Source organism: Molothrus aeneus, chromosome 9, assembly GCF_037042795.1.
Source record: "Molothrus aeneus isolate 106 chromosome 9, BPBGC_Maene_1.0, whole genome shotgun sequence".
In the NCBI taxonomy this organism is placed as follows: Eukaryota; Metazoa; Chordata; class Aves; order Passeriformes; family Icteridae; genus Molothrus; species Molothrus aeneus.
Genome location: NC_089654.1, coordinates 20,417,594 through 20,561,772, shown reverse-complemented (window position 1 = coordinate 20,561,772; position 144,179 = coordinate 20,417,594). Strand labels below are relative to the sequence as shown.

Here is a 144,179-nt window from a genome sequence, read left to right as displayed (position 1 = left end):
TCAAGTTGTAATAAAAATTTCATGTTCTTTCTTTCTGTTTTGATGGAAATCACTGAACTGGAGCAGAAGGCTGGGAGCCTCATAGACTAGGACATTGGATCTAGGACTGCACTAACTGAAAACTAAATTAACATTATAGAAAATAAAGCCCAGCCTTCTATTTGAGGTTGTTCTGTGAATATTTTTTTTAGGTTTTTTTTTTTTTTTTTGTGAAGAATTTGTGAAACAGGGGCATAATATGAACAGTGGAAGTGATGGGAAATTTTCAAACTTTCAGTTTCCTAAAATAAAAACAATTTAAGTATACAGTACACTAAGAAGTATCCTAATACCAATGACTACTGCTTTCCATCAGGACTAACAAGTTTTGATTACCAATTTCATCATGATGAGAGTGGGATTGCGTGTCATTGCACCTGCCAGTCTCACTTGCTTCAATGTAGCAGTTGCAATATAAATAAATTAAAATATGACTAAATATTAGAATGGGAAAATTCCATCTGTTTCTACCAACAGCTGTTCAAAACCATATAATATATGTTGAGATATGAAGCAGAGATGCCTTAGTAGCACACTTAAGGAATGCAGGGCTTGTATCTTCATGTATGACTCCTTTATCTACTTATTACTGGTAACTTCCAGGCTTTGATTTGGGAGGATGTGGTACCTTGCTGCCTCTGAGACAGGCCAGCTGCTAGTGGAGTGAATTAGATCTTGTATCTGCTGCTGTGTTCTGGTCTGATGGGGAAAATCTTTCTTGTGGCACTCCCATACTTTGGATTGTTCTGAGCTGAACACAGTGCTATGTATTACTGCTTTTACCTGAGTGTCATGATTATTTTTAAATTCAGGAGCCAAGCTAACAAAGCACAGTTTTTTCCTGAAGAATTGCCTCTAGTGCAAATGGACAATGTAAATACTTTTCCACCTCTCTGATTTTGAATCCTCTTTGTGTGGCGGGGAGGAGGGTGGGGGGAAGAGAGAAATATCATCATGGTTTAACTGAACAATGTGATTCTCATGTTGGTATTAGGCTGAGTACAAGGAGGAGCTCCTAATGCCCTTCACTTCCATCATAAGCATTTTGGAAAAGTTGGCTTTTCCGCTAATGAAGCTGGCTATGTTAATTGTGACATATTTGAAGACTTTATGTTTTGGTTATCCTTAGTTCTGTGAAAGCTGGCTTCCAAATATTTTTGGAAATGGATTTTTGAGGAGAATTTGTCCAAATCTGACAGAAGTTGCAATTCTAACACTTACCATGTGAATTCAATGTGATGTCTTTCCCCTAGGCAAAATAACAAATTCTGAGCAAATTTATCCCAGTGAGAATTTAATACTATTTCCACGAATAAATGTCCCTCTTTTTAGTGTGAATCATACCTGGATTATTAACACGTGAAATAACAGTTTCAAACTTCACAAATAATTTACATTTGTAAGCACACTAGTAAAAATTCAGTGTAAAAAGTTTTGGTTTTCTATGGAAGTTTCTGATTTTTATGAAGGAATGTGATTTCTCTTTTGTTTTTCCCTTTCCACTCCTTAGCTCTGATTTACTGATGATGTTGTTTCCTTGTGCCTTTTCTCTCTTTTTTTTTTTTCCAAGTTAAGTTAATCCTAAATGCTGAGACAAGAGATTTTAGTAGGAAGCTCATCCTATCAGCTGTTGATAGGGCTCGCACTGTTAGTGCAAGTCCCAGGCCAGGGCATATGCCTAGATCTGTGCTGCTAGCAGTGTAGGCTGGAGTAAACAGACTTGGCTAACTTTTACTCACCAGGGATTTGGCCCAAATATTTTGGTTACGATAAGGAAAACTAATGTTGGTTCTTAATTAGCCAAACGTGAGATATTTTGCATTTATCTTTGTGTTATTTTACAGTTCAGTATATTTTATAGCAAGCTTAAAAGTAATAAATTTCTTTTAATCCTATTACCCTGCAGTAATATAGTGGAATGTTTACTAATTGCTGAGAAGCATTTTATTTAAAGATAAATAGCCTTTGTACTGGAAATGAAATTTCAAGTTGTTTAATTTTATGCTGATATGCTAAAAGCAGTTCTGTACACAGATATCTTTATCATCAGTTTTACTAGGGGGCCTATAGCACATATATTTATAATATATTAGCAGGGAATTTTAATATACCCTGTGAGTAATATAAACTAGCAAAATAAGATGGGGCATCCTGACAAAATAAAATGTATTTAGTAATTAATTTCATTTGGGAGTGATGTGTACCTGTCATTTCCATCCATGCAATAAGAAGTCTCAAAGGCTCTCATGTGCTCCATATTTTTTCCTAGCTCCTGTACATGATTCCCAGTATTTTTAGCTCTTTTTTTCATCTTGAAAGTTTTCTCATCTCTTCTAGTACATTTGCCTCCTAGATCTTCCCTGCAAGGTGTTAATCTTCCCCAGTGCTTTTATTTTACATAAGGCATTTACGTGCTAATTTTAATTTTCCTTGATTTCTTAAAATGCTTTTTAAAAAATCCATATCTTTACGTAGAAATGACATTCTGAAACTGTCAATACATTTTTTGGTAAAATGCCTTGTAGGAAGCAAAGAAAGCAATAAAAGTCTTGAAGTGGTCTTGGTTATGGAAATAATGTGAACCACTCTTCTGCACTGTGCCTGAATGTACAAGAGCAACTGCTGAAGATTTCTTGGTACATAGAATGGCCAAATCCTCACCCTTCAACAAACAATATATTAATTCTTGTAAGAAACATTTTATTGAATTTAAAGTAGTACAGAAAAAAATGACTTGTAGGGAGTATGTGGAGGAAGAGTCTTCCATATCAATCTACTTGGTTTCTACTAGACTGATTCTTGCTGCATTGTGAATTCAGGGTGATGTCTTTGAGATCAATACCTGTAATCTGGAGGTTTGGTTGATTTTTTTATTTTTTTATTCTGGTGTACTTCATCTGGACCCAAACAATAGTTAACAATGTTTGCAGACTACAAAAACAACCCCTATGTCCACTGAGTGCAGTGGGACCCATGTCAGATTTCCATCCAATGCAGTTACAGTTCTTGTGACTGATTTTTGGATACAAGGTGTTGGTTCACTGTTCTTGTGAGCAGCTGGAATAGCTGGAGATCAGGGGGATGCCAGAGATAAGGAGTGAGGAAAAGACTGAGGAGTGGGGATGAGGAACTGAGCCTGTTATTCTAAATCATCAATGTGGCTGCTCCCAAGCTGCTCTGCCATGGACCACTGTGGATCTTCCATATCCTTGTGGTTGTGCACTTTCAAATCTCATTTCTTAGCATAAACTCTCATCTGTTAACATGTTCTTTGTTTTGCATTCTGTGCTGTGCTTTTAAGAACCAGGGCTGTGGTGCTGTGTGGTGTGGGTTTGTGCTGTACCAAACCTCTGTAGCACAGTGTGCCTTCGCCCTTCAGGCTGAGGAGGGAAGAGCTGTGCTCTGAGGTGAGGGCTCTCCTGTGTTTAAAGACAAGTTTATACAAGATGACAGTGTGACACTTGAGTTACCTCGAGTTTTGGTACCACTTGTGCTCAGCCTGCAAGAGGCAGCCATGGCCAATGCCTGTGGGGCCTGGGGCAGCCCTGGCTGCTGCCCTGCCCTGGCGTTGGGCATCCTGTGGCACCCAGCAGAGGCCACGGAGAATTATTATATTTTCTCCTCTGTTTAACTCTCACAGTGGCCTTGTGAGGCTGATGAATTATGTATTACAGGTTTCTCTCACAAGCTTTTCTGCATTAGCTGAGGTGGTTCTGGAGGAACCAGTGGCTCCTTGGCAGCCATGCCCACGGGAGCTGGTGGAGCTGATCCTGCCCTGCTGTGGGCTGCAGGCTCTGGCCTGGCCTCCATGGCTCCCAGAGCCTGGGCTCCTGAAGGACAGGGCTGCTGTGCTGATGGCAAGGTGGTCATCCTTCCTCTCAGGTATGTTTAATATCCACAGCTCCCAGAGCCTGGGCTCCTGAAGGACAGGGCTGCTGTGCTGATGGAAAAGTGGTCATCCTTCCTCTCTTAATATCCACAGCTCCCAGAGCCTGGGCTCCTGAAGGACAGGGCTGCTGTGCTGATGGAAAGGTGGCCACCCTTCCTCTCAGGTGTGTTTAAGCTCCAGTTGTACATCCTCTGTTTTGTACCTGGCTGTGCCTGTGTTTCTCTACAGTCAGTTGCCTGTTTAGAAAATGTAAATATTGTAGCTATAAGGCTTTAGAACTATTCATGTTGTTGCTCACCAAAAAGTACACACTGTATTTTTTCAACACTTCTGCTAAATGCGTATCTAACTTTTATTTTTCTATGAAATGCAATATTTTCCCTAAGGAGTTAACTAATATCTCTGAAGCCTTCTAAGGTTAAGATTTGAAAAGCCTTCAATATATGTCCCTGATTTTCTGATTCCGTTGCTTATTTATTTAGGCTGATGGGAATAGGCTTTGTCTATTGTGCTTGAAGAAGAAAAGAAGATTTTTGTGCTCCCAGGAGGAAAAGGCAGTTTTCATTGGCATTTTAGTGAAATATTAAAGGCAAAGCAGGTTTGGAGGGACACACTGCAGAGGCTGTCACAGTGATCAGAGAGGCACTGGAGTGAGGAAAGGGACAGCTAAATGTGTAGGTGGGGAGTCAGTCCATTTGTGTAAAGGTATGAGTAACTGAAGTTATGAATTGGTTGCAGATGGGAGATGGCAAGCAAGAAAAGTGGAACAAAATTATATTGACATCCCTGTGTTGTCTAAAGACCACTACAAGACCATTAGTATTGCTGCGTAGCCAGCAGGGAGGCCCTGTCAGGGTGAGATTTTACTTAGGCAACTGGTATTGATTTCTGGTCTGCTGCCAGGATGGAGGAAGGAAAAGATTTTTGCTTTTTTTTTTTCATTTTTTTTATTTTTTCGCATGTGTCCATATTCATGGATGCAAAGCAGTGTGTCTGGACCTGGGATGTGTGCTGTCATGACTGACTTTACTGGGGGTAAAATCTTTTGAATTGACCTTCAGACTTCTGGCCTTGACTTTGCTCATCTTTCCCTCTTGTGTCTCCTGTAAAGCCATGTTAAAAGGCAAAATTAAGAATTGAACACATGGTTGTGGCAAAGTTTTTAACTTTTGGGGTTTTTTTGCCATCTCTGAATGAATTTTGAGTGAGTTTTTGGTATTTCTGGTTGCTCAAATGGAGAGCCCTGTGTTTGCTCCCTGGGCAGCAGCAGCCAGGGCTGTGAGGGCTCAGCTCTCCCCTGGGGGTGCTCAGAGTGCTGGGGGCTCCTGCAAAGAGCCAGGGGCAAATATCCAATATCACAGCAGTGCAGGAAGAAACTCTAAGGAGTCAAGCTGCCTTTAATTTCTGGCCAAAGTCTGATCCAGATACTGCCAAATACAGCTGTTATTAGTGTATCTGTGTTATCTGTTCTGGTAAAAATAGAGTGAGGGCTAAAAATGGGCCATGAAGCAGCTATCAGGCCAAGGTAGCAGCTCTAGTTCTTGGGTCTCACTTGAAGTGGCAACCTGGAAGAGGAACAGCTTAGTGCTTAGTGATGCTTCTCCTCTTTTTCCTCCTGCAATGGAAGGGTGCCAGTTTCTATTCTGTATTTATGAGTGCCCAGTTAAACATGTGTGCAGTGAGTTTATTTCCCTATTTCCTAAGAGAAAGGTTGGTAAACAGAAGTTTCTGGCAAGAGAAGAACTTGTGTGAAAAATAGTGAGCTGCAGTCTGCTTGTAATAGATGGACAGAGACTGACCTGGTTTAACTCACATCAGATCCTTCCTCATGACTTACATCAGATTAGATCCTAATATATTGTTATTAATACACTTCTTTAGTAAAGAAGATTAATGTCAGAGAAAAATGTTTTTCGTCATTCTATTTCATGTATGATAGACACTTAGCTAAAGATGTTTTTTTCTTTAAAATTTATATACCTGCACACTGAAAATGGAGGCTGCAGAATTGTTAGAGAAACAAAGCACTAAAACAGAATGGTGCTGTTCAAGTGTAATAGATGATTAAATCTCCCATGCTATTTCATCCCTGTTTATCTATGTCAATACTTTTCTCTCATGTTGTGAAGCCTACTTAAATTCATTCTATTACATGTTTGACAGATTATTCCTATGGAGGGCTGGTCTGAACACTGCTTATTTCCAAGGAGATAGAATGAAAATATTCTTTTGGGAATTTGGTCCTTTAATTATGGGTAATTTTTAAGCCAATTAGTTGTGATTATTGAAACACCAGATTAAATCTCAGCATTGATTGAGGTCAGTTCTGTTAAGTCTTCAATTTTTGTGTTGTCTTGTGGAACAGACAGCTGTTTGTCCTGAAATTTTGTTTGCTGCTGCTTTATTTTTCACTCTCTCCTACCTCAGTTCTGACCACATATCTGATTGGGAAACAATTATAATCAAGAATACAGAACCCCAATCCAGGATACTATAACATCTAAAATTGTAAATGTTTTTAATTTTGCCTTATTCATAGTGATTAATTGGAACTTTTTTCAGATTCTCCATCTATTTCTGTGTGATAGTGATTGAAGAGTAAAAAAGCTATTCATTTTCAAATTCTGTCAAAAGTACTAAAGCATGTCTGTTCTGAAGCACAGCAGAAGTCAAATCCTTAAGCTTATTCTTTTTCCTTAGCTCTCCCTACAGGACCTACTCAGATTGTCTTTGGCTTGACTTTAACCCTGAGATGGAAAATTATCTGATTTTGGGTTGAATCACCCAGAATTGTCCCTGTTTGTTTGTGGAGTGTGTTAGCTCCTTATAGAAGAACAACATGCGCAATTCCAAATTGCTTATTTGCAAATCTTATTTGATTAGGTCTGTCAAGATCCAGAGTATATAGTAGTGTATTTAATTTTACTGTTCAATGCTTTAATTCCTTCCCCACACCATGATAACTGAATCTTTATCTGAATTCAGCCCAGTTAAGCTATAGAGTAATCAGAAAAGGGCTTCTGGGTTTTAGTTGCTGCAGAAAAGCTGATGCAATATGAATAATGGTTTGCAACACTGTGTGCAACAATGGTTTTCTAAGATGTAAGCATAAGATCCATTTCCTTAAGAAATCAAGGTGTTTTATGAAGTGTAATAGGCAATATTTTCATCTGTGCATTTTGCTAGAAAATGCTAGTGGAGGTTTGGATGTCACTTAGATGTGTGTTATTTGTGAGCATGGCTGCCTTTTTCATCGTGCTTTTGCAAAACATCAAATACATTGGCACCATTCATTCTAGTAACGTTTTCAAGTACAACACCACCCTTTATTCCAGTAATGTTTTTATACAAATAAATAAGTTGCAAGTGACCATTTTAAGTGTAGAATTAATTTTTAAGTTTGCTGGAATACTCTGCACACCAAAGATCTTTCATTTCGGTCCTTAACACACATGCATACAGTCTAGCTGCCCTTCTAAAACCTTGAACTTGAATTTCAGTCTGAAAACCATAAATTCCTTAAGCTGAGCACAGACTCTTGTCTTTATGCAGAAACAGTTGCTAAAATTAGAAATATAGACAGCAGTTCCAGGAAATGCTACCTAGAATCTTTACTTTACATCATTAGCTGACAAGTAAGAACCCACTTGCAAGCCAGTAAGATGGGGTTGTTTTCCTCACTGCTGTTTGATAGCAAATGATTACAGATAAGCTGTAGGGATATCCATTTATTCACAAGGACTTTGTCTTGCAGATGAAAAAAAAAACATTACCAATTCAGAAAGCTCTCTATGTATGGCAATCAATTTTAACTCTGCCTTTCTGCTGATAATGGAAGCTTCTGTCTCACCCCCTGTCTGGCTCACGCGAACTCCTCTTCAACACGTTCTGAGCTTGACAAAGTTGTATAAATCATTTTATGGTAACAGAAGATACTGTTAGGCTGGTAAACAGAAAGGAATAAATACGCAAGTGTCAAGCTGCCTTCAGTTATATCTATTTATTACCCCACATGAATGCATACGGTGCTTCATAAAACTCCATCGGTATTGTAATCAAGTTACGTCTTTTGGGAGAGGGAGAAGCTGTCGTAGGGACCATGTTAAACCTTCATGCTCAATAGAGTGCAGAACACCAATTAAGGAGACTTTTGCTCTAAAACTGCCCTAATTTGCCACGTGAGCCAGGGGAATCTTTTATAAGACAGCATATGGGACTCTCTGGGACTTGGTATGCTAGCTAGAGAAAGGTGGCATAAACACAAGCAAGTGTATCCACTAGAGGGTATTGGCACACTATATATGGTGGTGCATTATAGATAATATCTAACAGGTCTCATTTATTATGCCTTTAAAGGAGACCTTTAAAAGTCCTTTCTCTTGTAAAGTCCATATTCCCCAGGACCTTTTCCATTTCCTGGTAGCAAATGCACTCCTAATATGAGCTCAATTGCCATTAGGAGAACAGGGGGGTGGGAAGCTGCTCACCACCAAATTATCAAATGGCTCGTGCCCAGGTGCTGAATTGAAATATTGATGCAGTCAGAAGACTTCTAGAGAGTTGGAATGTCGGTGGAGCAACATGAAGATTTGCCCCTGCCTTGCACAACAGCTTTCAGGAGAGGGATAAGTGGGTTCAAATTCTGCAATCCAAGCATTTCCAAAAAGCATCTGTCCTGGAGTGGAAAAAGCACAGGAAAGGAGCTCCTATTTTTAATAGCATCCACGAATCCCACTGCTATCAAGACTTTATAACAAATCTAGGATGGGGCCTTTAAGTTGATAGTACAAGGCTGGTTTTCTTCAGAGAAGAATTTATATTTGTTGTTCAGATAAATGGCCTATCACATTATAATCCTAGTAGTATTACTTTTCAATTTAAAATGTTTACTTGGTTAGGATTGCTATAGGAATTGTTTGTTTTTGCTCATAAATGACTATTAAAAGGAAGAGATATAGGAATTGTGCAGTGTGTGTGAAAATATCAAGTGTCTCACATGGGCATTGGAGTCACTGGGAGCCTCTGGGTGGCTTTTATTAATATTTTTTTTAAAAATCTCTTTTGTAGAAAAACTGTATGAAAAATGAAGTTATTTGCATTTAAAAACACAGTTTAGTGGTGGACCTGGTAGTGTTAGGTTGGTGGCTGGACTTGATCTCAAGAGGTCTTTTCAAACCTGATGGATCCTATGATTTTATGGGATTATATTTTGCTTGCACTATTCAGAGGCTGTTCTTTTGAAAATTTTAAGATCTTGGGGAAAACATAATGATAAGTGCTTATTCAGCTATGGACATTTTACACTAAGATGTGTATCTGCATAAATACCTGCAAATTCCTTGTCCTTTGAGAGCCTGAGCCATATAAGTCACAAAGGGAATTGAAAAAGTCTAGCCTGAAGAAGTGCCTGCCCTATCATAACAAACCTAATTGTGGATGTGAACAAGGCTCACCAAAATACACTGATCCCAAAATGACAAAAATGAGTCAAATGAAACCAACAACAAATATTGCCTTGTTTATATTACAAAAGCCATTGACTTTCTTTCCCATGATAACACACTGGCTCAGGGAGTTGATGATAATGCATATGAGCATGTCAGAAAAGCATTTTAATGAGAAAGCCCTTTATGTAATATCTATTTTTATTCAAATTGGAGATTGAAGGATCAAGTAACAGGATGAGATGTTGAAGGATTGGTCTGAAAGAAATTGTTTCATTGTTGTAGTCATTAATGAAAGTGTTCTCCTTAAATATTCAAACATCCACAGCAGTATTAAAAATTAATCTATATACCATGTACTAATGCTTACTAATTTTTTTGCAGAAGGTAAATTTAAAAGAACTGATTGTGTGAAGGGAAGTACTTGTTTAGGTAGATTTTTTTCTTTTTTTTTTTGTAGCATTGATAGTATGGTTTGAATAATTTATTCAAAATTTAGTTAGGGATAAAGACAGCTTAGATTTTCTGATTCTCCTTCCAAAATGGGGTTTTACAATAATGTGCAGATTTTAGTGCTCTGCCTAAACTAATTTTAATTTACCAAGTTACCAGTGCAATAATATAAATATTTCTTGGCTTTTTGGAATTGTTTTCAGATATGTAGACTTTAACAGTCTATTTTCAGATTATGCATAATACTGTGATGTTAAAAAAAAAATTCAACACAATTTTATGTAGGTCTTTGTTAGTGTCTTGGTTTATTCGGAACATGTCTGTTTTCTATTCGTGTTTTCTTCTTAATATCTCCCAGTAAAAGCACCTAAATATTTTTTCATGTAATGTGACTGGTTTTCCATTAAAAGTTCTACCTCTTGTTTTTCCTCATTGAATACCACTTGTAATTTTCTATCCACATCTCAAATTTCTGAATTTGTGTTTTACCCCTTATTTCAGTCATTATGGACAAAAGTCAGTTATCACTACACATCACAATTTCTGTAATCACTTTTTAATAGAAAATCATTTTCAAATTTCCAATGTGTTTGTTTCAGTTGCTCCAAAAGAATTAAGAATATTGAACAAGACCAGTAGCTTTAATGTTCATTAAATAAATTATGTAATCTCTATTTCATGTAATTCTGAGTTGCATCTAGGCTAGACTAAATGGAGTGTTGATATCTCCTAGTATTTGAATGTTGATATCTCCTAGTATTTGAAGCAAAGTGTTTGAAGTCTGGATATCTTTCCTAATTCTCAGGTTGAATTTTGGTGTTGCACTCTGAGAAAAGTCTTAACTTTTGCTGCTAAAATGTAGCAAATTTATGGATATATTAACCCTCATTTTCCACTGTAAAGTAAGATGAATAATCAAATACTACAAACAAAGCTGTATCTTCTAGCAAGCATCCTGTGAGTCCAGGCTCCTTGCATTTCCATTTCCTTATCCAATGGTAGGTAGCATCAGCAGTTTAGCTTTTCCATTCTGCATTGCAACATCCTATCACTAAAAACTTCCTGAACATCACTTTAATGGATTGAGGACAACTATTATGGCTGATTAATTTTTTTCAACTTAAATTAAGTATTAGCAATTTGGCATGACTTTAATTCTTTTTCTGCTTTATGATGCTCCTTCCATTGTGTTTGTGGTATGATGATGATGCATTTTTGCAGAACTTTAAGTAAATTGTGGGACTAATTGTATTTCCACTGGGAATTTCATGGCAAAATGCCTTTTTTGTTTTAACAGTTTAATGAAGAGTTGCCTCACACTGACACTCAGATACAATACGTCTCTCTCATTCAATATTGAGGTTTAAAAATAAATGGCAATATAAAAATTAATTCTGTGTTAGAAAAGAATGGCTCTGCAGTACTATTTTCCTGTGCTTGCCTTAATAAAACAACTGAAAAAAACTCCAAAGAAACCATGGATTTTGAGAAATACTCTTTAGTTGCTGTTGGCATAGAGAGATTAGTTTACTCTGGAGAAAAAAATGCTTGTGAATTGGGATTCTAGATTTTTGGTTATTGACTTGGCACTTCCAGTCGCATGAAGGTGTTGCAATGCCATCAACTGCTTTGTTGCTGCCAGGCTGAAGATACAAAACAGGGCTGGCCTGTGCTTTCCTCAGTAAGCCTGTGTGTCTGTGGGTCTGTCACACTGAGGGATACACAGGTAAAGTCTTCCAGGAGCATACACAGGAGAATGTATAAATGCATACTCTACGTAAGATTCCTTGCAGTAGTGTAATGTATTTTCTAAGGTGTAAAGCCAACCCAAGTTTTATAATCCCAAGTTTCCAATTACAGAAACAGTGTGTAGTTTTAGTATACAGACTATGGTAGTATAATATCTATGGTAATAACATCCTCTTCAGTTTCAAAGAGCCTTTCCTCATTTTTCTTCCATGTTTGAGTGTAGTTTTGTGTTTCCCCATGCAGTTCTTTTTTCTTCATCTTACTGGTGATGGAATATTTATGTGTGTTATTTGTAAACCATTTTGGGTTGGATATTGTTACACATGACAGAAAAATTTGACAGATAAGTAGCAGGTTACTACTATACCAATAATACCTTTTTATGGCTAATGTGAAACACTGCTAAACAGGTTAAGCTGTAGATAGATAGATGGGAAAGAAAAACAAACATAAAAATGTCCATAATCCAAATTCAAATTAATTTTCTCAAATGAAGCAATTGACATTTCTATCATAAACTAGAAATAGAATACTATCTTTATGTCTCTATATCTGTAATTGAAAAATTATATATTCAGCATATTGGTTATACCTCCTTTTTAGAAAGCTTGCAAAAATGTGTCAGCTGAAAAATATATTACTTTAAGCTCTATATTTTTAGAGGTGATTGAGAGGTTTCTTTTTTTTGTGAGTTTTGTTTTTTTCCATGTCCCCACTCTCACCCAAGTGCCAATGCCCACATTGTGGGTAGTGAAGGTTACTTTTGTATAAAAGTTGGTTTTGGCATATAACCTCATGAAGCTTCTTTAGAAGGTCAAAGTGAATGGAAAACTTTTTGCTCAGACTTAAATGCATACTTGAGTAGGTTCTTTAAGTCAAAGCAAGACAGATGTTGGTGAATACATATTTTAGATGTTCTTTTTTTGGATATTCTGCTGCAAGAGCACCTGTCCAGCCAAATGAAAACATCACATAAGAATGAAGTGGCACTTGTGCTGGTTCAAGCATTTTAAAGCAGACATACTCAACTATCACTTAACAAAGCAACATCTGTGGCACAGGGGAAGTTTGAATAATGCTGCTTTTTGGGTTTGCTTAAACACGTTTGTGTCTGCTATTCCAATTTGTCTGCCTGGTGCTACAAAAAGATGTTTCAGTGACTTTGGGAAATGAGGTATAAACAACAGTTTTGCTTCTTCAGCTGACACACCTAACAGAACACAGAGCTCCTTCTTAGGACAAAGAATAGAGGGATCACAGTGGCAAAGCCTTTTCTGTGTGTTTTATCTACAGAGGTGATGATGTGTTTGCATTCCTATCTCTGTATGCTTGACTTGGCATTCATAGAAAGTACTTCAGTAGCTCTGTCATATTGCATTTGCTGATCTGTAGGATTGGAAGATGAGCATTTCCAGGTTAAGGAATTATATTTTATTAATAAGAAGGTTCACTTATCAAAGGCACAGGATTCTTCCCGTTGTTGTGCATTGTTGCAGGCAAGCTAAAACTTTTTTATCAACAGTCAGAAGTGCAATTAGTACTTTTGACCTTCTGTGAATATCTTTGATAGTAGGTAAAAGAAATGTGCTCCTGGAGTCTTAAATGCTAACCTCTTATTTTACCTGAAGAGCATGAGCAAAAGTACATGTCCTATAGCATTTTTTACCTTTCATCTAGAAATTTTTTTGTATATGTGATATGTTTCTATAGAGGATATCAATTCCTCTGAAATCAGCCTTTTTAATTTAGCTGCATACAGTGTAATTCACATCTTTAATTTAAAATCAATTCACAGTTGTACTTTTGTGAGCTGTAGGTTATTTCTTCTTCTCTATGAAATTACTCACATTATGCGTACTTTGTATAAATTATCTTAACTTGGGTTTGGGTTAGTTTAATTATGGTTGTCTCCAAAATGATTGTGGCATGCTTATGTTTATCAGAGGAATAGTTATCTAACTGACCTGTGGATTATCTAGGCTGTTGAGTTATTGTCAGTAAACAGCTGAAGGTGTAAATGGTATCCTCAAATGTGGAAGTTCAAGACTCTGAAGTAGTAGTCAGGACCAGAAGTGTTGTGAGATGTACTTTGTTGTCAGCTTAGGAGAAACCTAAAGTTAATTTCTCCACCAGAAGCACAGGGTGGGATTTGCTTCATATCAGTGCTGTAAAATATGAATGAGTTTTAAAAGTATCCCTAATGGTCCAAGCTTTGCAGTATACAAATACCAGTAGGATTGTTGATGGGCACTCCTAAGGTGCCAGTCTTCTAATTCTGTTATGCCCTGAGAGTCAGCAGCCTTGAACTGTATGAAGTTAGAAATACTCAGTATGTAAAGGGATGTCAAAACCCTCATTTTGCCCCACCCTTTGCTGGTCAGCTGCTCAGCTCAGAAACAACCATGTGCAAAAGTGTGTGCAACAGAAAAAGCCAAAAATCTCATCTGTGACCCCTTAGTAGGAATAGGTATTTGAGTGAGAGAAGGGACCTGATCTTGTGTTGCTGTTTGAAATACTCAAGTATTAGAAATGGAGCAAAACCTGTCCTATTCTTGGTTACCTCTGTGATGACATGAACACCTTGGTAGTCAGGGTGCCATAGTGATATTTAGTAGTCTAGAGGCTATTTTTTCCTTGTTTTCTGGAAAAGGTGTAGTTAAAAAAGATTGTTTAAAATATGGTCCTTTAATACTGACAGACATTGTTGAAATCAACAAGGCAAGCAACAGTGCTCCACACTGTAATTTTATTTTTTGCCTCAGACTCTTTTTAACTACATACTTAACTTTTACAATTGATAAACTGAACACTGAATATAAACAGTGGAATTAATTTTATTAATTTTCATTGTCTACCTTAAGAAATAGGAAGAAATGAAAGATCATAAATAGAAGAAGTTTGTTTTCTTTCATTTTGATTTATTGGAAGAAAACTTAGACCAACTAATATGTTACAAGAGGAGTTTGGTATAATAAATAATAAGATTACAATTCTGGAACAGCAATTTCCTTATTTAATGCTGTTAATGGGAAAAGTTTGAGATATTAATTTGTCAATTACATTTGAAATGCATTAACTAGACACAAATAGCTCAGTCAGAATAGACACTGGATAGCTCATTACCCTTTCATACCACTACAGCCCTAACTAGAAAGCACATGTTAGTAAAAAAATAACAAGCAGTTTAAAATTCACACACAAAACTCTCAAGCCACCTTAGATTAGTTACAGATACATTCCTTTATTTTTGCTCTGTTCTTTTTCTCTGATGAAGCAGATCAAATGAATGAATGCATCTGAAACTGGATGAAGTGTATCTAGCTGCACCATATGTATTTATACATTTAATTGTAATTGTTTTTTAGAAATACTGCTATCAAGACAAAAATTCTGAAATCTCAAATAATCATTTCAGGACAATAATATATTAAAAGTTATTATTTTCAGTTTAGGTTTTTCCCTTACACACTATGATTTACAGTTCTTATTGCACAAGAGGTCTTTTACAAGGGAACCCGCATTTCCTGCTTTTTTCCCATATAATATAGATTATATTCTAAAACCTTCAGTAGTAAGTATTACTACTTAATTATTAATTATATGTACTAAGTAATTTATTATTTGGGATGATGGTGTTTTTTTGGAGAGGGGCTTTGTTGGGGTTTTTTTAAATTTTGGAAATGACAAACTAAGAGTCTCTGAAGGGGTTCATAGAAGTACCTTATTGTCTTTGAACAATGCTTTGAATCAGCTTGTTGTGACAATGTCTTGAGCCTTTTTTATGCTTGGTTTTGCTGTAAGAGCAAGGCATGGGATGATGAGAGGCGGCACACAAGTGGGCACCAGAGACCTCCCAGTTTTAAATGACTCACCAATGGTCAGTTAGAGACTTAGGAGTTAGCTAAAAATTATGTTGGGATAGGAAAGAGTAAAGAACAAGTAGCTTGTGTACAAAATCTACTATATACAGTAAATTTGAATCCCTAAAGGAAGAGCAAAGTTAAGAGTATTGGAAGGCACATAAAAATGGCCTTAAAGACATCCTGTAGAAATCACTGTCAATATCATGCTGCTTGCAGTGAAGGAATTGCTGTATGGGTGGCATTGACTCGTTTCCCCCTGCCAGGTGGGAGCTGTTGGTCTTGGGAGCCCAAGCAGCAGTCCACTCCTTTCTCTGTCAGAGAAAGGAATCTACACTAGGAAGTGTGCCTATATTTACCAGCTTTAACTGTAATATACTGTACTATTTAATGATAGATTATTTTATTATTGCAAGTTCCTTTTCTGTAACTGCTAAACTGGACTGAACCCTTTGACTGTGCCCTGAAGATTCCAACTCTTGTAATCAAAGTTTCTTGGCCTTACATCCAGTGTGTGCTTTCCTCCTTATGTGTAACAAGGCAGGCTGGGTTCATGGAAGGGAAACTGCTGGGGTCTGCAGGCAGACACTGGCCTGATGTGGCAGTGGGGCTGCGTTCAGGGCAAAGGCCATTATCTCTATGGCTCAGTAGCAGGACAAATGCTCCTGGTCACTCTTTCCAGGACTGTGAACTAGTTCTCTGTTGGTACTAGGAGTGTTGGTGAGAGGCAGGTGAGAAGTGGTGTCATGACCTTTTCCCCATCAAAACAAGTTTGATTTAAAACCTCACGGCAACTTAGTGTGAACCCTTGCAACTCTTCATCACATTTTCATTATGCAGTCTCCCTCCTGGCTGGCCCCATGTCGGGGCTCTGGGGAGCCTCAGTTATGTTGGTGTTCAGCCTGGAAAAAGCAACTCTTTGTTGTAGGTCCTATTATTCCAAATAAAAGTCTCTGATGCTGAATATGTTCTTGAAAAGAGACTTAAAATTCACAGCTCCTTTTGTCCAGTTTATGTTGTATTTCACTGTGTGAATGATCATTGGAACTAAACTGTATCCATCAAGTGGAAATAGTTTATATTAATCCTGTAGCAGTGACATAAACCTTCCTTTCCCACAGGATTCAGGCACCTGCCAGGCACTTTAAGCTTAGCCTTTTGCCTCAGCTTGGCTTATACCCAGACTAGGATATTTCTCACTTTTCAAAATGAACGTTCATTTGAAGTTTGAGTTTGTGCTTTCCTAAGCTCTGAGTGGTTTCTGTGATGGCAAAATCAGGGCACTGGAGAGCTGACTGACTAAGAGTGATCCTTCTCCTGCTGCTTGCCATGGGACTGGTTCCTGCATAAGCACAGAAAGACTAAGTGAGGCTTGTCCGAGGGCCCCTTCCTATAAATGTGTGAGTGATTGCGGCAGTCACCCGTGCCTTACACCCCATCACTCAGCTTCCCACAAACACCTTTGCTCAGTGATTATTTGAGCTATCAGACAAACAAGGCAGTATAATGGTTAGAAATGAAAGTGCCAACTGAGAGAAGTGAGACATAGAGAGGCATTGGTAAGGTCTCTCTCAATGCTCGTATTGAACTGGTGGATTGGGGCACAAACTACTTAATCTTTGAGGTATCTCTAGGAATCAAAGCCACCAAAAACAAGTCCCAGAGAAGATTAGAATTGGAAATCCATTTGTTTTCATGGTATTACTAAGGGTTTTTTCCCTTTGATTTTGAATGAAAATTATAATGACTTCATAGAGACAGTAAGTTATACTAATTTGGATGTGTTATTTATTTCAAGCATGACTCTTCTTGCTGGTGAGAAAAATAAGACTCCTGTGAACTTTTTTGTGATTATATATGGCAGACAGGTTGGTAATTTTAATTGGTGTATATATAGTCACTAAATTGAGGTTTGTGTGAAAGATAATGTAAATAATCAAATTAACAGGAAATCACAAGAGCTCTGAAAGGGATTTTGAGCCAAAAATCCAATCTATTTTCAATTGGAGCCTTGTAAAATCTGTAATCTCCATCTTTTTTTAAAAGCATTGTTCTGTGAGGGGGAAGGCAGAAAGAGAAGAATAGACCTGGGTAAAAAAAGTGTAAACCTACAGTTTAAGCCCCAAGTTACACATTGCTCCTTGCTAAGATTTCATTTCTCTGGTATTCTGTTTTGATCAATTAGAAAAAATTGTGGATTTTATCTAAGCGGCAGAAAGAAATATATTAAAAGAAAATCTTTAGTGGTGATTTTGTGGTCTTCAGTTAATTACAGCAAATGTTTACTCATGCATATTTCTGTTTGGAGTACGTACATTTAAATTTCAGCCAGAAATTCTCTCCATCAAGAAAGTGATGTTGTTTAATTATTAAGATAGCGTGCAATGTGACCTGTTTAATAATATAATATAGGCTCCTTTAGTGTTTATCTACCAGTATTCATGTGAAAAGTTAAAGTTTGATCCATATAAAAATTTTGCTTCAAAAGCAGTAAGCAGCTATAATTCTGTAAGTGCACAGCATTGCCATGATCTTGACTCTTTCTGAGAAACAGGAGCTCATGCAAGAAGTCACATATCATCTGGGGAAAGCAAGACAAGCTTTCTTTCACCATTCATTGTGTCATCTGATTTCACAAGAGAGAAGAAACTTAAGCTATTCTGCTTTGAAAGCTTATTTCATTTTAACCCTGAGCTCAAAAAGAAATCTGATATAAAAGCTTGTAGCTGCATGTTCCAAGAGATTGTCTCAATAATTTCCAAGTTAAAACCTTTAATCCATTGTAGGATATGGACATCCTCATAAAGAAACATATTTTGGGGTTTTTTTCAAGCAGTCATGAAATAATACCTTCCTTGTACTGCTGTGATTCAGTGCAGGGATGCATTTTGCTTCAGTCTGTGTCATTGTAGCCTTGTTACCATGTCATGGAAAAGATTTAGGCATGGCATGAACTCTTTCATTGTTGTACTTAGCATTTCCTTGTGCACTGCTTCTAGGGATTGGCATCAAAGAGCAATATGAGTACACGGATTTAAACACAACTTTAAAGAAGTCAAGCTATTTTTGGTTGTCTTCTGAAATGATGATACCTCTCAAAACCAATCCCAAGTAGCCTCATGTTCTGTGTGTGCATGTGTCTGTTTTCCACAGTAAATGACATTCAAAATAGCATCTCTGGAAGGAGACAAGTGCTGGCATTAATGCTGATCAGGAATAGTAAGTAATTTGCTAGAAACAGACAGAAATGCAAGTGGTGTTAATAGAGGGAAACCCTTCAGAGAAAGCAGGCGTTTTACATTCTTGCTTTCTCCAGAGTCTTCCGGAAGTCCTTCTGCATCAGTGATTTCTGATCATGGCCTGCAGGGAAACACCTTTCTTGCAATTTGTGCAGTAATACTGTGAAGTGATGCTGTTAGAGGGAGACAGTTTCATCCCACAGCAAAATGAGACATTTGAGACAATATCCAATTTGTTCCCAGGGCATTTTTGGGACAATCTGACAAACTCTCAGATATCAGCAGTGTCTGAGCTGCAGCTAATGGACCTTGCACCTGGAAAAGCAACATTGTCCCCTGAGCTTTTCACATTATGTCTGTCCTAAGTCCAGAATTTTCTTATTGCACAATTTTTTATTGAGTAGAAACATAATTTTTGCTTTTCTTGTCTTGCAATGGGAGTTTTTGTTTTCATTTATTTATTGATACTTTGACATTACGTGGCATAGAAAAAGCCTTTTGGAATTTGGGACATGTTGTGTTTATGCACTGATAGCCCTTTGGAGTTGTAGTCTGACAAGTGTGTGTCCTGAAGCGAGTTTTTTGCTCTGAAAGGTTGGAACGTGCTGCCAGTCCTTAATTGCCTGTCTGCAGGGTGTCCCTGCTCTGTCCCCACGCCCCTGCCCACAGAGCTCAGCTGCCACCAGCCCACAGAGGGAGCTTGGGCTCCTCCCCTCACTGCAGGGGAAATCTAGCTGAGGTATTTAAACCTGTGGCTTTAAGTTGTTACCACATTCTGAATTAGTTGATAAAAGGCTTCCAGAAGCGCTGTGCATTGGAAGGAAACTGCAGTTCTGCAGCAGAAGTAACACATACCGGCCATGGATGCTTTCTGTTAGGCACACTCTGATCTGCAGAAATAGGTTTTATGATAAAGAGTGTCTAGTTACAGAGTAATACAGAATGGTAGTGCTTGTGAAATGTCTGTTCTGGCACTTCTGGAAATAAATGCTTAAATTAATGATGACTTGGAGAAATCACACAAATGTAAAATACTGTATTTACTGTGGCTTTATGCAGTACTTCAGTATTAATTGCTTGGAAAAAAATCCTTTGAAAGGTAAATGTATTTTTGGGTTAACCTTTCTTCAAATCTTCGTATTTCATGGAGTAATTTTCACAAGTGAATAAAAAGATGCATAAAACCAGAAACTTGTGATTAATAAAATGGACTCTGGTGTATCATGAGAAGGACACGAATTAGGCAGTTTTACAGGTTCAATACTTGCCCCCTCCTTTTTGTATCTTAGGACTGCAGAGTGGAAGGAATTATAACTTTCACTAGAGTGTTCAAATTTCATAAACCAAACTTTTAAATAACAGCTCTCTGTGCTCAAAATATGGAATGCAATATTATTAGACTAATTCTTGATATTCAGAAAAAAATATCAAATGATAATCACACAGTTAACTATAGGACTACTGCAGCTTTATCCTGGATCAAGGTTGTCACATGAACTGTTTGTTTGGTAGCACTGATCATTGTAGTCCTTGAGCACTGTTATCATCTCCAGGTTATTTTTCTTTTCTCTAGATAGAAAGCTCATGTTGTAAAAAAAGGTATCAGCATGTATTATCATTGATAAAAGAAGATTGTCTCTTAAGTGAAGTCTTAACATTTGAAATCCCAGAATTGTAGGATATCTGGAGTGGAAGGAATCCACAAGGACCATCAAAGTCCAGCTATGGGCCCTAAGAATCACACCATATGCAAGCAATGCCATTACAGTTGAACTTGATCTATTTTGTTAGAGTGAATGAAATATGGAGACATTGATTGCAAGTCCAACTCTGTGGTCTCTTCTTTTCACTCTAATTTCACCAGTCTTCGTCCTGTTCGAACAACAAGATGGGCTGTTGACTGGGAGTATGGGAGTGGCTGCATGTTTTAAATATCTTTCTCATGGATGTAAAGCTGGGGGAAATGAAGAAGCTTCATGTTCAGGTAGTGTGCTCCAGTACTGTGAGCATCAGACATCTTGGACAGGCTTAGGGCAGCACAGAGAAGGGGGCAGAGAACTCTGCTGCTGCAGCTCACTCTGCTCTGTCCATGGAACTGCTTGGAAATATTGAAGCCTTTGCAGTCTAATGCTGTGTTAATGAACAAGACTGGCTTACTGCTGTTATGTTGCAGTTTGGTCCTCAAAGTCAATGCTAGAAAAAGAGCTACAGATTTTCTGTTAAAGTAATGATATTTTATAAATTGATTATTGATTTAGTTGGCATGATAGGGGGCTAGTTATGGCCTTGTGATAAATCTCTGCAATTATGAGTGCCTTTGTTGAAGGCATGTTTTGAAATTTAATAATAGAATTCTAGTAGGTTTACATAAACTTGTAACTTGATTTAAATTATCAGGCTGATCACAAAGAGGTCCATAGCGCATCAGTTCCTAGACTAATGAACCATACATCCTTGTCGACTTTAGTAATGTTTTGACAGTTTTTGCCTCAGTGCCTCTGAATTACAAGTGTGCAGAGATGTATTGCTTGCTGCTACGATAGGGCTCTCCCTCAGGATATGGGAGGTCACGTTTTCTGAATTTGAATTGCTTAACTAAACAATGACAACTTCTGTAATGCTTTAAAAGAAGGCTACAATCAGTTATCATAGTTGTAATTGCATTTTTTTTTCAACAAGGAGAGATATTAAAAGAATGACATTTTTCAATTTCATACGTTATTTAGCTTTTCTGAAATGGCACTTTTGGTGTTCTTAAAATATAGGGGATTTATATAGCTATGTGATTAATTCTAAGATGGTAGAAAACTGCTGTTGATTCTTTCTTTACAAACAGAGATGCAAAAATAATTCAGATTTTAAAATCAGGATGTCTTTATCTTCTTGCTAATGAATATATTATGTGCATGAAACACATGCAGCAACTGTCTTATACCATTTACTTGTTTGAGTTTGTCCTATCAGCTAACCTTGTTCAGTATGGGCATTTTTCATAAATAAGATGGCTTTTTTTGTCTTTCACTATGTGGCTGTTCTTTTTCTATAGTTGAAAAAAGGGCCTGTGTTGCTCTATGTTTGATCTTGTCTATGAATTTCCTGTTTTCTTGAGTTCACAGAAAGCAAACCAGATAAATATAGGAAGGCAATTTATATGAATGACAGATGACATTAGTATTAAATGTCTAGATTTTCTTATGTTTGTCTGTTTTCCCCTTTTAGAGATGCAATAAAGTGGAGCTGAAATGCATCTTAGACGTTGAGGTCAGTTCTGCGATGAGAGTTGAATATTATTTCATGTGTTTGAAACATTCCTTTGCTATACTACATTACAGAAGGGAAAGTAAGGCAAGCTTTATTAAACATTGTGACCTTCTGAAATGGAGATTTGGCAATTTTAACTATGGCATTTCCAAGTACAGAAGTTTTGAGGAATGTATCTTTTGTGGAAAGCAGTGAATCTTGTGAGTCACAGGATATTTCTCTAAGTGGGGTTATGTTTGAGTAAAGCATGTTACATGGTGCATCATCCTTTAATTACTTGTGGGAAGGTTTGGGAGCAATGATCTTGGGCACTGCTGCATTTTGTTCTCATCTGCTGAAAGACCTCTGAAAGGGCTGTTGTAAGTGCTGCAAAAAGGACAGCTGTGAGGACGATGATGGTGTCACTTATGTCCACTGTGTTGTCTTACTCCCTTGTGGAAGCTGAATGTAGCATGAACTCCTTGTGTTCTTTGTTAAAACCTATTCTATAAATTTCAGAATAGGCCTAATAGTCCATATCATAGACCATAATCCCCATTACTGCCCATTATAAATGTCTAGTTATCTGTTCAATAGTACATTATTGTCCCCTTGGATCCATTATTGTTTAACATATTAAGACCTTAAAGTTTTAATATATGGATCACCCTTCAAAGCTCAGTGACAGTCTGATAAGTAGTTGCAAATAACTCAAGCTTTAAAATAAAAGTTTTTCTTTTCAAAATGACATTTTTCTAGACTGGGACATCCCTTACACCTGCCTCTTCAACCTCACTTCACTCAGCAAAGACTGATGTGCAATTAAAGCAAGTCTTATAAGATCTCAAGAACAGTAACGGATTTTCAAAATGAAGCAAGGTTTTGGCTGACCTTTTCATGTCCACACAATGAAGGACAATAGAGAAGAGCATTTTCTACAGTTTGTATGTGTTTGATTGTTCTTTTAAGAGCCCTGTAAGTATCACTCTTGCTGAAGCCATACAGGACCTCCTACAACCCGCACCTTTTCTGTGTTTTCCATTGCACTGTGTGCCTGAGGCAGGTCAGTGTCTGGACAGTACAGAAGAAAAACAAATAATATGGTTCTTGAGCTCTCTAACAGACTTCTCCCACTCAACTTTTCTGCCTTTCATTTTATGCTATAGAGAACTTAGAAAATGTTCAGCATAGAGAGCTTACAAAGAAAACTCTGGTGGCCTGAAGTCTTGTTCTTTGTTCCTCAGCCCTCAGAGATGTCCTGCTCAAAAGCGTTTGCAGTTAGATTTAAGACTCCCTAAAACAAAATATTAAGAAATGTAGGTTCATTGATTGCAAAGATGATGCAATATTTACTTGGTCCTTGCACAAAGATATTTTTGTAATTGCTTAGTTTTTAGAGATTCAAGATCCTGACTGAGACATTGTTCAATTCTGGCAAATAGTTGACAAATTATTAAACTTAAAGTGAGGCTGCAGATTAAATCTTACACAGCTGACAGCAGGGAATGTGTTGCTGCACTGGGACATCCTGGGCAGCAGTTGCATTCTTTCTTTTTTCCCCACATTGTTTCCTAAACCTTCCTCGTCCAATTTATGTTCTTTGTATTTGTCATAATTTAAATATGGATAAATGCCTCTCAGTTATGTTAATAGCTGATAACATATAGTAATAATTCTGGTGCAAATGGGTCTTTGTTGTCACTTCATTATGCTACCTGCTATAATGGCACATAGTTGTTCGGCAGCTCATGCAATGACTGAGAACTGTGTTTATTGGCACAGGTGGTCCATGCCAGGTGCTCATCCTCCATTGCAAAGGTCTGTGGTGCTGTAGTTGTCCTGTGTGGTGGGGCCTCTTCCTGATCCTGTCATGCCACTTGCTTTTGGAAGAGTCTGTTTCTCTTAGATGAAATTGCAGAAAATATTGGCCCTCGCACAGCTTTGCCCGTGTTCCTGCTGGAGCAAAGGGAGGGTGCAGGCAGGGTGTGTGAATTACTGAGTTCCACGTGGCAGTGGGCTCAAACAGGTGGAGGTGCTGAACTGTGGTAGTGGGGTGGGCGCAGATGCCCATTTCGCCTCTTTGTGTTTGGCACCAGCTCCTCATCGTGCTGATAGGTCCTTTTAGCTTAGTATTAAAGCAGGAAAAGATCAATCAGAAACATCAACTAAAGAAAAAAATTATTGTTGCAGATTTCCTGTCTTTAAGGGACAGTGACCTTGCTTGATTCAGTATTAGCTTTTAGATTGTTTGCGGTGCTTTCCTTTTCCCCCCAGCCTACTATTCTTAAACTGCAGGTTATTTTAAGCTTATTCATTTAAATTGCAGAGCATTTAAGACATTGTAGGCATATAGAATTAAGCTTGGACAGTATTGAAGGTCACACTATAGAGAACTAAATTATAATGACAGCTGGATAGTCTGCATGATAGTCTTTTTATCTAGCTCATGTATCTGATTCTGGTCTTACTAACCAGTGTTTATTCTTTCCTACACTGGTAATTATACTTCAATACTTCAGCAGTGACATTTTAAACCTATTTTTGCTGCAAAAATTTTTGTTTGAGCAAACATCAGATTTATTTGGTTACTCTCATTTAGTCAAGTTTAAATGTGTTTCAGTCACCATAAATTTTCCTTGAAATTAAGCTTTTCTGTTGTTTTGTTTTGTAACGCTGTAATAATCATTGACGTGGTGATAGATGAACAAAAACACTGGAGACATAGTCTTCATTTATTACATGAAGTTTGGGAAAAGATGGATCTGGACAAAGATGCAACTGATCCTAGTGTTGCAATTGGTTTTGATTAATTGTAGCTTTAAAGACTTCTGACATTGTAGTAGCTTGTTAAAACACAGTGGTGTGCTGTTCCTCATGGGCTGGGAGCACAGAGGTTGCAGTGGGTCTCTGATTTTCCTGGGCTTTGTGTGCAACAGACCCCTGTGTCCTCCTGCTCTGTGTAAATAGAATGATGGCTGATGAGAATCATGCAAGCTGTTGCTTCTCTCTCCTTGCTGGTAGTGTCTCACATGGAATTGTGTCCACTCCCACACAATGACCTGAACTGTGGCTCCAATTATAATCATGGTTATGTTTTCCATCACGAAGTTCTTGAGCATCTTTTGATTTGTTAGTATATATTAATTATTTCATAAGCTGGTTTCAAAGTCTAATTAAAATCTAAATTTTAGAATTGGCTCCATGTCTGTAAATAGCACCTGCAATTGTTCAAGAATTATTTGAAGAGCAAGGCAATTGATATTCCAAACAACTGTTTTGTGAAGGTTGTAATCTAGATCCACTGAGAAATCTGTAGAGAAAAAGCAGTAGCTAGACTCCCTGCTGCTTCTCTTATAAAAATTAAAGACAAACCAGAAAATGACAGCACATAATTATAAAGAAATAGATCCATTTGTTAACAGTTCTATGGTGAAATTTTGTTATTGGCACTAATAACAACATAAACATTTGCATTCAGCTGAAAGCAAGCAGTGATATTCACAAAGCGGTCAAAAATATCCCTGTAGAGTTCTCAATGAGAAGATCATTGTTTTGAATAAAACCTATCAGGATATTGTAGTATGCTATGCTGCTATTGTGTATTTCAATCCCACCCCTTTTTTTTTCTTAAGACCTATTCTTCTCTAAAATATTTTCCAGTATTAAATTCTCCTATGGAACTGGAAGCTATCTTCCAAACATATTTTCTAGTCTGTATTTTTAAACTGCCTTTGCAAGTATAAAAAGGTACATGCTACAATTTATTTACTGATTATCCCTAAAACTTTGAGTAGGCTCTTTGAATGGAAGTAGAATAAATTCACTAAAGCATCTGCAAAATGACAGAAAATGTTTAGTAAGTGGCTGGCTACTAATAAATCTGAGGCAAAACATACAGAAATGAAATAAGGTATTGATATAAAAAAGAGGTGTAAGAAGCATCAGTACAATGCAGTAGCTTGGTAAATCTGGTTTGAAATTTAAAAAAAAAGGGAAGATAGTATTCCGGCTCCTGAGGAGCAGAGCTATAGGTGGGCTCTGTGAGTTTGGGGTGGTACATGAGTTTTCCCATAGCAGGTCCACCTCCCAGCCTCCAGAAAGAACTGGTGTGAAGAGCTGGGAGATGGGATGTCCCTCCATAGCAAAGAACATTGCACTGTGAATGCCAAGTGTTGATAACTCTGTGCGTGCACATATTTTTTTATAGTATGGGATTCCTTCTACTGAAGATCTTGCAACTCTGGAAATATTACACAGGCTTTGCAGTAGAAACTGTCATATGCCAGAAATTCAGCTGAGCGCTTCTTGGATTTCTCTGTCTGAACACCATGGAGATGATGTCTGTCACAATTGTACAGCTGCTGCAAGTGGTAATTTTCTCATCAGATGAAGCATAAGAAAAATAATTCCTTGTTACATACCTTTAAGCTACTGCATTTAACTTCTTTTCATTACCATGTAATTATCTTTTCATTCTATAGATGGTGTGATAATTTCCAAAGCTGTTTGTGTCTGAAAATTAAGTGAAGTTGTGACATGCCTGGAACAGTCTTACTTCAGTGACCTAAACTACTTACCTCTGGTAAATGTTCACAACAATAAAAGCTGCTTGTGTAATGCCCAGTCATCATGAGTTATCCAAAACAGCTGTGACAGAGACACTGTACTTTAGGCCTGATAAGAGCTGTGAATGTGTGAATATGGCTGTGAATCTTTTCTCTTTTTTCTAGTTGTGATGATGTCTTTTTTCTCTATATTGTAGTTGCATTTGTGATTCTTGTAGCTGTTGTAGAGAGCAAAAGGTGAAGTTATGTTCTAGGCTTGTTGTTTTCAGTAATCTTTAAGAAGGAGATAGGGAAGCCAGCATTTTCATGCCAGAAGAGCATTTGTTCATTTGAGGGAGATCTGAACAAACACAAAAGGATCTAGCACAGGTAGAAGGAACCAGAAGAGCAGATAAAATATGGGGAAAAAAAGGCAATTTTAGTAGTGTCTGAGAGGTGTTTGAATTCTGTAAAATGGTGCATTACTAAATATACTGTTTGATAGAAGAATTATAAATTATCAACAATTATACATATTTTACAGCCATGCAGAAGTATTGTGTGGTAAATAGTGCTCATCAAGGCCAGTAAAAAGTCCTAAAATAATTTAGGACTACTGAGTCTGCAAGCAGTGTGTTACACAGAACCACTGATTTGCTTTATAGTAAACCAACTATTAAGAAATTATTAATCCTTTAATAACTGGTATAAAATTAATGTAAAACACAGCTGAGTCTCATCATGCTGGTGTAAAATAAGATTTATTTTCCATTGTCAGACATTTTCTTCCTTCCCGTTCCCAAATGTTCAGAAGGATACTTTAATAGAGGAAAGAGATTTTAAGCTTGCACATTTGGTTTTTTTTGTAGTCATTATTATAGGTAGGTTTAGTACTTTTGTAGGCCCCATCAATTGTCTTACTATATTATGAAAAAATCATGTTTCTTGTTTGAGGAAAAAAACAAGAAGGAGAGAAGGTGTATCACTGTATGGGTAGGTAAGTCAAGAACAGCTAACAGCCAAAGGGCAGTAACTCAACCAGAAATGGATATTGTAGTTCTCATAGAGCAATTGCCTTGGCAGTTATTTCCCCTAGGAATGGGATAAAAGCACTTCCAAAATACAGACACTTGCCTGTATGTGCTTCTAACCGGTTTGTGTTCTCCCAACCTACTTAATTGTGAATAAAATCATAGTTAAAAGATTAACCTGCTTTATCTTAACCCACCTCTTTTGAGACATGCACATCAATGGTTCTTTTCCTTTCCTTAGAAGTATTTCCCACTGCCCTGAGTCCCTTTCTTTGTTTGCTGCCCAACATGCACAGCCCATGTGGTGAAGAATGTATCATGTCTGGGCTGATGGGCTGGAAATCCAGTAAAAATGAGATGTGGAGTGGGGTGGGGAGTGGGAGGGATGGAGAAGCCAGAGGAGCAGCAGCCTCTGTGGGGCTCAGAATGGTCCCTGCTGGGAGTGTGGTGTTGGTGTGCTCTGGTTCCTTGCGCTGCCTTCAGTGGAAACTGATCCAACCTGTAAGGGAATGGAGATTTAGCAAAGCTCAGTATCTGCTCAAGGGCTGGACTCTGTGTCTGCTTTTATTATTGATTGGCCAGTGGAGAAGGCTACTGTAGAGAAATATGGCAGTGAGATGACAAGAGATGAAATATTTTTTCAGTTAGAAGTGACCTCGTAATTCCCAAATGGCGGTATGAAGTGGTACTCCAAATGAATTGTGTGGGGACATCCTAATGAGTAGGAGTTGTTTTGGATCAAGTTCTAGGCAGTACAGAATTTCTAGCCTTATGAGAAATGTCTTTCCTATTGCAATTCACCATACAAAGACAAAATTGAGAAAGCTTTGGAGCTATAGCCAGCTAAATTTATTTGTCTATCAGGTGATAATGATGTTTGGCAAATGGGGTTGAATACAACCATGGCATTCAAATGTTTAGGCAATGTTCAAGGCCATGCACATTTTGTCCTTGCTGTAACTTTAGATCATAACAGGCTCTAAAACATATGTTCATTTCTTGCAGATAAGGCTTGGGGTTTTATGTACATCTATGTTTACTCCTGATGGTTTTTTAAAAATTACATTTTCATAGACTGATTAAGACAGAGACATGCACAAATCACTGTCAAGAAATGAGTAAGGTTTTTAGCTAAAAGGTAGCTTAGCTGATGTTTAGCTTCTGCAAGAGACCTTAAGGGCTGTTTATATACAAATCACAAGACTAGTGGACATAAAATATAAAAAATATTAGTGAGAACTTACTCAAATAATATGCTTTTTTTTTTAATTCTACAGAGAGCTCTGTGAAGAGTACAACACTTTTACTGTTCTGTCATGTCTCTGCAACATGATTCTTACACTGAGATGGATGTAAGTACCTTGAAACTGCTTATGTAAAAGAAGTACTTTCGTAAAATCTGACCTTTATTACAGTTCTCTTCATCATGGTGACATAAGGAGGCTATGTTACCTGTCACTTTTATTAACTCACACAACTAGTCAGTTTAAGTGATGCTCAAAATTTCTCCTTCAAAAGGCTGTAGGAATGAAAAGGTTAAATCTAATTTTAAATGTCACTTTCTAGCAAAATACTTCCACTATGGAAAGGAAACATCAAGTAAGCAAAACTTGCTTAATTTGAAGCTTGTATTGGACCCTGACATGACTATTTCAAGTCACTCCATGTAGACTGGAAGAACTGCTGTAATTTCCAGCAAAATTTTACCAGACATGTACCAAGAGATGCAGTGTAAAAGAAAACTGGCTTGCAAGTATAGCTTTCCCTCATGATAAAGACAATTAAAGTTTTTTTTGAAATTTAGTCTAGAAATATGCAATGTTTTATTTGAAATTATTTGCTGCCTAGGATAAATTCATGTGATCCACACTTTTTTCACAAAAACCTCAATATAGAGAGCTAGAGGAGCACCAGCATTATTTATATAGATAAGGGATCAAACTGCTTTCAGGCTGGACATTCTCAGTACCATTGATGGCTGGAAAAAAAATGACAAAGCTCTACAACTTTTGATGCTGTCTAAGGGTTTTTTTTGATCATGGTGAAAAGTTAAATAAAATGATTAACACTAGGTCCTAAAGCTAAGTGTAATGGTCCTGTTGAATACCTCATACTTCATTGGTGACTCTTGAGTATTTGGATATGCCAATAGAGATACTGGTCCTCAGCCCAGGTTTTTCCAGAACAGAAATATGTCTAGTAGCTTTTCTGCTTGATAAGGGCTTGATGTTGTGTTGCTTTTCATGTTTACTTTAAAAACCCCCTAAAATTAGTCTGTTCAGAGAATTTATTCATATCTGACACCTGATTTGGTTGGCAAACACCTCTGAAAACACCAAGTCTGCCCCTTGATAGGTTAGTGAAAGGTTGTACTTGGATAGTAGTGCAGAATTGGGTTTTTAGCTCTTTTAGATTTGACAACTTAAAATAGGCTAAGGGGTTTCAACTTGAATAAAGTACTGCAGAAGCTATGTGAGATTTATTGGGAACTGCAAACCAGACAAACCATCCTGGACTGCCCAAACATAGTTGATGTTGTAAGTAGTACGACAAAAAATGAGGAGGAGTCTGAATAATCACGGTGTTAGCCCTTTTTATATTTATTTAGAGCATTTTTTAAGGTGTTAAATGGCTCTGAAGGTGTATAAGAGTTTAGTTCTGGGGGCCCTAGCGGGACGTTGCTGGCTGCCCTGGGCAGAGCTGGGTGCTATGGTTGGGCTGGCTGGGCAAATTCTATATTCTGCTGGGCTGGCCTGGGCCCAGGTTACTGCAGCAATGATCACCAGCAACTTACTTAACCACTGGGAGTGGTGTGACCGTGACTGTCACTGCTTGAGGATGTGCCTTAGATTGTCCTTTCATGGCCCTGAATAACATTTTACTATCTGAATTTAACTAGGCTATACTGGCATTTATATGTCTTATTTGTTCCAAAGAAATGCTGAGGGGAAAAATATAGATGTGTAGAAGTATACCTTGAATTTATGATATACATTTGCATTCTCTGCAGGGGTAAGATTATCTTGCTGTAATTACATAGTTTATCAACTGGCCACTGCTCGTGGGGCTTGCCTCACCCACTGCTGAATATGGGACCTGTACATTAATTTTAACTCTGATGATGATTGGCTGAAGTGTTCCCTATTGTCACTGCAGCCGTGGAGATCAGGCCTGATGATATGCCACCAAATCAGTGACAGTTTGCATACAGACATGGTTTACTCAGGTCTCAGCACTGCCATTCTCAGAAGATGAGGAGCTATTGAACTGTCAAACTGAGACTGAGCAGGTGACAGCTGATGCATTTTAGATCAGCTGCCTTCATGACTGATTTAGTAAACCTAACTGAGAGCAAGCAGGCTTTTTCTCCTTCAATATTATATTCTTTAGAAAAATAAGATGAAAATGAAACTGTGAAAATGTGGGGTTTTTTTTCATTTTTAAAAATTACCCTTTATTCCTTCTATTCACTTTGAAACCTTTTAGTGTTAAAAATGATAAGGATGCAAGATCTGAGAGGATTTTTTCTATGGAATGAATTGAGGTAGAGAAGTATTTTTATAATTTCCACAGCTCTGTGGCAATTTAACATCTGACTCTCAGTCAATCACTCTACCTGCTGTCTTCTATATATCATACAACTTCTTTAAATAGGTAATGCTGAAAATAACATGGACAAGCAACTACATGTGGAAGCATGTAGTAAATATAAAATGTGTTTCCTTCTCTTGCCTGAGTTGCTTCCTAATTTGATAGCATTGATTAAAAAATGAAGGTAATTCATAGTGCAAGGAGTTAGCTTAGGATGAAGCCATTTCACAAAACACAGCAAGCTTCTAGTAGGCAATGAACACAGTGGTGAGGCTGAACAAGTGGCATTGTCATTGCAAGTTGGTCTCAAAGAGCTGATTGCTCTGCTACATAAGAATTAAATCTTCTTGTGTATTCAGAGAGATATTTTCAGTAATTTCTTTTTGACACCACTAAAATTTGAAGGGCCTAACAGGGGTCTTAAGTGGAAAACTCTTTTCTGTCCATTACAGAATGTCCTTTTGGCAGAACAACTGCATATCACAGAAGAGGGAGAAAAATTTTGTAGATGTCATTTTGTTGGCAGCATCCAGTTGCTCAGAGCATTTTTTGTCTCTTGTGTCTACTCATATGCAAAAGCAAAGGATGTGGAAAGGGACCTCTTCTCTACATCTCTCCTTTTCTCTCTTTTTGACTGAAATATTCCCCTCAGAAAAGCTCTGCTGTTGCTTCCTGTGGTCTTGGGAATGCTTCTTTGTCTGATTTGACTAGCAGAGAATACAGTGCATAATATATACCTTGGGTTCAGAAGAAAAAAGATTTTTATGTCAAGAGAATTTCATGCAGTTTTTCTTGAACACTTAAAAATATAAAGATGAGATGCTAATATGAAGAGTGTGAAGTATATTTCCAAGTTGATAATACATTACATAGATTTGTTTTCTGTGTGCTGTATTGTTTTTGAGAAATTGCATTAGGGTTTTTTTCAATCTGTTAAATACTGGAAAATTGGATCACTGGAGCAGTGAGTAAACTTTGTGCCTATAATGGCCAGAGATATCCAAAACCTTCTGCATTTCTTTTATTTCCCCCCCAAAATTGCAAGCTGGAAATGAAAGTATTTATGCAGAAGTCACATGAATAATATTCTTCCTTCATCACCAGTGCAGCTGGGAATGCATTATTTCTGGTGATGACTGATGTGCTCTCTCATCTCTTTATCCTCTCCTCATGAAAATGCTTTGCTGCTGCCGAGGAGCGCGGCGTCGGACAAAGCGCAGAGTCCTGGGCTGTGCCTTTGGGAGGGCTGGGCAGGGCAAGAGCCACCAAGGAGAGGAGCAGAGATGTGTTGGAGCACGTATGCCAGTCACTAGAAGAAAGGTGATGGCCCAGGGAGGTGACAGTGCCAAATCCCTGTGTGGCTTAGTCCCAGATAGCCCAGTTCTCTAGTGGCTCTTGTTACTGTTTCTTGGTGTATTAAAAAGGAGACTTGGGGAGGGAGTGGTTGCAAATTGCTTTAGAAATCAGACTTTTATATATATATATATAAAATTAGTAATAAAAGCAGCCTTAAAAAAGTAATCAACCACAAAATACTTCACTATTTCCAGGTAAGTGTGTGCAGGGGGAAAGAGAAACATTTGTTAAATCTCTGTTATATCTGCGTGTTGGAGAAATGCCTTACAGTTCTTGCTGCAGGCTGACTTCCCTATATGCTCAAAATTCGCTTCAGTATTTATTGCAATTTAAGGTTCTATTATTGAGTATAGTGACGCAAAACAGCATTCCAGCAGAATGTTTGCTCCACAGACTCTGTGCTACCAGTCCTGCAAATATCAAAAAAGAGCCCTATTTGGATTATAGAGAACAATAATGTTATCAGAGGGATACTTGCGAATTGCATTCTATCAACTTCTTTGATATTTATTTCTACTATATATATAATTTGTAGATTCTGATTCTTTATAAGCTTCTTGATTTTCATTTAAATTATTTCAAAATATTCCATTTTTATTTGTCGGCAAAGTATCTTTCCCTATCTCTAATGGATTTATTAAAATCCATACCTCATGCTGCTGTCCCTGTACACTGGTCCCCAAATGCTGCTTTACTGTTAGTGCCATTTTTGTGTGAGTTGTGGGGCCAGATGCAATAGTCCTGTTGCTTAAATCAGGATGACAGCCTGGTGCTGGGCTTGAGCCCTCATGGCTTGTCATGATTCAGCATTCCTGCCATCAAGGGAAGGAGATCAACACAGCAGTGAAGTGGGCAGAGGGTGCCTTAATAAGAGTTGTTAATGAGGGGAAGGCATTTTTCATTTTAATGGTGCAATAGAATTTTCCCCCCAATTCACTTAATTCCTTTACCTCTGTGTATAGTTTATTACACAGAAGTGCACACTTGGGGTTAAGTTACCTGGAGAGAAGTAGTGCACACCTGGGCTATAAGTACTTTGTTTCCAGTAACAGACAGAGGCAGAGGTTTATCTAGGGTGTGAGGCTCAGGGGGCATGAAATGGTGGGGTGAGCTTCCCCTCTTGATGCATTAATTAGCATAACAATTGCAATTAGAGAGAATGGCCTGCGAGCCCTTGCTGGTGGCATCAACAGTTCCAGAAGAGAGAAAATAGTGATTTCAGCTTCTCTTATGTTATTTGTCTTTTTAGACAAAAGCAGCAAGAGAGTGCAAAGCCAAAGGTATGCTGAGGGATGTGGTAACCCCATCAGATCAAGAGGTTTCCATGGTGCTGCTCCCCAGCCCAAGTCCTTATGGGCATTGTTAGTGAAATATGGACTGCAGGCATCCCTTTGCTGTAGGGCAGATGTTTGTGTAGCTTGCTGAGGGAAAAAGAGAGAGAAGTTCATTGCATTTGCAGAGTGATATATTTAGACCTTGCTCTAAAATTATCAAGTCACTTCAACCTCCTTGTATTTTACTCTATAGGCTTGTCGTTTTCAACCTTTTTTGATCTGTGAACCTCTCAACCTTTTCCACAGAAGATACAGATCTCTGTATAGTGAGTTAAAGCCCCACTGACAATCAGCTTGAATTTTTAATGTTTTTTTTTCAAGTTATCCTTACAGATAACCCCAGACCTTGAGTGCTTGGTGGACTACATTGTGAAATCCATTGCCCTGAGGTACCAGTCATGCTGAAGTGAGCCTAAAACTACTAAGAAGTTGAAGATTCTGGCTATGAAAAAATATCTATTCTGTTGACGTAAAATAATATGGAGAGCTCCTACTATTATCTTTGAAAATATTTATAATAATTTTGAATTTTTCCTTTGCAAATTTTAAGCAAGCTGAGTCTTGGACTCTGAGTGGCCAACAGTGAGGATGGAAAGCAAGAACAGAGGTAGCTGGGAGTGGGGTGTGAGTGCTGATTCCCTCAACAAAGTAGTAGCATGTCATAGCCCCTGCAAGACCAGAAGTTCAGGTTTTGCTCTATGATCTATTGAAAAACTAAGCAGATTTTCCATGACGAGATAGAAGTTTGTTGAAAGAAATGCATTTCAGGAATCAGTGTTTCCTGATTGAACGTGCACTTTGTTAGTCAGTGTCATTCAAGCTGAGCTGCAAGCTCAGATGTCTCAGGTATTTTAGCATTGAGCCTGAACTTTACTGGTAGAAGGCTGGCTAGAGGAGAAATATGGTGAAAGGGAAATGAAGTCTGATGGGATGGCGCTGAGCAAATAATTCAAATTATTCAATGAACTGACTTTTAAAATTACTGTAGAATTCTGTGAAAAATAAGGGGCAAATAAAGCCAGCACAGGAGTCAGCCTGCTAGGAGAGTATCAGGCTTTTATTTTCACGGTTTAATTTTCTTTGGAGACATGCTTCCTAGGAGAACTTATCAACAAAGACAGCAACTATTTCATTTTGCCCACAGCCAAAAAATAATTTTTTGTTTGTGCTTATGTCTGGATCTTCCTGCTGGCTGTGAGCCTTTCTTTGAGTGTCTAGGTAGGGACAAGTTAGAATTATATGGTGCAGAACACCTGCTTGCTCCAAGATGCTAAACTGCTGCTTAATAGAAAACTTGATGTCTTACTTGTGTAGTTCTCAATATGAATTTACTATTTCTTTGACTCCTGGCTGTGTGTGATGACTTCTGTAATAAGGAGGAATGGCTAAAAATCAATGGAAAGCTGTTTTAAAATTTTCACGCATGAATTGGTATGTGTGCTTGGCATAGATTCTCAAACACAGTCAGAGCAAATGAATGGAAAGAAAAGGATGCTGGCAAGGAGGAGATGCATCAGAGAAGTTTGGATTAGATTATGCTGGGTAAAGTATTTTTAAGCAGCAAAGGAAGCCAGTAGTATTTTTTGTTTGTTTGTTTTTAATGAATATTTTTTCCTGTCTGTGCTTAAGCAAATCCTGGAAAACAGAGTAGAGTCAAGCACTTTTAAACTTTTGGGATCTTAAAGAAGAAGCTGGCAGTGAACCATGTGCATTTTATCAGCCAGCTAGTTCCAAAACTCTGGGGTCTACATAGAAAAGCAGATTTGCTTTTTAGTTTTCTGGCAGACAAAGATGGATTGCATCCTTTCCATGGCCAAAGGGGGAAGAGAGATTCTGTTTAAGGGGACAATTTGTTTCGTTGTCTTTCTTTGACTGGAGCCTTGCTTTTAGGAGAAGGGGGAAGCTATGGTAGCTGACACAAGCTTCTTGGAAAAACATTATATGGAACCTGCCAAGATGTGGGGAGAGGAATGACACTGACATACACTGATTCCATGCCTGGGGAACCTGAAAGAGAAAGTATTGAAGTGTCTAGCATCTGCTATTAGACAACAGCTTTTGGAGGTCTGTGTAATGTAAAACCTTCATTTTAGTAACATCATATTGAAGTTCCTTTTGCCTCAGAGGAACTACTGCTAACAATATTAGCATTAATATTTGTACTTCTTAAAGGGAATCTTTTGTAAATTGATGCCTAAGTTTATAATGGCTTTTTTCTGTTTTATGATCCCATAAATTCTGCTCAGGTTTATTTTAGTTTTTGAAATGTACTTATGATAGTGCAGAAAACAAAAAATATTTTGGCAAATTACTAACTGCATTTTGGAGTGGTCTATATGTGCTCATGTAAATACACACAGAAAGTGAATATTTGCAGGAACAATATTTTGCACTTAGTTCAAACTTTGTTAATAGAAAGGACTGCAACCAATTGTCCTTGAATTTCAGCTGTGGGCTTGGTAAGGAAAGATAGATTTAACAAATGATGATGTGAGGGGCCAAATAGAAGTGAAGAGGAAGGAGATGTGGATAAACAGAGCACTACCTGATGAGAGTGTTCAGGTCTCCCAGCAGCCTTAGTGGCATTTCATAAGGATTAGATTATGTTTTAAATATTGCATGATGAAAGGTGTTTCAGCATTTAAGCAGCTTCTGGAAATAAAAGAATATTGATGTGGTACTTGATCTGTTTTCTGCAGAAATGAAGTAGCTACTGATTCACTTGCACAGCATCTTCCTGCACTAGTGGGAATAGACCTCAGAAGTTAATTAGTTGGTTTTGTGCTTATCAGGAGTGGGAGAAAACTCACTGCAAGTCTCCACAAGGTGCTGGTAGCTCTCCTTTCTTTAGGGATTTCTCTGATGTTTTATAGGTAGAGGACAAGCTTGGCAAAGCCAGGCATGTTTTATGGGAGTAAGAGAGATTATGGCTGTCTTGGTCAGCTGAAGTTGATCTTGTGTTCCTGAATAATTTGCTATCCATGCCCCCAGATGCTGAGGTGAACTGGCAATTCAATAACTGTTGCTGAGCTTCAACATTGCTAGTTAAAGTTTAATGTAATACTTGCTAAAATTATTAAAGCCGTGTGCAGACTGTCTACATGTGTTACATTAGAAAATGTACTTGTGTACACATGCAGCTTCCTGGTTTTTGCTATGTTGCTTGTTTATGTGTATGACATTTTTAAAACAAGGAGAAAAAGTCTAGGAAAAAAAAATCCTTGCTGGGCCCTCTTATTATGGCCCTAATATTATATCAAATTGTGGACCAGCTATGGAAATCTTTTCTTTTAAGAGAGTGGAAATTCCACAGGAATAGATGGCAAGGAAATCCCATTCTGCTGCTCCACTCTCATCTGCCAGAGGTTGGAGGAGGGCATTGTGTTCACCATGATGTGTGAGTGCTCAGTGATTGTCCAAGCCAGAGACAGGAGAGACAGGCCAGCTCAGTGCTTGAAGTGACAGGAGTTATTTGATAGGATGGCTGGTGCAATTGTCCTGTGACAGACAGCACTGCCCAGTCCCAGTATGCAGACCAGGCTGAGGAAGTGGCCTGACATGTCACAGGGAGCTGGCACAAGCAGTACAATGTGGTGACAAATGGAGCTCTTTTGGCCAGGTCTTGGCTACTCTGTGTGGATGAGCTGTAAGTGCACGTGGAGCTGCTGCTTAGTTTCCTCTTCCTCCTCACAGCAATCTATTCCTTATTGCAAGCTCTGGTTTCAACGCACAGCTGCAAGACAAAAAAAAAAAAAGAATAAGCAGATTTGTGATATAAGACCAAAGACTCATTATTTTGAGAATCTTTTTTGAGCAGTACTTGCACAAAGGTACTGTTAATTTATAATATTTTGGGAAAAGACATTAGCTGGAGAGAAGTGCTGTCAGTAAATGTATTTTTAACTTGCAGTCTTAGTCCTTTATTTTTCAGCTCTATTAAGTACTTTCTCCAAATCCCTGGTTACATAGTTCAAAGAGATGAAGCTATTGGATTATTGTCTCTTTCCTGTCAAGGAGCCTACAAAATTCTTTCTAGAGCCTGAGTGTAGCTGCTGTTAAATAGCATGTTTTGGTGGTGCACTTTACAGTGTGTGTGCACAGAACATGTGAATGTAATTGTTCAAAACTACATTTAAGACATATGATCTTGCCATGGTAGAAGAGTATCTTAGGTTGTAGGCAACATTTAATTTAGTTAGGTTTCCTGAGGAAAATTTTCACTTCTCTTCATCCTAGCCATCTAACTGTTCCTAAGGTTAGAAAAAAGAACTTGGCTACCCAGCAAATCCTCCTACCTTCTTCTTGATCAGAGTTTCTTCAGCAGAGAAGGGAACAGAACCAATACAAATACCTGTGGATTGGGGCCATTGGTCATTGATCAGCACTAACTTGCACAGGGCATGGTACAAATGTCCAGCAAGAATAATCTCTCCAAGGCTTTTACAAACACATAATGCATAGAAAATATATCTGTTTTCTGAACCTATATTCCTACATTGTGTCTACAGACAAATGAAATGTGTCAGGCAGCCCTTGTAATAAGCAGTAAATCCATGCCCAATTCACAGAATTCTTTGTGTCTAATGAGAAATTTTTTTCTCTCAAATCCCTTAGTTGGGAAAATAGTCTTATAAATTCAATTGGTTTATGTAAGATAAGATACAATACCAATCAAATGTAAAGCTGAAATGTATAAAATGTTTTATTTCATGAATCCATGGAGAACTCTTATTGCTACCAGCATCAACTAATCATGAGCTCAAAGTGAGGCCTGAAGGGAGGTTCTCCGGCTAGTACTAAATCAGTCAGATTGGCAAAAATACTTCTAACTACATAGGATATTGATGAATATTATTAAATTTGCAGTCATGGAACATTGGATCTTTGACAGACACTTTACTAGCAAATTCCTGCATTTACTAGGCTTCCAAATTTTCAACGAGTTTAAATAGAGATGTTACATTGCAAAAGAAATCCTAAAATGCAGGTGTAATAAAATGGTTTTAATTTTTTCTCATTTGATTATGATTTTTTTTCCATTTCTTCTCCCTCCCTAAATAGCATAAGAAAAACATTTTTTCAGGTAACATTTTCCACAGATACAGCATCAAAAGATCAGATTCTGTATTAACTCTAGAAAAATTTTAGCATTAGTGTTATTGCTGAAAAGTGACCCAAAGAAATGTGAAACAGGAATTTTTTTTGATGTGGTGGCTTGTCTACCATGACAACATATAAAGGAGATGAGAACAATTTTGTTTTTTCTTTTCAAAATGAAATATCTCTCTCTGAGAACACAGTGAAAAGATTGGCTATGGCCCCAGACTTCAAATGAGAAACAAGGATGATTAATCTCTTAAAAAAAAAAAAAGATTCGTTCTTTGAATAACATGTTTGATTTTCAGTTAAAGAACTGTCGAATAAAAATCTAAGCATTTTGAACAATTTCAACACTATTTTGAAATTTTAACTAATCTCATGTTATGCTGGCTGTTATAATTGGATTGCCTCTCTTGAGTTTTCTAGGAAGAGCGTAAGAGACAAGAATAATTTTTCTGATATGATAAAAGATATAACTGCCCTATCGTATGGCTTCATCCTCTCTTGTCTGCCAGATTAGCTGTAAAAGCAAAAATTACTTTAAAAGGAAAAGCATTTTATAATATTTTGTACTTTCTTCAAGTTTTTCTTTGAGAACAATATACATCTTCAGTAAATTCATCATCATGTTGTGCTGGGCGGCCATCTGCTTATCTGGTAAGCTGTGATGAGTTTGGAATAATGCCACTTAATTCATTGGAATTTTATTTCAAATCATAAGGCAATCTTGATTTTTCTATGTATATCACTTGATTTTTTTTTATAAGTATGTTAGGAACTCATTTGATGGTCTCTTTTTGTGTTTACTGGATACGTGTGTGTGACATTTTTATTAATGGTAGACTATATTATGAATTCTGGCATTATTTTACAAACTACCCACTCCTCTGTTGTAAAGGCAAACATTAAAGGTCAGAAAATTCAGTAGTAGGTGGAGTCAGAAAGATCAAACTGATGCTAACAATGCACCTGGTGCCCTGAGAGTAGAACAGCAGTGTGGAGAGAAATGGTAGCGTGGGGCTTGGCAGCTTTGAGATCTCTGCTGGCATCCAATGATCTTTCAGTATAGGACAATCTTTTCCCATCAGTGAGCTGCCAGATAGGCTATACATTTACAGAGAGTGGATTTGTTCTGAAGTGATGCCAGCACAGGGTCTTTGTTTTGTTGTTTTGGATTTTTTAATCAATACAGTTCTGAGTAGGGATGCAATTAAGCCAGTCTAAGAATGCCTTTAGAAGTATGTTCTGCTTTCTAAATGAACGTGACTTATAGCCACATTATCATATAGTCTATCTACTTCAAACTATGCAGAGTTCTTCAGCAAGCCTTGGAAACAATGTTAACTCCAGTTATCAGCTTCTACTGCAGCATCAAACATCAGTTTTGGGGCTTCTACAGTTGCGCCTGGAATTTTGCCTTCCCTCTTACCTCAAAAAGGCAATCACCTATAGGTATTTGGGGAGTGGAGAGCAACTGTGCAAGAAAGAACAGGGAAAAAAAATAAAGAGGTCTGGTGACCTGTCCCCTGGCATTTCCTTCATCAGAGCTTCTCTCCCCATCTCCATGTTGTAGCAGAACATTCTTAACTTCTTGATGCTTGCAACAAGGAGCATTGCTCTTGCATTTGCTCCTTTCTAGACATTCCTCTGAACCCAAGCTTTTGAACCTGTTTATGTGAAAGATGAATGTGAGTACTTATCTCTTGGCTTCAGAATCAGATTTTCTACTTACTTTTCCATACCTGAAAGGGGTGACGATACAAATAATTGCCTGAATCGACAAAAGAGCTATTTATACATGCCTAACTTTATAGCAAGTGCTCTCCAAGAATATTAAGCGGCATAAAATATTTAATCCCAACAAGTATTACATAAAGAAAATGCTTAGAAAATTTGAAACTCAAAGCAGCATGTCTATATCATGTACCTGATGCTTTCAAAAAGTGCATTTTCTAAATGGTGGTCTAATCAACATGTCTACTGTGGACACTTGTCTTTTTTTTTTACATTTGGAATGATACACACAGTGAAAAAACAGTCTTCTTCCTAGCAGCCTTAGAGATTTACCAGTGGTACAAGAAAACCAGATGGAAAGAGATAGAACAGTAAGAAGAAAATGTGGAAGGGCGTCCTAGAACAAGGCATATTGTGTCCAATAGTTTTGTTTTGCTTTGTTTATATAAGCTTTTCTAGTTCCAGATTCTGTTTTCAGGAAATTTTAATGCTTAATGTGATTATTTACAGATGATCTTTTATTTAATTTCACGCATTTTCTTTCTCTGGAAAGGTTTATAATGGAAAGTGGTGCTGTACTCCTTTTGAAATCTTACTTATTCAAGATTTACTTACTTTCCTCTTCCCATCTTGATGGAAGTATAAATGTATCTCACTGAATGTTACTTAAATAGTAATTGATCTTTATACCTGTGAGCCCCCTTTCTGATAGCCACCACATTTAGGGCCATTGTGAAACCTTTTTGAACTGATTATGTGATTCCAATCAGTTCTGCACTGAACTGCCCAGAGTGCCAGCTGATGGAGTAGCCATGGTTTAGAGGTCAGATCTCATGTCATTGACAGCAGCTACACACAGGCAGGCAGAGGCTGGTTTGGCCCTTCATGATGAATTTGGGTTACTTCTTATTTTTCTCTTTCAACTTTCATCTTTTTGTTTGAGACTGTACTTGTTCCCAGACAATTTTTATATTCAGTACAAGTTCTTGCTGCGATCATCTCACTCTGAATGTCTCTTGCTGAATGAGACTTCAGTAACAGCTATATTTTACACTTTAAATGTGAATTTCAGCCTTAGTTAAGCAAGAAATTAATTCTGACCCGCCTTCTGTACCAAACCTGCCAAATGAATGGCTATTAACTCTGGATTATTAAACCCCCAAAAGCTTTTCTGCAGCTTCTGGGAGCTGACCTGGAACTTCCTTTACAAAAGGGAATGAAAAGAAAATCAGAAGCTGCAGAGGATTTTTTTTGGCTTTTTAAATTATTTTTTTTAGTAGGGGAGTATGAGTAGAGGGGAATGCAGTATATAAATATCAGAATATCCTTTCTTCTGGTTTATTTTTTATTTCCTCAGGTTTCTGGCAGAAGGACTGGCTACTGCCTCTCAGTCCATGGTATTTACTGTTGGCTTTCTTTGTCTGTCCTATTACTGGTAGGTTTTCAAGTTCTCCCTAAAGACAGGTTAGATGAACTGACAGTTTGCTGGTTGTGGGCAGTTTTCCCCTCAGGCTTGTGTTTAACACAGCAGACTTGTTTTCAGGGATTTTTTTTTTTTGTTTGGTTGGGTTTTTTTCCATGTCACACTGCAGTTGGAATAATTTTCCATGTATGTTTTGTTTTTCTAATGTTGGACACATACTTAATAGAGCAAACAAGCAAACCCTCTTCCAAAGAGAAATGAACAGGTGTTCCACAGCCCCTAGACCCGCAGCTGGACATTCTTGCTTGCTGGGCTCAGCATCGCTATGGGCGTGAGCACCTTCTTCTCTTCCAACTGGGTGTTCTGGCTCTGTCAGACTGGAACCAACTCCTTGGCTCTTGTGAACTGATGGTCTGTCCTGCAGGTTCTTTCCTTCTCCCATTTTGCCTCTCCAATATTGCAAGAATTGCTGTGCTATTCTGAGTGTAGCTGGAAATACAATTTATTTTGAAGGCAGAGTAATCTACATCTAAGGTAGATGCATCCTCTACAGGCAGACTAATACAACAGTGATATTTAACAGATACCAAGATAATTGACTGATGTAATTAATTATAGACAGGAATAGGTAGAGACAAATAAAATAGATACTTCAAAACTGTCAAGCATGCTTAACACCAAGATTACTCAGCAAAGCAGAGTGGAGAATGTTTTGGGGTGTTTGAGCAGGGCTAATCTGTATTATCTAGATGCTGTTTTATCTATTTGCTAAGTCTATTACACAGGGATACTCACTTTTCTCTTTATTTATTAAACATTTGGTTATCCCTACCTAATGCTGGTACACTGTAAAATCTTCTGTATACAAGGTGAGATGGCTGTGCTGATTGAAGGCCTGAAGATTGACTGAGCTGGAGCATTCTCAAGGCTTCAAGAAAGGTTTTTACTTGACGTGCTTTCCCACAGGAGTTCACATTTGCTGTTTTATCTCTGGGAGTGAGCTTAGTGACAGACACACACTGAGAGTCAGGGAGAAATGCCATGGGAGCTACTTAACAGCATTCAGATGCAGAGATGGCATTTGATTCCCAGCCTTCTTTGCTGCAGCCGCTTTATAAGAAATCTAAATCAGGGAACTCTACAGGGTATCAGGAAAGCAGACCTCTGATCTGTGAGCTTGCACCATTAAAAAGCAGAGTCCTGCTTCTGAAACAATAAACAAATCTAAAGGTTGTTTTGGAGTAGCTCCTGTTTATTTTGGTGGAGTCTGTGAAGTGGCAGAATTGCAGGTGTGTGGACACACCACCATGCGTGGTAGAGCCACAAGAGTTCTCTGACAAGGTGTTAACAGGTTGCCTGACATACTCATTGTAGCTGCTTCCATTTAATGTAGGAACTGCATTCGTCTAATTCCTACTTGTTCTTCAGGTAAAATGTTTTGGATGTGTTTAAAAGCAAGTGCCAGTCTTTTGAAACGGTTCCCAGAACCTGTGTTAAAGACATCAAATATTCTTTTAGAGATAGCAGAGCTTGAAATATTTCTTTTGCATTTTAGTTTTTATTCATTTGTTTAAATTTATAAGTATCTGGAGGTGAGTAATTGAAACTCGTCAGCAATCATTTTTCTTTCCCTTTAGATATATAGAGCTTGAAAAGTCTAAAATACCTTGGGAGTAGACATGCTAATGTTATGTTGAAACTTTGCCTCTCATTCATGGGAAAGGTAATTTTTTTGTGATTCTTACGGTGTGATTCTAATTTGAAATTAAGAAAGTCACCAAAAATAAACACAAAAGAAAATGACTAGATGGCAAAAGTGATAAAAATGTCAGCACTGCAGCTGTAAGATAATGCATTCCCTGATGTCAGAATTGTGAATTGTTGATGAAGTTTGCAGTAATTCCATTTTGCATATTTTTAAATTCTCATCTAACACAATTGATTTAAATGTAGAAACTTTGAAATACAAAGAATTAACCTCACCTTCCAGACAAGATGCTTAAGGTTAAAAATAATAGAAACATAAATCTTGTGTAAGTCTTATTAGAAAATAAATATCTGCACTATCTGAGTTAGATTTCTTTCAACCAAAACTCCTATTCTGAAATGCTACCATTCTGACAGTGTGACAAATTGCTGGAACAAATGCTAAATAGTTAAATGGACAAGTGATGGATGGCCTCATAAGCCTTGCAGGGCAGCCTGTGTAAGATACTAATTGGTTCTGTGGAACTGGTTTTGGTCAATAAATTCACTTGAGATATTTTTTTTTGTGTGTGTGTGTGTTAGATATCTTTAAAGAATGCAGTCTTGTAGGTGACAAACCACTTGCAATGTATTAGGCCACCAACAACTTTATTTTGTCTGCTCTACCATCTACCTTCTTTCAAGGATATAACCTACTAAAATCTATTATTGATGCACTGCTGTCTCTCAAATGGTTCTGAATTATGAGTTTATTTCAAAGCCTCTAGAATTTTCTGATGCTAAAAAATGTCCATGTTAAGTTTGCCACAGTGTTTGCAATTGCTCTTTTTTTTCTTTTCCCTTCCCCTGGAATAGATTCTGCCACTATTTCTCACTGTGAGCACTACATTCTACTGCAAAGAGCCTAAATACTAGTGTACTCCCCTTGTAAAAAATATTGCCAAGGTGAGTAAAGGCAGTCAGATTGGACTTTGAGACCTGTGTTAGGAAAGAGTTGAGCCACCAATCCTTGAACTGAACTTGGGGATAAGGAGGTAGCTGCAGAGGGGTTTTCAGGATTCTCACTTTGAGTTTAGGCACCAGGGGCTCCTTGTTCTGCAACCCCTGCACTTCCTTGAGCTCTCCTGGCTGAGCCATGGCTCATTGTGTCAGTGTAACCCAGAGCAGCCCTGTCGTGGTGGGGCTTGCAGGCTGAGCTGCAGCTTGCCCTGAGCTCCGGGGGCTGCCGTGCCAGAGGAGGCTTTGCTCACTGTGGTGGCTGAGGCACAGCCCCTCCTGGCTGGTACCCCGCCTGTCTCTGCACCCCTGCTCAGCTCTGTCTGTGCTGTGGCAGGGCTGGGATGCAGGGTGCTGTAACAGGCAAAATCCCAGCTCTTTCACTGCTCCAGAGTCTGGAAGAAAAGCTCGTTGCTCTTGTTCTGGTCCTGGGTAGATCAGCTGAAGGGTTGAAAGAGCTCACCCTGTTGTTTCCCAGGGATGAGTTGGCTGGTTTGTTTTGGACAGCTCCCTCCCACAGCCTGGCTGCTGCAAACCCCGTGTGCTGCAAACTCCTGCTCTGCACAGCATTGCACAGCCCATCCTGGGACCTGCTGTCTTGACATCATCTCCAGGCATTGAAAAGACAAGCCCTGAAGCAATTGCCTTTCAAGTCCCTCAGTCCTTTGTTGAATTTCGACCTAAGTGATTTCAGTGGAAATAAGAGATGTAGAGTTTGTTCCTGGTTTATTTTGTTTTGGGTTCTGTTTTTTTATTGCCCTTTTTTTTCCTTATTGAGTTGGTTTTTTTGTTAGTTGGGTGGATTTTTAATTTTTTAAAATTTTCATTAGTACTAAGTAGAATTTTTTTCCATGGAAGCTAAAAAAACTCCTAAGAGAACCAAAGCCAGCCTCAATAAGTGAGCCAGGGAAGCAGAAGGATTGAGATGGTTTCACAGTTTTTTCCAGATAGAAATTTCCTGTTCTATAAAGTAGAATAGGTTAATTCTAAAAACATCAGAATTTAGAAGGCTAATCTTTGATATAAAGGAATAATCTGAAATTAATTTAGAGTTTAAATAATGCTGAACTTACACATACATTATGTCTTTGTTTGCTTTGCATTCTTGCCCATGTTAATATATATGAGATGTTTCATAATTAAAACCTAGATTTCAACTGCTGTATATTTAAACCAAATTTGACTGCTTACACTTACTAGCTACCTTAGCAGCAAACAAGATGTTTCCAGAATGATCCGTATGCCTAATATATATAGATGTCAAGAAAACTTTCTGGGAATGAAAAAGCATGCAGCTGCTTTAACATTCAGTTATTTATTCAGTTACATTTATTATTCAATTCAGTGTAGTGTAGTCAACTCCTGTGGAATGCATATTCAACTGGAAGGCAAATGTATTACTTTGAGAGACTATGAAGACAAGGCTCCATAGGCTCCTTGTAAAGCTTTTGGGAGGAGGTAGATATCTCAAGGAGAACTTGCTGTTTGTGACATACAACCCAGACCTGGCTCCCCAGAACAAGAAAAACATGATTTGTCATTGTGGAAAAGTACATTCAAGTCATTATATAACAAAACAACTAATAGTTTTTTCTTTAAATCCTAATACATGATTGGATTTTATGACCAAATAACCCCCAGAACAGGCTAATGAAAGCTAATTTTGTATCAATTATCTGTATGGTAGCTTCCTTTTGCAGGTTAGTTGACTGAGGTATGCAACAATCTGAGCATATCTGTTGTTAATCCAAACAAGCAAGAGCTGAATGAGAAGAGTTCAGAGCTGTCCTGTTAGGGAAGCCTGCTGGATGTGCAGCCATCTGAGAATCAAGGGATAGCTACAGTCTATTTTCTTACATTTATTCAGATTCTGTGGCTCCACAGAAAAGGCTCACAGGTCCCTCTGGAGAGAATTTATAATGACTATTTTAGTTTATTAATACAAAGGATTGTGACTATACACATAACAGAACAAACAAATGTTATGCAATATCTGAAACACTGATCTCTATTTATGCTTGTGTGAGAACTCAAGGCTCACTTAGGATATTGAGCAGTAGAGTTTAACTACTGAATTGACCAAAGATGATAGACTTGAAATTTTCTGTGTAACCAAAAAAATTTTTAAATAATTTAACCTTTTCTTGTTTAAAGTTAATTTTGAACTTAGGACTGTATATGTTGTGTTCTGTAATACAGAAAATGCTGCTACAGGTAACCTATCAATCTTCAGTGGTGTCTGTGCCAAGAAAAGAGACCTTGCAGCACAGAGCACTCCAGTTAATGGTTACCAGGCCATAGATTAATTGTTATGAAGCAGACTTTCAGGTTTAAATACCAACATTCTTTTGCTTGTAAATCAACTGGAAGTGAGGGTCTTATGGGTCATTTGGATATTGGAAATCTGTCCTTTGAATTCAGCTGATAAACTTAGATGTTGCAAGTGTAAAGTACATAATTTGGTATAAGGAACTTGTAAATACTGTGTGTGTCTAAAATCATGATGTGCATCCCAAAGGCTTTTGGTTCCTGTAGAAATCTCTTAATCACTTCAGAAAGGAAGGGTAAGCTGTTTCTTAGGTACAGTTGGCAAGAAAACTGCTCTAAAAGCTTCTCTCCTTTTCCAAAGTTTCCCAAATAGACCTTAACTTCAAAACTTAAGTGGTTGTAAATGAAGGGTTTACTTCCAAATATCTTATGAAACAAACATGGAGGTGATGAGCTGATATGTTTGTCACACTTGTGTACTTAGGTAGCCATGTGTTTATAAAGGGTTGTGTCACATCTGTGGGAGACACTGCAGCTGTTCATAACTTTGACTGTAAAAATCTGCTGACCTGCTGGATCCCTTAACAGGTTCGAGTTATTACTTAACCTTTCTGAAAGATTTTTTTTTAAGTTTATGAAAGAATATTTTTTCAGCAAAGCTGAGTGTGTGATGTTAGAAGAGAAAGTAAAGAGATGGAAAGAATAAAACTGCTGAATGTCAAACTCACAAGGACCTACTGAAATTCAGGACAAAATCCAAATTCAGGTAATTTCTTAAGTTACCATCTGTTCTGTTCACAAGTATCTTTTATATACTATAAATATACCATACTGTAACAGCTTCCCAGCTGTGAAGAACCCATTTGCCTGACTATTCTTGTAATTCCTCCATAAAACCTTGGTTTTGAAGTTGGCCATCTGCCTAGATGCCAGTGGAATAGGCATTAATAAAATATAGTATAAAGGATAAATTAAAGCATCTGCTAAAATTAATATGAAAAGGTTCTCTTTGGCATAGCAGGAAGTACAATAGCATGGAGAAACTGAGCAGTCTGAATTGGAAGTCATAATTTTGAGATATGGAGATAATGAAGGAGGCACTTGGGAGCTGGTCCAGCAAGTGCTTGCATTCATCCAGTGTCAACCATAAGCCTGTGAGTAACCCCATTCTTGGCTTACTTGCACATAAACCCAACACTAAGTGTGTTATGTGACAGAAACCATTTTTACATCCTGCTACAGCTATAGAGTTATGGGAGATTCATTTTACTGCTGAGGATAAGCCCTAGCAAGTGCAGCTGGATTGGAAAGGTAAGGCTGTTTCCCTCTTTGTCACCACCGTGCCCTGTGTGTGTGCTGGGCTGCAGCTCAGAGCTGTAACCACGCAGCCCCCAAGGCTCAGTCTGGGCTGCATTGACTCCTCCTGGCAGAGAAGCCAAAGGGCAGGGTTCTGTAAGCACTGACCCAAGTGATGGATTTCCTGCAGGCTGAGAGGCTGCAGAACATGGGTGTTCTGTGCTTTTAGTACAGGCAGCATGTAGGCTCCACTTGTTGCTTGTGCTGATCCAGCAACAGGAGCCTGGCTTGGGCTAAGCATGAAGAAAATTAGGGAGGTGAACAGTGCAAGTGCAAATCTTTTCATTAGAGAAAGGCTTCTTTAAGAGGAGGGTGTACAGCACTAAGAGAGATTGTGGTGTATTTCTTCATCCTTAGAAGGTTTTTGGACTTGTGTTTAGTCAACACTGAGGCTGGAAGCTTCTGGAAATGTCATCCAACTGTTTTTCTTGAGACAATACCTTTTCAGAACAAATTTCTCTCTCTAGCGGAGATCAGGGCCAGGCACTTAGGAAAAAAGCAAAAGATGAGACATACATATTTGTTCTCAATATTCTACATTAATCTGGCAACAATGGGATGGGCATTTGCCAAACAGAAGGTGTTGTCTTTGTATTTATTTAATAAGTGTGAAAAAGTTTGGTTGATACACTTTAAGGTTTTCATTTTAACCTAGTAATTATTAGAATTCTGAGATATAAGAGAATTGATCTTGTTTTAGAAAGGGTTTTGGTATTTAATGATAGGGTATTTTTATGAGAAAAATCTGATTAATTTATTTACATTTTTCTGGTGTACTCTATCAGCTCTGCCTTCCTGCTACTTTGTGGGTAAACAGGAAAATGTGTTCAAATTCCAGTTTGTTAGTCAGTCACTTGAATTCTTCTACATTGTCTTGGACCTGTGTGCTCAATCCCTTAAATTGTCTGGCTCAGGAAGAACAATCCTCACTTGATCAGCTACATGGTCTTTGCCTCAGTAACTGAAATAAAGCCAGGTTGGTTTTATATAATTTCTAGCATTAAAAATGTACAGCCCTGATTCAGCTTCTTCTGAGGCTTAGCTGGGGTTTTTAGGTTTGTAGCACATTCCCTGAGCAGTGTTGCCAGCCCTGTATTGTTCATGTCCCCTGTGCTGTACTGTGTGCTTTTAAACTGGGCACTGGTTCTAGGTTTGTCTCCCACATGTCTGTTTCATGACATTATTTTAGAAATTTGCTGTGATTATTGCCTAATCACTTTGCACTCATTTCTCGGTCTTCTGGAAGCAGGGATTAACCTCCTGTGGCATTTTTGATCTAACTAGCCATGGAATTGGAATGGTTTCTGCTGCTGGTAACAGGCTCTGAATTTTGTGAAGTTTGCCTTCCTGTGGCAGCCCCCAGTCTGTGCCATGGCCAGCTTGGTGTCACTGTCTCCAGCGGGCATTTCCATGGGAGAAATGCTGTGTCCCGTGCAGCAGCAGAGGCTCTGTGACAAGCACTGCAGTCCCTTGGGTGCACTCGGCTGGTGGCACCTTGCCAGGTCAGTGCCTGGGCAGCTGCACACCCCCTCAGCAAAGAGCTGGGGGCCAGGCTGGGCAGGGCAGCCCCTCTGCTGGGCTCTGCCAGCAGCTCATTTCACGTGGGGGCGGCTGCCAGGCCAGCCCCTGAAGCATCCTGCCCTGGAGCAGCGCTGTGACGCTGGGGGAGAGGGCCCTGCTCATGCTTTGCTTTACTTGCTGGCTGCTCATCCTCAGACCTCTGGCTATTCCTCTTATGCAGCCGGATGTGACAAGTATCTCAAGGGTTTCTCTGTGTGTATCAAATCTAAAAAGAATACATCATGCCTCTAATTATGAGCTGAAAGTTTCTTTTAATTTGCTTTTATCTGTGCATTTTCTTACTGGCTCCTTATCCCTTGAAAACAAACTAGGGCCTTTGAGATGAACAGAATATTTCATGTAGGAAACATGAGTTGTGTACATTTAGTTCTAATTCTTAATATTCAGAACTTAATCAGTTCTTTACAAAAGGCATCTGGGAACTTGGTGAATACTCTGCTTACACATTCACAATTAGAAGCCTGCCTTAGGTGCTATCACATACATAGGTACATGTGTACATACAAATACACACACACACTTATTTTTTTTAATCTTTCCCTTTTCAGTAGCCTGCTTATGTAATTGATATCATCATGGTGAAAGGTTCATAGAGAAATCTTGATAAAGAGCAAGGGTGGAGACAGACAGTGGAAAAAAAGAAGAAAAACAAACCAAAACAGTAAAAAAACTGATGAAAGAAGCTGGAGACTCATATGTAAAACAGAAAAGACCACTGTGAAAATAAGCTATTTTTTATAATTTTTTTATGCTATGGATAACTTTAAAAGTTATTAGGAGAGTATTCAGGTGTGTGCAGGGAGTCTTTTACCTCACATAACATAACTTTTACTATCATTGTATATTGCAGTGGCACTCGATAGCACTGCACTAGTTAAGGGTCTGTGAGGAGTATTTCTGTTATAAATCTGGAAGATAATATCTCTGTCTTCTCATATTGCATCATCCTGAAACCTGACAAGTTGTCAGTGGAGAGGCAATTATTTCTACCATAACATAGAGAACATAATATAAATTTTGAAGGTATGTAGAAAATACGAAATCCATGAAAATATGTAGATTTAGGAGAAAGTGATGAGGTTGATGGGATTCTTTGTTTTAGTTTACCCGACCTATAAAATTTGCATGTTGAAACTTTAAAAGTGATCTTTTTCTTGCTGGTAGTTGACAATGATGTTTAATTGTGTTTTTCAGTTTTCAAGGGTGAGGGAGAGGGAATGACACAGTTGAAGCCTTAAGAAAAATGGGAGAAAAAAAACCAAACAAGACAGTGGGATTGGCCAGGAGATACTGTTCTATCCTATGAAAGAGAAATAATATTATTTCCAGTTTGTTGTTGGGTTTGGGAGCAGCTGGTGCTAGAGGAAGAGGCTGTGTTTCCCAGCAGTGACTCACTGGATCTCAGGAGCGGCAGGGAGAGCAGAGCGGGTGTGAGCAGAGCCAGGAGCGGCTGGCAGGGCTGGGACACCAAGACTCCTAGCAGGATGTAGCTCGTTATTTTTGCCTTGCAAACTCTACAAAAAGTGAACGTTTTGGAAGGGTAAGACAAAGACTAGGGAGCCAGGGGAGCAGAGATAATGTTTGGAGGGGCAAAAGGAATCTGTGAAGAAGAGTGAAGGTGCCCTTCAGCTTACCTGATAATATGCCAGCTTAGAGCAACACAATGCATCATCAGTGAAATGTATAGAAGTGGTTGTATGAACAGCATAACCAACTGAGAGTAAGTGAACTGCAAATTCAAAATTCAGATTACCCTGTATTTCAGGATGCTTGTTTGTGTGAAGAAAGCCAAGTGGCCTTGGGAAAGTTAGCGACTTTTATTTCCTTATTGTGAATTAGCTTCAGCAATGCTGATTATTGAAAATAGATGAAACTGTTTTCTTATTAAAAATCTTCAAGGTAAAAAATTCTTTCTCTCTGTCTTGCTGTGAAATTGAATTTTAACCTTTCCTATCTGCTTCCATAAAAAATGGAGGAAATGAACCTGTATTATGTCCCAGCAGTGCACTTATTTGGAAAGATGTGGGAGTTTGATTCACATTACCATAGTGGAGGTATCTCATTTACTGGCTTGGAGCTACAGTGCTTTCTTCACAGACCTCTGATGAGTGACTACATCTAATTCTTAGGACATGGAAGAGCCAAGTTCAGTTCTCTGCTCTATTATTGTTTTGTCTGCCTTATGGCCTTATACACCTTGCCTTAACATTGGGCTTGGTCTCAGAAGTCCTGTTGTAATATTTTTGCTTAATGTTGGTCAATAAAACAGAAATTTGGGTGAGAGTTGGAGACAGCAACTAAATTGTCCATGACTTGTAAAACTCCCACAGCTACTGACCAAAATGGCAAGTAATTCCGAGTGTTCTAATATTCTGGTTTTAATCAGAAATATTCTGTATACTTGTCTGATATATATTGCCATTCTGACAGTTTTCAGAGATACATTTAGGACCCAAATAGCTCAATCAGTATTTTTTTTAGGATCCTAAATTGAAATTACAACTATAAACATACAATTCAGAGAATTTTCAAAGGAATTTGTAAAATTTGTTTTCTTTTTTAAATCAGAAGAATTAAACAGAAACATCAATCAGTAAGGAAAAATGTCTTCATTATTTAGGGATAGAACCTTTATTTCTCACAGTCAGATGCGACCTACAGTTTGCATCATTGTACTGCTGAAGTGAGTGAGCAGTGAAAGCAGACACCACGCGGTCTGTGCTGAGTGGATGGGAAGCAGAAGCAGTTTTGGGCTGATAGATTGCAGAGCCGTGGTGATGAGGTCAGGATCATCCCTGCTGCACTGGCTTTTGTATCTGTACTCATTTTGAAATCATGAAACCATTTTCTGTGGTACCTCTACCTTGTTCCATCAGCATTATTTCCCTGAAGAAGAAGGGTCAGCTGCTGAACAGAATGAGGGGACAAAGTGTGCAGTCATGAAGTCACGCCTCAGAGAGGCTGCTGGGGTTTGGGGGCACCTGGGGAAGGTGCACAAGGATGTTCATCCAAGGAGGTTGCAGACACATTCAGGGGGTTGATGAATATGACAGCTGATACTTGTTTGCTTAACAGCTGGGACCTTCTTTGCTAGCTTCATCACCAGTGGAGAAGTGTTTCATACATGTGCCATGTAGTATAAACACCAGATTGCCTCCCTGCCTGCCAAATTCCCGGGACATGGGTGCCTAAGAAGTTGCTCTGAGTGCACTGAGCAATCATGATGGCATTTGCCATGTTAGCATTTGTTCAAGGGGCGTGAACATGCTGAAACAGGAGTAGTGCATTAACAGCTCAGAGTCACAGTGAGGTGGCCGCTGTTAGCATGATCTCACACCCTGCAGAAAGTTACACTGATCTCAATAGCATTTAAAAGAGTGCCCCTCATGATAAATGAGGCTGTTAACCTCCTCCTTGGAGGATGGCTGAGGGACTCAGACTCCTTCTCATGACCCCAGCAAATAGGAAGGAAAGAGAAATAATTGCTAAATTTTGAATTTTGTGACTATTAAGAGCTTTTGTATACTTGGCAGTTAAGCAGCTCATATCATGGTTTTGCTTCATGCTTCCCATGGATTAATTTCCTCCAATTCCCGCATCAGTAGACTATGGCCACTGAGATCTTCTGACTGCATAAACTGTTTTTTGATTGACATTCTTTGTAATTAGCTCTTTAAACCCAGTGGCCTTCCAAGATTGCCTCTTGCCATTCCTGTATTAGCTCCCAAAAGCTTTGCTTTTGCACATCTTTTATGCCCTTTTCTCCAAGGTTAGTATTTGTCAGCATTTCCTACTTTTGTAGAGAGTTATTATATATTATATGCATTTATACTCTTGAAGGTAGAATTACCTCTCCTTTCACTTCAACATTGCTTTATACTCCTGGGCTACCTGGCAATCCAAAAGAAGTCACTATCAGAATTAAGAGCTCATCCACAAATCCTTTTGTGTTTTCTCTTTTGTGAAATGCCTCTTGACAATAAAGTTGAATTCATATCATAATTTGAGTTTAAAATTCAGTTACCAAGTAGATGTTCCTAAAATTAAAATGGCTGTTGGAAAACATATTGTCTTTCTATAATTCTCAGCAGTGAAAATCTACAAGTGAGAAAAGAGAAGAAATGGGAAAGCTGGAACTCTGTAGCAGTAGAAACAAAGGATGCACGGCAGAAGTTTGCACTCTTTCCATTTTGGTGTGCTAACACTTCTGATTTGAACAGTTAATTGCTCTTGTACCTTTATCTCTTTGGCAACCATTGCTTTTAGGTGTCTATTACAATGGGGAAAATCCATTGCTTAGTATAAAAGGAGTGAGGGAAGTACTTTCTTGCCTTTTATTACTGGTCTCTTTCTATACATAAAAAAGTCATACCCATTACCTTGCTTAAAAACCTCTCTCACAGGGACTTTTCAGTTAGGTTGAGCAGAAACTTCTAAAAAGTGACAATGTCCCTATGATACCTGCTTTCTAAACAAGGCTCCTGCAGTATAGACATCAGTATAGACTTTGAGGGGAAGCTGGTAAGATGGGAAAATTTTCATTCTCTTTTTCTTGCATAGCTAGGAAACAAGTAGAACAAGAGCTAGATGTTGGTCAGAGATGTTATGTAAAAAATAAATCAGTAGTGCACTAACTTATACCCAGTGAAACCATACAGTCTTATCTTGAGATGCACAAAGTATTCCCACAGATTATTTTAGGTCCAGGAATCTTAATATATTTTCAGGCAAGATTTAAAGGTTTTGCACTGGGATGGTGATGGTGAATGAAAATATGGTCCCAGGTATCAGACTTTATCCTATATTTATAATAACCTGGAGAAAAAAAATAACAGTAAAAATAAATCCCCTTATTTTTATAGCAAACAGAGCAAATCAGCAAAAAAGCCCCATCTGTTTAATATTGTCTTTTCCTGGATTTCTGTTTTATTGTAAATAACTATTTTTAAATAGGCAATATATCTGACAGTTTTCCATAGAGACGTCAGTGGCTGCATGTGTGACTGATCTGTAAGAGAAATCCATGTTTAGTGTTTGGTTGAACTCTTAGATCTTGGTAAGTTGTCTTCAATTTGTGAACTTGTCTTCCATCTGTGTAGTGCATGGAGACAGACAGCATCCTACGGAGCCAAATGGGAATTTCACTGCTGTGAGGAGTCCCTGACACGCTGGTTCTTGTGCTGCCTCGTTGGCAAGACTGTGAAGAAGATACATGACCAATGTAAGAAAAAACAGATTATGACATGCATTAGGCTTTAAGTGACATAGTTTGCGTAAGTTCTGAGTTTAAAAAAAAAATCCCAAAATAGGAAGACGTAACTGGCTCTTACATAGCTTCTTACTTTATGATGTACATTTAGCTCAGCTGAGGAACAGGCATATAGCAGTGAAACTTCTCACTGTAGACCTAGTTCATCATCTCAGACTCTCCACAAAGGACAGCTTGGAAGTAGAGACACATTTGTGCATATGTTTACAGGTCACAGACTGCTTTCTCCTCAGGTATGTTTTACAGGAATGATGGCACAATTAACAGAATCAGTATGTTTTCCTTTTGGACATTTTGTGTTCTTAATTAAATGTGCTTCTTCAGCATATTTGTGATGTTTAGGGATGGGCTTATAGAGGTTCTGAAGGCAGAAATACCCATTTTGTTGACTGTTTTTCTTTTACTAATGTAATGGGTTGGTTTTGACATTACAGGACAGTAGATATTACACAATTTGGTCCAAAAACTGAGGCCAAATCTAGGGTTTGTGAAAGTTCTTTTCTGTGCGTGCTTAGGAAAGCAGTGGGGAGAGAGGGAATGATGGGGGGGATCACAAACCTGTGTGTACCCATTTTTATATCTTTTTTTAAACCCGAAAAAGTCTTCTACTGCCTTTGAAAATCAAATTATTATGCTGGGTTTGAACACATAAAGTGTCCATTGCAGCATATAGAGAGATTACTTGTGAGCAGTGCACACCAGGTGGCTAAGAAAAGCAAACCTGTGTAAGCTGACATAGATTCAGTTAACAATGGTTCATATTTTGAATGAAAAAATTTCAGAGGTCTACAGACTCCCTGGACTAGTCTGTTGCCTGGGAAACTGCACATCATAAATTAGGGTAAGGGGAAAAGGCGGTTATTAGATATGTATTTTTTATAATTATTGCTGTAATTTTTACAATAAACATCCAAGCTGGGCTGTGCAATGGACTTGATCAGCCTTTTCATGTTTGTACAGCCCTGATAATAAGGTTGGGACATTTTTTTGTAAGCAGTGCATGGTTGCATAGGAGGTTAAATATTAAGCAAAAATAGTTCTTTTCCAAGTCTATCAGCATATGTTTTGTAGATATAAAATCTCTTCCTCTTGTTATTGATGACTTGCTGTGTCTGCCTTAGATGCAGAATAGACTGCTGGAGGAATGGATGAATCCCTTCCTCCCAAACCTGGCATAATTGAAAAAGACAAGAGAGAACAAGGATTGCTTGAACTCTTATGGCTCTAATAATTTTTTATCCTGTAGGTGTCCCCTCTTTTCTTAGCACTTGTACATTTCAAGAGCATAAGCTTAAATTTTTATAAGGGATATATAGAAAGATTTACTTAATATGTGGGAAAGCACAGAGCATCGACTTTTGAAATTGATAAAACACTTGGACTGGCCACTCCAGACTCTGAAGCTTGATTTGCATATATTTTCAAATGGGAGTGTGAAATACTCCAAGAGCATAAGCGCATCATTTTTAACCTCATCTGAAAAGAAGAAAGTAAGATCATGCTAAAATGCTATACAGCACCTCCTGCTTTGGCTAACCAATTCAACAAAACCAAATTGTTTTTACAACCCCCATCTCCTTGGGAGACACCAAGAGGGACACAGTTTGCATTGAGGAGAATGGAGAACATTAAGGTAAATGTTCTTTTTACTTGAAACCAGATACTCGTAGAGAGATGTTGAAAGCTCAAGTCAAAATGAGTTTCAGACAACTTCTTCCTTCTGCAAGTGCCTCATGAGGCAGTTCTTCCAAAATCTAAGTGTAAGAATGTCTTTTACAAGAGCAGTCATGCTGCTGTCTGGAAAACAACTGGAGCACGTGCTGCCAGTCAACGCTCCCAGTCTGGAAAGTGCTGTGCATGGTCAGACCAGCTTTTGCTGCCTCCTCTCCCTTTCTTGGCTTTGGCGCTCTGGGTTTTTGCACCAGGGATAGATCCCTCAGTGGCCACGCCTGCCTGCTTCGTTGTGATGTCCTGACTCCTGCTGAGCACTGGCTTTGCTCTCTGCCCTCTCAAGAGAGCTGCAGGTTGCCCAAAAGCTACTTTTTGGGTCTGGTCTCTCCCCATTTCTTTTCTCTGGGCTTTTGCTTTTAGACGCAAAACAAACTCCTTAGCTCAAAAGGAATTATCTTTAAAACTGAGTCTTGACATTTGGTTTGGAATGGCAGGGAGAGAAACTGCAATTTTTATATTACTGCATATGCAGCAGGAGTTCCAGACTCTTACTTCAACAAAAAGAAACTCACTGAAAAACTAATCCTTTCCTGGTAGTAAATTCATTATTTTCCTGGGGTTAAGCCATTCAGTAACTGTGGGCACTGATCTCTCTGTCAGGGTTTTCCAGATGTGGTCTTTCTCTAAGTGTAAAGCTACAATTGGAGAATGAATGCTTCAGTCCATAGTAAAGATTATTTTCCAAGTCAAATGAAATTGTGGAATTGAGGAATTGACATTGGCGTAGTCTCCAAACTGTCACACTTGTGTACAAAAACTAATAACACAGGACACACTGCAGTCTTCTGGACTGGTAGAGTTTATTTTTAACTCTGTAACTGAGGTAAGTTATAGAAATTTGGTATTCGTTGCCACTCAGCTTCCTCCTCAACTCCCTGGTGGTAAAGATCTACTTCTCTTGGTTGTCATTGTGCTGTATTTACTTACATTCTCTATAGATCCTCTTTATTCATTATTTTTTTCTAAAACCGATTTTTTTCTTTTCCATTCAGGAAAATTATGTTGTAAAAATCACGAGACTATTTTGTTAGATAAGTGTTGAACCTGGACTGTTCCTTCTAGTTCTACCAGTTGCTTAGAGTATTCTCCCTGAGAACATGTAGTAATGTGACTAATCTGTTACATATAGTTTGTTCTGTCATGTTTTCTCTGTGGAAAAATTGTATAAACATTGTCGTGCTTTTCTGTGACAAGATGTTGCTTATGTTTGTGAAGGTTTGTTATTTATGGGTGTGTTAGGAAAGGTGGCTTGGAGAAGAGAGCTGACTTGCTTCCTGTGTTTTTCTGGAATTTCTTTTCATTCCAGCACTGCAATTATCCCCAGAGTAGCCTTGTTGCTACCCCAGTAATCTTTGTTACTGAGCATAGTTACTGACATGACTGAATACAGTTTTTTCTTTTAGGGGTACTTTTAAAATGTGTTTAAAGATGATGGTCCAATGGGTGTATTTATGATAAAATCTGACAATTTAACAACTTTTGCATAGTTTGGTATTTCTGTAGATCTTTGCCGTAACATCATCCACAATAGCTTTGGGACAATTCTAAGTTAAGTTGCTTCATGGAAGTGGCTTCAGCAAACTTCAGGTAGATCAGTGTAATCCTCTGAATATGTCAAAGCCATTAATGAGAAGTTTCTCATCAAATTTGACTTCAGATGCCATGTTTGGTTTTGAAATCTGTATTCTTGCTTTTGAGACAGTTATGTTACAAATTTTCCTCATCTTTGATGATAACACATAAAACTGTTTCTTGCTTTAAAAAAAAAAGGGCTTTAGAAATAAATGTGACTCAAGTATTGACAGTTTCATAGACCACAGGTTGTAGGCAGCCTTCTTGTTCCCAGTATTATTACTTTTAAACATAAACTCGATGCATGATGAAGAAGCTTTAAAGCTTTGTTTTCTAATACCATGCTTTCTCTTCGGCCCTCGTTACTCTGCATCTCTGGGCTGGAATAGACATTATTCCAGCTTGTTTAATCTCTTTATATTGAACTACTAATTCTATCTAATGTTTATGGTGGAGAAGACGTCTCTAGGAAATGTTTTCCTCTGAAAAAATGCAATATATTGTGTTTCTAAAGAATAAGATTCAAAGGCCTGAGGAAAAAAAACACCTCATAAATGATTACTAGGAGCACACGTATAGCAGCCACAGTGCTGTGAGTTGGCCATGCTTTTGGGGAAATGAAAAATTTAACAAGAAAATATGCTGAAGAAGAATACGGGAATATCTTGTGCCTCCTAAATTCTGAATGAAAAAGGTAAACACCTTATTAAAAAACCCAGTATATCTATCAGCCAACTGAATTGCTTTCTGGAAACACATTAGTTTTAGGCTATGTAAGCAGCAGTTATTAGTGTTCATAGTCAGTTTTATCCAAGAGATGTGTCCTCCAGCAGGTCTATACCAATAAAACTCTGCCTTAACTAGGTTTTACATTTTGCTTATACATGTCCCATCTGCTTGGAGTATCTCAGCCCTTGTTCCTAAAATGATTATCAGAATACCCTGTTTTTCACCTCTATTTTTTTGGAGTATCATGATTTATTCCTCAAAGAAGCATGAGTTGAATCTACCTCAATCTCAATCAGGGTCAAACATTGGCATGTATTTAACTGAAAGTTTATTGTTATCTTGATTTAATTGTAGAAATAGAACAATGGAATAATGCATTCTATTCACTATTCTAAATAATTCAAGTGACTTTATTCAGATTCCTAAGAAGTGACTGTCAGTGTGGGATTTGGAATAGCAAGTATTGCTTTATGCTTAACAAAACACGGATAACTGACAGCCCCTTCAAATGGGGAATGGTTCATTTTGTGATGCAAAACAGATAGCTTGGGTGGGAATAATATTGTGTATCTATATGCAGGATTAAATCCCAGGCAGAAAGCACAGGCAGATGAAAAAAATCCTATTGCTAGTCTCCTTTTTTCCTGCAGTAAAACTGAATATTTCACAGCCCTCAGGAGAGTAAGGCAAGTGGCTGGTTAATGCATCGGCTGTGTTTGACGTACCTTATAACTATTTTTGAACTTTCAGCTCCCTTTTTTAAACATGAGCAGATTGTTGCTGTGATTGAATAGCTTTCTCCAGTAAGAATCTTGTGATAGGAGATTTACATGTTAGAGAACACTGTACCTTCAACATAGGCAACAATATTTCTGACATCATTGACAAGCAAAATGCTCAAGAGCTAGGCACTCATCTTCTGCAAAAACTGCCTTCATCCCTTTCATCATTCTAGGAAAGCCTTGGTTCCAGGGAGTTTGTTTTTTAATTAATTTATTTAAAATAGTGTGTCATGCACATTTTGAGTAGCTGAAATTTGCATTCTTAAAACTTGTGGTCCATGGAGCTAACTCTGGTAGCCAAAGCAATCAGATGGTGCTTAGGAGCCTATTAGTCCAGCTTCTTGCTATTGCACTGTGTCACAATGGTGAGTCCTTCAGTATCTGTCACTTGCAAACCCGCCAGCATCTCAGTGCATGAAACGTCAGGAAAACATTTCTGGGGATGCTGCCAAAGGGAAGGGCTCTGTGTGCTTGGCCCTTTTCCCCCTGTCTGGATGGTGCTGTGTGGGATGGCTGCTGGAAATCAGCCCCAGTGACACACAGGGCTCCATGAGCTTGGCCCTTTCCCCCTCTCTGGATGGTGGTGTCTGGGATCGTTGCTGGGGATCAGCCCCAGTGACACACAGGGCTCGGTGCCAGCCAGGATGGAGGCACACATGGAGGGCAGATGGGTGTGTAGCAGCTTTTGCCTGTCATCCTTCTGGGCTGCCATGCTCTGTACCCAACTGATCCAGCAACCACTTCACATATGAACCCTCTTGAAAGGAACTGTTAGACTGATAGCTTCTGTGAACTCCCACAGACATTACACAGAAAATGCTTTGAAAAGCATTTCAGAACCCCAATGAGTTAAAAAGCAATTTATGCATTTCGAAAGCTGTGCTGAAGAGGAATATAATATTTTTATATTGTTCTGGTGAAAATGTATGCTTAAAGAGATGTTTCAACCTGAAACAGGCAGGAGGAGAGCAGGTGGCAGCTTTGGGTGTCTGGGCACAGCTCCTCTTGGTGGTGGGAGCTCTTTTGCTGGTGAAGGGTCTGCTGTCTTCAGCTGTCCCAGAGGTGCTCCTGGTTCACTGTGGTTGGTCACAGTCAGGTTTGCTTGGTTTAAAATGTAATTGTTCAAAGCTACAGTCAAATATAAACCCTTCAATCAACTGTTTTATTAGATTGCAAAAACCCAAAGTTCATAGAGCCACAGAATAATTTATGATGGAAGAGTCTCTGGAGGTCACCTGATTCATTTTACAGTCAAATTCTGAATATCTCCAAAGATGGATATTTCACAGTGCCTCAGGTCTTTTCCATTGCTTATCTTATTGTGAAATTTTATTTAAACCACAGCTGCATAACCACAAAAGTGCAACATTCCCATATTTACCCATTCTAGTGCCCTTCTTTGTCAGGCAGAGCAGGAAAGCTAATAGGGAGTAAAAAGGAGCCTTGAAATGCAACTGTAACCTGGACTCAGGAGGATATTAGAGCTTATATGAGTACAGATTATTTCTTATTTCATATAGTTCCCCAATAGGCTTTTTTATTTTCCTGTTTAAATCTCTGAAATTGAATCTCTAATAGCTGCAGCAAGATTCCTAAATACTCCATGAAAAAAAATCAAAAACCACTCTTTATTGAAAGGGAAAAAAGCAAGAGTATTTTTGGGGAGGTCATACCTTGTAGAAAAAATATACAAAATCCTTGGAGGCTCTTGCTTGTGGGTGACTTTTTGTCTGTTTTGGCAGGTGGTCTTAACTTATTTTCCTATTTTTCTCTCTAGTCCCTAAGGAAAGCTCACAGTCACTGTGATCCTGGACATTCTGTGCGTAATAGGTAGTGTAAAAAATCCTGATGAGAATGTAGAGTAACACCTGTGTAATCACTCATACAAAGGACACTTTTGTGAACTGCATTTCTGTGAGGACACAAAATTCAAAGAGGAGCTTGAACGTGCTTTTTTGTGTTCAGAGGAGGAAAACCGCGCTTCTTGCAAGTCTCGAATCCTGTCCTCTCATTGAGCTGCTCCTCAATACTTTCATGTTCAAGGGTTCTTCCTTCTTGCCCTGTCCACATTGTCTGGTCTGCCTCCCGTCCCTGCCTGCCTGCTATTTGGGCAGCAGCAAGGAGCAGTCCCAGGCTGTGCCTGCATGCCCCTGATGAAGCGCCATGCTCAGATGCCCGCATTTGTGCCGCAGGTTTACGATCACTGCATCGATCGGTGTCTCCATTTAAATGATTTATCTTTGCTCTTGGCTCGCTGTGAGCTTTTCCACGAGTTGCAAGGAAAACTGATTTTATATATGTGTTTTTTAGCAAGTTACTCAGCTTGTTACTCATGTTATCTGAAGGAAATGGGATAAGAGCTGGGAAGTAGCATGGTGAGTACCAGAGCATGTGCAGGGCCTGGAGCTGTCCCAAAGGATTGTGTGATGGGGTGGCTGCAGACCTCACTCCCTCTGCCCTGCAGCACCAAAGCCACACCTGGCTCTGAGATCTGTGAGCAGGCTGCTCAGAGCTACTCTGTTGGGTAGGGTCAGCTCCTGCAGGTTTTAGAAAGCATAGAGTTTGGAGTATTTAGAAGTCTGTCATTGAATCAAATCCCCAAGGAACAATCCATTTTTGGTATATCAAAATAAGTATATTTTGCTTATGTAATCAATCCTAGGATGATAAATATTTTGTCATCCATTCCAGGCAATTTACTTCATTGATTGGCATCAAATAGTTATTGTATGATCAATATAATTTTCATACATCACTTTTGCTGCAGTTTCACCTACTTTTTTAAATTTATTAAAAGCTATGGTTCAGTTTTCCTTTTTATTTGAACTCAGAGGCCTCATTTTGTTTTCTTCTCCTGATTAAAAAGTATGTTGTCAAGACTAACCTGGAGTTACGTAAATCAATAATGCTACACAGAAAATGAGAACAAATTGTACCTCTCATTTGCATAATGGACAAGATCTAAAATGAATTCCTCAGGTTAATGAGTGTCCTCAGGGTTGTTTGTGAGAATGTACAGCCCTCTGTGACACCAGTGTGTTACTGATTGAAAAGTATGGCTCAGAGTCAAAGAAAAAAGTGAAAAAAAATCAGGAGCAATCAGGTTGGGGGACTCCATACTAAGCTTTTAGCTTTAGTGCATTGATTTTTGGATGCCTGCATTGAGCTTCACTATAAGCTGAGGATACAAATTCAGATTTACCCTTGCTTTGAGGTTCAAACTCAACCTAATCTCACCTGGGGTTTTGGCTAACTGCAGCTGAGTCCCCAGGTTTCTGTCACACTGACATAAGGTTATCTTTGTCTTTCTCAGAAAGAGCACAGTGCTCCCCAGGGGGATGGGAACACGAACACCTTGTGCAGGGTTATGCAGCTTGGTTAAGTCAGAAAAGTCTGAATCTTAGATGAGACAATCACGGGGCCAAAACTTGCTAGAAGCAGGCAGTTACAACAGCATTAAAAAGTCTCATATTTCCTATTCTGTTTCTGCTCCATTACCTTTATCCTCTTATTCCAGGCAGTTAGCCTCCTCTTGCTCCTATTAGCTTGCTGTGAAATGGTAACGTGGCTGGAGGAGCACAGGATACTGCCAAAGGTGGCCATTCCTGCATGGAGAGGAGAGAGGATAGGAGGAAACCTTGCTTTGGCTGGAGTGCTCTGCAAAAGGAATTGCTTTTGCAAGCTTGCACTGTGACTGTAGTTGGATATACCTTTATGCTGATGGCAAGAGGGGAATTCAAGGCAGAAGGGAGGGCCTATTACCTCCCCACCCATTTTTTATTCCAAACAGGAGGAAGCTGGTGCTACTCAAAGTTCAATTGAGGATAAACAAAACAAGTGTTTTGTTCTTAAGTGTTTTATTCTTACTGATAATGAACTGTAGTAAATGATTTTTACCTTAACTATGCACCATGGAAAGGTCATAAACTACTGGAGAAGGGCTTCTACAAAAATTAAATTACGCATTAGTACAGTTCATGTAATGTGAGAGAATTGACTCTACAGATCAACCACTGCACAATGACTCTTGCTTTTTTCCCCTGTTTAATGTGTACCTTGAATATTGCACTATAAGAGATGATCTCCTTTAGAGGACTGTTCTGAAGAAGGGAAAGTTCAATGGTCAAGTGAAGAAGGTGTTTCCAATTTACAGTACAGTGACTTGTGGAGATTGGGGCCACTCTGGCTTCTTTGTGCTTCAGGACTCGAGCTGGAAAGGCACCTGTGTGTGCAGTAGGACTGCTGCAGCCTGGTCCCTGTCACTGCTGCCCTGACAGCACCTCTCCCCCATGCAGCAAGTCCCTGGGAGTTCAGAACCACACAGGCTTTTTCATCTGCTGAAACATTTCCTTGTTGGGAAATAGGGCTTGCTGTACTGGGAGTCAGCAGGTGTATTGTGCTGGTTTATGGGATCTACTCTGTTTTTCTATACAGGCAGAATATTAGGTAAACATGTTTTTTCATATGTAAAGAATATTTGTTTATTGAATTTACTGTACACACACACAGAATTACATCTTTGGGTTTCTTTTGTGATTTTTATATGGCCTTTTTTGCTGTGTAACACTTCTTCCAATTCTGCTGCATCTTGCCTATGATCTATAAAGCTAAGAATTATGGAAAAATTCCCAGGGATTTGTAGACTTCTGAAAACTGAATCCTACTTAGAAAACTTAGTGAATTAAATTGCCCCAATGCCTGTGGTTTTGAGAATTTTCAAGCCTTCTACATAGAGGAGAAAAAAAAAAAACTACATTAAGTAAGGAGAATTGTGCAAGCTGAACCCAGCAGAGCTGCTGTGCTTTACCTATCATTCTTCAAAAGGTGTTTGATCCTTAGATAAAACATTTGTTAATACTTTCAAGATTTCAGCATAACATCTTTAAAGATTTTCTCTTTTTCTACAGTAAAAACCTAATAATAGGTCATAATTTTACTTAAGTGTTAAACTTCTTTCATAATCTGAAACTATTCACCCTAGGCATTCAATAACAGCTGTGTAACACAAAAATCCTGAATCAGGAAGTAAGAGGATGAAATAAGACTGGGGTAAATGGGTTGAAGGTTTAGAATAATTTCAGATTGATTTAACTCTCTGACTCTCTGCTAGCAACATGACAAAGATAATCTTTTTATGTCATTGATAGGCAAATTTTGGGGAATGCTGAATGCAGGGCATAGAAAGTAATTAGAAAAAGAATTAAAAGATGAAAATGTTCTTTCAGATAAAAAATCATGTTATTGGATAAACTAAGGTTCTGGAAGCCTTATTCTCTCTCTCTTTTTTAATCAGTTTGCAGGAAATGGAGCAAAGCAAACAGAAAAGAGTGGCAGGGTGTTAATTGCAACCTGATAATTAAAGTGAAGCATAGTCAAGGAACAGATATCCTCCCAGCTTTCAGCATGAAAATGATGATGGGCAGCATCTCTGGATGCTCAGCGCTGTTTTGATAACCCTGGGAAGCTGCTGCAGGGAGAGCCTCAGTGACACACAACTCTGTGTCTGAGAACACACATTATCAGGTGGGGAGTTTCATAAAACTGATTTTTTCGATTTATCTTTTTTTTCCATCTCTGCCTTGGTGTCTGGGCTGTTGATGGGTAGGAAATGGAAAGGATGAGCTCCTTTGGTGATAAAAAGCGTGGGCGAACAGGCGGCGGTTGCAGGGTAATGGCAGCAGTGCCTTGTGTCAGTCACAGATGAGTACTGAGAGATTAAATAGATTAAATGAAAATAAATGTAAGCTAATTGAATTCAGTGATATAGGAGAAGAAATCAGAGGAGTATAAAATTAGGCTTAAGATGGGCATTATTATTTTACTTTTTGTCAGCTCTCTTTTTGGTTTTCCAGAGTCAGTAGCTTTTTGAGTCAGAAGTGAAAACAAAACAAGAATACACTCTGAAAGAAAATGAACTATTTACCTGTTTTACAGGTTTTAGATTTTTTCTTACAACAAAACAGTTTTGCAGAAGATTTGCATTGTTTCAAAAAGATTATACTTTGACACCATCTTAGATTGAAGTTGCTTGGGTTTTCTCCATGTTTTTAGGTAAGATGACCTAAAATTTGAGTTAAAAGTATCTGTTTTTGAGTTAAAATGTTCAGAAGTGTGATGAACTGTGACAAAACAATTGTGATTCATTTTCTAGATTTTGTTGTGACTCACAGAGGTAGTGGTTAAACTCCTCTTCTCCTGACACGACCTCCCCACTTGAAGCATGTGTTTTATGGAAGAATATAAATTTGTGAACTCATGAATTTATATACAGTCAGCAAGATGGACCACTAAACTTAGGAACAGTACAGAAAATACAATAGACATCAAAGTCTGAAGACAATAATGGGGAGAAGGAAAGTTTTAAAATAATCAGAGCAAATTGAAAGCCAAGCTGTATGTGTTGTGTTTTTCTGGGCCTTGTATTTGAGAGAACTGTGAACTTGAAGCAGAGGATGAAGGGTTTGATTTGAATATGAATGTCTGGCAGGGTCTTAGCAGCATGAAAAGGATAATTTTGGCAGCAGCTTTTGAATAGGGTGCTGGATACAAGCTGAGATATAAGTAGGCTACACAGGCTATAGCTAAGATCAAGGATGAGGTAAGGAAAAACCACAAAAAGCAGATAAAATTCACCTGGGTGCAAAAAACATCCTGCAGAAGCATGCATGACTTTCACTGATACCTGGTTTGTAAATTTTATTGGAATACCAAGGGTTTGGTTGGCAAACAGAGATTTCCCTCAGGCAGGCAGGCTATATTTTATGGTATCCATTTACAGGCAGAGTACCTGAGGGGGTTTTGTGAGCATCTGAAACATAGGAGAGGTGATTAGGGTTGGGGTTCAGTTGAGACCTCGCACCAGATGAAGGAATTTGTAGTAAAGATGAACTTTACTATGTGGAGTCAGAGGCTATGGCAGGGTACCCAAGAGAAGGGGAAGATATAGGCAACATTGTCTGGAGTCAATGACAGGCTTAAAAGATTTTTTCACACCTGAAAGCTTCTGCTGTAGAAGTAAAATATTGAAACAAATGCAATGATTAAAGAGCAAACCAAAACAATATGAAGTGTCTAGCACTTTTTCCTTTTTTCTATCAAATGCTTTTTCAATTCCTCAGTGATGATTTTTTTTCAGAGGAAAATACCATACAATTAAAGTTTAGTAGGCATAGATGAACATTGAAAAAGGCATGCACTGCAAAAGACTTCAATAATTTTTACAGCCAACCCATTTGGCAGATAAAATACTTTTCTCTATTGCTTCAAAATTTTCTGTGAGAGGCACTTCACTTTTCTTGGTATATAGAAATGTTTATTATCTTTGGTTTGAAAACAAACAAACAAAAGCCTTTTTCTTATTCACATTCAGGTCTCACTTTCATTGCAGGATATTTAAAAATCTGGCATTGGCTTTAGCAGAGGAAGGAATGAGCTCTTTTCAACTTCATTTGGAGCACTTGTGAGTTTCATAGTTGATATAGCTATTTCCAGGACCTAAGGCCTTTCTTTACAGGTAATGGAATCCATAAAATCCCACCATATGTCATAGAATGATTTTCATATTATTAATGGATAATTGAGGGGTTTTTGACTGATGAGACTCAGGTATTAAGCTGATCCAAAATGAGAGAGGCTAAGTTCATTTACACTGTAATGAAGTGAAATTAACATTTTTGATTTAGGACTGTATGCTGTGTATTTGAGAACATTCCCTGTAAATATCAGTGACCATAAGAGGTTCTTTTTCTCACCTCTTCATTATTCCAGCCAATGTTGCTTATTTTTTTCATGAAGCTCTTAGAAGTTGAATATATTGAGTTCTCCTCTGCCTTGTAATATTACTTTGCTGTCTATGATGCCATGCATTTATCACATGTTTATGCTCTCATAAAATGGTTTAGGTTGGAAGGGACCATAAAGATGTGGTTTCAGTCCTCCTGCCTTAGGCAGGGACACCTTCCACTAGACCAGGTTGTTCAGACTTACATCCAACCTGGCCTTGAACACTGCCATGGATGGGGCAGCCACAGCTTCTCTGGGCAACCTGTTCCAATGCTTCAACACCCTCACAATAAAGAATTTCTTCCTAATATCTACAATAAATCTGCCCTCTTTCAGTTCAAAGCCATCCCCCCCTGGTTCTGTTAATACGCATCCTTGTAAAAAGTCCCTGTAGGGGACTTACAGGTACTGGAAGGTTCTCCAAGGTCTCTCCAGAGCCTTCTCTTCCCCAGACTGTTATTTTAGGAGAGATGCTCCAGCCCTCAGATCATCCCTGTGTTCTCCTCTTCACTTTTTTGAACAGGTCCATGTTCTTCTCTGCCCTGGGGACCCCAGCACTGCAGGCTGGGTCTCACCAGAGCAGAGGGACAGTCCCCTCCCTGCCCTGCTGCCAGGACTGCTCTGGGTGCAGCCCAGGGTGCAGTTGGCTCTCTGAGCTGCAAGCTCACGTTGCTGGGCCATGCTCAGCATCTCAGCACCCAGGTTGTCCTCCCCAGGGAGAAATGTGAAAAAACCACTCATTCATATACTTTGTGGCAACAAATCGCATTCTTCAAGTTAGATATGCAAAGTGTAAAGTAAAATAGATGGGAAGATAATTTAGAATCAGCAGTCGTATTAGAATGTACCACCAATGAATACGCTTGAAACTCAGTAGAACAGTGTTACATTTTCCCCCACTAAAAATAATGAGATCTGCTTTGAGATTTCTGGCTCAAATTAAATTTCAGTAAATAACCAGGGAACAGAAAATGAGTCTAACTTGCAACTTTCCTCCCCCATTGTTTTTCAAACAGCACAAATAAATTTTTCATTCAGAATTTTGGTAATTTTTAGATTCAGAAATTTGGAGAGCTTTCACTGATGAACAAATATGTGAGCTATTTCAAAACCTGAAAATGTGTTTGTAAGTTCTGTAAATAGGAACAATTGAATGCTGAGCTCTAAGAAAAATCTGGCCAGGATTTTATGTGCCAAGTGTTCAAGAATCTTTTCCTTAAAGTGTAAAAATATAGCCTTACAAAGCCAAAAAAATTGAAAATTATTGAGAATATTCTCCCCTCCCCCTTCCTATTTCTATCGTCTTCCAGTCTGAGGCATCCAAAACCACAAGGAAGGCAAATCGCCATTTCTTGAAATATTTTTATGTGGCATGTTGTGATGGGGGTACTGTCATGTCCTACAATCAACTAGCAGTGGAACTTCCAAAATCTCACCTCATCTCAAATGGCTATTAAAATATATTAAAAGTTTTAAATTTAATATCAAAGCCTTGCAGAAGCAGAGCTATCACATACAGATGCAGATTAGAGATTTCTTCATCCTTGAGGTGGCTACTAGTGCCTGGTTTGCACTAGGAAGCAATTCATTTTCTTATTCCTTTTCTATTACTCTTATTAGAAATCATTTAGCTAGGCAAAATATATTTATTCTTGTTCCTTAATATGGTGCTTCAGAAAAAGAAAATATGACTGTTTTTTCATTATATTTTCAGTAGAAAGCATATTATGACTTTTATGCTGTGCATCAGGTGGAGGAGAGATGGAGCTGAGGTGATGTTTGCTGTATGTCAGTAGCTGAAGTTCTGATTTCACTGATAAAGGAACTGTAGTGTCAGCTAAATGGGCTTAGAGCAAGTTGGTTCACGTCAAATGCACTGTAACTATCAGCAGTCTGAATCCCAAAGAAAGAGGAAAATAAAGCCTTAAAGCATCAGTAGCCTGTGGCTGAAGCACCTTTCTCTAGTTTTAGTCTTTAACTGTAAGCACATATATAGGAAACTGATGGATACAGAGGCTTCCCTGAACTTTCTTATGGAATAGTGCAGGCTGAAGAGAAGATTCTTCAAGTAGAAGAGAGGATTCTTCAAGTAGAACATGGTTCCTTTTTTCTAGAAGTTTTGCTGACTGAACACTGTTATTAGTTCTACATGAATGAAACCTGAGAGTTAGTTTAATTTGGGGTTTTTCTAGATTTACATCATCACAGATAAAGAACAAACTGAGTCCATGGTCCAACTTGTCCTTAAAACCTTTTATTGCTGAGTTCAATAGACAGCTTTCTGTATATATGAATTTTTGACTCTTGGAGAAAATCTTGAAAACTTGAAATTTCCTTGGAAGAGTGTCTCTCAGTGATTCTGATTCTGATGACAGAACCAAACTCCTCCCATCTCTAAGGTTAAACAAGGATAGCTGAAAATAACAGCAAGGGTGTTAATTGTCCTTTGAGGAAATACAGGGAGAGAGATTGAAAAAGAGCATTGAGAAATGGGAAGAATTGAGATAGTTTCTGGAGTTGAACACATAGTAAATATACTTTTGTTTTGTATTGTATTTCTTAAAACTTTTGGATTATTTAATGTGTTGGAACTACAGTATAACCACTTCTAGATTTTTTTGATCAAATGTGGTAAGGAAGAAATAATAAATACAAGGATTAAGGGATCTTTTAGGCAGAGTAAAGAGGTGAAATTAGAGCCACTTGCTTGATGTTCATTTGTTCCTATCGTTCTTCCTTTCAGAAAGTGCTTGTGTTCAGACATCAGGACAGTAAGTCTCATATAAGTCAGATCGGGTTACAGTTCCTCATACTTGGCTTCAGTCTGTCATGTGTCTTTGGAAACTTTAAATAATTGTGAAGGAAAATTGAACCATCAGCCATCAGTATGAAACAAGAATGCTTCATTTTTGCTGCATGTTTGACTATAGGTTTTGGAGCCATGCTTTTTATGTGTGCTTTGTTTGACTTATGCAGATATTCAACTGACTAAGGAAAATCCATACCGCAACCTAGAAAAATTTTTTCCTATTACACTTTATTTTGCAATTGGCTTTCATAGATTTTTGTTGCAGGAAGCTCCTCCATGCAGCCTAGTTTAGATTTCACATGCTTACCATGTTTAGACAGCAAGGTTTAAGTTATTACAGAGATGGGCAGTAGTGTAAATCTTCTGGCAGTGACCTGCTCTAGTATATTCTGTATATACTCTGTATATACACATTTGCATTGTAATAACTCCTTTATTAATATCTGGGGAAATAAAAATTAAATCAGCATGAGATCTGTTTAAAAAAAAGAGTAAGATTACTTCCTTCAAGGATCTTTCATCACTATTTTAACAGCTAGAGATACTATGCAAGATGTGGCTAGTATGTGTGGGAACAAAGGATATTTCATCTCTTACTGAAATCTTCTCAGCTTTGGTAACTCCAAAACTGAGCAGGAGCTTTTATCTGCATTGTTTGATGATATTTCCATAACATTTGTGGCTGTCCAACTTTGTTGTGAAAGTCAGGAAATCTGACTGAATGCATTGTTAACTTTCAAGAGCCTACATTTTACTTCTGCAAAAACCCTGTGACATTTTGATTTGTAAAAGTCCTTGTCCTTAAACTGAGGCAGAAAGAAAGGGTCAGGAAAGGAACCTAAAATGGTGACTGTAGTTTAATGGAGAAGATGAGCAAGGTACTGTTTGGTCTGCTTGAAGCTGAAATCAAACAAATGACTGTTTTAACATGTTGAGCATGATTTCATTCCATCATCATCAGCCAGATGGAAAACATGGTGACAAGCTTTGAGTGACCAGTGACAGGATCAAAGAGCACTGTGGTCACAGTATGGTTAGCTGGCAGAACAAGGGCACCTTAGATAACTAGTCATGCTACTAGTGTAGTGTATTAATTTGTGAAGAATTACATTGGAATTAATCATGATATTTTTAATTATTTTTTTTTTATATCTGGCATTTCTAGAATGCTGGCCTGAGTATTGTATATTGGGTTTGCTCTTTTTATTACTGTATTTTAGAGTCACATTCTGTTGTGTAACCTTCCAGATGGGTGGAACTACAGGCAGAGTTATTTGGCTGAATTTATGATGTGTTTCTCAACAATTAAATGTTGAAGTAAGGAAGGAAATCATATGTTAAAATTATTGTAGCCTTTGTACTTATACATTTTTATGAAGAAGATGATTTGTTTTTTGATGGTGTTTCAGAGATTCTTGTAATTATTTTGTGGTGTTTTCCAGCTGCCCTAATACCAAGCTCCTTTGCATTTTCCTGATTCCATAGGTGCTCTAGGGAATTCTGTTTCACAGCAAGCCTGTGCCTCCCTGGCTGTACTGTGGGAAGAAGCATGCCCTATGGTTTCTTTTGCAAAGTCCATGCATTTGATGGTGTAATGAGGTCGAGGTGTTCCTCATGATGCTTTTACAGTGTGATGCCCATGACCTGATGTGCCCTAGAAGAGAGAAAGAGGTAGTTAACTATTTATTAGCTCTCTCTATGTATGCAGCAAGAGATTACAAGCAGTCACCACATATTAAAGAAGTCTCAGCTGATCATTCAAGCCTTTTATTTGTGCATTAAAGTAAGACTGGAACATTTGTAGTTATCCTTTCCTAGACATCCTCTTCAGGTCTCTCTCTTTTTGGAGACAGAAGCAGGGTGGGTTTTGGCCCTTGGCTTAGACCTGTGATATTTCTGGCCAGTTTATCTCCCCTTTTTTTGTGGTGCTGTTTAAAAGCTGGTTCAGCCATTTTTTGCTACTGCTGTTTGTTTGCTTAACTAATCCTTTAATCCTATTCATAGCTTCTGTTAGGGGGTGAGGTTCTCATAATCCTTTTGGGCAAACTTGTTTTCCTTTTATTGTCTTGGCTGGTGTTCATTCAGGAGTGGTTACTATATTTTGCCATAAATATAAAGCAATTTTTAAGATAAGTACAGGGGCAATACTTGGAGAACTTTTGACTTTGAAGTTTGCTTTTCTGGTAGCAGGTATGAGCTCAACAAATCATGCTGCATGGTTTTCTTGTGCCTGGTCCCATAACCACACACTTATATCTCCAGTTAAAGAAGGGTAGCATAAACCTTCTCATGAGGGCTTGGAAATCTCTTTGCAGACAGAAAGCAAAGTATTAGAGGGTTTTAGAAGAGGCCATGCTTACATATGACATTTCTGTGTTTCTGGAAGTAGATCCAAATTAAGTAAAAGTTCCCAGATTTTTAGAAAATATAATATTTTCTCTTAGAGTGGCTGAATTAAGAATCTGAAGCTTTGCCTCCCTGCCTGACAAGCAGGAGGCCCTGAGCAGCGTCATTTTCTGCCAAGAGGGAGGAAGTGGAGCTGTCAGCAGCTCTCCTGACAGAGAGCTGCTGACCACCAGGACATGGGCTGTTGGTCTCTCTAAATGCAGTATTTCTTTTTCAGGGAATGCATTGTGAATTTCAAGCTTTGCTCTTTTTCCTGTTTCCAGCATGCAGGCTCTTGGCGGTGTTGTATTTATTGCAATTTTGTTGTCTTGGCAAAGAATTCAAAAGTGTTTGCATTCCTCGGTGGACCAGTGATAGAGTAATGATATGTAGCAGCAGCAAATGTTTGGTTTTTTTTTTCCTGCACTGCAATCATGTTTCATAGGTGCCATACTGGAAAATGAGATCCAAAATGGAAAATAAGATGTTTGAATCCACTTTGGTAGTTCAGTTGTGGATATGCTGCTCTCCAGGGATGCAGCTCTTGAGTACAGAGGACAGAGCCCAGGGACAGCCTGGCATTTTAGCATCACCTCTTTCCCAATGGAGTTTTTCTTTTGCCTGGAGAAATATCCTGAGCGATAACTGTGATTGTGGATTGCATGGACTGAGTGCTGGTGAGTGCCCCAAATTATGGACAGCTCATCTTCACATGATCTGATAAAATGGTGTTGCAACAGTGCTGCACGAGTTGCAGACTTTTGAACTACTTATGGTCTGCAGATGCTCAGTCAGCACAGAAACATGAGGTCCTTCAATATGGCCTGCAATCAGTTTGAGTTTTCTGGATAGCAATAGAGGAGGAAAATCCCCAGAGAAACCAGGAAAATCTATCTTGCCAAGAGCTATACACGTGCAGAAACTCTTGGTACACGTTCTGGCACGGTGCATTTCCTGTATGTGAAACTTCTCTTGCTAGAACAAGCAGCTGGTTGATGGAGACATGTGTTTCTCCAACTGAACTTTAATGCCAGTTTAAACCAGCACTTGTTTATTAAGAACAAAACTGCTACCTTTTCTAGACAATTTTTTGTCAGTCTATGGCATCAGAAGAACCAATGAAAGATAGTTACTGTGTAAAGCTGGCAAGTTATGAAAATTAAATAATGAAACATACTTCTCAAAAGCTATGAAGGATTATAGTTTCAAAACTATTTAAAGTGCTTGATTTTTAACCTACCTACTTTTTTCTTAGATATCTCAGTTTTTTTAGGGTGATCTCCCTTTTAAAAAGATCTCAAAACCTGGTGAATGTTGCCATAGGTATGTAAAATTATTCCTCCTTAGAACATGAAAATCTTGAATAATACATTATGGTCAGCTAATAATTTTTTAAAAATTATTTAATATATTGCTTTCTGAGATTTTTAGTTTAAAAACTTCAGGCAATTTGACCAAAAAGACTCCTAAAAATCTTGAACAATCTCGGTTCATTACTCCTGGCATAGAATAGAGTCTAAAACACTGATACATTACAAATGATTTCACACCAAAGTCTGCCCTGACTGTGCAAAAGCAGGAATTAATTCCCTTATCCAGACTGAGATCCCTAGGTATCAAAAAAAACCACATCAGAACAAGGAACTGAGTCTGAATTTTCCAAAAATGAGTAAAAGCTCCTGTTTTTTCACTTGTGTAATAGATCAAAGGGACTATTTCGTGCAAATCTGTGCACATTTTTTCAGTTGATGAGTTGCAGTATTGTGAAATTATCCAAAAATGTACCCCAATGAAACTTCCCATTTCTGGGGAAGGAATAATTAATGTCCTTTAATGAGTTTACTCTGAGTGCTTTGTGAGAAGGCATGTACATATGGCACAGAGGAGACCTAAAAATTTGTGGGATTTGATCTCTGCCATCCTCAGCTAATGCTGAGGGGAGATCAGGTACAGTGGTATGAATTTTATTGTTAATCCTCTAAGCTTGTGTAAATATTAATTTAACCAGATTAAACATATGATTGACTTTATCAGCAGGCAAAACCAGATCACATTCCAGGCTAGCCCTATTTTGTACCTGCTGCAGAACTGGCATTGCAGGTGATGCATGATTGAAGATGGGGTTGAGTTCTGTTCATCTATCAGGCTTAGTCCTCAACCTTAAATGTGTACAGCATGATAATATTGCATGGCATGTGACCCCTCCACTGGAATCCTGCTGAGCATGTGGCAAAGTGAGTATCCTACAGTGTAACCCAGGAATAACACACTGTCCTGGTCACTTTGGGTTATATTTTTCCAGGTTTGTGTTTCAAGTCATGGAGATAATTGGAAAACTGCAGCTGCACTGTGTGGAGCGTGCTGTGTAAGCAGAGGTCTAAACACTGTCTGCAGAGACATCTAGATACCAGGGTGTGTGTAAGAAAAACTGCTTAATTATGGACACAATAACAAACACATCTGCAGGGAAACACAGAATTCACTGCAAGGAGGTGTCACTGGGATGTAATCTACATACATTAATTGCTAGATAATATTTTTACATTATGCAAATAGCTAAACAAAATACAAACATGCTATAGCCTTTTAACGAGGAGCTAAAGGCCTAGGACACCTCATAAAAAATTCTGACAAACACCATTTAAAAGCGATTATGCCTCTGTGCTATAATTTTTAAGATCCTTTGTATTATTAGGAACATTTCAAAGGAACTACAGTCTTTTGCTCTGATGTCTACTTTTTAGGAGCATGCATGTAGCTTTCTGCATGGCTAATCCAAAATGCATGAGAGCTGTGATTATTCAGATAAGCTGATACATATGCTGACTTTCAAAACTTTGAGTGATAAGCTATTTGATTTTTCTGTATTTTCCTTTTTCTTTTCAGTATTCTCCTCTGAAAGACTAATCTTCACTACACTTATGTTATATCCCAACCACAGACATTTTATGTTCTAGCAGACACAGCTCCTCTGGCACTAGGCAGCATTTCCACCAGTTTAAGCTTCTGGATGCCTCTCAAATCTCACTTGAACAACATATGGAAATCATACTACAACTAGTTATATTTTTTGGATATGATTTTGTAAAGAAAATGTGTTCTGTTTGAAACTTGGGGTGAGGGGAGATAAACAGAATATAATAAAAAAGACACTTCTGAAAAAAACTGTATGATCTGACTTCTAAGCTTCCCTATTCTAATTCAGCAACTACTTTTTTTACATGCAGCAAAGCCTTTTATTGGTTATTTCTTGTTCTTTAATGACTTCACTGCAGGGTTGCATGGGTCGATAGGAATGCCTTCTCCAAAATCCATTAACATGGTTCTTGACTGAATGCAGTCCAGGCATGTTAATCACCATTATTCTTCAAGAATGTCAGACCTCTCAAGTTCTCTATATGTGAATTTCATGTCTGAGAATCGATGTGTTCCTTATTTATCCACAGGACTGAGTACCTTGCTGGAAATCAGGGTACAATTAGTTTAAAATTCTGCTATAGCAAATATGATTAAGGTAAAGAAATTTCTTTAATGTTGGGAAATACTTATAAACTGAAATTAAAATTATAGTATCATCTGTGCATTTCTTATCTAGATAGTACAATTCAAAGAAATTTGAATTATTTGTCTCTTCTTTTACTCCAACACATGCATATTAAAGCGAAACTTTTTTTGATGTGATTGCATCAGGAGAAAAGATATATCATGATTGATGCTAGTGGGGTTTGACAAATAGCAACTCTACAGAAATTATACAAAAATTTCCTTCCATATTTCCTCTCAACTGTTCTGCCACTTTGATGAAATGGTAATCTCTCTAATCCATTTCTCCAGCTAGAAAAGCTGTTTCAGAAACATACCCTTCCCTGCAGTTATTACCATGATGGAACATTTATTATCCAGCAAATGAGGCATCATACTCTCTGATAATTCTCCTAAAAAAAATCTTGGGGATAGTTGCCTTCCATTGTGCATATCAATGATCAATTAAAATGTGAAAAAAAGGGTTGTATATTCTGCACAAGGCAGAATACAGACTTGTTTCACTGATCAATATCCAGTGCAGAAATATATTAAATCTTGTGTGTACAAATTCCTGCCTTGTGCTGAGGGGTCGTTGGACACCCCACTCATGCCCTAAACCAGAAAGGCTGTAGAATGTGGAGTTGTGAATTATTGTTTTCACATACAAAAGCCCTGGTCAATTTTGCCTTAAAAAATATGTCTCTAGTGTACGAAATGATTGTGGCTTTTGGCCCTCTGTATTCCCGGACTGTTAGGGAAGAGTGAGAAACACAGCTGTAAAAAGGTATGCTACCAAAAAACCGATCAACCAACCAAAGAAACCCTTCCAAAAAATACCCCTGCAGAAATCACCAGTAGACCTTGCACAAAGCTAGTCCCTGCTTAACTATTTGCTTTATTTTACAAAAAGGTAAATCACAAGGACTAAATCCACACAGGAGCTCTAAACCAACCATACTACTTTAATAACAATATTTTTTGTTCATTCACTTATATTTTTGTTTACTCAGCTTAAAACACGCAGGTGAAGCAAAAGGTTTTCACAAGAGTTAATTTTAATGTTAGGGGGTTTTATTTATGAAAAAAAAGAAGTGATTTTTATAAAATGGTCTAAGAGTAATGTCAGAAAATATTTGCTGAGTGATATGGGTTGTTTGTCTGTCTTCAATCCTATTTTATTTTATGTGTACACACATACATATATATGTGTGTGTGCCTGCTATATGCAAATGCATTTAAATATAGAGCAGGTACTGTTTGTTAACTTTGACCAATTTCTTTATTGCTTTCCTTAAAATATTCTGTGATTTTTGCCCTCTGCAAGTAGTTTCAGAAATGTTTTTGTGGTACTGTGTAACCAAAACCTCATTGAATTACTGTTCTGTCCAAGAGAAGTTTTCAAACACAGTTGAATATTAACTTGAAAATGCAATTTTTGAATAGTAATGATTCTTAAAATCTTTGTTGTGGATTCTCTTCCTTCCTATGCCTGATCTTTAGAAATAAATTTCAATTATATGGCCCATTACAAAGCCATAATTGCATAATGAGAAAATTTAGGTTATTCATTTTTTTAACATTTACTGCTGCATTTTCTTTTATTAAACTAAAACAAAATAGATTTTTTTTTGCTTTTTTCTGTAGCTAAAGCAATAGGTGACATGATGCTCTTTGTGTTTTGCCCACTTGCAGGTTGCTGTTTGAACATTTGTGTACCACCTCTTCACCCACCACATTAGGAACCCCCTCACATTTCATTCTTACACACCTGTAATGATTTTACAGAATTTGAAAGAATGTACCAAGGATGGAAACAAGACATGTTCCTGAAGAAATGTTTTATTCAACAAAACTTGCCCAACTTGAGCATTTTCCAGGTAAAGGATCTGCCTTTTTTTCCTTTTCTTTTTTTTTTTTTTTCTTCTTTAAAATGTTACTTGTTTGCTTAAACACTGTGGAGTTAGTGACCTAAGAAAAGCTGCTGAGTCAAAAATACTTTCTCCCAGAGACATTTGTGAGAAGGGAACAATACTTAAAATAGCTTGGAATCAAACCTACCTGATAATGCCATGAATATGTGAATATTTTTGTCTTACGTAGTAGGAAAAGAACCCAACCCAATGATCTCAAATCCAAATAGTTACCATAGTAACTCATGTTATGCTATATTATTTATGGACATATTGCAACATAGTATTCATAATGTGTTACTTTTTTCAGACCTTATGCTTCTGGTTGTTCAGGTAACATTTGCACAGCTGAGTGAAAATGCCAGATCTTTTCACTTGTAGAAAGCTAACATTTCTCTATACTATCAAAAAGTGCAGAATGATGTATTTTGAGACCACTAGAAAAAAAATCATAGGTTTTTAAAATTATATTTAGATAATCAGTGTAATAGAGCAAAGCAGTGCTGCTAATTTCTTTTTTTATCACTGCCATGTTTTATGGGGTGAAGGGCAGAGGGGTAGCACAACAAGTAGTAAATTCCTCATCTGCTGATGGAAGGGAATGCCACTTCATTAAAAACTCAATTGAAACTGCTGAAAAGAAAGCAAACAGAAGCATCACATGACTGGCTCTACTGTAGTTTTTCATAAATGCTTTTTTATAGTGTTACTTGTAGGAGGATAGAACATGAGAACATAAAGATAGTGTAGAAAGTAATCTCACCCCTAAGGAGTTGCAGCTGGGCCAATTATCAAAGATTAGGAGCAGGCCTGACTTTAACAGGCCACAGCTGTAAGCAATGAGAAGAAGATGCTGTAAAAGAGTGGGGTGGCTGGGTGAGAGGGGAGCTGGAGTCAGTGGCTGCTTTGTGAAGAAGGAAGAGTCAGTGCTCTGAGGAGCTCCCACGAGAAACACCAAGGAGGCGTGGAACTTTTGTGATAAGGAGACAACAGCATGGAACCCCTGCAATACGATGACAATAGTTACTTATGATGTGAACACATAAATTAGTCTGTAAAAGGCAGACTAATTTGTTAAGCTTGTATTGATGAAATCTCAAAGTAATTTTATTCTTCAAGGATTATCTTCAGGCATTTACTAAAATAAGTACCTATGATCTTGGTAAAAGTAACGTTCCCTTCCTTCTGCTTACGTTTTGAGGCACAAAGAGCAGCTGGCTACTCTACTGCTAAGGAATAGTAGTGAAACTTGGTCACCTGGCTTTGCCATTCCCAGCCAGGGGCCAGAGCAGGTGCTCTGTCTCTCTCTGCTCTCTTCCTTTTTAAACAAAAACTGTCTTTAAAAAGTCAAGCTAGATGTTGCTATGACTGTCTGCAAATGAATGCCATTGAATCAAAGGGAAGAGTGTGGGAATCTGCACATCCAGGTCGCTCTGAAATGCTTTGTCTTTGAAGCTCATCTCATGTATGCACCAAATTGAATATTTGGATATAAATATTTAGACACTTGAGTTGATTAAGTTCACATAACACCCAAGTATTTTTATTTGTTATCTAATTTCCATGTTACACAGAACAAATTTTTTGAAATGAGGTGTTCCTGCCAGCAAGTGCAACTCCTTCCCAGACAGGAGGTCAGCTATCAGTTGATATTCCCTTTTCTGCTTGTCATTTTCATCATTTGGCACCTGTAACTATTTTGAACACAATTTATGTCATTTAGACAGGAAGTATGTGACACCTAAATGCCACAAATCATGCATATGCATCATTGCTGGCACAAATCTTCATCTGTAATTATCTATACTTGCAAACTGTCATTGTTATGAAGCCTTGTTGGAGACTGGCTGAAGAACATGACACACTTCACTCATCCTCTACACGCAAATTACGTCCTGTTCCATATTTTTTTCCTGTTTGAAAAGTTATTAAAATGTTTAAAAATCAAAATTAGTTAACAATTGACATGGATGAAAGAGTAGTATTCTATGTGAGGAGTATATTTCAGCTCCTCTCGGCCCTGCACTTTATTTCAACTGTGAATGGACTTTTCAGAAAAGATATTAATATTTTATTGAGAACAGTTCTGTTCCACTATTACTCTGACTGTGCAATTAATCCACTAATGAGGAAAAAAAGGGTGTTCCCCTATATAGATTTATTTTTACCACCAATATTTATGTGGATTCTGGTACATCCTGTTGATAAATATTCTCGTAATTCCTGGTTTGCATTAGAAAAGAAAGCAATAATCGGTTTAAAGAGTCCAAATCTGGTGGTTGTGGTTGCACAGATCTGAGATTTTGCTGCTGTGGTTATTTTTTGTAGGAAGACAGTAAGTTCACTCAGAAATAGGGAGGTATTTTTGCCCATTCACTGTCTGATTATTGATGCAGTTTCTCTATTACAAATTCTGATAATTTCTGAGAGGGAAGGGAAAAACTACTTCATGTGTAATCCACAATTCTTTTGTTAAATTGTCACTATGTAATAATCCAGTTGTAAAATACTTGTGAATTGTAAGTATGGTCTCCTCACAATGGCAACATAGTTTTTTTCAATCAAAAATGCTGATGTTTAAATAAATCCAGTTGGATTTGGATGCTATTTATACCATTGGAACTGTGATCTGAGAGCTCATGCACATGTCACAGGCTTTCAGTCTAAGTATTTTGAAACATACTCAACTAGGATCCTTGAAGGGGAATTTTTGTATGTGCCTCTCTGCTGTTTGTATCATTACTTTTTTTAGTGCTTGCTCTTCCTCCTCCAACTCCAGTCTTTGAAGTGCTGTGTCTCTGTAGCCAGCTAATAGAGTTCATAGTGATTTTGAGGTTGGGAGTATCTGCATTTATTTGGAATATGTAGCTGGCAGTGAAGACTCTTAACAGCCATTTCAGAGCTGTTTGGGAACTGGCTGTTGCCAGCTGGTGTCGTTTTCTAATCTGCTGATGGGTGCTACTTATTTTTAACACCACTATTTTGTAAATGATAAGAGCAGAAAAAAGAGTTGGTGAGGGTAAACATCACTGTCTTTTTTTGAAATTTTGTATTAATAGAATATTAAATGTTAAGGAAGGAAAGGCTAAGGGAAGGATTAAAAGGGGGGGGGGAGGGGGAAGGAACAAATAAAATAATTGAGTTGAAAGGAAATTTAATCACTGACTGGCTTATAATATCAGTGCTTCACACACTCCAAAAAGAGAAAACAGAAAATGAAACACTGGGTTTACAGTTGCACAAATGGAAATAAAGGCCATAGGGAAGTCAGAAATTAAATCAATATTTTAGCTGTACCTAGGTGTCTCTTTCCAGAGACTTCTGACACCTGATGTTTGCCTGTGAATTCCCAAATGAGCCATCTGCCAAGACCTGCTTTTAAAGCTGGTTAACTTGTGAGGGACTTGTGTCTTTAGCCATCAATAGGGACACATTTTGAGAGGTAGAGTTTGGTTGGGGTTTTTTGGTATAATAATTCTGCTTCTTGTAGTTACCAATGTTTCATTCTGCATGCAAAATTGCTGAGTTTCACTGACAGGAGTGTTCTTACTCCTTACCACAAGAGGAGTTCTAGTCCAATGTGAAATTGGAGAAGCCTTTGCAGAGTTTGTAGAGATCTTCCAAGTGACTCTTTGCAACTGTCGTTTTGTTGTGTTAAAAGAACTTTCATAAAAAAAAAAAAGCTGCAGAAAATGTTTAAGAAAGCACATTAATTCTCAAATGAAACTTTGTAGAAATGCTTAGCAGCTGGTGTGCAATCTGAAAAAGGTTCTTTCTTTTATTAGAAACACAAAACGTTGGCATTCCCATTACTGCCAGAAAAGGTTATGCCAATATGAAGCAAAGAGAAGGAAGGAAAGAAGATTAACAAGTTTTCCAGCTTTCCATTTCTACATAATAATGTGACTTGAAGAAAAACAAAACTAATGTTCATTATATAAAGGGAAATAGCTTTTGCATTTTGGTTTGTCTAGTTCCAAAACAGATTGGAAGTTTTTTGCTCTTGTGAGGGAGCTTATTTTTGTAGTTTGGAAAATTGATCTTTTAATTGAAGTCAAGTAGCTGAATGCTGGCCTTTTTAGGTGTGGGAGAGCAGGACACAACAAAAAAACCAAAACCCCTGGCCTTGAGGGTTCAAAGTTCAACTTCCATTTTAATAATTTGTGTGGTTCTGCTTTTGTGGTCATCCTGACCTGTTTGGTAGATAAACGCCAGTAGAGCTTCATTGACCTCAACTTTGACACCTATGAAACTGTTACAAGATCTAAAATTTGGAATTGCAACAGGAAGCATGCCAGTAAAAACTGTGCCTTTTAAATTCTAAATATGCAGATATATGTTTTATTTCATTTTTCAATTTCTTTTTTTCTTTCTACTTTTCTTTCTTTGTGGCACAACTGATAAAAGCCAAAATGTAGTTTTTTACCTCAATTAAATAAATTCCCTGATCTTAATAGGTTATCTACACTAATCTGATTTTTGTGATATAAGTCTAGTTATGCCATTATAAAAATCATGGAGAACATTTCTGTGATGCTGCTTCCTATGATGTGGAAAACAGCTCCTTTTTTGATTTCGTATCTAAATGAACAAAATGCAATATAGATAAAAACATGTGTATCTTATATAGCCTCATTCTCCTCTGAGTTAATCAATCTCATTAGCTTTGTCACACAGTTACTTATGTTAGCGGATTACAAACCACCACAAACATGAAGAATGGAAACAGTTCCACTGTACTTGGGGCTAAATCATATTTACGCAGGAAACTCCTTTGTTTTCCCTTTGTTTCCCAACACACAAAGACATCCAGCCTTGCAGCCTGGGGACCCTAAACATGCTGCACTGCAAGGGCTTGGGGAGAGAGAAGAGGATGAGGAGGAGCTGTGAGCCTGACTGGCTTTGTTCCAGGGACACTGATCAGTAGTGGAGAGAAAGGAAGGGCATCCTACCTCTAGGGTTTTCAGGCTCTTTCTGTGTTTCAGATCAGGTAGGATTACTCACACTCCTGCTTAGTGTTATGTGGTCTCAGGATTCACAACAGAACCCCTAAGGTTCAATTTTATCTGCATGTCTTGTGAAGATTTACTTGAATTGCTACCTCTATTTTAATTTTGTTGCAGACCAGTTTTTTAGTTGCAGCTACCTTCCACTCTATTGTCAATTACTTTGTAGTTAGATTTGGACCCAATCAGTTCAAATAGCAATGCCTTCACTTAGTCACTTAGATCCAATTTAGCTACCCAGAGAAGTGACTATGGACATTAATCACTTAACTAATCAGCATCTTTTCAGAATGGCTGAGTAGAGATGGAAGATAGAATGTTCCTTCCTGAAGGCAGATGAGTTAGAATTTTTTGGCCAAGCAGGTAAAATCCTAACATTACATTGTCTTCATTGGTTGCTCCGTTAAGTGAGATGGGATATGAAATTCTGTGACCTTTTAAAAACGGGCAATTACAGTTGCTGAGAAATTAGCACACGTGAAATCTGTGTAGAATTGCATAACTGAAGTTGTGTGAATGATTTAACATTGATACTACCACTGCCCTGCACATACGTTTAGCAGAGATTAAATTTACTGTAGATCTTCTAGTTTTTACAAATCTGCATGTTAATCTGAATGTCTTTTATATTATACCTTTAGTAGATAAAATGAAGTGTCAGGCTAAATAAAGCAGGAAAATATTTATTCTAAGCTGTTGATGACAGCATCAACAATGTATTAGGAGCCAGCCCCAGGAAGCACTGACTTCTGTCTCATCTACTTTAATGTGAATCTGAAATAAGCCATTTAAAGGTAAGGGATATGTTAATAGAGTTAAGTCAGTGTAAAATTGGCATGAAAAGAGGATGAAGATGTAATATAGAGTCATTGGTTCAGAACAAAATACAGACCCTATTAAATGTAAAAATTCTCATGACTGATGCATGGCATCTACTTCCAGATGCAAGTTGCTTCTCTGATCCTTTTTCAACCATCCATTGGGCCATCCTTGTATTTTGTGTATCTTGAATATCCGTGTCAGGGAACTGAAAATATTTGGGTGCTAGAAATTCAAAAGAGCTGGTTTTGGGAGTTATTCCAGGAGTTCTGAAAGGTTGTTTAAACTTATCATGGTGTTCTTAGTATGGGTAAGGGTATTTAGTCAACTATGCTCGGTAACTGCTCTATTTTCTTCTGCATGGCATGGCATGGAAAAGTGTTAAATATTTCAGGTTGTGCTGGATGGATATAGAATATCACAAAATTGCCAAATGCATCTCAATATAGTATGACATGAATTATAAGGATTTTAATGCAAGAAAGCACAAACTTCTGCATATCTAACTGCATCATCAGTGCTGTCTGATCCTGGCTATCTCAAAATGACTCTAGATATATGCCTGGTCAAGTCACAGAAGTAAAATCCCCATTGCAAGGCACTGCCTTCCTGCAGGCCCCTCCTGCTGCAGAGGAGTCCCATGTACCTCCTCTGTACTTTTGCCTGGCTATAGTTTGTCCTCACCTCTGGCTCCTGGCCTGGGGGTTGCAGGGAGGCTGAGACTGTGTTTGTGTCCCCTGTGGCCCTGCAGGAAGGCTACTTTCTAGCAGGAAATCCACTGGAATCCACTTTCTACACTTCACCTTCAAATGGCTCCTGTAGTTTCCCTGGAAGTGCAGCCCAAATTGAGATCTTAATATAGCACCCATGTGCAGTTGTTAAGAGGGGAGGGCTATATATCCAGGCTTCTGTTTGATGTTTCTATAGCCTGATGTGAAATGTGCTACTTGCTGTAATTGGCTGATAAGTGGGGAAGATAGAAAGTGGTGTGGCTTGACTGCTACAAAACACTTCATGAATATGTTGCATAGCTCACCTCTTTGTTTCCTGTATCACTGCATCATGATTATGATTCTAATTAGTTTATTTTAATCACGATCAATACACCAAGGAGAAGCATCAGACAGCTAATATGATTTATTACTTATTCCAAGAGCATTTGTCTCAGATTTGGCATTTGTGCTATCTGTCTCCAGAATGCCCCTGCCTACTTGACAGCAGCCTGTCAGCGCTGCTATGATTGCTCTATGCAGTGACTTTAACTGCCAGCTTTTCCTGCAGCCTTGGAGAATGATCGATCAGCACTACAATCACAGCTACACAGAATATTTTAACACTTGCCTATGGCCCTGCCAATTATGAAAAGATGGAGTATCAATGCACGTTGCAATCTGGTGCTGTAGCACTTAAGCATCAAACAGAAGACAAAAAGTAAACAGTGGTGACCGCCTTTTTGAATATCTTTCTCTTTTGAAGCTTTTTTTATTATAACTGATGTTTTACACATAGCTCTGGAAGAAGATCAAGAGCTGTCTTTGTAACATTAAGTATTCTTGGAGGTACTGTTAGTACTGAAGTAGTGGTAAAGAAATGCAGTGATGCTAAAGTTTTTCATAAACTGTCTTTCAAACCAGTGAAGGCAAAGGTCAGGTGAGGTGGTGGGTTATTATTATTAATGAATATAGGAGCAAGGGGAGATATTAAGGTTCAAAACATACAATATTTTACAGCTGAGTTTCAAGGCATCTTCTTTTCCTGAACCTCTAGTATGGGTGACTTGACCCTGGTTTTATTGATTAAACTTTTATTCTTCCCCAATGAATAATTTAAATTATGAGCTGTAGTCTGGCATGATTAGCAGGATCATAGGAGAGATTTTAGAGTAATACACTCTGTCACTGTATGCTTCTCCTCCTGCATTGGATTCCTCTGCATCACTGCACTCTGGGCTGAAAATTTTACACGCAACTTTGTAACTTGATTACCAATTCTCTTCGGTGAGAGGCCTAATAACAGATTTTTACTCTTTGGTGCAGGAGGAGGGCTACAGAGCTGATTTTGGTTCCCTGATTCTCCTGTCAGTCTCCAGCCTTGCTGGAGTTTCTGCTCCCATAGTTCAGCTCACCTAGCACAGGTGATTCAGCTGTGCTGCAGTAAAGCATCCCCTGACCTCTACTTTTCCCTGAATGCAACATGTGTCAGTCCTCTTGGGTGGGGAGAAAGGCATAGCCCCCTATTTTCCTCAAACACTATTGCAATAAGTTGTGCTTTATCACAAGAAATTTTTATATAGAGGGCGTAGGAAAACTCAATAACGTAAATTTGTAATTTCATAAAACTATGCAGCACAAAAGGCCAAGATTTGGACAGTGAAGAGTTACTTTAATGTTGCACATAATGGTCATTATACTCTCACTAATGTTTTGTATCCTCAGGTGCTCTTGCAGGTCCCACTGATATACCAGAGCATTAGTGTGTGAGACCTGAAAACAAGTGTGGCTCGTGTAGTGACTGCATGAGTATATTGTATACAAGAGATGTGCAGGTGGCACTGAAAAACAATCTCAGATTGTAAATGGTATTCAGAGAGATGACTTTTAAAATGTTAAAGAAAAAAAAAAGAATGACAGCAACAACAGAAGAAAAAACACAAAGCGCTTCCCTTCTACTAAGCCATAAACTGCAGCAAAACTTGGGAAAAGGGCCAAAAATAATTATACCAGTTCCCCAGGAAACAGGTATTCTTAATTACAGAGCTGTATTAGCTGGCTAATAATCCTCATGGTGAAGTTGTACACAGGAAATTGCCTGTTGCAGTTGCCAGGCTGCTGCTGCAATGTCTGTTGTACCCCTGCACCAAAGTGCACAGAGCCTCAATGCCTAGGGCTTTAGCTTTAATATTTTTCAGATTCTCTGCTGCCTGGCATTTAACTCTGAAACTTCATATTTATTATTAGTAGGTTCTCTTAAAGCGTTTTTAGTGAAAATCATATCCCTTCCCTGCAGAAAATTAAGGATAACTGTTATGCAAAAAGCATAACTATGCAAAGAGAAGGGGGCAAGACAGGGGTTGAGATTTCATGACCTGGAGCTGTAATTGGACAATTGAAACCAATATGTAGATGAACCAAAACTTATAAAAGTGTAAAATCTTGTGACTGGGATCCATCTTGGATTCAACCTGGGTGTAGCCCTGGCCAGGCTCATGTGCTGCCAGGGTGTATCCCTTTAAGGCCTTTCAATAAATACCTATTTTGTCCATTCAGCTCTGTTCCAGATCAGCCTTTCTAGGCATTGGCCTCAATTTAAATGCTGTTGTTAAAACACTCCATGGAGTCCTGAAAGCAGCCAGGGCTGCGCTCACAGCCTCTTTCCACGTCCCCTTTTATAAAGGGCCTCGGTGTGGCAGGGCTGACCCCTGTTCTCAGGGCAGGGAGATCCCTGCGTGCTGCTCCCAGTCCCTGTGCAGATGTGGAGCTGCCAGGGCTTACAGGGCAATGGAGCATGTTTCTGCAGGACATGGCAAGTGTGCACAGGCACTCAGGCCATGGAGCAAGGAAAGGAGAGAGCACAGCCTGCTGCCTCAGGTGTGCTTGGTTTCCCAGCCACAAGCAGGAGAAATAATTTCTTGGGACCTGAGTCTTGTTAGTGCCATATCTTTTTCCTTTTCTTTATTTCAAATGATGGCTACATTGGGGTTGGTTATTCACATATGTATTACAGTCTCTGCCTTATTACAAATTCTGTATTTCTTAAATAGTTTATAGAATATGTCCTTTAAAAAAACTTTTGATTTTTTTTATTAGACTGTTCTAACATAATAGAAGTATATATTTAATAAAAGTGTATATTTAATGAAAATATAGTACATTTTTCCTGCAAGCTGTTTAATGTACAGGCATATTTCACGCACTAGAACTTGTCACTTTCCATATGGACTCAGTTTTAACTCAGTCTTAAACCACATTTTGTAAAATATTTTTTGGCATTTTTAAAATTAGTTGTTATGAAATAAAATCTGCCATAGCAGCAAACTCATTTCAAAGGACAGCTATGAGGGTAATCCAAATCTTAAAATGTTAGAATTGATCTGAAGATGGCATCAGACAATATGCTTCAATGAAGTCTTTCCTGGAAAGATGAAATCTTTTAAAGAGAAATTGTAACATACTAAAGTTAAGATAGGACAGTCCTACCTCTGTACATCTATAATTTTGGAGCCTAGAAAAACCAAAGGAATGGCATTTTCATGTCTGTTCACCTTCATATCACCTACAGGATCAGAGTATTCCATTTGCAGGGTTGTTACTTCAGAACGGATTTCAGAGAATGACATGCATCCATATGTTCATCAAATTGTTGGTCTAATATAAAATCAATTGTGATCTCAGAGGCTTTTATTTGTATTCATTGGAGGATTAGATACCCTTGCCAGGTATTCTAGTGTGTGTATGTGAGGAAGGGGATTATCCCTTCAGTGGGTCACAATCCCAGCTGATGCTGGGCATTGGAAGTGCAGCACTGAGGAGCTCCAGGGTTGTGGTTTTCCAGGAGTGTTCTTCTGGCCACGTTGTTGCTGCTGATCCTTCAAAGAATGTTTAGCAGCGCCTGTCAGCTCAGTCTTTCTACAAGTTGCTGTTTGCAATACTAAGGTCTTATCTTAAATCTTTGCTGATGTCTCAGGTTGAGTGGTTTAAAACTTTTTGACAATCATTATCCTTCAGTAATTTTCATAGAAGAGTCTCCATGCTAGATTTCAGAACAGGTTAATCCCACATCTCTGTTGTGCTGGATAAGTTTTACACAGCTCTGAACTTGTAACAATACACATTTTAATGTATTTTCCTATGCCTTGGCAAACCTATAGGACAATTTATTAATCATCTAGGGAAATAGCAGGAGAAGTTCTTTCCTTTGGCACCTGGAGGCTGTGAATTGGGGTTCAGTTATTCCAATGATCTGCAGTCACTGAGAAAATATTTAAAGAATAGAAAATAAAGTACCATGCAAAGATAAAAATGTGATTTATGGATTGAATTGTAACTTGTGATATTAGTTGTTATGTATATATAGATTTTTTAAAAATCTTTTGTGCTATAATGGGCAATAAGTTCGTTTGTACGTTGAAACTGTAAAAAAAGAAATTGATCTCTTCTTAAAATGATTTGCTAGTATTTTAATATATCTACATTCATTTAGGCTATAGAAAAGAGAAATTCTGTGCTGATCTGAATTTATTTTAGTATATGAAGCTGAAGATCCTAATGCAGCTCTCAAATGCAAGATGTTGGAAGATTTTACAAGGAGCAACATGGAATTGGACTTAAAATTATAACTTCGTCTCTAATTAACTCGATCTTTTTTCCTATATATTTGATAATTTGAATGCAAAACAAAAATGCTTGGATTATAGAAATGAAATTCAAATTAAGGCAGTTAAATTTAAATGATGAGTGTTAATAACTAAAATGTGCTTATTTTTAAGGAGGAAATTGTTTCTGGTGTAATGCTTAGATATATTTATGGTAAAGACAGCACTTCCTAATTAGAATGCTCAATGGTAAAAACTGAGCAATGCCTGTGGGTTCCTGTTGTGCCTGGAGACTTGTACCCCTTTCACTGAACAGGTGAAGTTCTGCTGGTGTCATCTGAGTTTAATAATCCTTCTCCACTTTAGACAATGTTAATTTGCATTAGTTTCTCTGCCTTTTTCCTTCATGTTAGTCACTTCCTGCAAGGAACAAGTAAAGTTTTCATGGATTTTGGGGTACAAATTAAAAATTTGCATTGTTGTGCATTTGAAGTGTAATTTCGTATTACTGTTATACATTTTGTGGGGTTTTCTTAGTATGAATTCTATTCAGAAAAGTTGTGGATCAAATGCAAAGTTTGTTTCACCTGAAATCTGTCACCTAAGACTGTTTTCAGTCATCCTCAAATAGTAGATTAAAGGTCTGGAATTAGTTTGGGCATTCTTGCTGGTTTTGTTTCATGGAATACTGGCCTTTTGTCTTGGCCTAGTTGGCTAGTTTTTTTTCTTTCCCCTGTAAAATAATAGAAAAGAATAACAGAATAATTCTTGTGTGAATAATTATTGTATTTAGATGGAAATATTCTCTGATGTAGTTTTTAGAATCAAGGATTTTTAACATTTTTAAAAGTCTAGCTTTTAAAATTAAAAAGTCAGGATGTACTGACTCATATCTTAATAATAAAACTTTTTTTTAATATAATAGGAAGGGAGAAAAGATCTATCAATATTGTACCACTTTTTTGGCCATATGTGTATGGAAAGTGATTGCCTCGGAAGTCAACCTGATTAAGTGATGAAAATAAAGTGGGGGGAGGGATCTTGATTTATTGTTTCACTATAACAATTTAATTTCCCAAGCTACTAAAAGGTGGGGGGGTGGGCCTGGGTTCTAATGTAACTTTCTAATTTCTGTCCATGATAACTTGGCACTTGAGTCTGAGGAAGGGATCCATGTTAATGCATTGCTGGGGTGAGTTACTGAAACCCTTCTCCACGTTCCCACCTGTTTGCCACGGCTCCTGCAGGCCTCCACAAGACTGGCACGAGTTAGTGAGTCTCAGTTGAGTGCACAGGAGACTGTAGACTTCAACTTTCTTGTAGGGCATAATTCATTTGGGAAAAGCCTTTAAGGGATTATTCTTGTGGGAGTTTTCTGGCCAAATCGTTTCAGCAGGCTAGAGGCTTTTGCAAAACTGACGATGCCCTTTGGGAATGTTTCAGCATTGTTTGTATCATGCCTTGAGAAATAAAGAGGACAAGCATAAGGGGAGACAGTGACTTCAGAGCCTTCTTCTGTGACTGTTAAACCTTCTGTGAACATTTCAGGAAGATTTGGACCCCCAATCACAGAGTATCCCCTTCAAGGGCAATTGTGCAAATTCACTTTATCATCTGAGAAATTAGTTGCTAGGTCTGGTTCCCATGAGCTGTGCAATCCTACTGCATGAGACTCCTTTCTCTTTGCCTTACTTCCCTTCCTGTAAAATCCAAATAGGAACAGCCTATATATATAAGATCAGTAAGGAAAGTTTCATATAAGGTCAATAAGGAAAGCTCTCACTCCTTAAATTAAGATTTGTAGTGCTCTAATAAAGGACAAGGCGTTGTAATGTGCTGATATTTAAGTAAATGTAAAGAATATCATGAGAGGAAAGCAGTGATTATAGCATTTCAGAGTTAAGGATAAGCATCATCAAAATAGGAAACTGTGATTTGAGATTAGCGCACTTGGAAGTCATGATCAATTTTTGTGGTCCTCTCTGTTGTTCTGTCTAAATATTTCTAAAGGAAAGGGAATTATGAACTTAAGTATTTTTGAGTGTGTACCATAAAGATAATGAGGAGGCCCATGGCAGGGATTGTTTTCTTGGCCAATTATGTGAGAAAATGTTAATAATATGCTCCAGAAATCTCAGTAATATAATTCCTTGTTTTCTGTGTTGCTTAGGTATTGGTGGAGCTTTCTAAATATTAGCATATTTCCTGTCACACAGGGCTGAGTATTGTCTCTGGAAGAAAGAAAAGCTCTTATCTTTTCAAAAGGATAAGCAGATTCATGTTTATCCAAATTCAGGATGTAGATGTTTTTTGTAATTAGATTTAAAGTGCTCTCTTACCGAATGATTTTTTAGCTGCAAATGCCCACAGGGCATTGTGCCTGAGTGGTATCATCTATCATATCACTTTTGTGGAGCAAGGAAGACAGACCCACAAACATCTCTGGAGCCAGACATGACTGTGGCCCCATGGTTTTTGAACCATCTTTAGCTGGTAGATAATTTTGATAACTGCTACTAATAATAACTTTGGTAGGGTAATAGTCCTAAAATCAAATCTGAACAGAGTTCTTCCTTTCCACAGTTACAAGTAAGAAAAATACTGAATGCATTACTAAATTCAAATGTTTTATTACCTTCAGTTGTATCCTCACAGTGGGGTAAATCAAATTTCATTACTATTCAGAAATCTATGTGTAAGCTGCATATGAACAAAGTGGTTTGCAATCATTCTCTTTATGGTAAGAGAGGGACACAGATCATTTGTATTAATGTTATCTGGACCATTTCCAGGGTTTTCCTCAAAGCAGTAGCAAGGAGTGTGCCTGCTGCCTGTTGTGTAAAGCTCTAATATGCTTTCTTATGGTCACTTGTTTTGATTGAAGAGGAATTGCTAGTGCTGAGAGGACAAAATGAATGCTATTACAGGGAGTGTTATAGGCACAGAGAAAAGAACAAAACTTAGTGAGCCCTCAGGACGTGAGGGCTGCCTATTACCTCTGCAGAGTGCAGCGAGCATCCATGAGAGCCATTTATAAATGTGTGCCTGCGTGGGACTCTGGTGGCACCCTCTGATGATGGGTTAATTGAACAGTGTCAGCCAGGGCACTCCTGGCCCTAGAAAGAGACTGACAGGATGACGGCAGCAGTCACTACTTCATTACTTAGAAACAAAATCAGAGATTCTTCATTTTAAAGGCAGGAGCTGCCAAGCAGTTTAAGAGCAAATGGTTTAATGCATGGGGGTGGATGAGGTGAGGAGTTTGACTTAACCCTGTGGCAGCATTCCACTCTTGATCTGTCTGTGGCATCTGAGCAGACAGGCCAGTCCTACTGTTTTAACTCTGGTCTTTGATTCTCACCAGCCAAATCTATTTTAATTGTTTAACTAATTTCATTTTCCTCAAGTAAGTCTGTTTTGCCCATGACAGTAATTGGCAAGATATTCCCCTGTCTTTATCCTCACCCACAAGGTTTTTCATCTCATTTTCTCCCTGTCCTGCTGAGAAGGGGGAGTGATAGAGAGATTGGGTGGCCATGTGGCAGCTAGAGAAGGTCAACAGTCCATCCTATACATTGGGGCTGCCTCAGTCATACCAGTGCTGCTATTCCATGTTCCATTTTCTCAAATCCTTTACCAAGATCTGGGTGTAAGCATAAGAGGGTAACAAATAGAACTGGCAGCTGCTTTACTGCTTGAAAATTCTGCTTTCTTCAGTGGTCATCTTATAAATGGAATTTATTTCCAGTGTTGGCTGTGTTTTTTTTCCCTACTCTTTGCAACCCTGTCCCCCACACCATCCACTAGAAAAAAGAAAGAAAAAAATGTTGAGAAGTGTCACTGCTTTGTTCTATAGGATGATTTGAGATTTGTGTCTCTGTTTTCACTTGTAGATTGAGTTCACTGACTAAGGAGTATTTTCCATAGTTAGTGCTTCTCTGAGGAGGATCGTTGTCTGAAAAAGAAAGAATCACACATACTCCAAGGTTCATAAGTAAATTTCACCCTCTCACACACACCCCTGAATTAGTGCCTTTTAGATATAACCCAGTGTTTCTCCCTTTACAGGTATTTAATCTCTTTGGTGACAACTGCTGGTCCTCTACAGGACATTTCCAGCGAGCTGTACATGCTGGGAAGTGAAGGTAAGGTGAAAAACATCCTGTCAGGTCTGGAATGGGTACTGCCACACTTGATACCTGGGTGCTCAGCCCCTCTATCTCAGATGTACCTGTACCCATGAGGGAAAAATGTCTCCCTGATCCTCTTTGTCACAGAAGCAGGTTTGGCTGTGAGGAAAGGTCCCAACAACAGGCTGGGATACAGGGAACAGGGCATGGGCAGCAGCCCACAGCCCCCCTGAATGCCAGCCAGGTGCAGACTGTCCCTACCCAGCCTGTCAGGGATCCCAGTTGTGTCTCTGTGCCCCTTTGAACCACTGTCAACTTTTATTGTGTGTAAGCACAATAACTGGAAGAGAGGTCATAGTACACGTTAACATTTTTAATGAAAGAGAGCATTGGATGCACAGACTGTAGTCATGACAGCAAATTTGGCACTGATGTCAATATAAGCAAAAATATGACAAAGGACAAAACGTCTCAAATTTGTGATTTTAAGTGTTCAATGAAATAAACTGTAAGAAATTTTCAGAAGCAGTGTTCCATAATCCCAGTAAATAAATGGAAGGTCAGATTTCAAGACATGCTTCATCCTCTGCAAGTATTTTATGTGTTTTACTACTTATTTCACTGTTTTAATATATGCTAAATTCTTCTGAAAATACAGTTTAAATGGTCTGTGGAGCATCCTCTATAATCTATAGATGGTGAAATAGGAAGTTTCTAGACTGAAAGTTTGAAAAGACTGCTATTACTATCATTTTCAGCAGTAGTGACTGTCAGTATTCAATCTTGGCTTCCTCCAGCTGGCCAATAATAGTTCAGTTTCTTATCAGCTTTTCTATTTTTATAACTTATTGGATTTGGATGTATATTTAAGATTACATGTGAATTTTTCCATTTTACCTTGCATTCAAGAAGCCATGCAATTTTTGTTACTTGTCCAGTTTTTAGGGATTGTTCATTGAATTAGACTTTAGGAAATTACAGCTCATGTAATGACAAAAGGATGGCATAATTCAAATCGGTAGCAGCATGAGAGATTTTGAAAAACAGTTTTAACTCCCAAATCTGGGGGTTGCTGCTGGTGATTTTTGCTTACTGGTTCATTTATTTATTTAAGATTAGATTTAATTTTAGATTTGAGGCCCAGATCCAAATGATTCCTTCTGTAGCAGCCCCAAAATGTTCAGTCTGAAGAGGGTGAGGTATAATAAGAACAAACTTCTAGTGGTATTTGCTTAGGCTGCTTTTCTGTCATCTGCCACTTACCAGATTTTGTACCAGAATTTATACTGTCTAATTTCATTTAATGAGTGGTTTTGGTGAGGCCTGGAAGAGAGAAGTTATCCAAGTTTCTTTAAGAAACTCATGCACTATTGCTCCCTCTGCTTCCTTTGCTTTCTGTAGGAAATAATTTCAAATACTTAATGTCTTGCTATGTGAATGTCTTTCCAAACCTTTGATTATTTTTGGAGCTCCTTCAGTCCTTTAATAACCTTTCTTAGATAAAATGACAGAAACGGTGTTTGAAGAAACAAAATCAGTGATGTATGAAAAGATATGCATGTTTTCATATTACATTCTGTCCTACCCTTGGGACAACCTAACATTTCTTCTATGACTTCTTTACCTGTTGAGAGAAACTCTCACTGAGCTGACCACAATGATAGTTCCATCCCTTTCTTGTGGTGCTTTGTGATGAGTGAATTGTGATTGCTGTAACATAGATTTAAATTTTTCTCCCAGTTTGCATTTCTGGACTTGCAGCTTTCACTTCCATTTCCATAAGTGGTCTCTTCTTGGAAAATGAAGGCTCTATGATATTTCTCAAGATTACAGAGATGACATCAAAACACCTTGTAGAAGTCAGGTCTGGCAGGAGAGCTGGCCAGATTGCAGAGATTCCAGCCAGCCCTTTCAGCAGCAGCACTGCCAGGCTAGCGAGTTGCCGTGCAGCTCTTCCCTGACTTTTCAGGCTGTTTTGATCCTCTGAACTTTTCCTTTGACAGATCCAGTGTTGCAAGTTCCATAGCCCCAGGATGCCCAGTTTGCCTGTCCCAGCTGCAGGCTGAGCTGACAGCTCCCTTAGGGACCTGCACCTCATGTTGCCATACAGGAGAGTGGCTGACACTGCCCACCAACACTTCACCTTACAGCATGTCCAGCAAGCAATGCTCCAGCACCAGGAACTCACTCCTCCTTTCTCAGACATCTCCACCATAAATTGCTGACAGCTTTCTGAAAGATGCTTTGAAGTAAAAGAAATCAGACATTTCAAAGTGATAAACAACTGGGCCTTTGAGAAAAACAGGTCTTCAGTATCACACATCTTTAGCTTTAGCCAAATGGATGTGTTGTCATTGGTTGCTTTGGGTCCAGGGTAAAAAACTATTGTCAGGAAGTTTAAATCACTGCTTGTGATGCTCTTGGTAGTTTTGTAAGGAAATTTCTTTTTTCTTGGTTAATGACAACTAGCTTTCTTATGAAATCAATCATCTCACAGTTTTCTTGGAAGCTTCAGTCTAGAATCTCACATGGTTCTGTTTCGTGTTGTGTTTCATGCCCTGAGAAATATAAAGTTAGAGAAACTGTTTTACTGGTTGTACCTTACTTGATTGTGATATGCCAGATACTTTGTTTCTCTTAATCAGCCTTGTTCACTAGGCTCACATGTAAAACTCTCTTTCATATGTCAATATTGACATGTGGTATATGTCACACTTCATTCCATAAATCTATGGATTATTTGCACAATTTTTAAAAACTAGAACACAGTACTCATTGTTTTCCAGTCCTCTGAAACAGTGGCAGTTCCCTACAGATGTTGATTGAATTCTGAAGTTACTCTGCCTATATGAGGAGATGATGAAGGAACATCTTGCAGTTTTAATGAAAAAGAGAATTGCACAAAAGATTTTGGAAGGCAAAGGGCTGCTGAATCTCTTGAGACATAATTTACAGGATAGGGCTCTCAACAGAATGACAGTGAGGAAAAGGTTTGCTTAGGGTACGAGTAATATTTGAGAGCCTTATGGGAATAAATGAACAAAACCTTAAATACTTGTGAATAAATATTCTCAGGGGTTTCGTATTATTACAAAGGTATTTTATGTATTTTTGTGTAAAAGCCTGTGATATTTCTGGTAAACAGCCATTGGGGGAGGGCAGGTCAGAGGGAGTAATCTACAAAAAAAAAGAGCAAATGGGTCAGTGTCTGATTTCTCTCTTGCTAAGGCAGGAAGGTATCATAGAAATACATCAGTCCCAGCAGAATTGTAAAAATATCTCCAAAATAGTCAAATATTCCGCAGAGTTATTTGATGCTTATCTCGAATCCTAGAACTGTAGACTCTATGTAGAATTTGTAGTTTTCAAATGACTGGGATAATGTGGAAAGTTATGTACATTTTTGAGGAAAATACTGGCATTTTGATCCCAGGAATGGAATTATTTACTTAAGGAAATTATTTTTGACCTCCTTTCTCTTTGCTTTGACTTTATGCTGACAAGTTACAAAATTCAGCATGGTACATCATGCAGGCAGCAGTGGTTGATATAACAATGAAGAAACCTATTGAATATATTTAATTGGGTGCCAATTCAAGGAAACCAGAGAAAATTGCTGTAAAGTTGCTCACACAACTGCTGTGTGAGTTGGCTGGTTCTAAACTAGCTTTAGGTGAATGTAATTAACATCACTGCTATGTTTTTTGCGATTGATTTTTTATAAGGTTGTGACCTAGAAAAATAAAAATAAAAGAAACATTCTACTGTATTTCATATTACCTTAAAAATCAGTTCCAACAGTTTACAAGTCAAATAGTTGTATGACTAGGCCTTATTATCCTCCACACATCTCATGTTTTGATTGATTTGACTTTTTGGAGATAAATGTCTTGTGTCACATATATAGCACAAAGCATAACACAATATAATGCAATTTCATCAAGGATCTTTTGTAATTGCTTATCACACATAGCTGTGCATGATAGATGGAAACAATAAAAAATAAATGAAAAATATTCAAGCCAAACAATGTTAGTTTCTGAAATGTTGATTTTTTTTTTTCCAATATGTCCGGACCTGAACACTCAGGAAACATCAATCTCTTCAGGAGTGCATTAGGAACTGTGGGATAGAATTGATAAAGAGCTTACTTTCCACAGATTTCAAATCAATGGTGGAGACTTTAAGGAAGGCAACTGCTGGCTGCTGCATGGGGTGTAAGGTACACTTCTGAGTGCCTGGAGCAAGGTCATCACATTTATCAAGTCAGTTCTTTTCATTTTGGTTGTTTTATTGAGACAGTGTTAGGAGAGCAGTTCAAAGCATCTCTTTAAATTAGTGAGAATACATTATCTGAAAATGGTATAGTTTAAGAATCAGTAAGTCATAAAAACTAATATAAGAAATAGTTTATCATATAAGAATTTAGGGTTTTTGTTTCAGAACCAAACTGCAATTGTACTGCTGGATAGCTGCCTGATATGTGCTTGGATGTGGTTGGACTGTAGTAAGCCTTCATTCATTCACAAAACTAAAGTTACACAAATATAATTTTAAAATGTACCTGGTATCCCTTTGTAACCTGGGCTTCCTAGTAGCAGTGGTTCACAAAATACTGTTGTGTACAGATGAACAACCAGCCCCCCACTTTCTGCAGTCTGTGCTAACAGAGACCCTCAAACAAACTGAGTTGGTTTGGTTACTATACTTTCATCTCATCTTGTCCCACCTAGTGCCTTTCTTTCCCTTTAGACAGAACCACGAAATACCTGGGAGAATCTTAAAATGGGGAAACAGATGCTGAAAACTGAAGCGGCTTTTCACACTCCTGTAAAGCTCTGTCCCTTATCACTGAGCCAAGCAGGCTGCAAAGCACCTTCAGACATCTCTAGTCCACCACTCTGCACAAAGCAGGTCCAAGCTTTGTCCAGGCAGGCTTTGGTACCTGCTAAGAGATGTGTTCCCAGAATGTGCCATCCTCCTTGTGAAAACGTTTGCTTATAAATCAAGATTTCCTGTGTTGTACCTGATGTCTGTTGTCATTCATCCTAGTGATGTGCGCTTCTGTTCTTCGGTGGCCCTTGACAGTATTGAGGCAATTAATTCTCTTACTATCTCCTCCTTTGCTGTCATTTAGCTCAGTTTTGGTTTTTTTCCAGTAGCAGTAAGAAAAATGTATTTTGTCTTTAAAAACTATTAGTATCTCCAGCACTTGAACTGCCTTCTTTGTATTGACAGATATTTAATATCACACGTCATTCAAAATGGCAAAGCCATTGCCAATTTGGATTCTAAGATGCAGGGTAATATTTAACAAATTTTCTGTGTAAGTGACAACTCCAGACAATATTCTATATGGCACCTAATATACAGACCCCTTGTGACTATTTGTAGCAACACATTTTTTTATAGTTTTTTGGGATTTTTATTTTTTGCTTTTTCCTGGCATTGTAAGATATCTGGCTCCTTATCATCTTAAGGTTTACTTAATGTTGTCTCTTTATGAGACATGTTAATTTCTAACTTGGTGATCTTCACTGTGGCTTCCAATTCCTGTAGACATGCTGAGCATTAGTATGTGGTGTTCCTAAATCAGTGACTAGAGGGAAACCATGCTTACCTGGCCCCTTTTCTTGTGCCTTATCTCCTGGGGCATAAGGGCTCAGGGATATCATTTGGCATCTGTTTCTAATTTTGATTATAAATACAAGAGAGCTTGCTATGTTCTCTCAGGCCTCCAAGTTTTCTGTAAGTAAGGATGAGTGCAAAGTGATGGGTGTTCCACTAGGATTGCCAGCTGCTAGATCTTAACAGAACCACAGCTGAGGTCATAACTAATTCATATTAGCTACAGCCTAATTCAGCTGAGGACTTGTGCTCATAGACAATATTTTTAATAGGTTGCTGAATGACTTGTTTGCTGTGGGGAAGTCCCATTTTCTTCCATTTCTGGTGCAATGTAGTTATTCTCTAACCACAAAGCACTTGCTCCTTTATTCTTTTGGAGACTCTGCTTGTTCAAAGCTAGTGACAGCTTTTCATCTTTGGGATTTTTCTGTTTGGATTTTTTTTGGTTGCTTGTTTTGTGAATCATCTATTTGAAACATGGGATCATTTTGATTGTATAAAGTTAAATAAAATGGACTGTTTAGAACCCTAGCACCTAGATTCTCCTTTTGTTTTAGTTTGACTATTTGCATTCTGTGAGCAGATCTGGTTTTTCTTTGTTGTTTTTTTTTCCCTGCTGTTTCCATTGCTCTTGTTAATTCTGCTGCTTTGGGCCATGTTAAATTTGCTTTTGCCAGGAATCATCTTTGGAATCTCTCATTATTAACAGAGCATTCATTCTCTCAGTATGTCCTCTAGGACATTTCTAAATGGGCAATATTCTGTTAGGCTGTCACATACACAGTTATAGTGTCATGCAACTGTAATGTCATATTGCCTTTTCCTATAATGAAATATTTTACAATGGTGTTTGGTTTGATAGGTTACTCTTTTACAATTATTTGTACATCTTCTGAGGTTTTACCTCCTGCTTTCTGAGACTGCTACAAACTGCTTAAGACAGAGTAAGTTTAACTCTTTATATATTTAGGAGAGTTATGTGTTCTCTGTAATCTTATATGTGAAAAAACATTGGCCCAGGGTTTCTATATATTGCTGCCATTTCCTGCATTGAACTGTCCATTTTTCCTACAAACTACCGTTCTTAATTTTTTTTTGTTTTGTTAGTATTTATATTAAAGAAACCTTTAGTTTAAAAAAGCACACTGTACTTAAATCAATGAAAAAAACTCTTGCTCTATTTCAGCAACATGAAAACACAATAGAGGGAAAACCACTGTGTAATTAAACAGTAAAGAGATGAAAATGCAGAATTGCTACATCATGTCTTGCTTTTAGTTCATTTCCTAAGATGCTACCTGTTAACTATCTGGAATAGTTTATTCTGGGCACCACAGGGTTGCTGTCCAGTGTGACTTTGAAGGATGTATGCTTAAAATAATTTTTTTTCATGATCATTTTCCATAATTAATTGCAATTGGAAAAAATAAGCATATAATTGATTTGGTTTTGAAATTATTGCTCTTGTAGATCATTTGATAGTTTGTGTATATTTTATATGTCTTTTTTTCAGCATAAGCCAGAAACTTGCCCTGTAGGAATTGTATGTCTATTTTCTCTTCTGCGAAAGCCATTTAGGTAAATTTCAGCTTTTTTGAAGCAGTTGATGTTTTCTTTGTATGCTGAGTGCCACACATCACTTTTCTTGTAGCTATGAATGTCCATAGTTGTATTTATAGGACAGTATCAGGCATGAGCTGTGGAATATGCTGCATTTAGGTCTGCCAACACATAGACTCTAGAGCAGATAAACCACTAGCAGAGCCCCCAGCCTGGTGGCCAAATGCAGTCCCATGAGTGACAGCAGATGAGATTCAAATGTGACCTGTACAGCTGAGAAATTCTGACAACTCTTACTCTAGACAGCGGCTAAAGCCCAAGAGTGCCTAAAGGAACTTCGTGCAATAAGACCTTTTTTTTGAATACAGAACTTAATATATGGTTTCCTTGTTCATCAAAAATTAATGATAAAATATTCATTTGCTGTAAGGGTGTGACTCAGGATTCTGTCCAGATGTCCTGGTTCTGGCCAGGGCAGGGTTAATTTTTTTCAGTAGCCAGGAGGGGGCACGGCTGGGACACGGAGATTATGCTATACCACCTCATGAAATTGCTGGGGGCTGAAGGAAAGGGATTCCCTTCCAGAGAAAGGGACTCCTGCCAGTCAAGAAAAGGTGGCAACTGGAGCAGTCTGGTCTTTGTTTATTGTCAGAGCCTTTATGTGTAAATTGTTTTCCTTTCTTATACCTTTTGTATTAATATTGTGCTCTTCCTGTTCGTTTCCTTATCTCATTGCTCTTTCCAGTAAATCACCCTTATGTCCACCCATGATCTTTGCCTTTTGTGCCTCCATCTGGAGCCGGGGTGGGAGGGGAAGCAGTTGCCTGGCTTTACTGTGAGTACTAAATTGGAGAATCCCATTCCTAAACCATGAGACCAGATTGAACTGTCTTCTCTGAATGTCCATGGAGAGACTGAAATCCTGGCTTTGGCCAGGCAAATTTCTGATGTGTCACCTTCCCAAAAGATCAAACCCTTTCATTATCAACATCTCTTCTGGCTCCCAGTCTCTCCTCTATCTCATTTCTCTCTCCACCTTACATTTTGACTTTTTAAAATTCATTCCTAATTAATAAGTAGGGTTTTTTAACTATTGTGAGTTTAGCCTATTTTAATGTTTTTTTTCTGAGTTTAGTCATGCTTTGTATCATCAACTTCCACACATGACCCTTCAAATGACAGACAGGAAAAAACGTCCCCAGACTTTATAAAATTATATGTAAGTACCTTAACAGTACTTAACCTCTTTTTACAAAAATTGCTTTTTACATTAATTTCCAGTATTTATAGAAATCCATAATTTTATTTGCATTAGGGTTAAGCAGAAAAGAGATTCTGAAATTATGCAAATTGAGGGGTACTTCAGATCTTTAAAATATAACCTGATTAGAACTCCAGAGAAGCACAACAGAGCCACTACATCTGGTTTCAGGTAAGCACATAGCTGAAGAGCAAAGTGATTTTGGTATTTGCCTGAGACCTTTTTTTTTAGAGCCTAATGCAGTCAGGCACCTGACCATTGTTGTATTTCCAAAGAAATCAAGTTTCTATATCCCTTAGTCATCTTTCATAATTCTAATCTATTTTGGGTGTACCTTTTGTCTATCATAGGAAATATATACTCTCCAAATATGAGAGGAAATGCTCAATTCATTTCTTATTTATTAGAAAGAAATATTTAACTACTTAAATGCTAAAATTGAAAAAGATCCAATCTAAGCCAAAGCCAGCCTGTCACTTAGACCCTTGTATGGGGAAAACTATTTCAAGTTATTTATTTTTTATTTTTCTCTACTCAGCAGGTTTTGAGGGCTAAATGTTTTGGTGATTTACATGCAATAAACCTGGGCTCTTTTCCAGGCTCTCCCAAAGGCCATTTTAGTGACCTTCGGCAAGTTCATGGCAAATAAATAATGAGATTGAACCTAATTTCCTTTACAAAGGAAAGCACTGTGGCTGTAGGTATAAATGTTCATATACTCATCTGAGATACTGCAGTAAAAGAGTCCTGTCAACCACAAACCAGCATTATTTATTGGAGTGGCTAAGATTGAATGATGAAAATGCTAACACTATCTACTCCATCTGCACACTTGTTAGTGTGTCATAAACACAACACTTCCCATCAAATGCACTCTTCCTGATATGAATCAAACGTTTCTATTACAGTGCTCTGCACTATTCATCAGTCTGACTCCCTGGCCTTAACTGCCAAATACAAAATGCTTGCTGATTTTCAGGGATGTCACCATACAGCCATGTGGTTTTGGTTAGAGTAATGGGCTATCAGCAAAACACATACAAAAAATAATTACAAACATTTAAAACTGAATTCTGGGTATTTGTACCAGCAATACAATTCAGGTACCTGCTTCTGCAATCAGTGGTCATGGCCTAGTTCTATACACGGATTTTTTTTTTAATCATAGTTAGAAATGAACCAAAATGCTTATAGAGAATCCCTATGTGACACAGTTAATTTCACTATCAGGGATGGTCTGTTGCACTTGAAGATTTTATCCTCCCTGCACATAGCATGACACCTGTGTTTTCTCTATTTCTCTGTTGAAAATGCTGAACACTTTGGGTAGGCAATCATGCCAATACAGGAAGCTGCTATTGCTAACAATGTATAGATCAACAAGAAATTGCATTCTAAATCTTGGATTCTTGGATCTGTAAACCCTATTGAAGACAATAATCAGTCCGGATGGCAAATATTTCTTGTGTTAAAGATCAAGATAGGCAGTTTGCAAGTTTTAGAACAGGGACCAAGGCTCCTTGACAATCTGGAAAAAAAACCCATTCTCTTGAAGAATTTTATCAGAAAACAAAACTCTGCATTTCACTGGCTTGGTTACTGTCACTTTTGGTTAATTAATCCCTGTGTCAGTCCCACGTTCTCTTAAGGGGTTATGTCCATTGCTGAACACCAAGTGTTGAACAATCAGTGTTCTTCACCTTGTGAAAAATCTCAAAAAGTGTGTTATGTGTGGGAGGTGCAAAAAGTCAAGGTCTGAAATACAGAAGCAGCTGTAAACATCACACTTTCCTAGGTGTTTTGTGATGATAGGAAACCTGATATACTGTGAGATTGTTGTCTAGAAGGTTACAGTATTGTAGAAGGTCTATTTATGTTTATTGCAAACACATTTAATTGGGTACACAGAAAAAATTAGAGATGTTGGACAAATGTGAGAATTGTTGTGCATTTTGCGCTCTAATTGAAGAAAAATGGTACCAATGAGATCATTGCATTATTTTTGAAGGAATTTCTCTTTTCTTGTATGAAATTATGATTCTTGTGAAGACTGAGACATTAGATTCTCCTTTGGAACTAACCTTGTGTAAAAAGAGAAGGGTAATCTTTTGCTCTTGGTAGAAAGCAAGACCTTGATAAGACATAAATAATTTTAGAATTTCCCAGTGACTGTGAGCAAATTACTGATGCTCCCTAAGGCTGTTTTACTTGACTAGTAGAAAAATACTAAGTTTTCTATCTCTACTCTTGCAAAGTTCATCTGTTGAAAAAGCTTTCTGTTATTATTATTGCAGTAAAAAGGGATTGTACCCTCTGTTGGAGGGTATGCTGCAGCAAAGAGGGAAGTAAGCAAATGAATGTCTAGAAAAAAATGGATAAGGTTTCATTTAGATGCTTTCAATCCTGTTTTCACATTTCCTTATATTTCTTCTCCAACTTGAGCCCAGGTATGTACAAAAATTCCTTGGTGAAGGATTTTATTTAATAATGCAGGGACACAGAGAAGAGACATTGTACCCCACAAGGTGTTTAGCTCCAAAGCTGACCTATAACCACACTGCTGGCACCAACACTGCTGCTACCAAAAGGAAATGCCAAAGAAGCTTTGGGGCTTTTTTAAATAGCCAGTTCTGGAGAAAAGACAAAACCATCTAAATATTTCAGTTAATCTTAATAATACTTTTTTTTTTTCTGTTTAACAGCTCCACCTTGAGAATTTCACATTATTAATGGTCAGCTCTTAATATTTGGGATATAACTATCCTCTAACTCATGTGTGCTGAAGTGTCCTTTATTCCCCACTGAGAAGTCTGGGTAATACTGGTAGAGAAACGTAGGTGAACACAATCAAAAATCTGTATTTATACTTTTGTTCCAGTTCTTTCCTTTAGTAATTTTTAGGTGGTCTCTCAATGTGTGGCTCTATGATTCATTCTTGTTTAAAAAACAGCCAGAATTTCAAACTTGATTGGACTTGGTCTGTCTCTATGGGGTTTTTTTTGACAATATAGTTTAAAGGAATAAGCCTGGAAATACTGACATGACTTTTGTTTCAGTTTGGTACTATGCAAGAAACAATTCTCTGTAAGAGACCTTCAATCTGAGAAATGGGCTTTGTAACATCTGTTTTGTACAGGAGGCTATGTGGGTTAACTAATGAACTCTGAAAAAATTATTACTGAGTTTTTGAATAAAAGTTCTATCTGTGCAATAACTGAAGAAATGTTAGAAAAAACTGCAGTTTAAATCCCAGACTGAGGATTGACAAAAAAACCCAAAACCTAAAAGAAGACCAACTTAGCATTTCAAACATCCTTGGAAATGTGAGGGCACAGAATGACCTGGAGGATGCCTGATTTTTAGAGGAAAACTGGTGATTAATTCGTATAGCATCAAAGTATCTCTTGGTAGGTATGAAAACTGGTATTTCCATATAAGTTTGGGAAGAAGTCAAAATAATTCACTTCCTCTAAAGTGACAAAGGAATAAAATCAAGGACACCCATAGCAGTACTTAAGATGTTTTTATTCTTACAGTGGTGCAAACAGAAACTGTTGAGCCATTTGCAGTCTGTGGTCATGTGTGTCATTTGCCAAGAGAACAGACACCTGAAGGGTTTGGATTTAAAACACCATTTAGATGAGAATTTTCTGTTGGATTAAGCTTGTAGTTTTTGGTCCTAGTTTTCTCCTTAGGGGAAACAGAACATTAAGTGACCAGTGAAAAACTCTCTTCTTCCTTGCAGAGAAGAGCTGCTCTGCCTATGCTGTGGGGTCAATAGCTTGACTGTGTTTGTTTTATTATATATATTTTTATTTAATCACCGCACTCACTTTTAATCTTTTATTGGTTCTTTTCCAGAGAGTGCTTTGGAGCTGCTTATTAGCTCTATCCCTGTAATCCTAGATTTTTGCTGCTAAACTGTTAAAAGGAAATTTAACTTTAAGACTTGTGGGAATTCAGGTTGGCTACGACTATGTTATCTGTGCAGCTGGCTATATGATCTTTTATCCTAGTGGAGAATTGTGAGTTGAGAAAGGTGGATTAGGAGAGCTGCTGGACAGCAAGTGTTGCTCACAGCATGCAAAGTGAGCATTTTATTTTAAATGCAGTTCTGATGGCAACTGGGTGCATCTGATGTCAGGACAACACACAGGAAAGGCAGCATACAGCAGACACTGGGTATCTGTCTGGTGGATGGGGTTAGATCATCTGTGAAATTTCTTAATTCACTGTTAATTTTTCTATCACTGAATTGAGATTCTGCCATAAACATTCTTTATTCAGTTTGCATTTTAGTTCAGGTTGCAAGTGAAAACAATCCCACTACCTTTTAATTTAATGCAAAAATAACTAATTCTTAAAAATTATAGTGACACACTGAATAGATGAATTGCACTGGGAAAAAGGAAAGAGTATTCCCTCAGGGCCTTTGTCATGGGAAGCCTTTAAAACGAAAATGCATGTAAGAAAAAAGTAGATCTGAGTGATTTTGAAGGTGGCTTTGCCAAGTGCTAATGGGAGACTATGGCAGGAATCTTTTTGAAGGATGTGGAGAAGCAAATTTGTTCTTCTTGTGGTGTTAGTCTTCATACTGTGGTGCTGGTTAACCAGGAGCGGTTCTCATCTCAGATATAGAGGGTCCATCCTCACCAGGACTTTGTAACTCTGCATAAATCTGGGTCCTCTTTGGCTCAGTGCTAAACAGAAATGTGCTGGCACCAAACCCAACACCACAACTCAGTGGGGCAGGAAGAGTTGCTGCTGTTAAGAGCGTTGAAGTGAACAAGTGAGGAAAAGCCAGAGCTACCAGTCAACATACAGAATTCAGGTAGCATTGGCTGTCTTAAAACATTGAGCTGGTCTTTAATGTGTTTGAGCATTTTCAGCTCTAAGAGTTAGTTAAGTAAGTTAGTTAAGCAATGCATATTTTTTGATTGATGCTTTTTTTGTCCCTCCCAATAAAAAGGAAACTGTTGAAACTTAGGCATCTAGAATGGGCTAATATGATCTCCTGCTAAGGAGGTTTAACTTGTGCTGCTGTGCAGTAATGCATGTGGCTACAGAAACTCCTAAGAAAGCTGGATACTACCAGTATGATATGGGCTGGTACAGGACAAATCTCTCTTGTCTGAATTCTGTGTTATTGTGGATACATTGCCATTGCTACCTGAGTTAGCTGCTTTAAAACTGCTCAGGTGTGTCAGTGGTATTGCAGTTTCTGCAAAGTTTTGGTCTAGCCTGAAAGTGAATAGAAAAGGGATCTTGTATGGTACAGAAAAGCTGGTTCCAAAGCTGCAAATGTTCTTCTTTCCTCCTCGTGTTACCTCTGATATTACTGGTTTAATATGGAGAAATGCTTTTATTGTAAAGCACCCTAGGGCACTCTTAAGCTAAGGCATTTCCAGTGGGATATTACTTGCATTGGAGAATATTCTTGATGGAAGAGTAGTTTTTTGGTACTTTATTTCTCATGATTCTCTTATTGCACCAAATCTGAGCATAAACATTCTGGGAGAAATGTACTGTAAATATTTGTATTTATTAATGCAAATCAAAATCACACAGATAAATCCCCATGTACTGGACTAAATATTTACTCTTCTGTGTAGATTTTAAGTGTATTCAAGGACAGAAAAACCATTCTCCATGTTCATAAATAGTAAAAGATGCCATTCAAGAATTATGGACATTTTCTCATTATTGAGTGGGAGAGTTGGAAGCTACTATAAAATGTAAAAGTGGGTTCTAAAATGTAAATATTGTGTGTCGTGAAATATTTTGCTGATCATGATATAATGCTGTTAATTGCTTGGCTATCAATTAGTTTAGCAAACCTCTAGGAAGCCCCTTATACACAGTACCACATTAAAAACCATTCAGCTTCCTGGAACAACCCCTTCTAAAAGAGTTCTAGTGAGCCCAAGTGGACAAAAATGTAGGATATCAAATGGACTTAAATGAAGTAAAGCTTCTGGCAAAGGTCACAGAGCTGCTTAGATGGGCTAGAAATGTGCTTATTCTTCCTTGGTCCCCAACATAATACACAGCCCCAGCCTGCCACACTTTGCCTGAGGCTGCTCAGCAGTTCCAGTTTCGACCATAGGAAATTGCTTGGGAGAAGAATCCCAATGACAGGGTTACATGGCTCTTAGATTGACTCTAATTCTGACTTCCAAAATAGTGCAGGAAGGCCCATACCTTTCCTCATGTCCATGTGTCTGTCCTTTATGGAAAGGTGTGAGGAGAAGTCTCTGCATCAGCCTGAACCGTGAGCACCTCAGCAGGGCCAGCTCAGGCTCACTGTGCCCCACAGGGCAGAGAGGGACCTGATCATCCACCAGGAGCTGGGACACCAGCTCCCTCAACCCAGCAGGTCACCCCTGCACCCCAAAGGAGGACTTCCAATATAGTTATAGCCTGTACAGCAATTTCTTTCCCTTTGGTGCTATTTTGAATGTGACAGCGGGAAAACCTCATCAAACTTTCCCTAGAATGAGACTTTAATTCCCTCTGTCATAGCCTATCCTGCCTGCTCCTGAGGGGCCAAATCAGTGTTAAAGATAAATGGCAGAGCTTTGCATTCACCTGTGCTGGCAAATGTGTCTGCTGCAACTTCAGAAAAAGTGACATAAGGACAAATAAAGACAAGACTGGAGTAAATTAAATGTGGAATACCTGGCTGAGCTGCAGCTCACCAAGACCAAAACTCTGTCTGTGATTTAGTAAGCCAGGAAAATAACTTATAGTTTAGACTTGTTTTTCTCTTCTTTTTGAGACCCAGGAAGGCTAATACTTTTATAATAACTGTTTATAGAATGTCTGACTTCATGATCCTGACCTAAGCACTGAACAGGAGACCACTACAGGAAATTTATGCCTCAAACCAGCATAGTATCTCCAGCTATTATTGAATTGTAGCACTACAATATAGCTCCTAATAAAGCTTGTAACAGTGGTGAGTTCTTTGCAGCTCTTTCTCTTTAAAATCTCCTGATACACTTTTAAATCAATTTCTAACAGGGAAACATTTTTTCCCAGGGCAGTAAATAAAACGATAATGGAGAGAAGACTCCTGCCCCACTACGCCTGAGCAGTCCGAGAATTTCAATACATCAGGGCTCCCTCTCTTCCCCTTTGAGGGAAAGGATGGCTGGGGATATACTCAGTGGTGGCCTTGTCTGCCACACAAATCCTTCTCTGGGCTAGATGACCCAGCCTTGGAGTGCAAACAAATATTTATAACTCCCAGAAGTGCCCTTACACTCCATCCTGCCATGAGTAGTAGAGCTCTATTTTGTGCCACTGGATGAAGTTTTTGTCAGTTAAAACATAAACAGATTATATGATTAACAAATATTTAATTTCATGGTTACCTGGGATTTTTTTTTCCTTTAATAGCAAACTGGTAGCTGGCTTAAATCAAGCCAGCACAGAGGAAACCTGTGAATAGAAAGAAAATTCAAATTAATCTTCAATTTCTCTGTTTTGGTACTATCTTTTAAATATGCAATAGTTTAATATCTGTATCTGTATCTGAAGCAACAGATAAAAAGAAATAATAACAGAAAACTCATATGGCACTTGTACATCTGCAGTAACATTGAGCTAGTTTGTTAATAGTGAGAGTAGTTTGAAAGGTTTGGAGAGGTAAATTGTATTGCTAGGTAAGTGAAAAGGGATGGTTTCTATTTTTATGACCTGACTAAAAAACCTTTGATCTGTTTTAACAAGATAGACTACAGATGTAATCTAAATAAGCTACATTTCTTACTTGTATAAGGTTCTCTCTCTGGAAGAAATTGAAAGGGCATATTTCTCCTGTATTATTATGTAATAGTTGCTTACCAGGATCGTTATTTTTTCTAATGCTAAAGAAAAAAAATGAAGAAATTAAAGTTAGGCATGTTTATTAAAGGGAAGAGGTTGCTGAGTGTAGATTAAATTTTTAGGGGATTTTGATGTCACCTTTTAAGAGCATGCACAGATAATAATTCTGAACCTTACAGTTCAGTTAGGACTGATTGGTAGAGAGCATATTCTACTTCCAATGCAGTATCCTAAAAATTAAGTTGCTGCCAAACTTTGCAAAATCCCATTGCAAATCATGAAGCTGTTAAGCTTTCTCATAACTGATTTATTTTTCACGTTTGAAAAATGCCCCCGTCTCAAAAAATGGATGAATTGCTTTCCTAAAACTATTTTTTAAATGACATTCAGAGGGAGAATCTAATCCCAAGTATTTAAAGTGTCGCATAATAAGAGCAACTGCAAGATAGTTACATTGAGAAGTGCTTTCTTATATTAACTATGAGTATTTCTGTGGGTTCTATCTATATTGAAAATGACATAAATAAAAAAGTAAATGCCATTCTCTTTTTTCTTTTTTGTTACTTTTTAAAATGCTCCTTCAAATAGGATTAAGTTAAGTTGTTTCTATTCAAAAACTGGGCTATCATACTGGTGATTTAATGGATAAATGTCTGTTTAAAAAGATTAATTTTACCCTGGGACTTGAGTGAAGACTCTGGCTCGTGGTGCTCTGCAGTAGTATAGTATATTTCACAGCTGTGGGCTTTGATGGAGCACACCCTGCCCTCTGCTCCACACAATGCCTCTCAGGGGAATGTTCCCCATAGTACTTTAGATGATAACCACTTCCAGAAAGTGTAATGGATGACAAAAGAAACCACAAGATAGTTTGACCCATGCCAGTTTGAAGGCTTTAAAATTACTGACCTTACTCTAAACTTAAAGTTGATTTTTTATTTTTACTCCTCTATGTGGAAAATGGAATACAGGTGTGCTGTGATCAGTACCAGAAAGGCTTGCAGCAGGCAGGATGCCCTGGAGATTCTGTGTAGGCAGTTTCTTGTACAAAGTGTCTTGGTGAAGACAGAAATGTAGATCACTGCCATGGAGCTGCTGCCACGTGAGAGATCATGTGCTAGAAAATTGGTTCTCGTTTTGGGTGGTTATAGTTTCCCTGTTACCATCTGGACAGGCAAGAGTGACAAGTGTGAAGTGATCCCCTGCACTTTTGTTCATGAAGCTGGCTTTAAGCTTGCTTATCTGGGCCGCGTTGTGCTGTCACCCAGTGAGAGCACTCAATGAAAGCCAGCCTCTGCTGAGCCCTGGCCTGTGCTGCCATGGCTGTGCTGCCAATGCCACCTCAACAAGCAGCTCTGACAAACCTGCTGTGCCAAGTCTGTTCCAGACACAGAAATGAGTGCACTGCTCGCATCTTTTGGGTTTCCCTCCGTGCCCAAGATGTAGGCAGAATCATGTGAGATACATCTACTTTGCAGCAGTCCTGAGAGATATTGCTGACCTAGAGGTAAAATATGCTTACCTGGTTTTGGATGAAAATACCATTGGAAAACTAGCATTTCACTCATGCATAAAATTATTCTTAAAAAAGTAGAGAAGCCAGACATTGTGATGTAGATAGATATCTGCCCATCTCAACTGGATGTATGAAATTTGTTGTTTTCTGATTTTAAAGTGCCAACCTCAAGAGCCAAGGGCTATAAAGAAAACAGTATTAATGAAGTTTATCCATTTCTGCAAAACTTTCCTGTAATACCCTCTACTGGCATTGTATAGCTCTTCATAGTTTGACAGTTGTAATTCATTTTGGGGCTGCACCACTCAGAATTAATGAGGTTATTCCAAATTTCTGCTGATAAAATCTTTATACCACCTCATGCTGGTACGTGCCTTTGTTGTATAGCGTGCAGTGAGGTAGATGTATATACACTTATTCAGTTTATTTATCTTTAAACTTACAGTGCACATAGCTTAAGATCTAGTATTTGAATACTTCAATAGTCCTAAAATGTCCATAACTATAAAGGTAAATGGCCTATGAAATGATATACTTAGCATCTGTAAAGGAATAATGTGTTTAGAGACCCAATGAAATAAATCTGTCAACATAAGAACTACTTTGGAGAATAGGATTTCCATGAAGTTATTTTCTTCTACAGAATGTTAGGAAAGCTGATTCAGTTAGACAAAAAGAGATTAGAGAGACAAGAGTATACACTATACACACAGGAGACCCCCTATATGTATACATGGTAGCAAATAAGCATTTCAATTACTTGAATTTTAAAAAAGGCAGTGAAAAAAGTTCATTTGGCCAAGGCAGCCAATATTTTGTGTAATCAAAATTACCAACAATGTTCACAGAGATTTGAGATTTCTGAGTGTCTAAATATGGAAGAAGTACAAATGTTTCTTTGAAAGTGAAAAAAAATTCCAAGTAAATTTCCACAATTAAGTTATTTAATTTTCTTTTGTGCTAGCTTTTATTGCTAAGCTCAAATTTCTTTCAAAGCCTTTAAAATGCAGGAATTGGAGGGGAAAGTAACGTGTTTATACTTATGCCATCTGAGTATTTTGTTAGTAATTGCTAAAGTGGCAGTATCTGATATCAGTGTGAAAGAAAGCCTTACGGTAATTTGAATAGTAATGTAGCAAACAGCAGCAAGACTAAAGTGCATATGCTGTAATATATACAGCAAGTCAGCTAGCTCTTAAATGTACACAAATCACTTCTGCCTGAGCTAGTCTCTGAAAAGCAAAGTTTGAAACTGGGGAGGCACTCTAGAAAGGTAACCTGTACTTCTGCTCTGGCTTTAAAATTTCCTCTGACAACAGTAACTGAACACCTTTTGAGGCAGGGCAGACAATGCAGGCCACTGTCTGAATCCTGAGGGGTCACTCCTGGTACAGTGTCTTGCATTGCTGGGAGCACTAAGCTCTAACTTTACAAGAATTTCAGCAAAATAATTAAACAGTATGAAATTCCATGACATTAAATATTATTCCTGTACGTAATGCTTAATATCTTTTTGAAAAAACCCCAAGCAGGTGAAGTAGAGGATTATATTATTTGAATCAGAGCAATTGACCTCATGTGTGTTTATTTTGCTGCTTTCTATGTATAAGATACCCTAGCCACACGTCATCCATTTTGGGCCAGTCAGTGCACATTCTCTTCTTTCAGGATTAATATTTCAGAATTAAATATCAGATCCAGTTCAATAGTATATTCAATCCCAAATATGAACATAGCCTCAGAGAGTGAGAATAGAGGGAAAGGTCAGATGATATCATCAGTTGCTAAGAACAGCTACAGGGCTTGAGAAGCAGGATGAGGAGAAGGGAAGGTTTCTTGGACAGGAGCCAGAAATCTGCACTGTGGTGAAAATTTTTCAATTCTAAGTACGGTGTTTCCATTTGGTAAGGATCTTTGAGGATTGCACCATCCAGCTTTCAGGGATCAAAAGCAACAGTAGCCTCAAGAATCTTGTCTGCCCACATTTTTAATTGTTAAAAACCCTGGCTTTAGGCATCAAAGCAATGAGACCTATAAAGACACAATCAAATAGTTAATTAAGATATGTGTTTGCTCTCTTCCTTCATTTAGAGAATGAAAACATTCTGATGGGATATATTCTTGAATGGTGTGGCTATCATTATGTTTTCTGCCATTATGTCATAAGATTTGATATTTCAAGTCTAGTCAGATACCTTTCAGGGTTTTTCAATACAAAAGCAGTTTAGCCCTCAATGTATCTAATAAAGTGAATTCATTGAGATGATGTGTTGAAGATTAAAGAACTAAGTCTAGCAATTATTGCAGTCATAAAACAAGCTAGGTAATAAACTGAGAAACATTTTATGGAATGATTTAGCACCTTTGGTAGTCAATGGGAAGAAACAAATGAAATTGGTCCTAATGGATTTTCCTTGGAAATCAAGGAAGTCAAAGTGAGTTAGGAAGTCAGTGTGAACAAGGCACAGCACACTTAAACCCCTTGGCATGTCTATAATGCAATGCAGATGCTTTGCAAGCATTTCTGAGGTAGCACTGCAAAGTGTGAGCTGTGTGTGAGCACATCCCAGCGTCTGAGAGGAGCAGCCCATGGAGGGATGAGCTGCCACTGCCAGTTCTGCTGAGGGAAGCAGGGCACTGCAGGCTGGGGCTCTGTGCAGGCTCTGCACTCCAGCTCTGGGGGCAGAGCAGCTTGGACATCCCACACAGCTCTCCAGCCTGCAATGACAGCTATTCCCATGGCTTCCCAGCTTTATGCAAACTTCCAAAGAGTAAAAGGTTCTATATATTCTCCACAGTGTTTATTCATTTCACATAGTAGCTTTCAGTACTCTCACTGCCATTCCTATTGGCAGATCTTTTTAAAATTGTAACCTACTCAATTGCCAACTTTCATTATAATCCCAAATTTACAAATAAAAGAAAATGACTGCTTAAAAAAAATAATCAAAGCATTTGGCTGACTATAGAGATGTGTTATTACAGATCTCTTTGTTTGCTGTGAAATTGCTTGTCTTTTCTTTCCAAATGCTAGTCTCATTTTCATAATAATGATTTTAGCTTTGCCTTCCTTTTTTAAAACTGCATTAAATTAAAAAATGAGTATGTTCCAGCGGTCAAATCTGTTGGTGGCAAAACATGCTTAATTCTTAATGAGTGTATAACCTTGTTAAAGGCTGAGTGAAAACTAAATGATGTCCTCACAAAGAGAAAAATAATGCAGCTTGTTCCTGGCATAAATAGGGGGAGGGGAAAGGGGAGAAGTGTGAGCTATAAACAAATCTGTGCAATGGAGTCAAACTTGGTGTCCAGCTGGAAAACTGTCCTGTGTATGGAAATGAGTGTGGGAATAGTGACTGATAAAAGTGAGTGATTGGCACACAAGAGGCTGCTCTGGGGACCCTTGAAAAAGCAGTTTTTTCCTGTAGTCTGTGCTCCTCTGTATCCCTGGCTGAGGAAATAAATCAATGCACACTTCCTAAAGTGTATAACCATGGTTTTTCTAAATGGAAAGGCAGCCTTTGAATACCCCTGTGCACAGGAGGGAGAAGCTTTTTCTTGCTAGTGAGTCACACACAGCTAAAAGATTTGGAATTTGGTATGCAGAAACCTGATTCTCAGGTGCTGGAAGATGAACTTCCACTGCAACAATGTAGATTTACATAAGCTGACAACCAGTACTTTGACTTCAGCAGCAACAGAAAACAGTGATTGATATTTTAAAAAAAATACAATTATAAATAATCATACTAATTTCAGATTTCCTATCTGTAGTTAATGCAAGTACATAAAATAGCACTGAACTAAAAGTATTTATTTCCCAGAGACTTCAAAATGAGCTTAGCTGTGATGAGATTGGTTACTGTTTTCAATGAAAAAGAGAAATAACTGGGGAAGTTGAAAATTAATCTTGTAAATTAACATTCCAGTCTTTACAGAAAAGAAGTGTTAAGAATTAAATATGTGGACACCAAAACAAGTAGCCTTAACTTTTAAATATTAAGTCAAAGTTGACTGATTTACAAATGAATTCTAGATATGGATTTTCTTTTCAATGATTCCTCTGCTGTTTGGGGCTTTAAGTTGGTCATTAGTGGAAAAAAACTGTATTGCTCATATGCCTCTGGCCCTTGTGGAGGAGGCCAGGTACTGCTTTCCATTCAGGCAGGGAATGGGGGTGCCCAGGCGGGGAATGGGGGTGCCCAGGCGGGGAATGGGGGTGCTCAGGCGGGGAATGGGATGCCCAGGTGGGGAATGGGGGTGCTCAGGCGGGGAATGGGGGTGCCCAGGCAGGGAATGGGGGTGCCCAGGCGGGGAATGGGGGTGCTCAGGCGGGGAATGGGGGTGCCCAGGCTGTGAATGGGGGTGCCCAGGCTGTGAATGGGGGTGCCCAGGCAGGGAATGGGGGTGCCCAGGCGGGGAATGGGGTGCCCAGGCGGGGAATGGGGGTGCCCAGGCTGTGAATGGAGGTGCCCAGGCTGTGAATGGGGGTGCCCAGGCTGTGAATGGGGGTGCCCAGGTGGGAAATGGGAGTGCCCAGGTTGTGAATGGGGGTGCCCAGGCGGGGAATGGGGGTGCCCAGGCAGGGAATGGGGGTGCCTAGGCTGTGAATGGGGGTGCCTAGGCTGTGAATGGGGGTGCCCAGGCGGGGAATGGGGGTGCCCAGGCTGTGAATGGGGGTGCCCAGGCTGTGAATGGGGGTGCCCAGGCGGGGAATGGGGGTGCCCAGGCGGGGAATGGGGGTGCCCAGGGAGTTGCCCTGGGCTGGGCAGAAGGATGGGCAGGGCTGCTGGTCCCCCTGCCCTGGAAGCCCCCACGGGCAGCACCTCACCCTGCTGCCAGGGGAGTGTGTCCTGGGCAGGACACAAGGTAATTAATAACTGCAACACAGAACTAAACTTCCTAAGTCATGCTTTCTTTTTTTATTATTTTTTGGTAGACTATTCACAAACATCCAGAAGCTCAGTGTTTAAAGGGACAGTTCAGTACCTAAGGAAATAATCAGTGTAATCAGATGTAATCATTGCTATAGCAACAATTTCTTCCAGATCAGTGGAGAAAATGCTTGTTTCAAACTTGTGTCTGTAACTTGTAAGTAGACTTTATTTTCTGTTTTATTTCCTCTTCAATATTCTCAATCACCACAATGAAGCTTCTAAAGAGCACTTGTAAAGAACACAGTACAACAATTGGTGAAGCAAGTGGGTTCAACAATCCATATATTGACACAATGAATTCAATAGAAAACTAATTATTAATAATAATAATAAAAATAATAATAAGATAGCATTTTGCCCTCTATGGCTTCTTTCATCAAAGAAGCTCAGAGAGCTTTGCAAATATTAATTAAGCCTCAGAACACCCTGATAAGCATCTCTCTCTTCTCATTTTTTCCCTGTAACTAATATTAATTTTTGGATTATAATGAATCAGAACTAAAACTCAAGAAAGACTGAAAGGTAAAAAAATCCCCTCAGTACTGATTTAAGGTTACCCACAGAATCAAAGCCTGCATGGCTGAAACCAACTGCTGCATCTGGTGTTCTGCAGAATAATCTGTGCACCTGCCCTGCACTCTCATTTGTGTGAAGTGTTTCTTTGCTCTACAGTGTGTGCAGCCATCCAATCAGATTTTTTATCAAGATATAATCCTTTCCTAATCAGTGAAATGCACTGTTCTTACATTTATAGTCTAACACACAGATTTAGACAAAGTGATTTTTTCCCTTATTTTAAGAAAGTATTCCCCAAAGCTTAATAAAGAGTTCATATATTCTAGTGTGCAGAAGGTTGGTCTAGGATCTTGAGATCTAATCCTATTTGCAAATGGCTTGAATTGTAGCTTTGGAAGAATATTTTAATCTCATTACTTCAATTTCCTGCTTTGGAGAAGAGATAAATAGTATTTGTTTATATTTGGGGTTTCTAGAAGGATTATTTAAATGTTGTTTTAAAGACAGTGTGGCTCAGTGCACTGTGTCAGAACAGGAACAAGGCAATTATCTGTTTATTGAGGCATTTATTTATTATTCCCTAATTCTATGAGCTTGGCTTGGCTGATCTGAGCCATTCTACAGAGAAAAAGATTTTGGTGAGATTTTTTTCTACAGCCCTATCAGCAGTTTCCACTTCCTGGTCTCACTTTATTCACCTATTTGAATGCAATAATCTTAATTATTTTCTAGTGCAAAGTCAAATCTGCTCCAGCTTTTAGCAGGTGCACAGTGTCATTCCCAACTGGTGTTTTCTTTGGTTCTTGGAATACCATTTCCTACTGCACCTCACAATCCCTTTGTGTCTTTGGGCCCCACACTGTTCTTCAGTTGAATAACTGCTGCACCTGATCAGCCCTACTGCTTCTCACATGCAAGAGTGAGTTGGTATCATCTCTGAGTCTGATCTGCTGCAAGGAAGAATGGCTGAATTCAAATTATTCACAGAAAACCGTTCCTTCTGGTTTGTGCTGTTATTTCAGACAGCCAAATGATTTCTGCTCAAGTAGAGACAGCAGAGTGGGGCCACTGCAGAGCTGTGTGTGCTTGCTCAGGGCTCTGTGAAAGTCACTGCCCTGGCAAGCGGGCTCTGCAGCCTCCCTCCCATTCCTCCCCATCTTCTGACTTTTACGCAGAATTTCATTTGCAGACTGAGCTTGAAGATCTTACACTACAGCTCTCTTGGACAGGGATGTAGATGTGAGAGAGGTGAAGAGAGGTGAAGTGACCTTTAGGTAGCCTATTTCTCTGCCAAGCACTTCTCACTCGTGTAAAGCGGCGGCGCAGGTTCTGACGCAGGTGTTTGCAGCAGCTCTTGTCAAGGAGTTGGGGTGTAAAGATATTTGTGCTGGTTCTCTTGAGGACAATTTTAGAGAAGCATGGTATTGCTTAATTCTAATTAACTATATGCAAATATTTGATTAGTCACCGCAGAATAAAATTGTAGATGGTCTTTTTAAACTCAGGAAAACACTTGAAGATATTTTCCTAGCTGTTTCAAGCCCAGAAAGGGGAGAATGTTCAGATGCCCTTCCAGTGCCTGAGTGTGTACTTTTAGCCCCCTAAAATTTCTAAATTCTAAGGGAAGTCTGACTGTGAGAAATGAAGTTTAATAAGTTCTGTACTAGTGAATGCCCAAGGTGCTTGGGTCTTTACCACCTGGGAGTAACTCTGTTTCACCCAGGGCACTCTAAACTGTGTCCTGACAATATTCCTATCTCCAGTAATACATGGGGACATTGGGCTCCCTGACAGTGCTCTGAACTGTACAGAAATTGGTTGTTTAGAAGACATGGTCTAAACAGAACTTTTGGATCTAATTCTCTGTGTTATGCTAACAAGGGGGTGGTGTAAGGAAAATATGAACTGAAATCTATTCTAGTTACTATCAAGGACAAAAAAATAACAGATAAAATCAGAATCAATTTTAAAGTATTAAGATTATTAAGGTAAATGTTTTGTGTTTCATTAGATCCACTAATTAAAACTAACTATCTTTTCAGATGGAAATTTGTATTTGCTGAGATTACTCATTTTTACAAAATTAGCTACCTTAGTAATTCTCTCCGAGTTTGTGGCCCAGATTTGTGATGCTAGGAATTTAAGCATATGTGCATGCATTTTAAATTGTATTTCCCAAAAAGTGTATAACAAATAGTTCCAACAATTATGCACTTCTACATGAGTTCAAAGAGCAAATTTACAATTGTGTTCACTCAGAACTTGCATACTTTTTTGTAAAGTTGTAAATCAAAAATCTCATATCAGGACTGCATTCTCTTGAAACAGCTCTTGAAATTTGGAAGTTTTTTAAAGAATCTTTTGAATTCAAAGGATAAGGTAAGGAAAATATTCTTCATCAATTTATTTTACCATAAAAAATAATCCTAGTTAGCTGTTGCAGACTGTTGCCTCTTACACAGAGATCAATGTTATACCACAAACACCATGTCAGAAGGGGCATATTTAGCAGCCAATTATGAATATAATATCCAGCTAATGATTTAGTCCTCTATTTCCCATAATTTTGTTGGTCCTATAAGATGCTTATTTATAGCACATAGATAAAATTTGCTGGTTTGACTGAAGCACCTTAGCAGAGCCACCTTTCAGCAGTTCCTTCAGGTTTTATCACACTATTACTGTGGATTAATTAGCCTTTCCCAACAGAATGGTGGTGTTAGAATATGAATGAAGTCCTGCAGCGATCTCTTTCAAGTGTGGGATTGCTGGGTTAATCTCTACATGAAACAGTTTGGTTACTGAATGGAAGAGCTGCCATGTGGGCTAAAGCTGGCAAAGTCAATATATTTTAAGAGATTTAGTAAGACATACTCTTCAGAAGTAGCTCCACAAGAACTGTGTGGTCTGCAATAATTTAATAAATTGGAATTACTTTTATATTCAATTGGAGTGCAGCTTTAGTTTCCATCCTTTCCATTTGCTGTATAACAAAGACCTAAAGTAATTGAGTGTAATCCTGGGCTGCCACCCTGGGAGCAGGCAGAGCATGGAGGGTGCTGCTTCAAGCTGTCCTGATATATTCCAGCTACTACAGAAACATTAATGAGCCCCAGGTTATTAGCCCGTGGTTTCATTATCTTTTCTCTGGCAGAGAACAACAACCTGACTCTGGTGCTATACACAGTGCCCACTCAGGGATCTGAATTTGGCATCAGTAGGGCCCAGTTAACTGGAGGAGGAGCCCTAAATCAGCTCCCTGCCACTGTTGGAGTTTTCAGTCAAGGCCACACACTTGGCTTCCCTTCTGCTCACTGTCATGCTTGTCATACTTGCTTACTGTTAATATTTTGCATCCTTCAAAGCGTTAGTAACTGAATTCTTCCCACAAATGCCATGTGCCATGTCCTCCAATATTCTCACCTGAGTGATTTTGCCCTGCTGACTGTCCCAGACTGGCTTGTACCTCTGTGCAGGGCACCTGAGAAGTGGCAGCAAGGGGAAAAGTGCATTTCTTGGTGGACAAGTATTCTCAGTGGGAGCTTGCTAAATATTTCTTAGAATGGTCATTTTTGTGTTTATTTTTTCGTTAAGTGGTCATTGTCCTACCCAGGTATACACCCTCCTTATTGCCAGAAAGACAAAACTCTACAGGGATTGCTTCATTTTAAGTAAATATTCTTTGCTCTTATGCTTGTCCACTGTTAAATCATAGTTCAACAGCAGTGACTGAAGTGGGTCATACCTGCTTTGCTTGATTTCCAAGTAAATTTAACCAAATTGAGTCAAATATCTAACTCAAACATTACCTGGTTTACCTTCCACTTGGGACTGTGAAAGGAACATGAGAGAGAAAAGAAGAAACCTGTGAAAAATATTGAAAAGTAAAGAGGGTGCAGGAGGAGTTATTAGTACCTGCCTGCCTGTCTTTCCATAGGTGCACAGGCTGAGGGCAATCACTCGCTATCAGTTCAGTAGCCTAGTGAGTAATTTGTAGCAGAAAATGTATTTCAGCCCTTTCAGAAGATGACATTTACTATTCAAGATATCAGAAGTCCTTTTTTTTTTTAAACCTCAATGCATGCTAGCTGGAAGAGAAAAGTTGCCAGTTAGTAATAAATCTTGCTGTGGTTCCTAGCACCAAATTTTCATCTGTCTGTGTCCTGCTTGCTGTCTCACATCTCCTTTCTTTACTAGTGCAGTTTTGGGGGTCTTCCATAACAACATCCACTTTCATTTGCAGGAGGGGATAGATGAAGATTTCTAATGGCCAATAAGATTTGTTCTCTCTCCTGCAGTGGGCAAAAGTGAGCAGAAATTCAAGCCTTCCGTCCTGCAGCTGCAAGAGGGTAGGTAGGGGCACATCCTTGTGCTCAAAAACCCCAGGGAATCTTTCAAACGAGGCCTCTGCCCTGCTCCCCTCTGATATAGCAGGGAAAAGCAAGAGGGCAGCCTGAGCTTTAGGAAGTGTGTCTGTGAGGATAGGGCTACACTTGAAAGGCTGACAGGATATGTGTAACCAACATGTACAATTGCTGCAGTTTTTACAGCTACAGGGTAACAAAGATACCAAAAATACCCTGAGAAATTTTTTTTGAGAATTGCCTCCTGTTAGAACTAATTTCAGTACACCTGAAGCATTGCCATATTTTTTTTTTTTGTATTTTGTTTTTTTGTCACTGAATGATTTCAGTAGAACTGTCTGTTAAACATTTATTTTCCTTTTATGTTTTTCTCTAGCACAGAATAAAAACTGTTTACAGGAAGAACTAGTCTCCCTACTTAGTATGCAATGTAATTTAGTGCTTAGAGTACCTATTCTGTAATTGTGTATACACAGCTAAATATGTACTTCTCAATAGGGCTTAACCTTCTATGAACATATGCTGTAAATCTACAGTGTTTGCATAATGTTTATCCAACTTGGTAGAATTCTAAGGTTTAGTGATATAGAAAACTTACTGTGTTTTTAAATGTGGTAGGTGTGGAGGGCATCCTGAGATAGCTGGAGAGCTCTTTGTCTTGGTTCCTGAGGATGCTCTGAAGTGCAGCTAAGCAGGGCTGGCAGTTCTGCTTTGTGGTGCTACAGCCAGTTCTGCTGCTGTTCCTGCACCTTCTCTAAACAATGTATTTTGAAAATTGACAGATCTCTCTTAAGTAGAGTTTTAGCCTTTCTGGATATTGTGAAACAGTAGTGGCATGAGATGATGCTTTTTATATTTTGCCTTCAGTTTCTTGATTATTGTACTGAAAGCAGTCTGCAGATTTTAAATTTGAGCTGATGGATGAAACTGTACAGCTGAAGAGACACAGCACACGTGGCAGGTTTGCAATAGGTTTGTTCATCTTCCTGTGCTAAATGACTGAACATCAGCCAGTAGTGAAATGGCATTAAAAGTCTAGGTCTAGTGAGCTGGCAAAGAGATATTCCCTGAGATACCAAGAGATGGGAGGTTTTTGGTAGGAATTATTATACTATTCATCTGCAAATATTATGGCAATAGGTCTAGTGTCTCTTCTTTGGGGACTTAAATAGAAGGGTTTAATTGTTCTATTGTAATTCATTCTGTGCCTCAGCCTAACCTATGGAATTTGGAGAGAATAAGAATGGACAATTCAAGTTTTATTATCTTCTCCTACATTGGCAGGTGTCCTAAAATAGAATTTTTTTCCCAGTTGTCAGCAGCCTCAAATCTAAACTTGATTTTTAGCACTTTCATTGGATGAAAATGCAATTGACAGGGAGAAAATATTTTCTGAAGGAAAGTTAAAAATTACTTCTGTAAAAAAAATTAATGCTGTAAGCAGAAGGAAAAAGCAGCAAAGCTCTAGTAAGACTACTTGTTAAAGATAGTACTATGAGATTAAAAGGAAATTCTTAAAAAATTAATCTGCAGACATGGAATTTCCATGTACTGACTTCACACAAAGAAAGAAGAAAAACTTCCAAACTTTCACCTCCCTTGGTGAAGCAACTTCATAATCTCTTATAATTTTTGATCTTTAGAACTTTATTTTTAATGTTTTGTCCTGAAGTGCCTTAAGGACCATCAACAGAGCTGTCTTATCTATAATGTTTCTTGTGTTTTTTTCTTACAAGTCGCTGTCACCATAAGATTGAAAGAGTAACGTTGTCCCCACACCGTACTATGTACTGTTTGTGGCAGCCAATTTGGTGTAGCATGAAATGGAAATGAGGGAACTCTGTAGCAGGTATCTGCTCTTGTATAAAGGAGGGGAAACCTTCAAAATGTCTTATCTGAAGCTCTGGAACTCTGCAGGCTGATGAGCTGAAGGAGAATGAAGCCACAGGCACAGCAAGGCAATAATCTTGTGCTCGGTTCCATGTGTGCTCAGAGAATAATGTGGCAAAATACTGGACACAGATCATGTAAGGAGGGAACTCCATGGGCTTCTAGGGGCTCTGTTGGTCTCTAAAGCAGCACATCTGGTGGTGACAGGCTCTGCTGATTCTTTAGGCTCCATTTCAAACAGACTTAGAGTCTGTATTTAGCATCAGGTAAATTTCACGTACACAGAAAAATAAAGACCCTTCAATTATCTGCTTAAGGCCTTTACTTAGGTTTTATGCTTTGTGTATTGCTTTTTCTCCAGAGAGATGTAATTCATTAATTACATCACTAGCACTGCTACAAAATGAATTATAAATTTGCATATTCAAAAATTGCACATTCAAAAATGTGATATAGAAAACAATGTTAACTCACAGTCTTTGATTAAAATGTTTGTTGCAGATTTTTTTAAGCCACTTTGAATAAATATTTAAAGACATTTATTAAAAACAAAATAACAGAGTAACTTCTCATGATAAGAAGGAGTCACTGTAGTCTTGTAGAAATAGTAGAAGTGAGAAAACTCATGGGTTGAGATAAAGACAGCGTAACAGGTAAAGCAAAACTAGGAGCTAGCAGGTGTTCAGGCATGCCCAGGAAAGCAGGGCTCCATCAGGGTAAGGGCTGCTTGGGAAGGTAAAAGCCTTTCTGTGCTGAGCCTGGCTCCATGTAGTGTGGCACATCCCTGGGGCCAGCTGTCCTGGTTGTGCCCCCTCCCAGCCCCTTGCATTCCCCAGCCTCCTCACTGCTGGGGCTGCAAGAGGCAGAAAAGGCCTTGCAGCCTCACAAGGTCTGCTCAGCAATAACAAAAACATCTCTTAGATCATCACCACTGTGTTCAGCACAAATCTAAAGTAGTCCCATAGCCACTACTGTGAGGCAAACTGACTCTATTGCAGCCAAAACCAGCACGCTCAAGGCTCCACTGAAAGGAGCATTATTGAAAAACAGAAGGAAGGCATTGCATGCATATGTGTAATGCAGATGATTCCAGCTTCATGGAACAGAGTAATGTGGAAAAACACAGTGCAACAGGAGAGAGGAGATGGTAAAGAAACAGGAAAGTGATTGTATTCACTACGATGTGGGCCATTAATAATTTAATATACATATAAATTTATTATTTTTTAAGCGTGTCTAATGTTGATGTGCTCTTTGGCTTTCTGTCTGAATAAGCAGCTTTCATTGACTTTTGGTGCATTTCAGGTGGATACCTAAACTTTCCAATTTGCATCAAGAAAAACTATAGCACAATGACTTTATGGAAGCTGTAAAATATGTATTTTATTCTTTCTTTTGAAAGACTGCTCTTCATTAAAGCTCTTCTTAGGGCTTTAAAGAAGATTGCTTGGGACATGAAACATGAGGTTTTAAGATGACATTGCTGTGCTGTAGGAAGTCTTTATAAATGTGCAGGTGTAAGAAAAATTTGATCTGTTATTACCCTAACAAGTCACATTTGTCTGTTAGCTTTAAAGCTTCTTTTAATCACAGGTCATAGTCTTTGATGTTCATGGTTACCTTTCATCCCTTTTCTCTTCTCTGCCTTCCTTACATGCCCAAACCATAATTCTCAGTGCTACTAAATCCACATGTCAGACATTTTTTTTGTGTACAATTTTAACTTCATTTCAATTCTAGTTATATTATAAGTAGTGACTGAACTGTTGGTTTTAACCTTTGTCTTTAAATATTTCTCTCTATATACTTAAGGTTTGTTTTTATTGCTTATTGGATGATTTTGTTTCAGCTCATTACACTTCTAAAACAGCTAGCAAAACCTTTTAACGACTCGTTAATTAAATACTAACTCCTCCAAAGCTTTATAAAGGACCTGTATGTGGACATTTGGATTAGAGTGCTATGGATATCTTCTCCATGGCACAGGTGTTGATGCCTTTTCTTCTTCTCAAGGGTCCATCCATCAAACCTGGCATTCATAATCTCTTATTGCTCCCATTTCACTGGGATTTCTCTCACAGCAAAATGCAGCCTAGCATAAAGTAGATCTCACTCCTCCCTTACCGTCTGTCTGAGGATACATCCAGGCAGCAAATGAAGCACACTGACCATGAATCAGCATTAGAGGACTCAGATAATGTGCCACAAACCTGCTGGGGCTTGTGGTCAAAGCAGTGCCTTAATTTGATTTTGGAGTGTGTGACAAAAAGGCCAGCAGAGCAGATAGCCAGTGTGTAGACAGAAAGTCACAAAACTATGACTCTTACACCTGGTTTGTAGCTGCATCTGTCCTTTAGTGTAAGGTGTGGACTAGGTGAGGGACTACTAGAGCATTTCAAATGTCATCTCCTTTAATCCTTCTGTTGTAATCATCCCTAACAACAGGAGCCTTAGAAAGTAGCTGTGCATTAAGTGTTTATTGCAACAGTGCAGAAGTTATGCATTTCATTAAACTATTAAAAATGGGGCATACATTTGGAATTTACTGGCTCTGTAGATCTCAGATTCATTCAGTCAGAAGCATTTGGTACCAGGGATCAAGTGATGAAAATTAGAGAAACAAGAGGTGGCTCTGAGCTTTTTCACTTCCTTTTTTCCTACCCAGTTGACAGCAAAATCCTACAATAATAGAGTGAGCTACAATGGCATCTAATGATTTTCTGGAAAGCAGGGAGTACGCTTCAGCAGGGAACCAGAAGCCTTACCATACTGATGCTTTATATTCTAAAGTTTAAAAGCCAAAACCTCAGCAGTTGATGACTGAGACATGCTGAGGAAGGAAAAGTAGCCCTGTATTTCTTCACCAACTCATATTTTACTAAAATTTATAACATTCTCATTTCAAAACACCAAATAAACATTTGAAATGGGGAGATGTTATCCAAATGAGGATTATAGACTGCAGAAAGTCACTTCTTGGATACTATCTCAGACATCCTTGGTTATTCAATTGAAGCAAATTTCCTAGGCTGTTATTTCCAGTAATTTTAAATTAAGAAGACTTAAACTTTCTTAAACTTTTTTTTTTTTTAATACAAAACATATATTACAAATTATTAATAACTAATTCTTTAAAAATTGCAAAACAAGCTGTGGAGAAACAGAGTGAGAGAAATGTCAGCCTTTCCACTGAGTTGCACTTCCCAGGACACCTGGAGGTAGAGGTCAGGCTGCCCTGAGCTTTTGGCAGCTGCCTACAAGGGGTCACTCCTGAAGGCAGGGGTTGGTTTCCACAAGTCACCCCTCCAGAGTATGAGTCACTTCCTCACTCCTCCAGGCAAGCACCTTGTTGGATGGCTTGGGCATCAGGTCACCTGCAGAGGGTGGCAAATACATCCCAGGACACAGACAATCCTCTGCCCCTTGGGAAGGAGCAGGAGGCAGCACATCTAATCTTAGAGCATCCAAAATGGTGTTGAATACTTGTGCAGCCAGGATCTGCACCAAGCTGTCAGACACAACCAGATAAAACAATGAGAAAAAAACTGAAAAAGAAAAGTCTACCTTGGACAGTACTGTTTAGTCACCTCTTATAAGCCTGGGCTTAATTCTAGTACCTTTTGCTAGAAAGAGGTCAGACCCAGAATATTTACCAATGATCTCATATAATTATGTCTTCCTTACAGGGGGAAAAAAAAAATCTTCTTTCCTATCTAGCAATTTATATGCAATTGGAAAATGTCACATTCCCCCAGTGCATTCCTCCATTTATTCACACTGAAGTTCTCCATCTGTGTATCAATTCCATTATGAGGAGATTTCTCTGAGTAGAGCTAGACATGTTTGAATGCATATTGTAAATGTGAAGTGGGGGTTTTTGCCTTCTTTTTTCTACCTTCTGGGCATAAGTATTGCACACAACTATTAAAAGATGTGGTCCGTATGTAGTGGCTGCGACAAATGTTTGGTGTTTTATTACAATGGAAGGATATATTGAAACATTAAAATATATTTATGCCTATTCTGATGCATATAGGTGTAAAGAAACTGAGGCTTTTTTCATGTGTAAAATTTTAGGGTTTTTTAAATTTTGCTTTGGTGGTTGTTGCCAAATACAAGTTTTAAGTGTTTCATGAGACCAGTCTACAGCAAGAACTTGTACTCTTAAAAAGGTGTTTTTGTTCCAGCTATTACAAACATTTTTACTGTTTATTATTACCTATCTTGGATGTGAAAATGGCAATTACAGTTTTACGTTGAAAAAATACGTAGTTTTTTTCATTTATTTGGCTACTCTGTGGAATGGATCTTAGTTCCTGTTTCTGAGAGGTCTGGGAAGTATTAGGTAGATAAGACTGCCACATTGAAATAATTCTTAATATCTTAATATTCTTATGGGTATTGAATAATTTTGAACTGCAGGAATTTGTGGGCATAGATTCTTATGTGTGATATTGATAACATAACCATACATTTTAGTAAGAGATGGATTGATGCAATTTGGATGATGATGTGCTAATCTGAAGAAAATGGCAGGTGTGCTCCATGCCTGATGCAGAAAGAGTATGTGGTGTTTGTTGGTAGAAAGGAAATCATTATATCGTGTCTCAAATACATTTCTTATACAAGGATATTCTTTGAGAGATGAAAGTCTGTAGGATTGACATATTGGTATGCTGTGTTAATAACTCTTTTGCAGCTCTGATTATTTATCCTGGATAGGTAAGCCTTTTCCCTCAGTTTCTTTATTTGCAAAAAAGTTATATCTAATTATCTGGTTAGATTTAATAACAGAGAGAAAATGCAACCCAAATTTAAATACCTTGCAAATAAACAAAAGACAGTATTTGGGTTTTGATACTTGTAAAAAGGATAAAATCATGTCATCAACAATTCAGTACATTCCTAGCTGTATCTATTTTTTTCTGGGTAGATTATTGAAGCTTTTGCAACTAATGAAGTGCATCACTTGTATGAAGATTTATTTCATTGTTTAACTCTTAAACATCCGGCAGCATAATAAAACCAGCAGAGAGGCAAGCGGCATAGCCACGCCTAGGAGAGCAGCCGAGGCACTTACCTTGCATGCGGGAGACCTGTGCTCTGTGACTTGTGTCCTCCCTAGAACTCCCAACGAGTACCCTGGCCATCAGCCACTGCAGTTATTCAACTTCCCAGGTAACCTCAGGTGTCACACAGCTCTCCCAACCACTTCTGCATTTTATTTCATTCCAGCAAAAGTCTCCCTTTCCTGAACAAAAAATTGTTGGAGAGCTCTAATTCCTTGGATAGGATTAGAGCTGACTCCTTTTTCTGTGAGTGTGAACTGGGAGCTGGGAACTAAATCTTTGTTGTACTTCATTTGTGTTCGATGTTTCTTGAGCCACAGTTGCAAATGTGTAGGTCAGGGAATAAAGGCAACCGTGCAAGATCTGTGCACACATCAGAGGGGCCCATTAACACCACCTGGTACATTAATGAAGTGTAAAATTGAAGATGTGAGTGTTTGTAAACTGAGAGATTCCTGAAGTTCTTATAGGACAGTTTCTATTTTTCTGGTTTTCTTTCTTGTAGGTAATGGGAGTAGTAAAATGCATTTCAGCATTAAAAATGAAGATAAATATACAGTAAATATAAAGTGAAAATAACTATAAAAATACTGAAATAAGATACAATTAAAAGTCAGGACATTGTCTACTTAAATCACTTATAAATGGCGATTTTGAAGAAAGAACTTGAAATCTAAAGCATTATACATGCTTAAGTTTATCCTTTTAAATTTCTTTAAAAGTTTGCGAGGAGATCTAAAGCTTCTAAAGCTCAGTTAATCTGAAAGGTTTTAACATTGTGTGCTAATCTTACATCATAGACATAGTAAAACTGTAAATTTGACTCCTATGTCTTTTCAAATAGGAGTTGGCTTTTGTCATATGATATTTTCTGTCAAGAAGTAGCAGATTTCAGCCAATGAATGAAATGTTTTCAAATTTTTACTTAAAAAATCCCAACAGATGCAAAAATCTCTACATATGTAAAAATTACATTTCAAGAAATTCAGACAGTGAAGAGGTAAAGATGGAAAGAAATGGGAAATCTACTTCTCACATACTTGTGAGCTGAGCTTCTTAAACAGTCAGTACATTGGTTCCCATTGCAAACAAGGCAATTACTGTCCTGTTTCTGTTGCCATTTTGTGCTGATGATATCAGTCTTTCTTTTCTTTGCTCATCTGTGGAAATCAAATTGGCTGTACCTGCTGGCATGGGCGAGAGGTTACAGCACAAGGGTATTTTCTGAGCCCCCTGGAGGATTGTACCTCTGACTACAGTCTGCTATCTGCTAACCTGGCTGATCACTGACTGATACATTTGTTCATGGGGGAAGAAAATGAAAAGCCAGATTTCTTCAACAGAATTGGAATAGTGAAGGTGGCTCTCCATTTTCCTCTCAGGAAATGGGGATGAGGGTGATGCTTTAGGCTGAACTGGAAAGAGGGAAGGTTAATGCTTAGAAACAAAAGGAAATGGAACAGCAAATTTGGTTTAGCCTTCATTTGTATTACATGCTTTTTTGGTTTTAGAAGTTTTTCTATTCAGATTGAATGATTTTGTCAGGAAATAGGAAGACATTTTCATACATGGTCTTGATGAGGGAGAGAAGAGGGAGAAGAGAATCCTGTTTTCTGAAAGTGTGTTTCCCAATGGGAGAGTGCTTCTGATCCTACTTAATTGAATGTCACACTTGGTGTGGCAGAAGTCACATTGTCCAGTTGGAGTGACTGTGCACCTGCTCTGCCTTTCTCAAAGCTAGTGAGCAGGTACTCTGTTTACTATTAATATTTGTAGATATTTGTAGCAGGCAATGGTAGGATTTTAATAGTGGTTGATTTGAGTATAAACAGCTGATTTCAAAATTAATTCAATCCTGTGATCATTTTTCCAACCTTTGAAAATCTTGGTACTAAATGAAAGACATTCAGCAACTTAACATCTATTTTCTGGAAGCCAGTTTTATCACTTAGCATATTGTTTTGGTCAGTATGTGTAATCTGTGTAAATAAAGGGAAATAAATACATTCAAAATGGTGATAGTCTCAGCTTAAATAATTAGTGTGTCAGATTTTTAGGAACTGCAGTGGGAAGTGTCAGTAAAACTAAGCGCCTTTATAAAAGTCAGCAGATGCTCATACCAACCACACCAGTTTTTCTTGGATTTATTTTTATTTCCCTTTTGTTTAAGTATTAGACATATTGTTTGGTATGTTGTACAATTAAAATAAAAAGAGCATTGCCTCCTATTAAAGTGACTAGAGAAGTAATTAATTCATTTATTTCAGTAACATGCATCTTTCCATTATTAGGATTAGTTCTGTAAATAGCCTGATCTAAAACAGAGAAAATAAGCCTAGTATAACTCCTGGAATAGTTTCACATTATTCTCAAATTATCCATAATCTTATACTCCTGACTTTATGACTGCTGTGCATAATTACTGTTATAATTGTAAAGATAATTCTTTCATTTGAATTCCACAATAAAAAATTAAAATTTTATGATTAATCAAGATACACTGGTCAATACAACAGCTTTAAAAGCATTCTAAGCATTTGATTAGGTTATCCAATGAGAGTTGAGTTGCACTTGAGTTTCAGCATCAGTGCTGTGTCAATACATGGTCAAGAATTAAGGCTTTCTTATTTGAACTAACAACAGAACTGCAACAGAAATTTATTCTCCTTTAATTGATAAGGGCATGGAGAAGGACTGGGGTTGTTAACTAAACATCTTAAGTAGAAGCTAACTCATCTAGAGAATGAGTAGGGTTTTTCTCAGATCTTTCAGACTTGAATAGAAAAGAATTTTCTGTTACAGGTGGTCAGATGCCTGAAGGAGCGCTCATTATCCCTCGGTATTGTATCACACACGGTAGCAGGAGACAAAAATCTGCTCATTATGTTTTCATCACTACAGTTTGAAAAGCATATCTCTTGTGCTTCTCTGCATAAAGCCATCAAGTATTTTAAAATGTTAATGGATCTTAATGAGGATAATTTCATATAACCTTTTTGTGGTTTCTTTGAAAATTAATTGTTGCTCTGTTCTTTAGATGACTTGGATCGTTCACTTTGAGTGACTTGTAATGAGAAAACTACTACTAATACTTAATTTTTTGAAACTGTTAGGAGAATGTTTTCATATTGACATAAATCTGCATCCTTGCCAGATGATGAAAATTACTTTCTGCTCCCTGTTTGTCTCCCTCACTGTAGATCTTAGAATTAGAGTTTGGTAAATTTGCACATTGCTCTTTTATTCCTTTGATATTTGGAGGCTTGATCACCTTTCAGATAGAGGAGGAATAGGCAATTTCTCAGAATGTATTTTGTATTGTACTAGATTAGGCCCTGTGAATATCTGATCTTCTGTGCTTTCCCCACTTGGGCATGATTCTAAACAAGCATGTCTGACTCCCTTTCTGTTTGCTCTGGTGCTGAGACAGACTTGTTCTTTCTATCAAGTAAAATGCTATACATTGATGCTGTTATGTATATGAATATCAAACTCTCATCACCTGTCTCTTTGCTTGCAAAAGGTTTTCCAAGGAAAAGAGAAAAACTGATGCTAATCATGATGAAAAAGCTTTTAAAAATTTTTTTTTCTATTTTATCTCTGGCAGTGTGTCTTTGTTGTCTACTTTGGATGCACGTTTTTGAGCATAAAATATCACATGAAGTGCTAACATTTGGTAGAATCTTTTAAATTTAATTTGGTTTTCACGTGGGATGTAGAAATCAATAGAAAAATATATCTGTGTTTACCTAAAATGCTTTAACATCAAATAACAAAGGTCTATTGATATGGCAAATGCAGGACAAATTCAATAAGAAATTCAAAAGGGGTAGCAGAGGGATTTGAAAACGTTCTCGTGTTGCACAATGTTGTGTTAAATCATATTTCATAATGGGAGAATAATGCAATGGTAACTGCAGATGATGTCCTGCAAGGTAGGTGATTTGGGAACAAGTATTGGCAGGACTGTCTTGTCAATACTTTTTTGTCCTACTGCCAATTCTGAGAAGAAAATGTAAGCCAGGTTAAAATGCATGCATGGTTGTTATTTGGAAAAAGGATCTTTTTCTGTATACAGAAAGTGATAAGTCTGGTTCCATGGTGCCAACTTAGAGTTGTTTCACTTCTGGGTCTGATAGAATAACTGCAGAAAATTACAGATTGGCCACGTGATATTGCAACAGTTTCATTTCTTGATGAGAGTGACTGAAGTTATTGCTTATATGTATCCTAAGGATTCATAATTATGAAAGGTGAAGATAAGCAGTACAACAGGGGCAAATGAGACCTTAAGTCCATGACATGCTTTTTTTTGTTTTTTTTTTTCCCCTGATTTCGTAGTAGAAAAATGCTAAAAGAATTGCCAGCAATGCTTATATTTGATTACTTTAACTGTTTTTTCTCTGACAAATTTCTTTAACTCTTTTCATCTCCTAGTTAGTGCCATTAATTTACTATCATATTTGAACTTTGCTAATGCCTAAATCTTCCTTCTTCAGTCTTCAGGTATTTTCTTGCAAGTTTGTGTCTATTCAGATTCATACTTGGGCAGAGAGGGTTAGGAAATGGCAACTTCTGAATAAAATGAAATTAAATTATTTTGTGGAAATTATTGGAATTAGCATGGTCCACTTGGATCCAAGCTGGGAACAAAACTATCCATCATTCATGGAATTGTTTTCTCTTTTTACTTGCTTTGTTTGCTGTAGTCTCTTGTTTGCTTGTACTGAACTGTGCCTCAAATAGAGAAAATGACCTTCAGTGTTGAGAAGCTTTGTTTCTTCTGTACAACAGCAACAATAATTAAAATGTCATGCTAATTAATACCAATAATTTAATGTGTTCCCAAAATTCTTTAGTAACTTCAGATTTGGATTAGTTCAGCTCTTCTTAGATAAAACTCTCACAAAGTAAAAATAATCCTTACTTGTTTGAGACAAAAAAAAAAGTAAGCACACCTTATTCAGATGGGAATTTAGAGTGGAATTTATTTCTGCATTTCAAATTCAGGTATGACATTGCTTCTACTGTATATACTTAAAAAATGCTATGGACAATTTTTAATGATCATGGAAGTGCACACTTTGATGTGGTGTCTTTTCCAACAACAGAGTCTTGCTGCTACACTGTCTGTCCTGGCTATAGGGCACCTCTCTGCTTGGCTGCTGGGAGCAGAGGGCTGCAGAGACAGCTGAGATGCAATATCTTGTGCTTCAGTCTTCTAAATGAGTGAGAAAAAATCTAGGCAGAGGTTAAGCATCAACTTTTAAATACAGATGGGCAAGAGGGTATGGATTGGGCTGAGAAGTGTAATTGCAGCAAAAGACAATGTATTACACAAATTGCTAAGTAGGAAGAGGAGATGCCAACCTAAAATTTGGCTGATTTATAGCATATATCAAGATTTTCTAAAACTTTAAATAGATTATTTTTCAATCTCCAACTCTTTCAGAAATGGAGACTGCACAACTGCCAGATCCACAGCTTGACCTGCTATTATTTCCTTAGGAGCCTTTTATTTGAACACAGCATCCTTCAACCATTCAAGAGAAGACCTTGAACTCTGCTTCTACTCATAGCAGAGGTTATACTGAGAATACTTTTGATAACACTTCTTTTCTTCTTGGGATGCTTCTAGAATATATCTGCTACCTGTTTCCTTGGAGACTGACATGCAGTCAGCACAATGGCTCTATAGCACCTGTAAATCAAACTTCAAAAGGAGACACTGTCCTTGTTAGAGGAAATGGTATGCATGGTGGGGAAAGAGGAGAGCTTTGCTTTCCCCTTGGCTTCCAGAGGATAAGATGGCTCTAGTGCTATAGAGAGACTGAGATTATGTTGCAGGGTGAGGGCTGCATAGGCTGTGCAGCAGCCTTCAGGCTGCCTGGAATTTTTATCAAAAATACCACTGGACTGCATTTAATTTGTAGAGAATAAGGCCTTATTTTGCAAATGAATTTGTGAATGCAGTAGTTACAGAGACAACTGTATATGAATCATTAAGAGTTTAGTGAAAAAAATACAGTAGTAATTCTGACAATCTTGGGCATCTTTTTAGCAAATTCTTTTATCACAGATGCTGTAATCTTCATGTATCCCTTTTATGTACCCTTCCTGCATGAAGAGATAGGGCCAGTACACTTGTGAGGACATGAGCTTGAACCCGTTTTCTCCAATTCAAACACTTTATCTTTCTCCTCTGTCCTTTGCACTGTGGTTAAGGGATATGTCCTAATGGTTTCCTATTCCTTTCCCTTATGTCAATGTTTTAGAATGTTGTTAGTTTTGGCAGTTATAAATTTGGTCAACATTTAGCTTCCCAGCTCTCACACAGAAACAAAATTAAAGGACATATTTGCTTTTAGATTAACTACTGATTCAAAAAGAGCTGAAAATAAATAATTGGAGTCTCAACTGAGGAACTTAGGTGGTATATTACAAGGGGGGAAAAAGGTTTCCTGTTGGAACAGACACATAGGAATTCAGGTGAGCAACACTTGGTCAAATAATAATGATATATATAATCCTTATTATTCCCACTTTAGAACGAGTATTGTTATTGCCAATGTCAACATCCAGATTTCCTGTGACTTCACTTCAGTGTCAAGTTTTTAGAGTAAATCCACAGCTAAAAATTGCCAGCAGTAGGTACAAACAATTTAACAAACATATCAAATGTCCTTCACAGTCTGAGCAAATTTTAAGAGCATGATGCTCAAATATTTGATTAGATAGTGCTGTGGGATGTTCATGTGCTGAGCCTACTGACTGAGATCCTTTTGACTGCTTACCCTTTGCTTTGTAAGGGAGGGGGACAGGGAGCCCCCAAGGTTAGAGTAAATTACAGCTTTTCATGGCATTTCTAAGTGGAAATGGAGTCAACTACTGTGTGATTTTATAATCCATAGCTTCCAAATCTGCTAAGTGACACCAACAATGAGGAAAGCTACAGCTGAAGAAAATTTGATCAGATGTGGTGCATAGCCATAGGGCAGTCCTAATTCTTGTGTTGTTTTCTGCAGTCTCCCATTATTCTTCAATGATGTTAGGACATGGCCATCTTTTCTTGCCTTCTCTCAGGCCTCCATCAGCCACTCCTTAAGTCTTCCAGGAGTTATGCAGAATGAATCTGTTTCATCCCTGAGAGGCTTTATCATGTCTGCCTATGATGCATGTCTGCAGATTGAGTGAATCCTCACTTTGATTTTCCTCGCACACCCTGCAGTTCTCAAAATGCCTCACTGGGACTGAATGCAGGTATCAAATATTTTGTTATCAGGTCAGCTTTACCTCAGTTCCTAGGCTAGCAGTGGTCTGCCTGGAGAGTTTTGGACACTAAATCTCACAATAGCCATGTTGCCTGTGAATTATGTGGAATGAGTTGTAATTTTTAATGAACTGCTAAAGGCCATCCAAGGCTCTCTTCTACAGAGAGGACTACACAGCCTGTCTGCCCATAGATGCTCTACAACTCCTCTAGCTAGGTGTGGGAACTCCTGAGCATAGATCACATGGCAGATGTATATCCAAGAGGATGCTTGGGAAGATCCTTTAATGTCCCTTGCATGAAAGCAGCAAGGAGAAAATCCAGAACTCCAGAAACCATCAAACATTCCAGAGCCTCCTTCCAGCCCCACAATGAGGCAGTAGCAGAGGGTAGGATGTAGTCAGATAAATGGTTTCCAGCCTGATTTCAGAATGATGAATGGCAGCCACTCTTGCCTCACAAGAACAATGTACAAAGCACAGCTCAGCTCTCACTGAATCACCAAGATGTCCCTTCTCAATTACTCTCTGGGTGTCATTCAGTCCTACACAGTTATTTCCACTATAATTTTATTTTTGTCGTAGGTTGCTACAACACTCAGTGTGCATGCACACACTGTTGCTAAGAGCTCTGCTATGTGTCACTTGCCAGCATTCTACCAGGAAGAAATTAAGGTGTTCATCATGAAATATGTGTTTGGTAAGTCATTGATGTAGGCTGAAAACACAGAGCCCCAAATACAGCTTGTCTATTACAGCCAAATAAGGCATAACTGGTGGTTTGGAGAACCTGTTATGAGTGGTGAACTGATGAAATGTGGAAAGCTCTCAAGAAATTAATTACATCAATCTCTGTGCCCTGATTTTGTAGCTACATGAATCTGGACTGTTTGTGAACCTGTATGCACAGTCTTAAGGGTCAGAATGACAATTTCTATCATTTCCCTCCAAGTTTTTGAGTTGTTAGGCATGAAAATAATTTGCACATTATAACACATATGAAACTCTTTAAAGAACTTTAATTAAGTGTTCAAAATAAAAGGGTTTTGCCTTCCCTTCATGTACAGGCTAAACTCTTATTAATAGAACTTACATGTGTTCCATGAAGAAAAAATAGGAACACAATTTGTAGGGGAGAAACTTGAAAGAAAATAAGATTCTTAATTATAAATAAGAATTATGTAAATAGATATTAAAGATATGCCATGAAAAAAAAAAACTGAAACCCACAGTTTATACCAAGTAAACAAATTATTTTAAATTAAGTACTTAGAGAGTAGTAGCTTGTTTCTAATTTCTTGTTTTTCATATATTCATATATTTTGTAGTACCCGCAGATCTTATCTAGATGGACTTTTTGTTATATTTAATGCTGTATAAATATGTAATGAAATTACTTACCCAAAGATATTGAAGTATTAATTTTATTTATAGCCCAAGCCAACCCTATTGTCTACAACATTGAGTTCCTACATAAGTAAAGTATTTGCTATTGATTTCTTATAAACTTCAGTGAAACATTAAAGAAACTAATTTTCCTTGCTGGGTCTGGTTATATGAGTTAGCCACTAACATTTGTTCCCTGTTTATCAATTAGTGTCCCCAGTGTGCCCTTGGATAATCATGTATAGATGAAACAGTATCTGTCACTTAGCTCAAGTCAAAGTTGACAGAACTAATCTAGTTATTAGAATTGTTAGGTAAATAGACACTTTTATTCTTGCAGTTTTTCAATTCTATCCTGCCAGAAAATAGGCATTTTTTTTCTCATCCAACTGAAAACTAACTGAGCAGGACTAATTGACAACTGATTTCAAGAGTAAAGAAAATTTATAGTATATTTTCCAGGATGTAAGAAAATAAAATTCTGGCCTGAATGAAGAATTTTGTAATTTGAAAAGATTCTTCCATGATTGGAATCACAATCTTGTAATGATGGAATATTTCTGAGCAGTAAAAAATAATTTTCAATAGGTGATGAATAAAATTACAGTTTATTACTGTAGTAAGGGATCCCTTTACTTTTTAATATCTTATACAATAGCAATTCTTTACTGTTTCAGATGCAGTTTTATTGCTGCTATGGTTACTGTTGTCACTTGTATGTGTGTCTATGCTGATTTGTATAATCCATGAAAGGACAGCAAACCTGAACTCGTAATCCATATGAAATAATGTATCAGTTAGCCACAAAATTTACCACAGTGGAAATAAATATATGATCCCACTTGATTTTTGTATTTAAGAATTTTAGGCTGGGTTGATTCCCTTGGGGTGGCTTATTATTAATACCAAGTGTGAGGAATGCAAACGAGTGTGGATTTCTGAGTAGGGAGCTTTGACTCTCTGGATGCTCAGAGGGGGCTCAGAGTTCTTGGAGGAGCTTGTAGGGGTGGGACAGGGACAGCCTGTGCTCCCCAGCCAGGTCATGTGTGACAGACCAAGAGACTGGCAGTAGCAGCAGCAAAGGGGGAGCTTTAGCACTTGTTCTCTGGCAATGATGCCCTAATTGCAAGGTTGAACTCATCTGCCTGACTGCTGGACTAGATCCAAAGGAAGAAGAAGCCTTCACAGGCCATATGTTCTGCTTTAAAAAAAAAAACAAAAAAACAGGTCAACAATTGCTAAGTCATTCCTGTTTGTATCTCAGGGCCTTCTGGAGAGCTTGCCATGTCTGGGTGACTCTTGTATGACTTCAACTATCACATTTGATAAGGCAAGAAGAACCTCATAGTTAAAATTCCCCTTCCTACGCTGCAGCCGTGTTGTGCTTTTTGCTGCAATCTGTGGGGACACCATTTCTTTGAAGCTCTTTTGTATCTCCTGTAACTGTGTGACAAGATGGGTGCTCTAGGGTGGTGCTGGTGGCACATACCACCTGTTGGACCCCTCCACTTATCCTCTACATCCTTCCCTGTTTCCACTTGGTCCCTACAGCAAGAGCTTGTAAAAGTAGCAACAGAGGGACATTTTAGCAATTCTGCTCTACCATGCAAGTCCTACTAAACCAGCAATGTGGTACACTTTAAACTCTCTTGCTTCTTTATGTATTACAGAGCTGGGACATAACACCAGAACAACAAAAAGAAGACTTCTTTACATCCAGCCATCAGCTCAGTTGGTAGCAGAGATGTGTTTCACTTGATCACTGAAGCCAGCAGTGACTGAGGTCCATTTCTGAACAGCTGTGTCCTGCATAAAAACCATTTCTGTTTTTCAAAAGGTTTCAATATTAGACATGAAAAAAATGGTAAGATAGAAAAAGAAAAGAGTTCTCATTAAAAGTGTTCATAGAACTGAAGTTCTAAAGTATTTGTATTCATGCCCTCCCTGCTGCTGGCTGTTCTCGAGAATCAGGACAAGCTAATTTGCTCATTGTTTGCTGGGGACAGAAAGTCATGTAAGTAAAGTAGGAAGTTCCAAAGCACATCACTGACTTGCAGCCAGTTCAGAGACTTTTTGCAAATTGTTTATGCTGTTATTCTCAATGCCAATTAATTGACCTGCATAATTCTAATTGATGCTGGTGTAACTAATGTATTTCCCTCCAGGTATGCGTTTGTTGGTGTTGTGAGCCTTGGCCATTACTTTTTTGAGTTTTATTTCTTTGGATGAGTTGTATATTTATTTGATATCCTTTTGGAATTTTATCTCAAACTGAGCAAGTTTGGTTTAAACAGATATGTAGATGGTGAAGTGCAAGTTAAGTTATAGTTACTGACTTTTATTTTAATAAATTTGTCCTAAATACCTGAGATTTTAAGATTTCCTTTCAATACCATGTGGTTAATGAATCTATATACCTTTCAGTTATCAGTATAGCTGTTGAAATCAAGCTGACTTGCTTTTAAAAGAGAACATTTCAAAACATGAATCAGATAATGAACAAATAAAAAGGATTTCAAAGTATTTTTCCAGGAAATGGATTTGTGACCAGAGAGAACCAGAATAGAGAGAACTTCTATACTTTTACAAAAACCAGTATTTAAATTATAGTTATAAGCAAAACACATTGAAATTAAAAATAAAAAGAAATAAAAATTAAAGGAATGGGGAGGATCAGTAAAGACAAAGTATTATCTAATCCTCTTGATTTTCTAGGATAGCTGCTGGTACAGTCAAGTGTGATTTTTACCCTCTTTGGTAAGCAGCCATTGCAGAGTTAATTAGTCTCCAGTGTTAGCAAGTGGGTGGCATTTACTTTTATAATAATAGGTCTGTCTCTAAAGTGGAGATAGCACAGGTCATGATTGTGTACCTTATCTTTTGAGGCAGGAACAGTAAAGACTCTGTAAATGGCTTTAAGCAGAAAGTTAACTAAAAGCATTTTGGTGTGTCCCAAGAATGTCGTTTGTTCTAATTATAGAATGGCAAATATCAAGTGGAAAGGATGCTGTGCTGGGGTGGTGTGGGTGACTCAGTGCTCACTATTCACTGCAGAGCAGGCTGTCAGAAAGTGCTACTTTTCTGACTCACTGCATCTTGTAAATGAAGAAAGAAACATGAGCTATATTCATATTATATTCATCAGTGCCATGTTATTTAATTCCAACCGTGTTTGGAGGATTTGCTCAGCTACTGAGCCCTTTGAAGTGTCAGGCCCTTGCTAAGTAGTAACAGTAGTAATGCCTAACAGAGTTAATGGCATTTTAGATATAACTGTGGGCTTAAGTGCCATGCTTAAGCAATAAGAACAATAATGGCAAAGGTAGTGTCCTATTATAACAGAAAGGAAATCTCATTTTTGGCTGTATTACATGAGTTCCAAACAGACATGCACATACACAAACATTAAAACAAATTTTAATGTTTGCCATAAAAATAATTCTAATCTGATCCCGTTCTGAATGCTTGGCTAATTAAATAAAAAAACCCAAACTAGTTACCCAGTGAAAAAAACATTAAATGTTTTTTTTTTTCCTGAGGAATATTTTTTCCTAAAGGACCTTAGTTGTTATCTCATTTCTTTTTGGCATCAGAAAAAGACTTGTAATTCTGTAATAGTCGTGTTCTATGTAATTTAAACTGTTAACATGTATTTTAGGCTTTATATATATATATATAAAATAAATAAATTGTGACTATTATTTCAATGTTTGCTCCTCTCTAGGGGATGTTGAGCAAAACAAGACTCATCACCTTTATGAAGTAACGGATAATTCTGAACTTCTTTCAAGGGGGATCTGTGCCTTTTAAAATCAACTTCCAAACTATTTTGCTGAGTCATACCTAGAGTAACAGGGAACTTTTTCCTCTGATTTCAGAAAATATGGATAATTTTGCCATAAAATTATTATAGATAATGTGTGGAATTCCATTTAACTCTGCTTTTGAAAACCAGCTAGTTTTTTTACACTGGGGTTTTAAACAAAGCAGCTTTGAAAACTAATTGTATGTTGTGTTGAAGAACCAGTCATTGGCTGACTTGTTAGTGGTATATATTTCTTTAAAATTTTCCCTTGAAAAGCCTATCAGCTCTTCTAAATTTTTTTTCCTATACAAGGCTCTATTATTTTTGTCCAAATTTTACAGTATTGTCCACAATAGCCAATATGCCGGAAGACCTCTTTGGAAGAGGTCTTTGGAACAAACCTGTAAGCAATTTATTTCATTTTGAAAGTGGAATGGATAGAAGGAAACTGCAGAACAGATGGAAGAAGTGCTATTATAGATTTGCAAACAGTGCAATCAAAGACATAGCTAGTTAGTGCCTGGCAAGATTTTGGCTGTTTTTTTGTCATTTGAGAGGTCTCTTGCTAAGGATGGATGAAGTGCTTTAAAAAGTGAGATTAGCATCAGCATATATAAATAATTTTTTTGTTTTGTTGTTTATTGTCCATTCCATCCCACTGAAGTTGGGTGTATTGGTTTGGGAACAGCAACATGTTTAAATACAGAAAAATCAGTGAATGGAGCAATTCAACAGACTCTGCCACTACTGAGGAGGGAGCTCTAAGGATCTTTGGTCTGGTTTTTTCTTTGTTTTACTATTCCTCTGGTTGCAAACTGGGCTCAACACTTAACATTTCAGAGGCTGATCTTCAGAACCTTCCTTTCTGCACTCTGGGTGGTTGGATTTAAATGTGGGTAATACAAATGTGTATATGCATATATCCAAAGCTATTTATATTTACCATAAAGATGTGGGAGCTGTATTTTATGCTAAGACAAGACTAGCATTCTGAAAAGAACCTGAAAGGTACTGTAACTTCATCTTAAATTTGTTTTAATCTCATTAAGACTGAATACACATTTTTAAAAGTGCTGTTGAACTTTCAAAACTGACTCTGCCCAATTCCTAGTCAATAACTTTCATATACAAGACAGTCTACAACTGATGCATATTTTTACTTTCTAGTTTCCAGGTTCTTTACAGCCACTGTAGAACAGTAAATTCAGTTGTATTATATTGTTTTTATTAATTATTGTCTGTAATCATCATGTCCCTGTTTATCTGTGGATTATATTATCTTATGGTCCCAGTCACCTTTTATCAGTCTATTCTCTTTAGTGAAGAAACACAGATGTAATTAACAGTGACTTAGGAAGAATAATTATACAGATCACTCATGCAGACCCCCACACACAGAAGCTAACTCCCAGCAACACTGGTTCTACAGACACAAAGGCAATAATGCATTGCACTAATCAGCAATTTCAGGCTTACTAGGCAAATACGACAGAGAGGTTGATTCAAATTTCTGACAAATCCAAGAAAAGGTTAACAAGTATTTTGATGGTTTTGGATCAGAGCAGAGAGAGAAAATTCTCAAATATGTGAGCAGTTAACTTCTGTGTATTTTGATTGTCAGTGATTCGGTCATGAATCATACAGTAATTTGATGTTTAGAAATAATATACTGTGTGCTATCACCTTAACAAGCATAGCATTCTGTGGTGCTGTGCAGCATTTTGTCAAAGATAAAGTTATGGTTTATTTGTTGGGTATTTTGATGTTGCAATGAAGTGTGGTTAACACTGAGGTTTGAGAGTATAATAGCATAAATCGGCTTTACTTTCCTTTTTAGCAGTAATTTCAGTTCCTTTTTCTCTGCTGTGCTTATGTTTATTCTTCTGAAAAGAATGAAAAAATGGTGGCACCACAGTATGATGATAGACTGGAGACTACTAATATGAGGTGTCTGAAGAACTGCACTGAGTTGTGGTAGCCAAACAATTTAAGAAAAATGCTGCTGGCCAAGGGCGTTTATGGATGTGCAACCTGCGAGTCTCATTTTTTCAAAATTAATTGTGACTATGTGTAAGTTAAGTGAATATGTACTTGTGGATGAAAACTGTTCCTACCCAACTAGAAAAAAAGAAGCTGAAATTCAGTTCAGAAAATCTGATTTTTATGTATAGATCCCAGATCATAGAGCAATGGAAATATTGCACCGATTGTGAAGTACACTTAAATATACATAAGACACAGAGTGGTGTTTTTCTTCTGACCTCTGCTCTGAACTCTTAACTGTAGTCTGGTTTACTGCATAACTTGAAACCTTTTCCAGTTTGGAATGGAGTTTCTTCATGTAGAAATGAAGAAGTTATGGCAGATTGAGAAGAAATTCACATCAGGAAAGTTGTTCTTTTCAGTTTGCCTTTATGGGTTATTTTTACTATATTAATAACTATAAATTGAAAATGGGCTCAAAACTAGTTCTAGATCTTATGCTATTGAAAAGTTTTTGTTTTGGTTTAAATTTAAATAAGTATGCCTTTTAAAAGCATTAGTAGTATAAATCACATGCATATGCTAACTGATTCTGTTACCTCATTTTCGATACAAACCTCTTAAACAGAATGCCAGAGGATGCATTTCTGCTTTAATCTCTCAGTAATCAAGCGAAAATACATATTTTAGAAACTTTCACAGACAAACGCTTAGATTGAACTGTAATTTGCAGGTTAATACCTGAATGTGTTGTTTCTGGCTTTAATTACTCAGTTTTGTACTATTATTCTAATTGTGTTTGGAGTATTTTATCAATAACTTTCCATCAATATTTTTATCAATATTTTTATCAACATTATATTGAAATGGATGGGACCTTGCTGATATCTAATATGTTGTCAATAGAGCCTTTCCACTTTATGGTAATAACCATTGACCTGTGAATTCCTGAGAGTAAAAGAATACAGGCTTTACTAGAATTTTGTTAAAATTCTAGTAAAGAAACCCCCTCTTGTAAGGGTTTTGGGCTAGATCATCTTGTCTGACCATTATAACTCCACTAATTTTAGCTGTGCTGCTTTGACCTGGATGGTCTGGGAATTTTTGGTATTTTTTTACCTGAATAAAAACGTAGCAGTGGGATCTTAAACAGGTGAGTTTTGGTTACCCTTCTGGTGATGCTAACAGCCTGCAGGGGGTTAGAGCAGTGGACTGCTCAGTTAGAGGCAGCAGAATCCACTTGCACAGCTGTTTGCAGCTAGCAGGGAGAAAGAAATTATTTCAGCCAAAGGTAATGCGAGGCAGAAGGCTAATGGCTATCAATTCCTCACCACCAGTACTGAATGTATTACTGTGCTGATTGCTCAAAAAATTCCCTTGCTCAAGTAAAACAATGCAAATTTTTTGAATTAACTTCAGTAGAGTTTGGTTTATTGACCTATGGCTTTAGAAACTTTTTCTGCCTTTTCTA

General features: G+C 38.1%; 1 long non-coding RNA gene across 2 annotated transcripts; it reads left to right on the top strand.

The window, feature by feature from the left end:
• Positions 1 to 28,800: 28,800 nt before the first annotated feature.
• On the top strand, positions 28,801 to 140,543 carry LOC136560240 (uncharacterized). 2 transcript variants are annotated; one of them, XR_010784100.1, is made up of 5 exons: positions 28,801 to 28,840; positions 78,211 to 78,395; positions 93,633 to 93,709; positions 136,120 to 136,234; positions 138,591 to 140,543. It is a non-coding gene; the product is annotated as an uncharacterized lncRNA (long non-coding RNA). The 2 variants fall into 2 exon arrangements; XR_010784099.1 differs by lacking the exon at positions 28,801 to 28,840 and adding an exon at positions 67,423 to 67,530.
• The last annotated feature ends 3,636 nt before the right edge of the window (positions 140,544 to 144,179 follow it).